The sequence below is a fragment of the Mangifera indica genome, chromosome 8 (genome assembly GCF_011075055.1).
Source record: "Mangifera indica cultivar Alphonso chromosome 8, CATAS_Mindica_2.1, whole genome shotgun sequence".
Taxonomy (NCBI): domain Eukaryota; kingdom Viridiplantae; phylum Streptophyta; class Magnoliopsida; order Sapindales; family Anacardiaceae; genus Mangifera; species Mangifera indica.
This window is the reverse complement of record NC_058144.1, coordinates 7,461,968-7,597,660: the sequence shown is the minus strand read 5'-3', so window position 1 is coordinate 7,597,660 and position 135,693 is coordinate 7,461,968. Positions and strand designations below refer to the sequence as shown.

The window sequence follows — 135,693 nt, the reverse complement described above, 5'->3', positions numbered from 1 at the left end:
AGCAGCACACGCATGAATCTCTTTCTTTTTCCTTCCTGATGTATAAGTTATATAAACAATGAGTATCCAAACATCATTTATAAACAAGTAAGATTAGGAATTGATTCATTCTGGCAATTACATCAGAAATTGTTCACCACCAGGCTTAATCATGATTTCATCAATACATCAATCAGATTTAGATATAAATTATTTGATAAGAGATCTTGATGAAAGATGTGACTGAAATTTATTAACAAAAACGATGGTATTTAAATGAATTAATTCAGGTCAGCAGATTGTTTCTGCAATTTCTGAAAATCAACTAAGCTCCATCCTAACAATATTTACAGAATTGCTACCACTTTTACATGGTAGAATAATGCGAAAGGGGAAAATAAAAGAAAAAGTGGTTGGTCTGGTTTGAAACGAAGATGATTCTGCAAGTTGTAAAGTGAAGAGCTTTACATACCCAACAAGCAAACTAGTCAATTCACTGCACAAAGGAGGTAACTTTCGGTCCATTTCTAATTCCAATCCCAACATCATTTTTGTCGCACATTACCAAGGCTGTGTTGTACGGACTAAGGCCCACCATATTTAGTATTACCCAACTCTCGCACTCTAAATAATTTGATTTGCCTTCCAAAGATGGTTTGATTTATAAAAGAAGGAGTTCTAATTATGTAAGTAAGAATTCAAATATCTCATTATTATTGGTTTATTTGGTGTAATAATTATAATATTATTTTATTTACTCTATGTAAAAGATTGGCTTAAATAAAAGTTATTTATTTAAAAAAAATAGATTTTTAAAAACATCTTTAGGTTTGAATATGCTTCAAATAGATTTGGTTTGATTCAATTCAATTCGAATTTATTTGATTTACAAAAGAAAGAATTTTAATTATATAAGTAAGAATTCAAATATCTCATTATTATTGATTTATTTGGTGTAATAATTATAATATTAATTATTAAATTTAAGATTTTATTTACTTAATGTAAAAGATTGGCTTAAATAAAGGTTATTTATTAGAAAAAATAGAGTTCCTAAAGCATCCTTAGGGTTGAATATGCTCCAAACAAATTTGGCTCGATTCAACTTAATTTGAATTTATTTGATTTAAATTGAAATCAAATTTAAATTAGAAAATTTGACTCTTTCTTTAAATCAAGTCAAACTTGAGTTAGAAAGTGATCGGTTCAAATTTATAACTCAAATCAATAGTTTAAATTTATTATTCTAATTAATGGTTCAAATTTGTAACTCAATTTAACTCAAATAAGTAATTTTGAATATTAGTTAAATAAAATGATATTGTTTTGTCAATAAATTATAAACTTGAGTTACAAATTTAAATTATAAATTCGTACGATCAATTCAAGTTAAACTAAACTATAAATTCAAACCATTGATTCAAGTTAAGAAATTGAACTGAACTTGAACAGAACAGAATTGGATCATTTTTCATTAGAATCAAAATTTTGTTGGTTTGAGAAATTCAAATCAAACTCAAATTAATAAATGTTGAAAGGCCAAACGACTATTTCCCACTCAAGGTTTAGCGTTTTCTCAAATGTCCTCCCTTTAACTATGGAAACACCAAACACCCACCTATGGTCGGTTAGATTTAACAAAACCCTAACGGTGGTAAGGGTAAAATCATCATTTTCGCTATAATATTAAAAATAAACTAAAATAGAATATAAATTTACCCCCCTAAACTTTAAAAACTAAAATTTTTTTCCAGCCTAAGTTTTAAAAAATCGCAGTTTCACCCTAGGGTTTGATTTTGAAATCTCCGACGACCTCTCCGGCTCCGTTGTCGACGGCCTCTCCCTCTCGAAGCAACCTCTCCTTCCGGCGATATCTTTCCCCCCATTTGGAAGTCCGATCGACGCCCGAAGATGCCATGGGAGACGAAGTTCTTCGTCTTCCTAGACGAAGACGAAGTCGTCGTCTTCGTCTCCCACGACATCTCCGGCATCGATCAGACCTCCAAATGGGAGGAAAGATATCGCCGGAAGGAGAGGTTGCTTCGGGAGGGGGCGACTGTCAGCAATAGAGCGGAGAGGTCGTCAGAGATTTCAAAACCAAACCCTAGGGTGAAACTGCGGTTTTTTAAAACTTAGGCTGAGGAAAAATGTTAGTTTTTAAAGTTTATGGGGGCAAAAAGAGATAAAATTTTTAGGCGTTAGGGTTCTGTTAAATTTAACCGGCCATGAGTGAGTGTTTGGTATTTCTATAGTTAAAGGGGAGATATTTGAGAAAACGCTAAACCTTGGGTGCGAAATAGTCGTTTGGCCATGTTGAAACTTGGTTTAGGTTGTATTCACCTCCAGCCCTATGGCATCCCCATCTCAAGCTATTAACAACTTTGCCTCACATCACTCTCCTTTCCATCACGTGAATTCCACTGCTCAATCATCAACCATACATGCCATTCTCAGTTTTTAAAACATCTTATGATTATATCTACTTCTGTCTCATGTTATCTACTCTCATAAACAGGGACAAAAGAGTACATAACAGTCATTAAAATAAAAAAGCCCATGTACCAATTTCCAGGGCAGGGGGCGATCAAAATCAAAGGCAAGTTGTTTTCGATGGCAGAGCACATGGAACAACAACAAGAACAAGAACCAGCCACATCCACTTCAACATCATACATATTATTTTTAAAAATTATGAGCAAAAGGGGAACATGGGTATGTCTCTTTGTTCTAGTCTATGCAATCCTTTTATTTTCTACATGGAATTTACTTAAATCCATTCTATCTTGGTATAAACTTCAAGCTCAACCCTCTTCTGCTTCTTCTGTGTGGCCTGCTTTGTATGCGTCAGTCCTTCTTGGGGCAGTTTTTGGGCTGATTTCAATGGCTGCAGCTCTGGCTGTGGCTGTACCTGCCACTTTGGTCATATGGATCACTGTTGTGGTTCTTCTTGCTTTCTGTGGGAAGCCCAGGAGCAGTTTGGTGATTGAAGGCAGGAAAATCACGAGAGAAATTGTTGGTTTTGTGTTTAAGATTTTGTTGAAGGAAGGCAATCTTGTGGCTGCTGTTTGTGCTGTTTTGGGATACTTTACACTTTTCAGAAGGAATCGTGGTGATTGTGATGTTGAGTGAAGGAATTTGCGGTTTTTGTTTGTTGATTTTGGGATTTTGTGAGATGGGTTTCCGGAAATTTTGTTGTTAGATTAGGTTTTGGTAAAGTTAACCCTACACTGCATTTGAAGAGATTAAGGGTGTTAATCATGGATTAGAGATGTAAAGCTCATAATTAAGGAGCTCATGTAACATGTATAATTAATTGTTTTTTACTAATTCCCTTTTTTTTTTATTTTTTATTTTTTTGCAGTTTTTATTACTACTTTCACTTGTTTCTGAAGCCGATGTCTTCACTTTGTAGCAATCCAATGCTCTCAATTGTCAAAGGCCTGGCAAAATTATGAAAGATTAATTAAGAAACGAGTAATCTCGTTTTCCCACCCAAGTTTCGGCCTTAAAACAAATTTGCTTCCCAAATTAACAAAATTTTAAAATTATCAAATTTCTCATCTAACACCTTTTTCTTCTTCTTCTTCGTATATTATAACGTCCACATATACACATTTTAAGAGTATTTGGTCATTATACATTCTTTAATGTTTTTTTTTTTTAAGTATCGATAAATGGATATTCATAGAGGATAAATATCCATTCAATGTTTACGAATCGTTCAAGATTAATGAACCATCACTCCAAAGAAAGAAAATAATTTTGGACGCTATTAATACTCATTCCAAAATTATTGAAAAATCATGATTTTGAAATAGAGAAAATATGATTTGGGTGGTGGGACAACTGTTGCAAATACTTGTCCAAAAATTTGAAAATTTATATAAAATAGTTCGATTATCAGAGAACCAATTTTAGACCATTTATACGAACTTCAGATAAACATTGCCAGAGAACTTTGTACCATGAAATCTTAAAAATTTAGATTCAGTACTTTAGAAAATATATATGTATATAACAAAATGCTCACTTGTATTAAGATGAACTTTGTTATCGAATTTTGTTTTAATTTTTAGATAAATTATGGATGAAAAAGTATTTAAGCCACTAAAATTCTTAAAACTAGAGATAAACATTAACTTGGGATCTTATGTATATTAGTATAATAAACAATGTTGTTTACATCCCTTAAAATTAAATTATAAAAATTAAATTATCTTTATTTTATATTTTGCTTCAGATACTATGCGTCTATGCCTGAAAATATTGGGCTTTGAAAGTTAGGGTCCAATATTTTGCTTCATCCTTAAAGCTCAACCTTCAGGCCACACTCCTATTGAAGCAGTCCATCCGTCGTGATCCAAACCTTATGATATATTTTTTCATCTCTCAAATCTAAAACTTTCTTATTTATTTTCTATTATAATGTAAATAGGCATTTATTCTCATGTTAGAGTTCGTTAAACGTATAAACATTTTTTAGAATGAATCACATATTCCCATCCAAGGTTTAACTTAAAAGTACTTTTTCACCCTTAAATGCATAAATCACATTTTCCACCTCAAAACCTAACACTATATTTAAAAAAAATAAAAAAACCTAATGCTACAAAAGCAAAATAGTAATTTTACCAACCAAACTTTTGAAAAAAAAAAAAACTTTTTAATGTCTTACTCTACCATTTTAAATGACAATTTAACTTTTTTTTTTTTTCATATGTGTGTGTTTTATGTAGTGCATTTGATGTTATTGCATTCAATAGATTGTCAGATTTGTTAGATGATAAATTAGTGTAATAAATTTTGGCTTAAAACTATAGATTCATCAATACAAACTCAATAAAACGTTATTCCAAGGATAGGAACAATTATTCCATATGAAGATAGGGTAGTAGGAATCACAATGAAAACTTATCCTAAGGATAGAATGATCATTATATACATGTAGGTCAGGCTGCCATGAAACATTTGTTTTAGGCAAAAGAATAATAATTCCATATTAGAAAATTATGAAAAAAAAAAAAACCTAAGATATATGAACGTGCAGTTGTTTAAGAGAGCATAATGCTAGTTCCCAACAAAAGAGAGATAACACACGTTCTATAGTGGTGAACATTCTATAGCCAAGTAGATGAATGGTTGTTCCATAAGTTCAAAGGATCATTATGAGCACCTAGAAGTATTAAGCATGCCAAAATTGATACATGAAGTAAGAGCATAAGTCATGAGAAAGATTTACAAGGGTGAAAGCTTAAGCAAGCCATAAGAGAAGTTTAATAAAGAGATTGAGCATGTATTCATATTTCATGAAAATATATTAAGTTTTTCATGCAAAAGATAAGATAGCATCTTTTACATGATTTCTAAGTTCTTTAGAGTGTTGGAGTCATGAGAGACTTGTTCCTACAGTTATCTATCTAGGACCTAATCTCATGAGTTTTAATAGTTATAAGAACACTCATAAAAATATAATTTTCATAGGTTTTAGGATATTGTTTTCAAGAAGGTTGTTGTGAGTAGGCACTTATAAATTTTTTCATACACATGCTCATAATAAGGCACACCCATAGTAGAGATGTTATGATAGTCAATTTATTTAAGGTTTTGTCTTTATAAAAAGGGGGATTGCGAGAACTCATATTATTTACGTGGTCAAGATGTCAAATCGCTATTTCAATCTAGTTTGATTGACACAAACAAAATAGTTTTCAGAAAAATATTTTCATGAAATAATTTCACCAAAGTTTCAAACATGTTTTATATCATATATTGCATCCATGTCATCGTAGTTAGGGTTAGTAGACATATCCTAGATGACGAGCACATGAAATAAGAGATGTAAGATGATAAGTTAAAAAGGGAAAATAAAAAAAAGAAATTGTATGTAGGTGTGTTAAAGAGTCCTACTTATAAGTGTTTAGCACTAACCACCTTCTTTTTATGTTTTACAAGTAATAGATGATCAACGGTTACTATGTGTCAACTATCAAGTCACTTGAGAAAATACATAAGGGTATTTCAGTGATTATAATATGATTTTATTATTTATGTTCCACCACATAAATAATTTATTATTATGTTGACGGTTAGACATTTATTGCATGCTTATCTATGGATTATTATTACTATGATCATGAATTTTATATTATGAATTAAGTATATATATGAAGTTGAGTTATTATTATTTGTTGAGTAGTCATTAGTTAATCAATAGCATCTCTTTGGTTGCGTTCCTCTTGGAGAGTAGTCATATGAAGAGGGATATTACACTTAACTAATAGTAAGAATATCTCATAGACACGTACGAAAATTGATGGAATAGCTAGAGTGAGCCATTGACACACCCAAAGATTCGATCTAATGTAATTCACAAGTGAAAAAGAGTTTCATGACAAGAGAGAGAAGAAATGGTGATTGTGGGAAAAGTGTAAGATAACTTGTCAAAATAATGGGAGGGCGATTCAGTAGTAATAATAGTGATGATAAAAAAGAAGAGGATGTTGATACAAATTAGATATTTAAATATGAGATATGATAATTTTAAAATGTAAAATAGTTACATATAATATATCAATTGAACTTTCTAACAATTTTCTTTTTCTATTAGGTTACAAGTGAAAAATGTTTTGACATCGTACCTTCGGGGGACAATGTAATTCCCTCCATATTTTCTTATATTTCTCCATGAAAATCAATTTATCATGTCTAGGAAAAGGTTTTTCTGCCGACAAACACCTTCGCAAGACAATTCATTGTCATTAGCTGGAATTAGAGGAATAAAAGCGTATAAATCTCCAACCTCATAACCACCAAAAGGACAAAATTTAAGAGTTGTTCCAATCTCTTCATCACTTCGGTAACCGTCTTAATCCGCCTTAATTCTAGACAGAGAGTCCCAATTCCCAACAAGCACCCATGCAACGAATCTCAATACTTAAATAAATAATACAACTTACTAATTACTATTAATATTTAAGTAGATACATCTCTACGTACATCTATATATATATATATATATATATATATATATATATATATATATATATATATATATTTTAGTAAATAGATATAATTGTATATAAAATAATGGCTTGTGAAACAATCTGACCTTTGCTTTGCTCCAAGGACTTAGAATAATAGCACATTAAACTAATTATTATTAAGTAATTTTAAATTAAAAATAAAATAATATATTATTTATATATTTAAATTATATATAAAAAATTACTTGTATATAAATATTAATTAATAAATAATTTCTACAAATTGTGAAATTTGAAAATCAATGACTTGGCTATGACTATGACTATGAGTATGACTAAGTACCGTATAATGCGGGAATTGATAACATTTTGAAAGCTGTCGGCAAGTTTCTCCAGACCCCATTTTCCACTCACATGTGAACCAGGAAACAAACAAACTTGATCTCCTCCAACCATGTATTTGAACTGATTTTCCACAACAATTATAAAATTCAATTAAGCATAAAATTTTATTGCCACATCAAACAATTCTTCACACGACTTCCTGTTCTTTACTGAATCAGTTTTAATGATAATAATTAAAGAGCATCAATATATATATAATAGTTTAACAATAAAATTATGTGAATATATTTTTTATATATAAATATACATAGATGTAGATGTATCGTTATATAATTAGAAAATTTTGAATTAATAATAAAATAATATTTAATTATATAATGACATATTTATATATAAAAAATATTACTCATAATTTAATCTCCAAAGGATGCACAAGTTAGAATGGAGAGTGTTGTGAAGGGGTGCATTCCACATACGATCAATTTGGATGCATGTAATTCATTCAATTCCCTTTTTTTTTTTTTTTGTGATAAAATTGTATTGTTTACATTAAAAAAAAGGAGTAAGAATACGGGTATATTAATTAAAATAGTAATTTTTTATTTTTTTTTATATCAATATAGCCACTTTTTTTACTTTTTATATATATGTGGTCATTTTTTTTTATATCGATATAGTCTCTCTCACTCTGGCCATTAAAATTGGTTTGGCGTCATCTCTACACAACAAATGATCTCTTCATGTATTATGTTTGTATTAGACTCCCTCCTGGATTGACGTTTGAAAGTGTAACTTGTTTGGTATGAAGGAAGAGAATACGTAACAAGCGTGATTGGTGGAGGGTGGCCAATCGCCTTCTAAATTAGATAAATGGCTTCTTTTCTGATAGCAACTTATCACTGATAAACAAATTAAAATTTAATAGTAAGGCCATTGCCAAAAGCTAAATAATTCCCTTAAAAAATAATTAAAAGATAATGAGAAAGAGTGGAGGATCAGGTCGTCAGAAGTATTTTTCTCTTGGTCAGACGCAGAAGCAAAATATCTCTATATTTCTCCTTCGCTCACGGTGTCTCCCCTGCCCTATCAACTCTGTAATTTCCTCAAGTTGTCAACGAAGCAACTAATTAGCCTTATTAAAAGGCAGCTTAACATATTAATGTATAAATGGTCCTATTAATTACTTAGTCAAAACTTAAGAATCATCGTAACTACACGATAAGCTGGCTTTTTGTTGGTGAGATTTGAAGTATGATCATCTCTTTCAACTCAGACTGTGACCTGAAATCTATATTATCCCTGATCATTCGGGTGGGCTCCTTAACACTTATTGAGGGAACGTAAATGATTGGACACATTCGTTGTTTTGTTAACAGAATAATAACTTTCCCTGGCTGATTTCATTCTTCTTTCATAGGTCATTAATTATAATTAGTATAATATATTGACAAGTGAGTGGGTCAGCTAATCTTCTTTCAAATACATATAAACCATTCATTTCTGATTAACAAGGCCACAAGACTTGTTCCCACCCAACGGTTCTTGAGTTCTTAAATTGATATCGGTTAAATATTAAAAATTAAAAAATTTATTTTTAAATAATTAAAATTAATTAATTTTAAAAATAAAATTATTTTCATAAAAAATGAAGACGTTGAAAAAGGGCAGAAGGTTGTGGAAGGAAATTTATCAGAAAATAAAAACTTAATAGAGGAAAAAATAATATTTCAAAATTTAATGTTAATAAAAAATTGTTAATTTTTTAAATCAATAGAATAAATAAATAAAATTTTCTAAATCAATATATTACTAATTAAATAATAATTTTATTAATTCATTATGTTAATTTTAATTGTTAATATGTAAGAGTTTGAATTTTAATACTTAATAAATACCAGTTTTGGAGGGAGATTCAACAATTGTTGGGTGGGCATAAGAGCAAAGGTTACCTGCAATTATTTAGAATTAACAATAATTGCAACAACTAGTTAACTCATTAGGTCAATTATCATTCACCTTGTTCATCTGCATCGATAATGTATCATAATTTCTGAAAGATGATGAACTATTGTTGCATGATTAAATTTTGATATATTAAAATTTTACATTAACTGAGCATCCAAAAGCTGCATGTATCTGAGGTCAGAACATTTTTCATTTTGATTCAGTTATTTTCCTTTTATTCTTGATTTGGTAGGAAAAGCCGAGGGAGGTAGACTGAGAGATGACAAGAGAATAAGCAAAAGCAAAGTTAATACTTGGAGGGCACATCACATGGGACCAATGTGTTCGACCAGACTTGTTCAGCACTATTTTAAAAGTCAAGAGAACTGTAGAGAAGAGTTTGAATTGAACAGGTCTAAATTAACCAAAGCAAACTAAACTGGTAAGACAATATTCCACCACACACACAATCTCTTCTCTAGGAGTACATGTTATGTTAGATGAGTGCTTTATTTACTGCTCTCTCTCTTTTCTTTGTCTTGTAATGTGATGTGACCTTCCCCTCTCTCCTTCAATTCTCCATTTTGCATTTTCATATCTCATTTATTTATTTCGCTGGCTTTTTAATTTTCGGCCCATAGCGGAAATTTAGCGGGTTTACTGTTTTTTTTGGTTACCCATTAAAGAGAGGGATCTGGGTTTCCTAAAACTTGGATTTTCGTGCATGTAAAACAAGTTTTTGCTATCATCTGCATGTGAGGTGCTCATAACCTTGTCTGCTCATCTATGGTTTCTGAATTCTGGATATTGTTGATATAGAGCCAAAAGCGTGTTCAATACTCTGTGGTTTGCGAAATTTTATTTCTTTTTATTTATATTATAAATAGTAAGAATGATAGCAAGAAATGGGTTGTTATACCCAATTCTTGGATTTGCAACATGCGTGGCTTTCATCTACATGTCTTTTGGTGAACTGGGCGCTAGTTATCAGAAAGAACCGCAGCTGGGTTTTGTGACGAGAAATGGGAGTCAGTTCATGGCGGATGGTAAAGTGTTATACGTTAACGGATGGAACTCTTATTGGTTAATGGACCATGCTGTACATGATTACAGCAGACCTAGGGTTAGGGCCATGCTTGAAGCTGGTGCAAAGATGGGTTTAACAGTTTGTAGAACATGGGCCTTTAATGATGGATCCTTCAATGCCCTTCAAATTTCCCCTGGTCGATTTGATGAAAAAGTTTTCAAGGTATCAGAACTTCCTAATATATATATTTTTTTCTGTTTCAGATAATCTGAGTTTTACATAGATAGTAGATTATTTATTAACGTGGGAAAGATTTGGCTTTTGGTGTAATTATGAAATTGATTTTAATTGCGGGATCTTGTTTCTGGTAAAAATCTGATTTTTAGTGATAGCTCGAATGACTTAAAATTAAGGTTTTTGGGTAAACGTATGTAGATGGGTGGAAATAAAATCTGTGTGGGTGGACTTAGGACAAGCATTAAACCGGTGGGGCTTAAGATTAAAAGCTTTATGGCTGGGCTGTGTAAGTAAATATTTGGACAAAATGTTTGATGGACAATTTTGACATGGAAACTCCAATGTAGGTTGTATTCTTGTGCACTTATTGGTGCTGAACTGCATTTTTTTCGTAGTTAATAAATAAGATATCTCTGCCTCAAGTTGTGAGTCTGAAATGAAAGAATAAAGAGGAAAAGAAAATTCTGATTGTTTCAAAACCTTCAAGAACTTAACAGTTAGGATGTATTATGCCTGTCATTTAGTGCGCATGATAATTTTGGTTGATGTTACAAATTGAATCAAATGTTTTGATTCATTTTACTACATTTTCTTTTTTATTGTTGTTCTGTGAGTTGAAAATTTTCTGAAATTTTTAAGTGATTTTAAAATGAGTTTACCATAAGGGCCACATGCCTACTGGAGACATGCATCTGATGTAAATTAATTGCGAGCTTACTAGCTTAGTTAGAATCTCAATGATTTTCCTAGGTTGTTCTTGTCAAGTTAATTATTTAGAAGTTCATTCATTCTTCAAGTTGTCCACACTATAGCTGATTAAGAATTTCTAATACATCAACTCTCGAATCTCGACTGTACATTTTTTTAATTTCATATATTGTTCTTTGTTTTAACAACTCTCTGTGTGCAGGCACTAGATCATGTCATTGCTGAAGCAAGAAAGCATGGTGTTAGGCTCCTTCTCAGCTTAGTTAACAACTTGCAAGCCTATGGAGGAAAGACTCAGTATGTTAAGTGGGCATGGCAAGAAGGAATTGGTTTGAGCTCCTCTAATGATTCCTTTTTTTTTGACCCATCCATCCGCATCTATTTCAGGCATTATGTCAAGGTATCTAATTATCTAGTTTTCCTAGTTGATACGCTAAGATAAGATCATGGAAAACCTTTTAGATGCATCATGATACTTATATATATCAGGGCACACCGACATCTTTTATTACACACCAATGAAATTATGAGAACTGGTCCTTGTTGGATATGCAAAAAGTCATAGCTGCTGGAGGGTTGTGAATCAACTGTAAGTCTATGAGGTTATGGTTTAGGCTCATGCAGCTATAGAAAGTCTGCCCCTATTAATTTATTTCCTTTATGTAATTAAACCCATGAACCTAACTACTCGTTGGTAACAAACATGGTTTCAAATGTTTGATTGTGAAACTGAGAAATTGACTCCATTTCTACTATCAACATGAAATTTGAAGTTTGGATTCCTTTTACTCACTTATTTTTTTCAAGACGAAAGTGGACAGTCCTTGATTTTTGTTTTTGTTTGTTCTTTTTGAAGGTTGATTGATACTGTGTAAAAGATTTCAGATCATGATTTGATAGTATATATATGTAAAAATGATATGAAATGCATGTGGTACAGTTTGTTTGGTAGAATGACAAAGCCAGGATTTAGGAAGTCTTGAAATTGAGGGTGAAGTAGTACTGAAATCCCTACTAGAATCTCATGAATCAAATTTGGAGGATCAAAATTTGTTTATGTTTAACAAGTTAGTGGTGGGGCATGTATTCCTGTACAGCATTAGCACATTTGGGTAGAATATCAAGAGTTGTGATAGACAACACCTTATCCCCACTGCTCCTTAAAACAAATTGGTCATTTCTGCTTTGTGTGTCTCTTTTCTCTGTCCTGCCCATTATGTAATTTCTGCTTGGAAAATCATTGGAATATTATTGTATTTGTAATCTGATAATGGTATGAGATTTACTCATCACAATATATTTCCTTTTTCCAGACTGTTCTGACCAGGAAGAACACTATAACGGGAATTGAATATCGGAATGATCCAACCATATTTGGATGGGAGTTGATTAATGAACCCCGTTGCATGTCTGATCCTTCAGGCGACACTCTTCAAGTAAGTTAATACTATTTGTCCTGTTTATTTCCTTTGAATGGTCAACTGTAGAAGTTTTTAGACATCTGACTTTGATCAAACTTTTGTAAATATCCGATAGTTTCCAAATAATTGTACAGGCCTGAATAATTATTTGACTTCTGTTATATAATGTTCAACTTCAGTTATTATAACATTGGACCTTTTACTTGCCTTGTAAATTTCAGTGTGATGACGATGTATGATAGAGCAACTTGTATTTGTTATGTATGGTTTAATTGAATCTATACAGTAAACTTTCATTGGCTGTATTGAGCGACTTCTCTTAGTATAGTCTTCTGATATATTGTTTGAGGTGAAACTGCACCTGAGCTTCTGTGTTCTACTTTCTTGTATCACTGCCAATTTTTGTCACATGAGAGAGAGTGCTTTGTACTTATATTTATTTGTGTCTAGGTATGCACTAATTGTGGCATAGAAATGCAGGACTGGATAGATGAAATGTCAGCATACGTGAAGTCAATTGACAAAAGACATCTTCTGACAGTAGGCCTTGAAGGATTTTATGGTCCAAAAAATCCCAAGCGATTAACTGTGAACCCAGAAGTGTGGGCATCGGAGCTTGGATCCGATTTTATTCGCAATTCTGAGAAGGCAAATATTGATTTTGCCTCTGTTCACATCTACGCTGATCATTGGTAAGCATTTTTTTCCGGTTGGTTTTATCTAAAATTTACTTGAGCTATAAAAAATCAGAAACCAGACATTAGATAATGTCTATTTTCTATTTCCAAAAAAAAGTATCAATTCCCTTGGGGTCTGTCTTTTATATTTGCTCCAAGGCAGCTGTAGACACCCTTAATCATTAGATTCATCCATATACTTTTGACAGGTTTCATGATCTTAAATTTGGAGACAATATGAAATTTGTCAACCAGTGGATGCTTTCCCACATTGAAGATGGTGACAAGCTACTGAATAAGCCTGTCCTGTTCACTGAATTTGGGTTGTCGAACCTGAACAAGGACTTTGAACCATCTCAGAGAGACGAGCTTTACCAATTGATTTTTGATATCATCTACAATTCTGCAAAGAGAAACAAGTCTGGAGCCGGCACCATTATCTGGCAATTTTTGGTTGATGGAATGGAAGAGTATAATGATGATTTTGGTTTTGTTCCATGGGAAAAACCATCCCTTTACAAGCTAGTAACAGAACAGTCTTGCAGATTGGCCGAAATCCATGGACTGATACAATACAATGCAAATTTAAAAGTACTGTGTGCACAAAGACAGTGAATGTTTAACACCCTCTACGAGAAAACATGTAATTGTATGAAGAGAGGTGTTGGTTCTCTTGTGGCTTGATTTAGCAGGGGAGGGATGAGGGGCTCTGTTTCTGTACTATATTTCTTCAATTACATACAAATTATTTAGTTGAGATGAGTGAAATAGATTTCATTATATAGCTAAGATTGTTGTATTACAAGTCTGAAGAATAATTTACCGAAAGATGCTATAAATTACAATATTATTTGGAGCTTGTGCAGGGATGCAAGTACAGGCTGAAGCCCGTGAAACAGAACATTTGCAGCTTTCTTTGTCCATTCATTTCAAAACAACATGCCCATAACAAGAATTAATTATTATCTATTTGGATTCACGCTTAGCCAATCTTGGGGAAGTTCTAATTTCACTCTTCCCCTTATTCCTCGTCTTCAGTCCCGCCGACTCCTCATCCCCCGCCACTGCATCTAATTCTTTTATCAACTTCCTCCTGTAACTCCCCTTCAATTTCTGTCCAACTTCTTCTTCCCCCTCTTCGTCACTCAAAGCCAGGAATCTCCTCTTCTTTACTGCCACAGGAGCTGGAGGAGGCGTAACAGAAACGCCTCCTTTCTTGTCATCGTTACCTGAGTTATTCGAGGCAGGCTTGACTTGTAATTTTTCCTTCTTTTCGCGCTCTTTGCGGAGTTTAGTGACGGAACCCTCAATCCGACCTTGAAGGCGGAGGCGCTTGAAGCTGAGACCACCCATGGACCAATGGGCCTCATTGGCCCATGAGATGAGGGGATCCATGACGGGAATCAGAGGATCCACCCGTTCCGGGTTGAGCTTGGTGTCGGTGTAGATACGAGGCCGTGGGAGGCTCCTACCATAGAACTTTCCGGGGCCCAGAGGTACAACCATAGCTGATTTGGGTGGATGTTCAATTGTCTTAGCTTCAGCGAATAATTTTTACAAACAAATGTGATGAAAGAGATGTACGTTATCGGAAACAGAGTTGGTCGTGACTTGGAAGGGGTGTTTGTTCCGGTATTATATAGAAGGAAAGAGCGGCGGGAAGATGTGGCGGTAAAATTGGCGCCATAGATTTTAGAAGGTTCCCTGAGCGTATATTCGGTGGAATATATATTTAGCAATATGGTATTGTTAATATTTAAAAAAATAAAAATAAAAATAATATATGTAATTTTATACATAAATTATAATATATTAAATATTATTTTATTTTTAATTTAAAATTATTAAATTATAAAATAATATAATATTATTTATACATAAAATTACACATATTATTTATATATATAATATTATTACAATAAAGATGCCCTCTTCTGATACTTAGATGAATGATTGATTATTTATGGACTTTGTGAATAACGTTGCAATTCTTTATTTTCCTGCTTATATCATTCATCTTTTGCCAAATCACTATTTTTCAACCGACATATAATGAATCTATTATTTCTTACGTTTTAAACTTGAAAATAAATTCTATTTGTTGAATTTGTTATTTATTAATAAAATTTGTCAAAATTTTAAAAAGTTAGTGGAAAAACAAATTTTCTATATCTTTACTAAAGTTAAGTGCAATTAATCCCCTATAAAAAAGGCCAAAAGAGTATTTCCCACCCAACCCAATTTTTATTTATTAATTATCGAAAATTCAAATATCTACTTGTCTATTAAGTTTTATTATTATTGTCAAAAATAAAATTATCATTTAATAAAAATATTTGAAAAAATTATAAATTTATCACATATTCTCGTAAGTTTAAACTCTTCGTCTGACCAAATTATGCATCAGTAAATATACAAATCCATCGACATTATCTATGCATTGCATAGATCCTCACTGATAAATTGTTGACTGATGATCTGTCCTGGCTCAAGAGATGGGAATGTAGAGATTAGTCAGCTCTGGTTGTTATAGAAGCAGCAAAAGAAAAAATGCTAACTCTAAATGAGAAATTCTCATTTTTTAAACTTTAGTTGATGAGAAGATTAAAGAGGAGAAATTATTAGTTTTTAAATCTGAAAAGAAATGAATAAATTTATAATTTTTTTAAATATTTTTATTAAATAATAATTTTATTCTTAATCATAATAATAATAAAATTTAATAAATAGATAAATATTTAAATTTTTGATAATTAACAAATGAGAAATTAAATTTACAATTATCTTTGGGATACATAGTCATCTGGCCCAAAAATAAATATATAAATCTTTTATTCATCTTTGTTTAACAATTATAGAGAACAAAAGTTATAAAAAATGTATGATTCCTTTCATGTGTTTTGCCACCTTTGTGTTACTATCAATTAAAATTTTAGCTTCTGACAACTGTATGATTGGACCTATCATTGTTGTTACTTTTTCAAAACCTTATGCATAATTTTCCAACTTTATCACTTTTGCTCACTACCAAATGCGTCTAAATTCATCGCCTCTCCCAAGGTGTTTTTCATCAATCAACAAGTGAGAAAGGAGAAAAAAAGATGGGCGGAAAAGTTAAAAAATATAAACAAGTTAAAATGAAAATGTAATTTATTTATATTATTAAGTGTATTGATGATATTAACCCTATAATTAGTTACCACAAAAAATATATTAACCTTATAATCTATTATCCAAAATGGAAATTTTGATTTTCCAAAATTACTAAAAAAATTGAATTTTTAAACTTTGAGGGTTAAATTAGCAGCTTATCATAGTTCGGGTGGGAAATAGTGATCCGGTCACGCCTTAGTCTTTTTAACAAGTTGGTTAAAATTGATCATACATATGGTCAAATAGATGAACGACGATACATCCATCATCTAACCAATCCATCTACTCACACCTGCAGGGTATAAACTTCCTTTTTATTATTATTATTATTTAAATTGAAAAGAAAGGACTTCTGAATAGGCTTCACTTAATCCTCCGCGCGTGCATCGAAATTACCAAATCCTCCACAATCCCCCTCACTGTAAACTCCTACGCCCCTGCTTAATCCTCTTCCATCTCATCTAAATCAACTCTTGCTTTGCTTATATATACACTAGTCTTTTCCTTACAGCGTACGATTCATATAGAGAGAGCCTTACCTAACGAAGCACGAATTCAGCCTCAGCCTCCGATATAAAACTTACTCACACTCTCTCCATATTACGAAGAATCGGAGATAGAATTCGGCTATTTCGGGTGTTGAGCAGTCTTTCCGATTTTCTATTTTATCTCTTTTAGTTAACTGTTTCATTTTCACGCTTTATCTTAATTTTGTATGTTTGTTTGTGTTTATGCTTGAATTCATCTCCTTAGAATTTCATGGAACTTGAAATAGAACAAGCTTTGATCGTCGGGAAACTAAATCAAAACAAGGTAACTTTGATTGTTTTTGTTTTATTTTATTTTTTTAACTTTTGCTATATATTTTGTTTTGCTTGTTTTGTTTTGTTTTTTTTTTTTGTGGTAATTTTGTTGGGTTGACTGTAAATTTGAATTATGAAGTGATCGATGCAGTTTTCCTAGTTTAGTCTATTTTGATAATGGCGTGATTTAACAATTGTGATTTTTCTGATGGGTCTGATCAAAATGTGGTAGTTTGTTTTTGGTGCATTGTCCTCGTTGCGCACGAACTGACAGTAGTTTGCTTTTCTGTGCTATGATTGGTTGCTGAGAAGAAGATTTTTCATTAGGAAAAAGTATGAAAGATGTTTCTTATGCATGTCAAAAAAAAAAAAGTTAGCAGAATATAGAAGCCTGTTCCCTTGTTTAATGTCCATTATTGAACTCTTTATTGGACGAATACGTGGATTCCTAGTGCATTATTCATTTATGGCATTTACCCTTTTGTTCCGGCCTTTTTCTTTTTTTGGGGAAATTGGTATCTTTTTATTGGGCGATGATATAAAACTGGCCTGTTGTGGTTGTTATTTGTTATTACCTTTGTGCAACCATTCGTATATTATTATCAGTTGATATTAAGTTTTATCTATATGACGGTGCAAGTTTCTAGCTTAGTGTTAGTCCTATTTTTTATCCTAATTCACTGGGAATGTGCTCTCAGTTTTAATATTTGTATATGTTATTGTGTGATGAGAAAGCAATCTATTTGTTTAGGTTGATATGTGCGATGTGGATTTCAGAGGAGATGAAGATTCACCTGAAGGTTTGATGGGTGATGGGAAAGTTGAGATGGATAGCAAGGGAAAGACAAAAATATTTTATGATGAGAAATGGCCCTACCTAGATAAGGTGTGTAGCTAGAGTTCATAAGCGTTTCTATGCTATGTTCTAAATGGCAACCATTGTTTGATTCAATATTTTGTTCTTTCTCCAGGATGCATCAGCCAGTGATCCTGGGAAGACTTCCACTTCAGGATCCATTATTTCAAACAATATCAATGGTTCTAATTTTGAGCTGTCATATCATGATAGTGATGAAGACTGCTATGATTATGGAGATGACGATTGTGATTATATTGGCAATGATAATTTCTTACCTGAAGACAAAGATGATTATATGACCATGCAAGCCCAGTTTGATAACATGGATCTTCCTCCTGGGGTCGAGGCCTCACTTCCTTTGTTGAAAGACCTTGATCCGTGTCAACATATCAAGCCATTTGCCACTACTATTTCATCTGTTCCAGACCTTTCAGAGAGCATGAGGAAATCAACTATTGTAGACTCAAGTGAAAGCAAAAGGAAGACAACTATTTCTGATCTTGATGAAAACAACAGAAATCTAGCTTCTTCTAGCAGCTCAACAGATCCTGAAGAGGCAAGGTCTAATGAGGATGAAGAAAATATAGAAAATGGAAATATGCCAAAGTTACACTTTAAGCAATTTGATATGGTGGGTGATTTTTCTGACCATCACTACAGCCGCATGGGCTTTCCATGGGATCAGCAGGTGTGCTAAATTTTAAGATATGTTGAATTATCTTTCTTTTGCTTTGTGTGTCTAATTATGTACTGAATGGTGTGTGCTTTCTCTCTCTATTAATAGCCACAAAAAAATTGGGCAAAGAAAATCCAGGATGAATGGAAAATTCTGGAGAAGAGCCTGCCTGGTGAGTTTATATATATGCTTATTTATGCAACATTCTGGTGTCTGGCCATCTTTGGCTGATCAAGGTTGTCTGAATTGGACCATTATGTTAGTTGAGGGCATGATGAAACCATAACTACTTCTTGGCTAAATTATCTTTCTTATTGATGTTATGTGTAGTAATGCTCAAATAGTATTGATTTTGACTCTCTTTTCTATTTAGGAAAGAAACAAGTTCTTATCTCCGTAGAACAGTGTAGTTGATTCATTTTTCTCCTTGTTCTACTTTGACAGACACAATATTCGTTAGAGTTTGTGAATCAAAGATGGAACTTTTAAGGGCTGTTATGGTAGGGCCTTCTGGTACACCCTATCATGATGGCCTTTTTGTCTTTGATTGTTGCTTCCCTCCTAGCTATCCTAATGAACCACCGGTATGTATCTTTTTGTATTGTCCTTTTTGACATTATACATTCCTTAGTGTACAATGTAAACTGGGAGTTATTTTTTTCCAGATGGTTTATTACTATTCAGGTGGTGTTCGATTAAATCCAAATTTATATGAATGTGGGAAAGTCTGCCTCAGTCTTTTGGGTACCTGGACTGGTGAATCATCCGAAATGTGGAGTAAAGAAAACTCAACCATGCTACAGGTTTTGGTCTCCATACAAGCTCTGATTCTGAATGCACAGCCATTTTTTAATGAACCTGGGTATGAAAGTACATATGTTGGAGCAGTGGGGGAAAGGAAGTCCAGGGAGTACAGCGAGGAAGCATTTATTTTATCCTTGAAGACAATGTTGTACACACTGAGAAGACCACCCAAGGTAGGATGCCAGCTTCAATCTGTCATAGACATACTATGGTTACCCTGCATGGAGAATTAATCTGTGAAGTTCTTTTCTGTTAAATTTGTGTTTTTTCTTCTTTCCCATTGAGTTTTGTTTCCATAGATTCCATATAGTTTGGATATTTTGGTTTCTTTTCATGGGTGAGACTCAGCTAAATTGATAAGTGTATATGAGCTGACATCGACCTGTCACAAAGTTGTGGCTTTCTTTCGCTCAAATATTAATTCAGTTTTTGGACTGTTCTGGTTTTCAAAAATGTTTTCAAAATCAAGATAACCTTTTGCAAAACAATCAAATTGTGAAGTTGGTGTGTCAACTGTCAAACCATTTAGCTGAACACTTTTAAATGTGATACATGGTTCTCTATCTGCTCTTGTGAGTTCAGCCCAGCACAAGCCTTTTACGTCTCTCTCTTTAGATTTGAGATGAGGCTCTGTTCTTGGGTGGGATATAATATTTGGTTGTGTTGACTTTTATTTTTTCTTATACCTTGGTCACATTTATTGCATGTTAACATGTATATATTGTATAAGCTCTTTATTTATTACAGGAAGACTCTGCATTATCTAATTGATTGTGTCATACACACAATTTTGTAGGTGGCATGTTTGAATTTCATAATTAGTCATGTTGAATTAATCAAACCAATGGGTGTGATATTCAATTATTGTATTAAGCTGAAATACGGTGGCATATGCCTGCATGTATGGGCATGCAGCTCAATACTGTGATCTAATCTATTGGTTTTGCTGGCAGCACTTTGAGGATTTGGTTGCCTATCATTTTCGCAAGTGTGCTCATGATATTCTGGTAGCTTGTAAAGCGTATATGGAGGGAGCTGTGGTAGGAACAGTGGTGGTGAAAGACGGAGTCATAGAAGGTGGTAAAGTTGAAAAGGGTGGCTCAATTACTTTTAAAACCAAAGTAGGTCAGATGATGAATATTCTTATTGCAAACTTCACCAAAAACGGATCCACAGATTGTGAACAATTTCGGACTTCATGAGGAGCGCATAGTGGGCAGTTGATGTAAAGGTGTATGGAGACGCAAAGCAAGCGGATGATTTAGCTGGCATAAGCCTGTTCCTTTGGAGTACATCTAAGCTGGTGCAATTTTGACAGAATTGATTGAACCTGCCCTGTGGAACTTACTTCGAGCATAATATATATTATATTTTATATCTTTAGCAGTTTTTCAGGTGGATGTAGACATGGTATGGCAAAGGTGGAATGACTGGGATGGATGGGCTTTTCTGCCGGACCAGTTGCTTGTTGACAGCTCCAGCAATATGAATATATGGATTTGTTGTGAATGCTATGGCATGTTATCTAGTTCTCAAACTATATTATGTGTTTTCAGCTTGATTATTATTATACGTGCTTGGTGTCGTGCTGGGAAACAGGATTCATTGAAAATTAGTAAAATGATGGAATTATGGCCTCAGTATGAAGTGATTGTGGATGTTTTTGTATATTTCGTAAATATTTAACAAATCACTACTCTTTTAAAGGCTACCTCTCTTGGACAGAGGTTGGTACCTGCCTGCCTGCCTGCTTATAAACACGATCAGATTGCGTTCAACTGTTTCTTCCTCATAACAACTGCCCAAGATTCACTCAACCAAGACAACGAGAGAAACAAGAAGTGCATTATTAAATTTAAAAAACAAAAACAAAAATGAAAGAAACTATCAAAGCAAACTAATTGAGGGACCAAATGAAATAAAAATGAAGTGGAACTTGGCTCGACTGTGACAGATCAAGTATTTGCTCTGGTAAACCAGCGCCATCTTCAGCCTATTAAACAAAAAGTTAGATCTGAACAAGTGTTTTCCCGTTAAAACAATTGAAATTAGAGACGAAGAGTTTAGGACATACACGAGAGTGAAGGGCGAGGGATGATCTCTCCGCTGCATGTTGTTAGTGTTACCGCCACCACTTTCTCTGTTTATCACCAGAGCAGAGCAGAGCCTTCTCCATCTTCAACGACTAACTACTTGGTGTTTAGGGTTTGCTTTGAGATATTGTGTCAACAACACTATGTTATTATTATTATTCTTCAATGAATACCGTCAAATAGAATTTGACGACATAAATTAGTAGAGGGCCAACTGAGCTCCATCTGATCTCATCATCACCCAATGAGATATCCATCACCCTCACGCTGCTTTCACACCAGCAAACATCATCCAAATCTTCTCACTCACAAGTTCAATTATAAAATCCAACTATGCAATCTTTCAATTATGACGAGAAATTTTCAACACAGACACACTACAATTATGAGCTCTACGCTCTTTATACTTTCTATGCAACATCAACCAAAACAATATACTCCATAATATAAAGAGGGCAATACACACTAGTCACAAAAATAGGCTACAACTGTAATTGTGAAAATGATGACCTTGTGAATGATAAGGAACAATAACTTAAATCAATTAAGAATATTTCCACAGAGCAAGAACAGTTACAAGCATGTATTTCAGAAAAAAAAAAAAAAAAAAAAAAAAAATATATATATATATATATATATATATATATATATATATATATATATATATATATATATATATATACACACACACAAAATGAATAGATTGCTAGCAGAGGCAGATAGAACCACAACATGTAATATGAGCCAGCTACTTAAGCACACCCAACTAACATCACAAAATCATGGGCAAACAGGTAAACCTTACAGATAAATAAATATATACTCCATCTTAAAACCGTGTGACCATAGAATTCTATCAACATCACTGTGTAATGCAATAGCAAAGTTTCACCGACTGGCCAAATTTTGTACACTTAATCTTGTGAAAAAGCAGATACCATAGGTAAGGAATTACAATAAGAAAGGCTAAGTGGAAATTACCTCGAATTATATGTCACCCCTGGCTTGCTTTCCTGTAACAATCTGAAATATCCTCAGGCCTCTGCTGAATGCTTCATTGAATAGTATCCTTGTCTGCATAGACTGGACTCCAGGCATCCATGATAGAAATGCCACAGGGCTCATGACAATCACTCCAAACATTATATCGTACAATCTAGCAACAGAAATCAGAGTCTTCCAGACCCTGGTGGATTGCAGAAAGGGCCGGAACACTTGGGCAATTAATATCAGGCCCCACCCAGTAGGGATAAAAGCCATCAGACTGGTAAAAAGATCCAACAACTTTAACTTTGTAAATTCCATCAGGGCAGTTATCACAAGTATTGTGAATATGACAACTAGAAACTGAACCAGTCGGTAGTAGATGTGTTCTTTTGCTGCATACTTGTCCCGAGCATAGGATATTACTGCATATATCCCAAACACCACAGCAACGTAGATCCAAGAAAGCAAGTAAACAGTAATTTTGGTGTTTCCAGCAGTAATACCTAGCTGGTATACTAGGGCAAACTGAAAAATGAAGAAGCGAAGGTCTAAAATTATCTCCAGTATCTTTCCCCAAAGGTCCATTGTCCTTAGATGATCTTGTTCCTCATACCACCATTTTTCCCAGCTCTGTTCTGCTTTTGCAAAGACACCACCGCGGAACCAAATCCAGTTCATGAATTCATCAAAGTCATATACAGTCTTCAACCAATCAAAACCAGAAGGATTGAAGACAAACGGAGCCATTATCCACGAAACAACCATGAACCAACTTGAGATGCTCATGGCTATGTAAACAAAAGTGTTCTTAGCTATGGAGCTGTATGATGCATAAATTGTAAGAATTGATCCAAGCTCAATGGCCTTTATAAAGTGGCTACGTGCATAAAGCCTATAATTTTCTGCAAAGCCCTTGTGCTGCACAACAAAACCTCGTCCAGTGGCTCGATACTTTGCACCACCATGAAGGATGGTCCGGCCAAAAAAGTGAGTGCGCGTTCCCATGGAGAATGCGTAGAAAACAGATGAAAGCTGAAACAACATAGTCAGGAAATCCCAAATAGCTTGAAGAAATCCATGCTCAAGAGAGTTCTCCACAATCATCGGAAGGGCTGTGAACAAACCAAGTTGGATGATGAACTGTTGGTTCAGGATGGCACCGAGTGCTTTATTGGTTTCACTGTCGTTTGCCACAGAATCCTCAACACCACTAAGAGCCAGATAAAGTCGGCCCCATAAGAAAGCATACACAGTCCACACAACCATCATTGTGTTAAAAAAGAATCCAACAGTAGTGTAAAAAAATGATAGCAAACGGAAGAAATCCAATCTATGACCCAACCTATACACATCTCTGCTAAGAACTTGCTCACCATTTCCACTAGCAACTTTGGCTTCAAACATAGATATCTGATTCAATCCAACATCCCTTCCCTTACCAACTTGGATGTATTCATGATGTGTAACACTGCCTCCTCGTAGCGTGCAGTTAAAGCCAGCAAAAATGTCCTCACTGATGTTTATCACTCTAGAAGCTTTGCTGAGGCCACCTCGAGTCAAGAACCAAAACCTGTCAAAGACATCAGGATGGCCATAATGCATTCGGATTTTCAAGGGTTCAGCCAAGACACGCTGACCCAAGGTGACAAAACTGGTTTCCTGAGCTGACATAAACCAAGCAAGCGATGAAACTGAGCCAGTAAAAATGTGCTCCCTAAGACCCAAGATGGTAGGTTTCCTGATACCATGGTAATGCCTGTATTCTTCCAACAAATTTCGCATTTTAAGTGCTTCCTCAAAGTAATTGTCCTGATTCATATCAATAGTTTGAACTGCATCTCCTCTGGTGAAGATAAGGGCATGGTTTTGGTTCTCTGGTTTTCCCTCGCCAAGCTTCAAGGGACCAGGCAATTTGACCCTGTAGATTTCCACTTCTTTCTGTAACTGCTGATCATATTTCACTAAAACAGAATAATACTCCTTATCATCCCTGCCTGTGGAAACCTCATCAACATATGCAACTCGAAGGGCTTCATTGTTCTTCATCAGATACAAAATTTCTTCAGCATGTGGGTCTTTCTTCTCCTTTTGTTGCCCATATATCTGGCAGGCAACAACATATGTGTATTTCATCAAAGCAGTTCCATACTCATGGCCCTTGAATAGCATGCTAGCTGAACTACAATTTCTACTTAAACTTTTAGAAGAAGATGACCTTCCTGAGCTGGAAGGATCCAAACTGTCATCTCGCTTCATTGAACCAAGTTCCCAGGTCACTTCCCTAATGTCCATCTCAGATGCAGAATCAAGAAAAGCCAGCAACTTCAGTGCCCGATAATAATACATCATTCCCCTCACAGTGCGAGCAAGAGTCTGGCCTCTGTATGATGCCCAAAGCCTCAGATCTTTCAACTTCTCTGTCCAGATTTCACTGTCCTTTACCATTCCTTCTCGGCGCATCCTCTCTAGGAAATTCCTCCAGTCATCATGATAAATTGTCTGCAAATAGTACAGGATGGATATGCCATCCTCATTCTCAGTTCGTAGTTGCTCTTTACTGTAAAGAACTTCTTCATTGTAGTAAGGGGTGAGAACACTAAAGGACAACATCTTCTCAACTTGGGGAGCATGGGGCATATTCATAAAGAGTGAGTTGCTAAAAAAGGCTATTCTGCGCCTTGCTTCGAGATTAACAGGAATATTATTCATTGAATCCCTAGATGTTAGAATGGTCTGTAAGCGTCTAACCTGACGATAGAAGTTCTCATTATCAGAATCAGGCAACTGAACAGCACTCTCGAACAGCAAGGCTGGATTACTGGGAGCCAAGCCATCCTCAACAAGCTGGTCATTTCCCCTCATCTCCAGAAAAAAGTCACGAACAACAATCTCATAAAGGGCCTGTAGCGCATTCACTACATTGTTAATATCTTTATTGGGCTTGTTCAATAAATCAACAAGTTTGATCAGCTGGGCATGAATTTTGGGCAAAACAGACATCTTGAATGTTTTAGTGAACCTCTCAATCTGAATGGAGTGTTCAATTTCTTGAAACATGACTGTCATAATGGAATGCTCTTGAGTATTAACTTTGATGATACTAAGAATCAAGTTCTTCAGGCTATCATAAGTTTCTATCACAACACAACCTCTATACTCATTCTTAGAAATCTTATGCCAAAGCCACTTGTCAGGAGCATCCACCAGCTCCTTGGCCTGGCTAAGAGCTAGAAGCAGCTCATTGCACAGCAAAAAACAAGGCCAACGAATAACCCTTACATTCCAAGAATTCTGTGGCAGCTCCAACAGCTCAACCTCCCTATCAGAGATTATATCCTCTTCCCTGAAAATGGAAATGATCTCATTCCATATCAAGGCAAATTTGTTTGCCTCAACCTGGTTTGATTCAAGCTTGCTATAGGGTCTCCCAAGGCCATATCTCAGTTTCAACCGATGAATGGCATCGTTAAACTTATTCCTCAGTGTTCCCCCCACATTCAACAACTGCTCCTCAGGCATTAGATTAAATTGCATAGCACTTGCAAAGAACTGAAATCTAAGCCTCAACTGCTGTATAGTTCGAATCTCACCCAAATGCTGGAACAACCCAACTGTTGCACCCACAAGGGATGAATAAATTGCGTACCAAAGCTGAATATCCATCAAATATATCAAAATTACAGGCAGCCACAATAACCCAACGGCCAACCTGTTGCTGTCAGGGAAGAGTTGATACCACTCATACTTCACATCCTTAAGTTCTAACAATCTTTTCGTTGGGTCAATTAAGGGTTTGATCTGCAGGAAGTAACTGAACGAAAACTTAGTAGCTAACACTGCTATCCAGAATAAACTGTACTTGAGATTATCCACAAGCCCTTCTCTCAATCCTCGACCAACGAAGATTTTACTCTGAAACCACCAAGTTAACAAATAAAAGATTTTCCAATTCGTTCTCTCCAGAAAGTTCCTCACCCAAGGAAGAATAAACAAAGCTACTGCCAACAATTCAGGCAAAATAAACACAACTGCCGCCTGAAGAAAATTCGCTACACGCCTATTCGCCTGAGCAGACCAATTATTATCCCGATTCTTCTGCACCCAAATCAGCGCATAAGACGCTCCAAAAACCAGAATCCACACAGCTGCAACAACGCTCTTTAACAACATCCTGACACCAAGCCCCATTGTCTCTCTAGAAACAAGTCTACACTGCATTCCAATATCTAACAAAGACTGCAAAAATCTCAATCCACTCCATGTAACAAACAAAGTTAAAACACGAACCTGTACTTCTCTTTCCTCCAACGCTTGCCAAGGATACTTCCCCGTCCAAGCAACAATAATCGCTGTTTGAAAAAACAATATCAACATCACCCACAACCTGTCAAAGCTCCTAAACAGGTTCCAAAACGACCGTTGCTCTACAAATCCGGTTTTCCCGACGTGTTTAGTCCTACGAGACACCACAAAAAAATTACTACCAACATCAATAGGCCATTTCAGCTTCTGAAAACACCTCTTACTCCAAAAATACTCATTCACATCATCATAATTCCTCCACGCACTATGTGGTGCTGTTCCGTTTTTACTACTCTCCACTTCGGCCTTCACCGTCTCGTAAATGGGCTTCACCACAAAGTTCAAAAACGCGTTCTCGCCCGATATAGAAGGCATCACGGGTTGACCCGTGTTCTGGTCAATATAATCTTCTAAAATCTTGTTCAATTCCATCGCCATATTGTGAAAAATATAACAAATACACTCTGGCATGAACCTCAGATTCGCTGCTTCACCCCAAATCAACAGATATAACGAGACATACAAGAGTTCACGACGTTGGTCGGAGTTCCGATCCGATATCCAGATGTTCGATTGCTTACCCAAATACGAGCACCAGTTGGTGTAATTCTTTAACAATTTACGTCGTAATTTCCTCAAAACGCCGCCATCCAGCGTGTCGATGTTGTCCGGAGGTGGGGTTAAACGCATCTGAGCGTTGGCCAAATGAAGAACCAAATGTTCACGCTGGTTTCGGACGTTGTCCTTCTGAAATCCGAAGAACAGCGCCAGCCAATCGAGGAGGTCCATGTGGGGAAGCCATTGAACATACGGCGGCTTGCGGAGGCTTCCTACGGTGCGGAGAGCGGCGGCGGCGGCACGGACCTCGGGGTAACGGAGGGAAGGGTGGTCAGCAAGGAGATTGTGGACAGGAATTATATTGTAAGGCTCCTCTTCTTCAAGTTGTTGGTCGTGCGTGTGCCGCGCTGAGCCGGCACGATGGCGGAGATTAGACATGACAGCATTCGGGTTCTGGGTTGTCCAGTTTTCAAAAATGAATTTGGAGGTTAAACTTAAAGAGAGCAAGGTGGTGCTGATAGTGGAGAAAATGTAACCAGATGAGATGAAGAAGCAAGAATTTTAAGGAAATTGTTTGGCTGCCACACTAGTTTTATTTATTATCATTCAGACCCCTATTTTCTTTTATTCATTGATTGAAATGTAAATAAATTAAATTAAACTTTGAGCCCAAATAAGGTAATTGAATCTGCTTGATTTGATAATAATAGATTCATTTTCATTGAAAAGATAAAACTTATGAATAGAGAGGTTGATTTCAAATACAAAAGAGTTAAGGGGCATTTAAAACAATAACGAGGAATGTTTTTGCATGTTTGGCGATTTGGCTTTCCGGGTTTGGATTTTTTATTGGAATTAAAATATTCTATCCTAACCGCTTTTAGTCGAACACTTATTTATTAATTTAAAACTTCACTCAAATTACGTACAAATGAATGGCTTTTATTTTTTTATTTATATATATTATTATGACTAAACCAACGACGGATTCTCGTCTCTTTATTCGGAAAGTTCTACGCCAGCGTGTAGAGCCTTGGGTTACGTGGACGGTGTAGATTACATACTGTGTTTTATTTATTAGTAAATTGCCACGAGCCTTAATACTTAGGAGGAGCCGGAAAACTCGGCTGTGTGGTTGGCTAAGTAAGAAACGGTGCTCCCTCCATGTGACCTGCAACAAAACTATGTGTATAAAAAGTAACAACTGTTAAATTTATCTGTAAATAATAATATATAAATATATTATTAAATGATATTAAATGTATTTGTTTTGACAGCTAAAAAAATGATTTTTATATTTTAAAAAATAAATAAATTATTTTTAAATTAAAAATATAAATATTATATTATAAATTATTAATACTATAATTATATTTTCATAATATACAAATAAATTTGAAAATATCTCTAGCAAAATATTAATTTACCTTTAATAAATTATAAAAATGATATTTTCACTATTATAATATTATTTACAGTTCCACCTTACAACAGTATTATCATAATATTTTAATCTTTAAAGATCAAATTAGTTAATTACATTTTTATTATAACAGAAAATGATATAAATATCTTTTAATTATTAAAATAAATAGTTAAATTTGACATATGAGTGAAAAAATGTCCCTTTAAATTTAAATAGTTAAAATTGTTATTTATCAAATCTTAGTGGAAATAAGGGTATTTAATAATACATATCATCATGTGATTTAATAATTTTAAATTATAAATGAAATAATACTTAATTACATATTAACATATCATTATTTATATACAAAATTATACATATAATTTTATTATTGCCCTATAGTTTTATTCTTGTAATAACGCCTCGATTTGCATGCTTAATATTCTCTACAAAATATAATGTTGGTTGTCTGACGATTAATTCATATATGATAAATTAGGGAGTTTCATTTCCGACCCAATTAATTCACATTTTGGAAGACCAGGCAACTCATAAATATCCCAAACTTTACATAGCTTCCATCTTGTTAATTAATTTCATTTGGCAAGCACAGATATCATATTCTATTCTATAAATGATTTATCGAAATGTTGAGAAATTAGGCCACATAAAAGTTGGGCCATGCATACAGACACAAAAACATTACAAAAATAAGGTCACGTATACAAGATAAACAAGAAACCTTTATTCAGTCCGATGCAAAGATTTAATTGTCACTCTAATAGAGCATGAAAATAGTTTTCTTCACCCTGACCATCCTCTATGAGAACCCCCAGAAGGATGCAAATTCAACCGGTCGAGCACAGCATTAAAATCCACAGGCTGACCACTCTCTTCCATTCTCTGAATCACGCTGGCCACAACATCACCTCTAAACCCCATGCTCACCAATTTCTCAATCAACTCATTGTATGGATGGTTGCGGATGAATTGTGAATGGCTTGGAGGCCGGCTCATAAGATTGGCACCAACAGTAGGTTGAGGATTTGGTGGGGGATATCCACCCGGTGGGTAGTGAGACTGTTGAGATGGATGATGTGTTCTGCCCCCTTCACCTTCATACATAATATATGCACTCCCGGGAGTGGGAAGTGGCCCAGCAGATGCATATCCATCACCAGGTTGTACCCTATAACCACCCTTAATTTGTTGAGATGATGGTGCCTGCTGTGGAGCTGTCCTACCCGGTGCTCCATATCCATAAGGCATTGCATCAGCCCGGCTAGATACTGGTTGAGAAACTCCTGAATATGAAACTTGCATAGAACCGCTATTTGGCAGCATCTCTGGAGGAGGTGGAGTTGGTTGGCTGGAAGCATATGTTGGGTAAACTGTTGTTGATGGAGACCTGATCTGGGGCTGCATTGAGGGCTGTTGAGATTGTTGTACCGGCTGAGGTAACTGCTGTGGCCACTGCTGCTGATACTGTTGGGGGAATTGGTGGCCAGGAGGCACTGTATTTACCTGAGAATGTGTAACCTGTGGGGCCAACCTAGTGGGGTCTGGCACTTGGGAAGTACGATATTGAGGATCAGAAGTCAAATATTGACTTTGAGGCTGTTGACTTGGGACTGGGACAGGGACTGAGGCTGGGATGGGGGAGGGGGCAAGGGCTGGTGCTGGGGCTGGGGGGTTTGGTATTTGATTTGTGGGCATGTAATAGGATTGCTGACGTGTCACATTCTGTGGGGGTGGCTGAGAAGGGAGTGCCACAGGCTGTTGCTGTGGAGCTACTTGATGGGGGAGAGCCAGAGCTAACTGCTGATTGTGCATATCAGATGCATTTTCTTTCTTTTTACCTTCAGGGACAGTTGGTGATGCTCTCTCCTCAGTGGATTGCAAATGACTTGAAGAGGAAGACTCTTTCTGCACAAGTTGAAGCTTCGCCAGCTCTTTTTGTGTCTCAATAAGTTCTTGCTTGTCTCTTATAATCTGCACAGACCTGTGGACCTGAAGTGGGTAATAAAAATGTTATTCAGCAAAATCACACAGGTTAAACTAAGATGAGAAGTTAAAAAAAACAAAGAAAGAAAAACAGACCAAATTGTCAACAACAAAGCAGAAAAAAACTACATACATAATGAGCACCACAGTTCAATCAGTGAGAAGAGTGCCAACTTCAAGTAAAAGAAAATCTATTAAGGTAAAACTATATGTACAATTTTGAAAACTAAGCTGACCAGGGTAAGGTGTTATTATCACATTCAGTTAATAAAAACAAATATATGATGCAAGCTCATTTACTGTTTAAGAAACAACAATCGTCACATTCAAATATAATTTAAGTAAATTTTGAAAATGATGATGATGGAAACCTGGGACCACAGAAATGCTCAAAACAGAATGGTATGAAGGCCACCCTAGAGTTGATAATCAAGCAGAAGAGACCATATATATTTGTGAAAACATATATGAGGAAAAACATAAAGGTATTCACCCATTTATTAAGTACTTTTATAAAAAGAATTGATATCAGAACATTACAGCTCACTATAAGCAGAAAAAAGAACAGAAACAAAAGTTTACAATAGTCCTACATTTCCAGCTTTAATATTCAACTAGATCAATACTTTCACATTCAATCAAGTTCATTAACCAAGGTGTATCCCTGGTATCAAAGACACTTATCATTGGGCTACATAATGCAACATATATTTTCTACCATCCGAACTATGGTTAATGAAACATTTGTTATTATAACTTCACTTGTGAGTATAAAAGAATGAAATTCCATGAAGGGTGCAATAAAGTATAATATCCATTCCATACACTTCACAAAAAAAAAAAAAAAAAAAAAAAAGGATTCATCACACATGCTTGAAGCAAGGGAACAAAAGACGTGGCATTTTCATACCATAGTAGAAAAACCGAAATCTTCATACTTTTAAGTTCTAATACATGCAATTCATGGTTGTAACTCACCTCCTGAATATGTTTCTCAAGTGATTTAAGCTTTGTATCTGCTTCAGAATGGTCACGACCTAATTCAGACCTCATTTCACCCATTGATTTATCAAGATTATAACAATACAATTCCAACTGCGATAACCGTGAACTGATTCCCTCAAGAAAACGCATGAGGTTATCAGTATGTTTTTTCATGGTTAGTTCAACCATAGAAGTTATATCTTGGTTGAGAGACTCTTCAGGCTGGCTATATGCATTGCCAGAATAGACAGATGGTCTTGATCTCCTGCTCTTTTGAAATTCCTGAAAGATAAAATCATCAGAAAATTCAATGGATACAATAGCAGCATCATTGATAGAAATTAGGGGAAAAGGCATCAGTAACAACACTGTCAAAAACATATTCAATTCTAAGGATGCATGATATTAGTATCTTCATTACCTACAAAACAAACGTCCTATGCTCTCGAAGCATGTCTAAATCTTCTAATTTCTAAACCCACAAGACATTCAAACATATCTAACCATCAATAATTTATCTTTATCCAAGAAATAAGAGCAAATGTTCACAATTAAATGCCTACACACAAAAATTCCACTAGCTAACTTAACTTTTAAATCACAACAAAATCTAGTTATCTAGTTATACAAAGACTAATATAAACTCAGTAATTTAATTTCCCGTTTCGCAAATTTCAATCCATCAAATCAGATCTCCAGATTAATACAAGAAAAGAAATCTCAATTCGAAAACCCTAAACTCATCTCCGAAACCACCCACACAGCAACCGCTAAATTACAACTTCGAGCCATAACGAGCAATTAAAGCACCTTGTTGGAACTGGAGCTAATCACAGGATCGGAATGATTTCCATTAGTGGAATCCTGGTCGGCGTAGTCTTCATAGGAGCAGAGAATGTCATCGGAGGCAAAATCGAAGCCCTTGGAGATTGGATTGGCTCGGCCCGACGATCCAGAAGCCATCAATAGAGAGATCGCGAACGTGGAAATTAATTAGAAGAGAAAATTAGGGTTTAGTTTTTCGTTTTTCAGAGAGAGAGAGAGAGGAAGATAATATAAGAAACAAATGGTAGAGAAAGAGAGAAAAGTAAAAAATGGCTTTGGTTTGGCTTGGCTTGTCCGAAAAAGAAATGAAAGACAATTCGTAAATTGATGGAATTATTATATTTTATATATATAGGTGACGCGTTGGGAAGAAAGAAAAACGTTTTCAATTTTTTATTTTTTTTAATCCTTATCAGCTTAATAGATATCATAAAGAATAAAGCTGAACATACTATTCAATTTCTGTTGTCATAGAAAAGCTTGGCTCACATGGAGATTCTAAAACTTTCGGTTAAAATGTTGGTGATTGGTCAAAGCCTGATTTTGATTGCAGGAAATAATGCAAAATGTAATCCTTTGAATCCTCCCTGTTCAAAATTTTAGTATCAATTAGTGTTTTGTTGGGCGAACCAGCTCTATTTTACAGTCAGCCACCATTAGCTAGCAGCATTAAAGTTTTACAGTTTAACCAAAAGAATGGTTTATGCTTTGGCTCAGTTCAAATGACAACTGCATTTGCAATCACAAAGTACCTACACTAAGGCTTGCAAATGTAAGTACTACCATCACCCAACTAGGAAAACCCAATAGAGAAGACAATTAACGATAAAAATGGATCGCCAGCTAGAGGGTAATCAGAAAATTAACAATAAGAAAATTACGAGCTAATAAACTCACTTAAAGGCTGGTGGGTCACTGTACTTCACTTCAAAGAAGCTAGCTGTCTCATGGCTTGAAGCCATTACAATTGTAGCAGAAAGTATTGCTGCAAAGGCTATCAAGCTGAGCAGAAGAATGAATATTCTCTTAGTTTTGGCCATGTTTTGATGAGGCAAAAAATTGAATTAAAGCTGTGTGTTATGAGAGCATTGGATTGTTACAGCGAGTGTTGCTTAGAAAGTTAGGAAGAGAGATGAAGGAAGGTATCTGGTATTTGTACCTGATTTTTGCAATGTTAGTTTAATTTCTCACCAACCAGTCACGTCTCACGTCCTGTACAAGTTTTCAATTTTGGCAGCTATAAAGACTTACAGAAAGTAGCGTGCTTTCACTGGTTGTCTTCCACAAGTCACTCTTGATTTGGTTGAATAAGGCTTCAGAGAAAAACTAAATTGGATTCAATTAAATTTGGCACTTTGAAATAGCCTTGATTTGGTTGAATAAAGCTTCGGAGAAAGACTTCTTTGATCGAATTACAGCCCGAATCTTTCGTGAATTTGGAGCGATCTTTACAGCCCACAACTAGAATGGGCGGACATTTCTTGCAGGGACAGGTGGTTGATACAGGGGAGATCGTGGAAATGAAGCCAGGGGGAGACTCTCTGTGGATTAAGGCTCATGACAGCAAACATTTTGCTAAGTATGTTGTGCCCAAAGGATTTATAGCTGCGGATGTTACTGGTTTGACCATGGTGGACGGGTTTGATGATGCAGATTGTTCTTATTTTAAACTTGCAGAGCATACTCAGCAGGAAGTGAGCATTCCTTTGAAGAAAGTTTGTAAAAAAGTGTGCTCTATTGGGTAAGTCTGTTGAGAGGCTGCTCAGTAGTGGGTTGGTGGACTCTATCAGTCTGTTCCTTAGTTTGAAAATCTTCCTTTTAATACATAAAATTCTAATATATTGAGCTTTTCAAAGATTAGTTCCAAATATCTCAAGCATGGCAGTACAGTGGCTCTCTGCTTTTGCTCTTAATTAGTAGAATGGGTCTAGGATTTGCTATACATATCCAAGAGAAGAATGCCTAATTTTTTATTTCTCTTTAAAAACTAGATATGTTTCTTCAATGATTGGAGATACTGTAAACTTCCCTTTGAAAGCAGCCTGACTTATGTCATTACTGCTTGTTCCACAGAAGGCTACTCATGGAAACTGTTTACATAAAATAGTTACATATGGAGATTCTGACTTTGGAGTTTTGTATATATAGTAACTGGTTTTGAGATTGATAAAATATCTCTTTTATTAGTTCTTACAATATTCAAGTGCCCATTTGGAATAGTGTTTTTCTTTACATCAGATTCAACATATAAACACTTTTTTATATGAAACTGATTAAGAAACACTCTTTGAACTAGAAATGTACAGTTCCTCTTTTGTTTTAAGACCCTTAGCTTTACTAAACTTTCTAAGTAAATACGATTAACTTAATTACCTATCTCCCTTTGATCAGAAATTAAACACTTGGACACCTAAGACATATTTTATACCAACCTTTGCTTGGCCAGGCCATAGGCGTATAATAAGTTTCCTCAGTGTTCCAACTCAAACAGCACTTCTTCATTATTGTTATCCCAATGTGCACTTATATATATATATATATATATATATATATATATATATATATATATATATATATATATATATATATATTCTTCCTTTGTTTGAGCACTTTGCCTGTGCAGGTGCAAGCATATTCTCCGTACCCTCAGAGTCCATTCTTTGGGCCTTTTCAGTTCAGTCCTATGCAAATTTATTTGGCGATTTCCTGAGGTGTTTATGTTTTGACCAGTATGAATTATGAAAACTAAACAATAATTTATGATTGGTAAAGTTACATCTCTTCTTTTATTTTGAATCTTTAGTTGAAACTCTCTGCATCAATCATGGCGATTGATAAATGGCCAAAAGACTTGTTCCCACCCATACTCTGAAATTTTCAAAACTCTAAACATCCACTAAAGAGTCAAATTCTGTTAAAAATTTTAATTAGGATAGAGTAAAATTATTATTTTAATAATAATATTAAAAATATATATAATTTATTATATTTCTTCTTTATATTTAAAAAACTAATAAATTTACCTCTTTTAAAATGTTTTTCAGTTTTAAAAATTATATTCCCTTTTCCCTCAAAACCAAAGGTTTTTTTCACCATCATTGACATTGGCAATCCAAACGAAAGTCATCTCTGGATAATAATATTTAGGGTAGAGAAATGTGAACTTAGAGTGGAAAAGGGATGTTGCCAGCACTAAGATGATGACGGGAGGTTAAAAAAACTGTAGGTTTTAGGGTGGTTTTTGAAAAAGGTGAATTTATTAATTTTTAAAATATAAAGGAAAAATAAAATAAATTATATATATTTTTAATATTATTGTTAAAATAATAATATTACTTATGTAAATATTTGAGTTTTTTAAAATTAGATAATGATACTTTGGGATTTTAATATATCTTGGGTGAGAACAACTGTTTTGGCCTTGATAAATTGGTTTAATATCAATTTAAAAATAAATATTTAAAGAAAACTATTTATCAGCCATGGACATATAACATAGTGAAGGGGACTGAACATAGTTTATAAAATACACGTTAACTCCCACGAGTTGTCTTCGGCAATTCCATTCACCTCATTCGGAATATCTAAGCTTTTAAGTGCGTGGATTTATCTCAACCATACACGTGTCCACCATTGATTGACTACAACTAGGAAAAATCAATTCTACATAACCCATCTCGATGTACCGCGAAAACTTTCTAATTGATAAAATTACATAACTACCCTCAATACTTTCTAGAGTAGACACAAAATATTTCGTTGTAGTGTAGTAATAATATTGGTTATGTGATGACGAGAAGAAAAGATTTTGTGGTGGTAATTGATAGTTGGAGCTATGTGGGCCAAAAGACCCGCTCCCAACCAAGGGATAGTAAAAACCTATGTGACTTTTTTTTTTTTAAAAAAAAAAAATTTAAAATTTATCTATATTTAAAATTTTATTAAAAATTCAAATAAAATGAAAGATGAAATTATTTTTTTAATAAAAAATTTAAAAATATAAATTTTATTTTATTTTATCTTTAAAAATTTAAAAATTAATAACTTTATCACTATTTAAATTTTTAAATTTTAAAAAATAATATTTTTTTAAATTAATATCGATAACCGAAATCTTGTCGTCATTTAAGACAATACTTTTATCGGTCAAATAATGGATTCTTTTGTTTGAATTTTTTATCCAAACGAAGGATTTCGTTTGAGAGGAGAGAGTTTTGAATCAAGAAACATCATTGAAAGAAAAAAAATCGATTGTCATTCATTAAAGATGATAATTAGAGTGTAGAGGAAAAAAATCTTAAATTTGAAAAAAATATAATTTTTTAAAATTTAAAAATTTTAAATAAAAATAAAATTACTAGTTGTCAACATTTTAAAAAATAAAATAATTTTATAATTTTAATATTTTTATTAAATAATAGTTTTATTTTTAATTTTATCTAAATATTTTAACAAAATTTTATCCATAAATAAATATTTAAATTAAAAAAAAAAAAGGCATAAGATTACTTTGAGTTATCAGTGTGCTTTGGGTGGGAACTAGGGATGGCAATTTGGGTCAGACTTTAGGGGCCCCAACTCTAACGGGGAGGGGATTCCCCGATAGAAACGAGAAAGGGGACGGGGATAAAAAAAATCCCTATAATCGGGGATGGGCAGGGGATGGGGATACATGTGTCCCCTCCCTGCCCCTTTATATTAATATATTTATTTAAAATATTAATATATTTTTATAATTTTAAATTATTTATATTTTTCAAATTTATTTAGATTTTTGTTGTGCATATTAAAGTAGTTAATATATTATATTTATGATATTTGAAATAGTAGGTTAATTTTAATTTTGCTTAATTTTGTTATTTAATATATTTATATTGTATTTAGAATGTATAAGAAAAAGATTTTTTTTACGGGTACAAGGAGGAGATTTTTCCCCGTGGGGACGAAAAGGGGATGAGGAGGAGATTTTTCTTTGCGGGGAGAGGACAGAGATTCATTTTCATCTCTGTAATGGGGACGGGGATTGATATCCCCTATGAAGACGGGGATTGAGATCCCCTCCCCGCCCCTCCCCGTTGTCATCCCTAGTGGGAACAGGTCTTCGGCCTCATAATTAAATGAATCAATTAATATTTTATAATATTTAAAGTGTTGATTTTGAAATTCGATCTATTAATTTTTTATTAAAAAATCTGTGATGTTAAAAATGTAATTTACTAGAAGTTATGGTTGCCGCGTAAATATTCGAAAGTTACCACTCACCAACCAGGCCAGCCTTTTTTAAATTGCGTCAACCACCTCGTTTTCCCATGCTTTCTATCTTTTTCTTCCAGAAAACTATTACCCAGAAAGAAAATTCTCATCTCCACCATGAAGAAATCTGGTCTCTTTGCTGCCTCTGTCGCCGCAGCATCTGCTTCAGCTATATCTGCTTCTTCCACAAACTTCGTTTGCAATTCCATTTTTCAAGTTTCTCATGAGGTAAGTTTTCAATCCTTTCTTGGGTCTCTCGTTTCTTTGTTTTTTGAGTTTTTGCCTTGTGGGAATTTTCTTTCCTTCATTTTTCTCCAGTTTGCTTCTTCGTCTTCTCCTTAATTGAAAAAAAAAAAAAAACTTTGGTTGCCTAGAATATAGTGACTGAGTTTTTGAGAATCGATTCTTAAATTCTGTTGAAATTCTCCTGCAACTGTTGTTTTATAATAGTTTAGAATGATGTTGTTGCTTCTTTTTGTCCTGTATTCTCTCGCATTCAACTAGAAAATTTTCTAATTTTGTGCCAACTATACTATTTCAATCATACTATTTGATTGGCTTGAAATATTCAAATATGAGTCTGAAAAATTGAGGAGTGAAGTTTAGAATTTTCCGGGAAAAGTTGTATTAATTCCATCCTTTTGGTTCTTTTCCTCTTTTTCCTTCGCAGCCCAACAAAAAATTTTCCCCAGTCTGTTTCGTGGAAAATCTATTGAGGTGTCAAATCTTGCATGATAGGTCTTGACATTTCAAAGCAGTCCTTCTGGCATTAACTTTTTATTTCGTATTACGTGTTTTAAACTCGATTTATTTGATTCTCAGGATGTTTCATCGGAGAAAGGTCATGAGAATTCATCTATGCAACGGTCATCATCGACTGAAAAATTTGCTCCAAGGTTTGATGGCTTGAGGTTCATTGAAACTCTGGTCACCGCTCACAGATAAACAAGAAATTTTTATTTGTTCTTCTGGTTTTTTAAAATGAGAACAAAGAAGAAGAAATCACTGTTGCATTACAGGTTCTGTATTGGTAGTTTTATTACCCCGAATTGTTCTGTCGGGCAGTTCCCTTTTGCTCATTCGGGTCTATCTTTTCAGTCAAATCAAGACACTTGAGTTTGTTCATACAGCCCACTAACTGAATTTATGGAAGGGAAAAATTGTTTTATAATTTTATTTTAGCTACAACCATGGATTTAACGTGCACAAGTAAATAAACAAAAATACATTATGATATCATATTATTCAGCAGGATTAACATCGGTACAATTTGTTGCTGCTGAGGAAGTCAAACTGGAGGCTGAGAGAAATTGATAAACGAAAAGGAATTTATTTATGTTTAGTGGGTTTTTTTTTTTTTTTTCACCTTTCAAGATTCAGTGCATGAAGAGAAACAAAGCTAGAAGGGCAGTTGTGCGCATCCACAATGTGGACTGAGTAGCTGGTGCATGACTCTTCTGTGGTGGTGCAGGAGGTGGTGAGGCTTGGCAGGTGAGGCCGTATTTCCCTTCACGGCATTTACTGGAGAAAAGGCCTGGCGGGAATTTTCCCCGGAGGTTTATGTTGCTGAACATGGTTGCAGCACAATCAGTTTTCATGTCATTAAGTTTATCCACGAAAGGGCAGCAAAATTCCTTCAGAGCTGTGCAACATTGTTCAGCTGGATAATCTGGTCCTTTGCACTGGCTTGTAAGGATGGTGTAGTTCTTTTCCTCAAAATTTATAGGGCAACCTACGGATTATCAAACCATTCTATCACAACAAAAATCAATCATATAACAAGACTTGGGAGACACTATTGATGATAAATCAGAGAAAAGGGCATACTGGTTTGGGCTTGAAGAAGAGCACGGCCAGTATTTCTCTGAGAAAGGAAGGCATTATCTGCATTAAGCATTGGCGATTATCTATCATTATTACTCAAAAACAGAGCACAAAATGACAGCAAAAAGAGAAGTTACCTGAAATGAAAGAAGAAGAAGAAGCAAAACATGTAGCAAAAAGAAAGAAGAGAAGGAAATGGACGCAAAGATTAAACCTCATTTTGTTTATCCTTTTTGGAGATCAATACTCAATAGAATGATCTCCAATTTCACTCCCCCCTTTCTTTCTCTTATTTCAAAGTATTATGAGCCTCTTCTGGGGAGGGTTTCCTCCTATTTCCATAGCCTTTTGTTTTCCTATTTTAGAAGTGAGTTTGTCGCGGGGAGAAAAATGTTGCAGGAATGTTGGCAACTGACGATGCACAGCCCTCCATTTCATGCTTCAAATAGTTGAATGTGATTGGTGGTGGCTACTTAACGAATTTTCCATATATGGGTACAAATACTTCATATTAACCAGTTACTACGTAACGGACAAAGATTAATACGGTGGAAAATACAATCTTTCTCTCCACTTTGGTTATACTGGCTTCTTGTCGGCTGTTTCATGATCATCATTTCAATCTTTATAATTATATAGGAAGGGCTCCATTACCTAAAACTCCGGTATATCAAAGCAAAATTTGTTTGCACTCATAGTTTTATTCTTTTGGATAAGAGAATAGTAAAGGATTTCTCAATATCACCCGCCCACAACTTAAAACCGAAGAATGAGCCACCCATTGACCTTTCATCAATAGAAATTTTGATACAACAAAAACGATGACACATCCAGTCCTGAGTCATCAATTGGTGAGGTTAAAACTGTCAAAACACTATTAGTCTAACATATGTTAGAGAAGAGATTAGTGTAATTCCAAAAACTGTGGGGTCCAAAAAACTCTTTCTATTTTTGTCCGGCTTGGGAAGTATAACTCCTTGCGGAGTAGTATTAGTATTTGCTGGCTAACAGATGTCCCTGTTATGTCTTACTTTTCGAGTGATTGACCTGCCCATTCGAAGCCTTCTAGTTGTCAGTGCTTCTAACAAAACCGCCAATGCATCCTCTACTGCATCAGCCTGTTCATCCAATCCCAGTGAACTGAACTCAGGAAGGAGGTGCAGCTCAGAAAGGAGGCCTATGGCTGCTGCTGCGGTACAGGTCCGATCCCAGGAGGGTTGAGGCCTGCACTCAGAATGCCATAGATAATTGTTATTACTCAAATGTGAAATTGAGGAGTAATCCTCTGGCAGAAGACATTTGACTGACATGTTTCACATCTTACCGAAGTTTATGCATTGAGGATGCACCCATGGTTAGAGATATGCATGGAAAATTTTCCAACCCCCAAACTGACTTGGCTTGTTCCTGCCCATAAAAATGCTTATTGCAATCAATTTATGAAACAATTACTGACATTTTGACATGATAACATTTTTTTAAAAGATATTGCCAAATATGTATCCAAATGAACTTTGGTGCATAACCGCTAAAAAATTAGATGACCTTTAAACGGCTGAACATTGCTGCAGAGTTGCTCCATGTGCCATCAATCAAAACAAAATTCAACATTTTGACATGATAACATTTTTTTAAAAGATATTGCCAAATATGTATCCAAATGAACTTTGGTGCATAACCGCTAAAAAATTAGATGACCTTTAAACGGCTGAACATTGCTGCAGAGTTGCTCCATGTGCCATCAATCAAAACAAAATTCAACGTTTTATCTTCATCAGTCTGTACAGTGAAACCACCATAAGAATTACGAATCTAATCAAGGAATCAGAAAAAGACATTAATTAAGCACCAAACAAAATGTAATTGAGTTCAACCCAAAGCTGGAAGAGATAAGATATATAATTGGAGCTAGTATGAACATGGTTCCAGTAAGCATGTTTATAAGAAAAAGGTAAATCATAACAAAGGAAAAGTTCAACCAGGCATTTAGGGACCCCAGTCTTATGTTAAGTTTAAAATTATACAACAATTGATTTAAAAGGGTTCAATAAACATCACTATCATATTATGCATCTATTTGACGGGAAACAGATCCCGATTTATCATGTGCAAAAAAGGAAAAAAATAAAGGTCTTTCTGCTAATATGTGCATGTAATTTCACAATTTTAAGAATAACCAAAAGTAGAAAATTAGAATGTAATGTGTTAAAGACAACAATAGCATTACAGGTGTGCAATCTAAATCCACTGGACATCCATGACCAAAAGCCTCCCGGACAGACTCTGTCACAGCATTCTTGTTGGGATAAAGACACCAAACCTTGTTTTTTCCTGAAATTGACAAAACAGAATCAAAGGGTAGCTGTTTGCAAGTACACGTACTTAAGCATTCAGAATTACAAAAACATGCCAATTTGGAATGCCAAGTTTGAGAAATAACTAAAGTACACCAACTTAAATAAAAAACGAATATCAGTAATTAAGTTTAAATGCAAAGATTTCTTGTTAATTGCAATCTGTAAATGATTGTATCAAAAAGGAAAAGCTACTAGATCTCTTTGGATCAGTGAGTACTCCAGATCTCACTTTATCCATTTCCAAGGAAAAAAGGGTATGTAATAGCCTTATTGGTTCCTTTAGAGAAATGAATATAAGCAAGCACCTCACATGCTCTTAAATGACATTTAAAGGCTTCCTAATTACATGTTTTTCATGCCACCAGTCTTATGGAAACGCTCAACCGCTAGTGGAGAGATTGAGATAAACCTGCACACTTAAATGCATTCCACATGATTTCTTCATCTTCAGCAATGCCAAAGAGGCATAAAGTTGCTGCTTGAAATCCAAATACTTGCCATAACAACTTTCCAGTATTGTTCTGCCGCAGAAAGTCCTGTAAAAAGCATGTCATACACTGACTGTTTCATGGCTCATGATAACATCAAAGCAATATATATATATATGCTAACCTTCGGATGCATATACACCCATAACCGCACACCATGCCATAGATTGCAAGGCTTGACTTTTGAACACATACAATCTTCCATAGCAAGCCAGCACTGACAGTTGATAAAGTGAAAAACAATGCAAGACCATAAAGATTAATATATTGAAAGGCATGATCGTCATAAACAACCATCACTATGAAAAAAGTGTCTACCTTACAATGCAACAGAAACAGCAGATGATAGCCTATATAAGTGAAATTTTTTAAAAATAGTCATGTACCTTCTGGCAAAGGTAACCCCTACTTCCAAGTAGACGGCATGCTATTTGTCGAGATGCAAAAAACTGAAGCTTCTTTTCAGAATCACCTAAGGCCTGATATGTTGCCCTATGTTTCTTATCCTCTTGAACCTTAAAATCTCCCTGAAATTTTCAAAAGTTAAATATGAATACATAAATATGTAGCAATAGAGACAAAATTCAGGGTAATAAAAACGGAAGTAACAAGAAATTTCTAGCCAGACGAATCACAAGCAGCTAAAGTAGAACTAGTTGATCACGCATGACCATCAATTTTAACCAAAACATGAGAGAAAAACGCCAGTATGAGAACAGGTACCTAGGAGCAAGCATGAAATTAAATTATGTGCGAAAATGAAAAACTTTTACTGAGTGTGTAGGACTGCAGGTACATAAATGAATCTAACTGCAATTTCTGGAGACCTTCAGAAGTGATTAGGAGGCTATTCCTCAACATGATCTTAAAAAGAAGGCCTTTAAATACGTTTTAACTATATCAATTTATAAGTTTCAGTATGAAAACTTTCTTCAGCTAATTAGCACAGAGGAAAACACACTTTATGATATCATCGCCATTCCCTTGATGCACAAATTGGCTTGAGAAGAAAAGTGGCGACAAGAAAAGAACGCTACTCGATGATTTATATCGTTTTCACTCCAAAATAGTGGAAAAGTAATACCAGCTATATATCTTACGACACATACTTCAATAAGTATACGCACTACATTGTGAAAGAAATAAACTTTTGATGCAAAGAAACAGATGTAAGTTGCTTTATACATTTTATCCATTCCGGCAACAAAATTGATGAACAAAGAAGAATTAGATGTTTTAATGGGATAAAATACCTGAAGCTTGCCACCATTTCCACCAAAACTCATCTGGGCATCGACATTTTTCTCCAAAGACTTCAAATCGTGAACAATTTTGCCAACCATAGCTGGAAACGGAGACACAGAGCCCCATCCCCGCCATTCTTGCAATGTTATGAACCCATCACCAGCGTCTTGGACAAATACTTCTTGGGGCGGAGAAGGAGAAGCAGAGATCACCAGAGGGCTTCCGGGTGGAGAGTCCATGTGTGTGTTGGTTGAGTATAACAGAGATGGGATTGAAAGGGAGAATTTAAAGGTCAAAGTGAAAGCCCTCCTAATTGTAACAGGTGAAGATGTGAGCATGGATTTTGACGGGTTTTTGTTTGCCGCTTGTGATTTGTTTTTAGTCTGAGAACCTGTGACTGTGAAATTGTACTGTAGATTGGACTGGACATTGACTGGTTCTTGAGGTCCAACTGAAACTAGTTGGGTCTAGGCAACTTCTGTGTCCTGTGACTGGGCTCATAAACCCATTTACAAACACAGTGATATTTATAGAAAGGAAATATAATTGGAAAATTAATAATGATATATTAATTTGACATTTACTTAAAAAAAAAAAAATACTGGACTTTATTCTTATGCAACAACATTTAGGGCCCAACATTACCTAGCCCAACTTTGATGCAGTAATATGTCAATCATTTTCCCACTTATTATCCACTTGTGTTAATAAATTTTGTTTTATTTTTCAGTTTAAATTACAATTTTATCCTTTGTTAGTGTAATGAACAAAATGTCTTCACCATTTAATTGACTAGTTTAGTTTGTCTTTCAAGAATATTTAATTTACCAATTTATATTTTAATAATTATAATTATAATTATATTAATTTCCTTTTTATGTATTTTTCTTTTCTTATCTATTCTTCATACCACCAAACATTAGCAACCTCTTTTCCACAAATATCACCTTTACGTTTTTCCCAATATCGAACTCACTTGTTTCCACGCTCAAACTTTTATCTTATCATATTTCCTATTACCTCTCTCATTATTATACAATAACAAAATATATTCATATCTTTTAGGGATGATAATTTTAACCAAAGTGTAAATTCATATCCACATTATAGCACCATTACCACTGTCAAAAATGTCACCTATATTCATGTGATGTTAGAAATTAGTCGAAATAATTTATGACGTCGTTTACGATAGTGGTGAATTATAATATAAAATTATAAAATCTTTTGTTTATAAAAGAGAGGAATTAAACAACTGCTTTTGTGGTTTTTTTTTTTTTTCTTCCTAGATGCTTCTTATCAAAAAGAAATGAGAGAAACCATTTATGATGTTGTAAAAATGGTTCAGATGGTGTTGCATTGGGGATGCAATGGTGGAAATCGAATAAGTCATTGATGGCGCCATTTATATGGTGATGGACCCTGGAAATTGAGGTTCAAATAAGGAAAATGAGGAGGACAAATTTGTAATATTGTGGGTTAGGATAAAAATATATATTTTTGAATAGTTTTTTTTTAATCCATATAATATGACTTTTTTACTGTGTCTCTCCATGGAACAATTTTCATTGATATAAATCGGCTTTTCATTCTTAAACGGCGAGAAACTGTCATTTCATCAAATTTTGGGTGGGAACTTGTGATTTGGCCTTAATTGTAGTATTAATGGGGTTAATCAACAAGTTACGGAGGCAGGCAGCGACTCTTCAAAGTCATGAATATCTATCGTCATTTCTTTAGCCTCCATTTGTATTTCTTCGCTCCCACCAGACTTCATCTAACTTTCATTTTAACAACATAACCATCTCTATATATATACTTCAAATCTCACATTACAACTCCACTTCTCAAATTCACTTCAATAATGGCTGCTGGTCTTGAATCCATGGCTCTCTCTGCTTCTTCTCGCCCACCCAGTTCGCTCGCGCCTTCTATGTCTTCTCCTTCATCCAGAATTTGGTTTTCCAGTGGTCGGATCACGAAATATTTGCCGGGTTTCACGGGGTTGAAGATCCAAGCGCCTTTGAAATCGTCATCAGCTTCGTCGTGTTCGAAGGTTCCTACGGTTTCTCCCTATAAGACCGGCATTGTTTGTGAAGCTCAAGACACTGCCCTTGATAGTTAGTTATTTGTCCCTCCTAATTTTTTTTTAACCTCTTTTAGATTTTACTATTCATTTCATGCGTGGGCTGTATAGTTCACTACTGTGGTTATTTACTAGAAACTTAGAAAAGATTGATAAAAAGTTGATACGTATGGTCAATTACATTTGCCTTAACTAAGTCGGTCATTTTCCTTTGGGGCCTATTAGCTCTGTTTCGATGACATAATCTCTAATTCCAATCAACTTGAATTTCAAGTTGGCGGAGTATATAGAGATTATAAAATTTAACTGCGGAATTTTGTTAACTGAAATTTCATGTGTTGTTGAAAATGCAGTCAATATATATATATATGCATTAATTAGCAAGCTGAATCACTTTTTGAGCATGTTACTTTATAAGTCTCCTTATGTACTTGGATAATAGGTAGGTTGTAACTAAGTCTAGTTTTGATATAAGAGTAGTCAAGCCTAGCTACACCTTAGCCAGCAAGTTTTTGTGCTCAAGCTGGACTTGGGTTTGCAAAAATCAACTTGTCACCAAGTTTGTTTGCCTGCAACAAGTAAAATCTGTCTTGTTGATAATTTCTAACCTGTGACCCAAAATACGCATATCATTGACCAAATATGTGAATATAATAACAATCTATATTAAGTGTTAAACTACTTATGCGAGTAATTTACTCTAGTTTTTATTCATTCTCATTAGCATTATGTGTGTATGTAGTGTTTTCTTTGTTAAGCAATGTTGTTTTTTTCTTTTTCCTCATGATTTTAGAGAACTCAGGCTCAAGAGTAATCAAATTGGTTGTATTTGCCTTACTTGTTCTTACTGGCTATTGAATCTAAAGCTTTAGATTTAAGTTTGGCTTACCTTTTTGAACAAGCATGAAAATGCTTTTTAGAGAGCTTGGGCCACTATGTAGCAGCTTAACGATCAGTTCTAAAAGCCTAGTTGTGGCTGCCTTGTGCAAACTTTCAATATGAGTTACATTTGTTTCTGAATTACTTCCCAGCCATTAAGTGGGTTCAGTACTTACTGAGTTGGTTGTATTCTGTGTAAGAGCTTAAGGGCATTGATAATTTCAAGATCTTGCCTATTTCCTCTCATCACAATGAGTGGAGCAATAATCAGCTGGACATCATTGTTTGTCACAAATTTATGATATCTCTTTTCATAGCCTGTGCTTGTTTGTCTTTTTTTTTTCTCTGAAACATACATTTAGGTCCTGTAGCATGCCAATAAATTGGAAATTTGTTTAATGTTATTAGTGAACTGCAATGTTCTCCATGTACTGAAAGCTGAGGACTTATGGTTGAGAAGTTGTGTCATTAATAAGAGTTCCTGCTTGCACAGGCAGTTATGCTTCTGTGAGGCACACACAACCCCTGTCATTTCTTTATATCACAGTTTAATTGACCTCTTTCCTTGGCTTGCAAAATTGCAGTTCCAACTGTGAATGATACAACTTGGCAGTCATTGGTTTTGAAGGCTGATGGACCTGTGCTAGTTGAATTTTGGGCCCCGTGGTGTGGGCCTTGCCGCATAATCCATCCAGTTATAGGTGAACTAGCAGAGCAGTATGCTGGCAAGCTCAAGTGCTTTAAGTTGAACACTGACGAAAGTCCTTACATTGCTACTCAATATGGAGTCCGAAGCATCCCAACCATCATAATTTTCATCAGTGGTGAGAAGAAAGACGCTATTCTTGGTGCTGTGCCCAAGTCCACCCTAATTGCTAGCATTGAGAAGTTCGTGTAGGGAAGAAAAATGGAATCTTCTTGCTATAGTTTTGCTGTTTTGGATCCTCTTCAGTGTTATGAGGATGAAAATTTATCCTTTCTGAATAATTTCAGAAGCTTCATTCTACCAATGTTTTTTTTTTTTAATGATGCTCTTTTATTATTTTATATATCACAAACTTCAACACCATCAATAACAAGCAATTCATTGTCTGAAATTTGCTGCCCTCTGGTTATTAGCCCAGACCTAAGCCGCAATTTTTTCCAAGTGTAGATTGAAAATTGGAGTTAAACATGAGATTTCATGTTGTGTGCTGCCTTTTTTACTCTGAAAAAATTTAAATCTAATTTCCTGTAATATAGAATTCCTCAATTAACTTGTTCTCATTTGAATATTGGGAAATTTTCTTGCTAAACATTTCCCAGAATTTGCCTAATCAACCTTCTGGTTTGAGTAGAAAGATTTGTTAATATCTTATTAATTGAGGGCCCCTGTGATGAAATATGGGGCATGTACAACATTTTTTTGAAGTTAATCTTATCTGTCAAGATATTGATCTACGTTGTTTCCGAGCTTACTTTCGGTCAGGATTTAGATTGGATTCAACCTGGAACTACTGATTATATCTCTGGAATGCATGAGCATTCTTGAATACCACTACAATTAATCAGTGGAAACAGAAACTCCTCCAGTTATTTTAATCTCATCTGCTTATTCATTATAGTTCCCAAAACACCAGTGATCAAGAAAATCAGGGTAATTGAGACGGGTGTTTTTGAAAGACTTGCGAGCCACAGTACTGAAACAAGATCCTTAAATCCAACTCCAACTTTCTAATTAATAAATGATAAGCCTACATCAGTGGGCAGCAATCTTTTTGTCTCAAAAATTCTTGAAGATTAGCGAATAGGAATTACAACTAGAAGTTGGTTAGGTGTCTGGATAAGGAACGAGAATGCCGCATATTTTGGTGATACAAAAACATTTAAAAGGTTTTTTTTAAAGAAATGATTGACACAAATAACATTAACCCAATTGCTTATCCATTCTACATTTGCCGCATTAATGAAATATAGAATAACAAGATCAATCTTGAAGAAAAGCTATTTATGATAGATTATACAGAAAAATAGACAAAATGGCATTTGGACTCCACGTTTTTCCTCTCTTAATTATCTTCAAAGGTTGAGTGTTCAAACCCTCTTCTTAAGTAATAATTAAAAACCAAGAATCATAAGCTGAAATCCACTGTATAGATTAAGACTGGTAGTTGATTTTATTTACTGTTCTATCAATTGAACCTTCAAGCAAGAGATTCTGTCTACGGAGCTCTTTAGTTTGACTTTCTTCTTCGGTTTGAAGATGAAGACTAGTGGTTGAGCAATGGGCATTGACTTTATGAAATAGTAAATTGTCAGCCCTTATGTAATTCCAAATTAAGGATCTAGTTTACTTAAAAATCCCTGTTCTATTTTATGCCAACAACGACTCGTGATTCAACAAAACGCTTCGTTTAAGGGTTAGAATTAGACAGATTCATACCACTTTATTTTTTTCTCAATAATTAATTAAATATTCCTTTGCCGTAGAACGTGGGAATACTAAGAGCCGTAGGTTTGACCAAATTAGTTGGAAATTATAAGTTAATAAAAAAAGAATAGGCAAATTCAGTTGTAATTGGTGTGGAGTTGAAGCCACGCTGACATTTCTTTCGCTATCACATTTTCCAGATTAGGTTAACTTAGAAATGGGAATTTCTTCTTGTTGATTGATTAACATTTCCTCACACGGGGTTTAGTTTTAAAATATATATATATTTTTTATCCCTTATGCATTAATCTTATTTTTTTTTACTAAAACGTGACCCAGTTGATATAAAATTTAGTAAAAGGGAAAAATTATTATTTTAATTTCTTACAATTTGAAATAATTAAAATACTGAAAAAGAAAAATATTGTCCTATCTTCTATCTTTTCCAACACCACATTTTCAGCATCCTCCTCTGTTATTGCAAGCCAATTCAAAGTCACCAAAGAAAACGTTATTGTTTCTTCTATCTTCTCTGTTGGCTCTAATGAAAAGGTGGACATGGCCTCACCATATTTAGAAGGTTAGGCCTAGGATTTCTTTCGATCGTGGCTAATTGAAGAAGATGACCTAGTGATTATGCATCATTTAAGGAAGCCTTAGCCCAATGTTTTGACGAGGCCCCTAAAACCTTTCTTCACCCTATAACTCCTTGAGTTATTTATTCTAAACATTTTATTTATACCATCACTCTTTGTCGTCTTTAGGGTCGGTTCAATCTATGTCCTTTTTTATTTCATTATACAATTTCTATAATTTGGTTGTTATAACTTTTATGTTCCGTTATTTATTTGTTTTGTTTCATTTTGCTAGCAAACAATAAAATTGCAATCATGTTTATAACAAAATTTATCGGACAATTGTTCATAGTTGCATTTACAAATGTTAGAGTTGTTGTTACAATGTTTACGTCAAACCACAATCCTCTTGAGGAGCTTTTTGAGAAAGATAAAAGTTTTGATGATAAAAAATAGATTATAGTATATATTATATCATGTATTTGTGTCGGAATATAAAATCTAAAGAATTTTTCAATAAAATAGATGAATCTCATATCGAATATCATAAATATTATATATTATTAACTTACGAGATAGATAATCAATATTTTAACTTTATAAACACTAGAGGTGCATTAATCAATGAACCTTTGAAACTTAACCTTTTTTTCATTTTACAAAATCAACTAATAACAATCTTAATAAATCATAAACAATCACAAAAGTTTAAAAAATTAATTTCGCATAAATCAATTAACCACGTGTTAAAACATTATTGGGCGGTACTAATTCATTGAATAATCAAAGTTGTTAGAGATGGGATATATAAAGACCGTTTCAATGTTTTTAAATTATTAACAACAGAAGTTAAAATTTAAATAATATAATAATTACATATCTCTCCATCAAAGAATATTAATTAAAATAAACATAAAAAGTTTTTGTCTAAATCTTTTTTGATAAATTTTGAGTAATTTTATTTTTTTAAGTAAATTTAATTTTATTTTTAATAATATTCCTTTCTACTAATTACGTCATATTTGGTATAATTTTTTTCAATAATTTTTTTTTAAGTATATTTTATGTTTGATAAATTGTAATTCGAAAATTCAAAAATTTATTCAAACATAGATCAATTTTTAGTGTAATACAGATCAAAACAAAAAGATAAATATAAGTATAAAGAACGATTGCTAATGCAAACGGGTGTATGCGAGTGTACGAAGAATACATATACAGTGCAAAAATATTATAATATTGTACTATATAAAAAATATAATATAATATAATATTATATATATGTAACGAGTGCAAGAAATTTGTATGGGTGCATGCACTTCCTTGCACTCTTATATTTATATATAATATAATATATTGTGCATCAACACGCATTGCACGTACCCACACACATTTGCACGCATTCGCTTGTGCTCACGCTTACGCTTGTGCTTGTGCTCGCGCTCACGCTTGCACTCACACTCATTATTTGTACTTATGTGCATCTTTTCATTTTGATTTGTTTTTTAATCTTCAGATCACTATTTATCAAACATAGAGTATGCTCCGAAAGGAAATATTATAATATATATATATCAAATTTAACGTAATTAGCAGAGAAAAGTATTATTAAAAACAAAATTAAATTTGTTTAGAAAAATAAAATCACTCAATATTTGCTTAAAAAGATTTTGACAAAAACTTTTGTGTCTATTTCAATTAATATTTCTATCCTTAAAAAAAATAGTTTTTTGTTAATAGAAATAGGTCTAGGTGAGAATAGGTGATAGCTATTTTAAAGTCAAACCTTTAATTAAAAAAAAAAAATGTGAATCGCAAGTAACGATACATCTTACTGATTTTATTTTTATAAACCAAAGTCATAACAATAATATATTATTATTTGATTCCTAACTAGGAAGATTTGATGCAATTTCTTATTTAATTAATTTTATAAAGTTTGCTCCTAACTTTCATCTCACCAACCCACTTTCCGGTACAAATATATTATATTGTCATTGTCATTGTCAACATATATTATATTGACCTGAACTAGACACACCCTTAAGTTTCAACAATGACCTTATTATGGGCAGTTAAAACCTAATCACTACAAGACACGTCAACAATAAAATGGTAAGTCAGAAAAATTAAATGAAAATAAGGGTGAATACGAATCATATCTAAGTCTAAACACCCATTTAACTCTATTGTTTAATACAAATTAAAACTTTACAATTACAAGCATCCAAACCCACATCATTAGAAGCCATAATCATGTTAGTCTTGCTATAACTTTCACAAGCAACTTTCCCATGAGGTTACTAATAAAGGATATGGAAAAGTATTTTTTTGCACTAAAAATTGGATAGAAAAATGTAATTTATTTATAATATATTAATAAAATTAAATTATGTATATAAAAAATTGATATAAATTTAAGTAGAAATAATAATATATTATTATTTAATTAAATATTATTTTACTTTAATTCAAAATAATATATTTTTATATGTAATGATATCCACCTAATTATTATCACAGTCCGGCGCCCAATGCGCACCCTAGCTGCCACGTCGGAGAGATATGTATGGTGCGTGCTTCCGAGGATCCATGAGATAATCTACATGAATTATTAGATGAATTATTAATATCACTACTACTATTTATATGTGCGGCCTCGAAGATGTTTGCTCTGTAACTCTTCTCTCTTTCTCTCTGTTTCGCTTTGAATTGAATTTTCCTCAGAGTTCAACCCAAAACATCAACCCCTTTTGGCTGCAGAGCTCTTCCACCCGCCATTCACGTGTTTCTCTTTTCTTGGTACAGATCTTTTCTTTTATCTCTGCATGATATTTGCTAATTATAGCATGCTTGTTGGATAGCTTGTTTCCTCAGGTTATTAATGGCGAGCGGCGCTATAAATGGATTATCAAAACTCATCTGTTTCAATTCTCATGTCCATTTTTTATTTTATTTGAAGTTTATGATTTGTGTTCTGTATTCATTCATGCGTCCAGGAAGGAGTTACAAGTTCAATTTTTTTAATGTTCTTTTCTCTGATGACTCTGTTTTTTATGCTTTCGAGGTCAGAGGAATGAAATTCGGAAACTCAAAGTTTCATTGCCGAGTGGTTCAGACAATTAATTGAAATAGACCTGCTTTAAATTGGGATCATTTTGTGCAGTTTCGACTCTGGGAAATTCAGCTTCTTTTACAGCCGGCTTGCTTTTGTTTCCTTGATCTTTCGATGATTTCAGGAGTCCTTTCACATCTGAAAAACATAACTCCTTGGGAAAGTTTAAACTTGGAGCATAATTTTTGGAGATCACCCCAACTATTTTTGTCGTTTTGTTTCTGTAGCTATCTGTTCATCTTTTCCTCTTTGTTTTGTCACCTTCTAGATCATTGCAGCAGTTGCAACAACGATATGATTTCCATGATATAATGAATCCAATCTGGACGGCTGAGACAAGCTGAGTGGTTCTTCGGGGCACGAATTTCCTTGAATTTCTCTTTTCAAGATGATCTTTTTTTCAGGAAACTACAAACTTCTTATCTGTTTATGTTATCTTTATCCTTAAGTTCAAATACTCTAGACTTTGTTCAAACTAGTTCGATGAATGACCTGTGATAGACATGCTGCCTAAATCTCCATTAATTCATGCTTCAAGAATTAGCTTCTACTGGAATTTCACACCTTCAACTTCTGGATCTTTCCGCACACCCAAGTAGAGCTTTTGCTTGACTATTTGTCTTTGTTTTCTCCCATCCGCTATATAAACTATTTTTCCATAAAATTAAATATTTCATGGTAGTTGGTAGGTACCCAACGTTGAAAGATGAAGGGGCGAGTTGTTGAACATTAAATTCGTGGTGGTAGGTTTTGTAAAATCTGGTTTGATCTTTATGTAATTAGAACCAGATAAATCATTTTTATCCATGTTCCGTTTGAGATTCATCTTCCTAGATTAGTCTATGACTTAGGATGTTTAATAAGTGTTCAATAATTTATCAGAGATTTACCATTCTACTTTGGAAAACGTCTTCTGGATTGGATTAAATGCAACATTTATGAAGCATCAGTTGCAATCTTTTAGTCACGATTTTAACCTATGCTTTCAGATTTAAGTGGTGAAGGAAAACATCTTGTGAAGCTGATAAGATGTCAATAGAACATCACTTTGAAGAGGCTATGGCTCACAATGATTTCCACAGAGAGGACGAGTCTTCCAAGGGGAATTGGGGATCTACCTCAGATGCAGCGGCCTATTCTGATGAAAATTCTGGTGGTTTTGACTGCAGCATCTGTCTGGATTCTGCGCAAGACCCTGTTGTAACTTTTTGTGGTCACTTATACTGTTGGCCCTGCATTTACAAATGGCTTCATTTGCAGAGTGTTTCTACCGAGGATGAAGACCTGAAACAGCAGCAATGTCCCGTGTGCAAGTCTGAAGTTTCTCCTGACACACTTGTCCCACTGTACGGCCGGAGGCAGACCATACGACCGTCCACTGGCAAGTCCCCTCATCTTGGGGTATTCATTCCACGGAGGCCACCTGGTCCTGCTTGCGGGATCGACCCTCCAAGATCGCCTGGCCACACACTGAACCCACGCTTTATGTCACAGCTTCAGTATCACAATCATCAACAGCAATCACAGCTACACCACCCACAACCGGAAAGTTATGGTGCCTCACCTACACAGCGCTCTGCTGGTGGCATGACCACAACAAACACGATCGGTCCGGTGATCGGTATGTTTGGTGAAATGGTTTATGCAAGGTTGTCTGGGGATTTGATAACCAATATGTATGCATATCCAAACTCGTATCATCTTGCAGGAAGCACTAGTCCTAGGATGAGAAGGCACATAAAGCAGGTCAACCAGTCACTTAACAGAATATGTTTTTTTCTTTTGTGTTGCACTATTTGGTGTCTTCTTCTGTTCTGATATAATTATCTCTTCTTTGTTGTTCAATATGTAATGTAAAAATTATATGAGTATCTGAATATAGGCACTTCAGCCAGCGTAATAGATGATGGAGATATCTAGCCTGTGCTTTTCTGAGATATGTAATTCTGAGCCCTCAAGTGTAGCCTTCAACAATTTATTAGAAGTGAACCACACTAGTCACTTTCTTTAAATTGAAGGAGAGGGTGGTGTATATTGGGCATTGCGTTAAGATGTGTTACATGTAAAACAGCTTGCCCTTCTCTATCAATTTTAGGTCAGCAGCATTACCTGGGTAGTGGGCACAAGAGGTTGTTGAATCAGTTTTTGTCCAAATTAAGAGTATAAATTGCAGTGAAAATTTCTGCCCTCAAAATTGTTACATATGAAATGGCTTTCTACCAAATGTGAAAGCAATAAATAATGGGAGACTTGTAATTAATGTGTTGTGTGAACATATTTAAGGCAAAAAGAGTTGGTCAATTTTTTTGGGCAATAAACCCTCTCCATCACTTGTATTTATATTGAGAATACGTACAACTTTTAAAAGCACAATCAATTTCTCAATTACTTACTTAGATTTTCGTTTCTATTTCTTTAATTCTCTTTCCTTTTACTTCAGTTTTCTCTGTTTAATTCTCTTATTTATTTGCAATTCTCATTATTATTACTTGTATTCATAACAAAAATGACTCAACAATACAATTATAAAGAAAAATTCATATAGCAAACTAACCAATAAAAAACAGCACAATGATTTACGTCATTCGTTAATGTGTCTGTGTTCAAAGAGTTGTCTTTTTTTTTTTTTTATTAATCTATGAAGAAAAGTTCAAAAACTTTGTTACGCTTGTTATATTGAAAAACCTAGAGTTTTTTGGACTACCTCTTCATGATCATTCACATTGAATAAACAATGCATAGTTAAGCAACGGGTATGTTAAGACCTACACGAAGATTCAACTTTCTTAAATTTTAAAGTTAATTAACTTGATAATATTAAATGCCTAAAAAGATCTTGAGACATATGATTCTATATAGAAATTAGCTGGGAGTTAGAGTTACTCTTCTAATAAGTTTAAAGTAGGACAAAACTAATCAAAGTCCAAAGTGGTGTACGCAAGGTTGATCCTTTGAGAGTTAGTGTGTTCGGAGGTGTTGCACAAACGGTTCTGATGTGCCGAATATGTATGCCCGTGACAAACCACATTGAGGAAAATGAGTTTCCTTGTTCTCTGTTTACTCTCTCTCATTCTCTATCATTGTAGATTTTTCTCCTATAAATCGTTTTCTATACACTGCCTCAGCTTATATTAATTCTAATTTTGTTTGAAACATTGATATCAGAGCTACAACTCTCTGTCATGGCTGAGTGAACAAGAATTCAAGAGTTGAGTTAAGAAATGTTGCAACCAGCACAAGAGTATGAGAAACGACAACAAATGTTACTCAAGGAGTCCACGGATCAACGTCTCTGTCATGGCTGAGGGAACAAGAATTCAGGAGTTGAGTTAAGAAATGCTGCAACTAGCACAAGAGTATGATAAACGACAACAACTGTTACTCAAGGAGTCCTCGGATGAACGTAAAAATTTGAATGGAGGAATTAGACTTCAAAATACGAAAGTACTAACCAAAAAATAAACTACGAAACTCATAGAAGAATGATCTATAACGAGCATGGCAATATTACCGCAAGCCCGAAGAGTTTTCGGTCGTCTGTCCTACGATGGCATGAAAGCTAATAGTAAAATTAATCAGCGAATTACCATCCACAGAGGAAACGATAGAATCGAGACTATTCATGGAATCCAAAAGAGGTGTATTCGTAGTAATATTATCATCGTGGGCAAGAAGAATAAAGAACTCATCGCATCGAAAACAGAGACCCTTCTCTCTCTTAAGTTGCTGCTCAGCCAAGAATAATTTCGTTACTGGACACTGAGTTGGAGGAGATGGAAGTAATGGGGAAAGCGTAGTGTTGTTTGTTTTGGAATTTTGATCCTGTATTGGAGGATTCTGTGTAGCTGGAAAATGGGAAGGAGGGTGTCCATAAGTATACTTGTCTTATTGAATCTTTGCAAGGCATATGGCTTGATGAAGATAGAGTGGAACTTCGCGCCGCAATTGCGGCTTAAGACTTCAGACAAAATAGCTGAAAAGGAATTGAGGAGGTAGACCCACAAAATGATTAGGGATCGTCTCAAACTCTGTTTAGTAGTCCTGGACTGAAGTCCTGGGCTTTAGCTTAAACAAAGTAGCTACTAGATCTTCGAATTGAGAAGGCATATTGTAGGGCCATCCAGATAAAATGAAGCAATGGTGAATCGTTGAGTTTCTGGTGTTTGATGATAAGGGAAAACTGATTAATCTTACAGATCAAGCCTACCGAATCGGTATCATCGAAAGGCGGAACGTCCAACTTAAAAGGACCAGAGGGCATGTCGTGGCGACTGGGGAGAGGGAGTGTCATCTGGTGATGAGAGGTGCAAAAGCTAATCCAGTTGGCTTGACATGACTGCTAGGGATCGACAAAAGTTTTGCATCTGACATTGGAAATTTGCCTAAGATTCCTGGAGAGTTTGTTGTCCCAGGCAAAGTGATTATTGCACCTCAGATAAACCAGCAATAGCTTCCCTTGGTGTTGTGCTTTGGTCTCCACCATTACTTAAGCTCAGGATGAAAGCACCAAAATGATAACTAAGTAGACTATAACAAAGAAGAGGAAACATCTAATTCGAGGAATGAGGGCCTAAAAAAATAAGAGGAAAATATTTATGTAAAAGTTGAATTTTCATTATCTGTTCATTCTCTCACATTATGTTTATATTTCTCTGCAATGCACAACTGAATTGAGGTATAACTGGTATTACTCTCTTACAAGTAGTGATTAGTTAAAACAAAATTCATTAAAAACATAATCTGCAATGTCCAGTTGGACTCTCAATGTAATCCCCACTCATACTCTCGAAGCCACCCTGAAGGTTGGGCCACATGAGTGGGTCTGCTATAAGGAGACGGAGTATGATGTTGATCCCCTTCTAATGAATCTGCAATGTCTTGTTAGTTGGGCATGTTCCAACCCTATCAGCAACTACTGTGTGCAGACTTTATTCTTTTCATTTTTCGTTTGAAAACCGGTTTGGTTTGGGATCTAGTTTAAAAAATCGTTCTCCGAACCGAAAAAAAAAAACTGATAGTTTAAAATTCTCAAACCAGTATTTTTCAGATACTCTATTTTTTAAATTTGATTTGCAGTTTGGATAGCGGTTCAATTAAGATGACGGATTATTATGATCACCCCTACCAATCGCCACCCCGCAGGCCATTCTAGCTTGCAAAATGGTCAAACACATAAATGCAGCAACTGTCCAGCTCATTGTGCAGTGGCAGGGTGGCTTTCCAGTTGAAGCTATATGGGAATTCGCTGATGACTTACTGCTTTGTTTTCCTGGATTTTCCCTTGAGGATAAGGAAATTGGAGAGAGGGTATTGCTTTGGAGAAGAAAAATCAGGACAGCAACCGTTTTAACCCAGAACAATCAGAAGTCTTCACAAATGGTAAAAAATATCCAAACCAGCCCTTTCGTTTCTCTTAACAAGAGAAACAACATTAATTGAACGAACAGTAAACTGAAGGGAAAATAAATAGAAGCCGATTGTTCTAGTCCTGGTACTACTGAGCATTTTCGATTGTTTTGTTTCAGTGGCGGCAAGAATTTGATTGAAGAATTAGGCTTCAAACTATTCAATGCCTCAGTGAATTGGATATGGAATTGTTTGAAATAATATATCTCGATCGTGCCTTCAACAAAATTTTACTTCTAATATTGAATTGAATTTGGTCTAGGAATTATTCAGTTATAGATAATTAATGAAATAATAAAGAAATTTGAACAATAATAATGTATAAAAAAAAAATTAGCCCTTCATTAATTATAAGCAAAATGCATTCACATTACCAAACATATATCACTATTTATCATAATTTATAGCATACAATAAAAATTTTTATATAAAAAATATTATTCGTAAATAATAATATATCATTAAATAATTGAATAATTTTATATTAAAAATATAAAATAAGTACACGTAATAAACAGCATCTGCAATGTTATCAGTTTATATCAGGGCTGGGTCCAGATGGAGGCACAGGCTGACCTTTTGGCAGCCTCGTTGTAAGGTTCATAAACCTTGTTCCCATTGAATACTCAGCTCTGATTTTCGCAAGCTCTGCTGATAATGGCCGACCCTTAGTCACTGAAACTCCCACGAGGCAAAGAATCAGTGCTATCACCAAAATCAGCTTCTTGCATAGATTCAAGTACCCCATTGTGGAAAACCGACTATTACTTACCTGAATCTCATTGTTAAATGGTTTATATAGCATGCTGAAAGGAGGCCATGCATGAAATTAAGGTGGGCCGGCTTGTCAAGTGGGATTTTGTACAGGTAACTTATTGTTGGATGATGTTGCCGGCACACAAGTGTTAGCTCAATGCCTATATATAAAATTATACAAACACTCACTGGGCCGGCCGCTCATTTCTTTGACAATCGAAGATTTGTAATCTGCCGTATTTCTATGACAGTTTACTTTTGCGGTGTCACATCACATTGGATTAGGAGAGAAACCATTGACTTGAGTTTTTCCACCTACCGATGACCTAAGAAACAACACAAACCCATGCTTTGGCCTGTCATCTCCAAAGCCATCAAAACACTTTCCATCCACTGTTTTGAAAATCAGACCGATTAATACCGAAAATTAATTTTAAATCCGGTTAGATTTATATTAAAAAATAATTTATTTATTAACTTAATAAAATTTAATCAAAATTGATAAATCAAGTGAACCGATCCACATCAAGTTTCACCCAAATTTAGAATATTTTTAAAAAATTTAATTATTTTAGATTAAATAAGACAAATTTTTAAAGATATGTTAAAAAACATAAATTCAAAAATTAAATTAAAAAAAAATATATCTTATAACAATTAAAATATATTTTATACCCAATGACTCATAAAATTATATTTTTTTATATTATAATATAAAGATATTTTTTTTATCTAATTATTTTATTAAAATCAAATGAATAATTATAACTCTTTAGAAAAGATATATTTTTATCATCATAAGTCTGAATATTATGATTGATTTTGTTTTTTATAATTTTTTAAATTAAAATTTGTTCATTATAATTTAAATCAGTGAAACAATCAATTCGATCACTGCTCCAGTTTTAAACACATTGTTTCTATCCGTTCATTTATAATGCATACATATGCCTCCTACCTACACTGATGCATGGAATTCTGTCGGTCAGACAACAAATATACAGCTATCCACAAAGGTTAAACTCCAGAATGCACCCGCACTTACTCAACTGCTATTCAAGGATTTCAGGAGATACATGAGAGTTACTTAAACAGGTTTTACATGAGTTTTCACCAAATTCTGCATGCTATTACTAAACCTATAGGTCATTAACAGGGTTCATCTCAGAAAACTTGTGCAGAACTACTGATCATTGGCATGGTATAAATGAAGCGATTTTGGAGGCAACACCATTTCCTGCAATCAAACAATTGAAAATACAATCAATTTGAGTATACTTAAATTACATATATATAATAACTCTACATCAGAGGGGGAAAAAAAAACACTGAAACTAGAAATTTAGAAACCTGAAACATTTCTTCAGATTGAGGGAAATGAAACCCTGTTAAGCAGTTCGGCAACACTTCAGGGTTTTTCATCCAAGCTCTATGTGCTTCACTCACTTTAATCTTATATCTGAACATCTGAAATAATAAAAAAAGGGGGAGATGATTAAAGAATAAATTTTGCCTAATGTACAAATGCATGGCTCTATATGTCCTCACTCAAACAATTCTTCCATGTGCGTATAAAAGGAAAATGAAACCCCATTTCCTATAAGGTTCCAGCAGACCTAAAAGCAGAGTACAGAAACAATTTTGAGTTTTCTTACAGTTAAAATCTAGAAAAATGATAACATTAATGTTTTGCTTTAAGCATAGAATGTCATACAAAAAGATATGAAATTATATTCAAAACTGTTCTCCAACAATAACCATAGCATTATAGAAGGAAAAAGGAATCTTTTTTGCTTTCGGTATAGAATGTCATATAAAATATAAATTTATCCTCAAAACTGTTCTCCAACAAACATTGTATTGTAGCATTATAGAAGAAAAAATAAAACACGATCATTTTAGTTCATACGGTAAAATAGATAACTCTATTTTTATTAAATCTAGGCTTAACATCGCAACGTTCAACTCATTATATTTGTTATTCCAGAAAAGAAAAAGCCCCACCAAAACAACATTAAAACTTGGAGAATATAATGAGAAAATAATAATTTCCATAAAATGCAAACCTCAGAGAGAGTAATAGTTACTTCCTCAAGCTTATCTCCTTCATTGTGCACACCATTACCCTGGCACACTGGGCAGAGCACAGAAAAAATTTGGTTTGTAGATATAAGTTCTCCACCCTTTCCCACCACATTGCGCTTGACTCCATTCTTTCTTCTAGACTTTTGCTTCCCTTTTGGCCAGACTGACTGGTTCATTAATATTTCATACTCACAGAGAAGGATCCAGTGTATGCAAAGTGAAATGCAATAGCACGTTAACCAAACAAACAGTCTCATGTTACATTATATAACCTCTTGCAGAATGAAAAAAAGAACCTTACTAGCTAAATCCTACCTATAATTAATAAGGCATCATAGCTATAAATAGAGAAGCAGGACCATGTTGCTTAGATATTCTTACCCCATTCTTATTTCTACTACTGCAAACAAGTTTCCCAGTCCTCGGATTCATCAATGCTGCTACATCTTTATCAAGAAGTATCTTTTTGCTGACAGATATCACACATTCTTTCAGCTGCTATGCACTGTCGTTGCCTCAGCTCTCGCCTTATAGACTTGCTAGATATAAACCTTGTGTCTAGAAGCTGGCCATCGTATTGATCCAAAAGCAAACTTGAAGTGGCACTACCGGAGGCTGAAGCAACCTCCCCAGATGAATTAGATTGAATGCTCAAAGATTCACTTACATCCTCTGGGTCAGAAAATGATTTTTTTCTTTTCCTAGCACTAGTCTCACTACTCTCTGATTCTTCTACATGACTAGAAGAGAGTAATCGCTTCACATCATCAAACAGTCCCTGTCTACCCAAATCATAAGTATAAGCAAAAGTTACAGCAGCAAAGTCATGATCTTGAATCTTGTCTGCATACTCATCAGTAGGTCTCTCTTTCCCCAACCATTCACACCATATTTCAGAGATCTCAGTGGAATCCTTACTCTTCTGAAACATTCTAGCAGTAATTTGTCTGGCACCAATGAACCTCACTTTCAAATCAATAATTTTATTCCTATGAAACACTCCTGGAATCACCTTATCACAGTTCCCCCAATCACCATTCTTAGCATGGATTCTGATTCCACTTTCCCCATGAACCATCTCAAGCCCATCAGACCCATGTTCGTTGAGTTTGCAATTTCCAGTATATTCAACAATAGCTAGATCGTTATCATTGTTGTGACACTCCAAAAACCTATCATGTTCTAATTGTTTTTCTTTCTCACAGGAATTGTCAAAGAAAAGAACACCATCATTCAAAGGCCAAGGATTTGGTCCCAAAAGAGTATCCTTAGCTGCACATAACCCCTCAGTGTGAAGATTAGCCCTCAAATGATTAAACAACACTGAATCACTGTACATGGAGCAAGACACAAAGTGCAAAAGAGTATGAACCGCTTCCCATCTCCACGAAGCTCCACATATGCATTTCCTTGTGCTCTGAATTTGTAAGTGTGGTTCTAGCCAATTGTTCCCTTAAGCTACTAGCAGTAGTTCTAGGAAGCGCTAATTCCTTCCTAACTGCCATACAAAATATCCCGCCAAAAAGTTTAATCTCAAATTGAAAGTCTGTTCAGCTTCTTCTTCTTTTTTTCTACTGGCAGACTTCTGCTTATTCAGTACCCTCCCAAACCAGATAAAAGAAATCTGTCCAGTTCTTCCAAGATCCAAGGCATAGATGCTTCAGGAATTGAGTAAACCCTAAAGAAGAATTTCACACGTGCAACATTGAAACCCTGGATTTCAAACTCAATACAATTTAAATTCCTGAACTATCAACAACCATAAGAAACCCTACAGAACTTAGATTTCACAAGAAATTCCCAGACAACCCAAACAGGAATTCGTGAACCACGACTACCACCTATTTTCATATTTCACTACAAATTCCAAAAATTCTAAAAATTTCAATTCCTAAAACAGAAAAACAAAAACCAAAAGTAATAGTAAATCAAATATCAGATAAGAGTCTTAGAAACTCGACATATTCGTCGTGTACTCGGTATAGGTATCTTGACAAACCACCGAATCCATCCAACACCAGAGAGCGCATCGCAAGACAAGGAGAGAAGAAGAGCGTGATGCGAGCACGAATCCTCCGTTGTCATCTCCATTTGACGAAGAGAAAATAAATCGACGCTGTTTGGATAATGAGAAAGCGAGGGAAAGTTGAAAAGAATGAAAAGAATAAAAAGGTAAAAGGACTATAAAAATAGATAATGAAACTACCGTTAACCGATTTTGGCAAAGATTCTAGCGGGGGATTTTGATTTGATTAATGGCGGTTAAAAGTGGAGAATCGTTATTTAATAATTAAAAATAAAATGTTATCAATTTTTTTATGGTTAAGATTAAAAAATTAATTTTTTTTTTTTCAATAAAATTTTAAAATATTATATTTTTTCTTTTATAGGTTTTTCCTTTCCTTTTCCTCTATCTGTCATTGGTGAATTCCCTCTCCCTTTTATCCTGTTTTTTAAGCAACCTTTGCTAGTTTTCATTACAAGATGAAGATGTCTGATGACAAATCATCACCACTTGTAATAACAAAAATGTCATTTTTATCTTTATTTATTTTTGTCTAATAATAAAAATGTTGTCTTCATTATTAAAAGAAGTGATGATTTGTTATTGAATATTTTCACCTGATAATAAAAATGAAGAGAAGTCATCAAAAAAATGGAAAAAAGGAAAGAGAGATAGAACCAACCGGTGATAGTGTTAAAAAATGGAAAAAAAAATCTTAAAAAAAATATATAACATTTAAAGTTTAATTCACAAGTAAATTGTTATTTTCTAATTTTAATAAAAAATAAATAATATTAACTAATTCTATTAATTTTAACCGCTTACATATGAGTGCTTGAATTTTCAATAGATATTGATTTAGAAATACAATAAATTTTGGGTAGGGACAAGTCCTTTGGTCTTGATCAATTTAGAGAAAACAGCATGTTAAAATTAATCAATTGTTATGGTGTGAACGGAGCATAGTTATAATTTGTCATCGACAATCACGAGCCGTTGATAGTACAATTTGAGATGTTATCTATGAAAAGTGAATCCTGAAGGAGTTATGATGAACGGCTGAGGATTGATGTAACAAGTTTAAACGACAGCATCAGCAGTGATGAATGCGGATCTGTATTTTGGGTAAATGAACACTCCAGATCCCTTTGTATTATGAATAACTAATTATAAAACTATAAACCATATGTAAAAAATATTATATTTAATAATTCAATAATTTAAAAAACTATAAATTTTATTAGCTTTTGAATTATGATTTAAATAATATAATTTACAATTAGAATATTCCCTATCCCAAACATGTTGATTATTTTCTGAAGAGTAAATGACTCGTACCACCCCTAGGTTTGACTTAAAAACATTTTCTACCCTTAATTTGCATAAATAACATTTTTCATCTAAAATCAAACTCTATTTAAAAAAATCAACTAATTTTGAAGAAAAAAACAATTTTTTTTACACATAAGACCCTAATATTTTAAAAGTGACAGTTTAACTCTTAACAAAGTTTAAAACAAATCACAGGTGTAAATGTTATATTAAAAGCTATTGGATCCATATTTTTAATAGTTTGTAATATAACATTTGCACCTCTAATTTGTTACTATCTATTCAATATTTTGGAACATTCAAGTCGAGTTCCTTTTATGATCATCTGGGACAAAACCTGCTAGAGCTCCATAAAAATGAAGCTAAGACCTATGGCCAATTGTCTATCTGTAAATATATACGCAGTTCATGTACTAGTAATATAATTCTACAGTTCCATTCACATATAATTTTTCTTTTTCTTAAAGTTGAAACAACATCAACTTATGAGAAATATTCTTGAAGACAATGGCTTGATATAAAATTTAAGAATAAAAGGTAAGTATTAGTATCAAGGCATTGTACAAGGAATGTATAACAATGGAAGATCGTAAGTTACCAGACCAACAATAAGAGCATCCAAGCACACACCCAATGATGAATAGTTGCAGAAAATCGTCCATGGAAAAGTGAGCTGCACTAAAGATGGCTGAGCTTATGACGACTGCTTGTTCCCAGTTAAATGTGGTGGCAAGAGATGTTAATAAAAACCCTCTGTAAACAGCTTCTTCCATTACGGGAGTGATGATGCAAGTAACAAGGACACTAGCAGTTTTTGATATGTTGCTGCTTAGAAGAATCTCCTTCATTATGTAATTGCTGTCAGCCTATAAATACCACATAAGAGAAAATTAGTTGGAGAAGTCTAGATATCCACATTTTGTGAACCCATTCTTCTAGTAATCAACATGTCTAAGGTAGCAAATTTGAGTCATATGCACCAAAAAAATGCTACATGATGCAGGATTAGACTAAAGTAAAGCTTTTTTGGTGCACATAATTAAAGTTAAGAACACAAGATGAATTTTCCTAGCACACATGACGACTATGTCTTCACTCTGCAATTCTTCCCATGAATATTTCAGTAGAGCTACTAAAACTTTCTTTTAGTAAATTGAAGGATCTTTCCCCACATACATATTAGAGCTGAACTCATTCAAAGCATCATGATAGAAATAATGACTGGGCCAAGATTTTGATGTAAATCCCTCAATTCCTTTGAACACCCAAAAGCTCCAAAAAAATAGTTTTACTTAAAATTCTTCAACTTTTTATCTTTCATCTCTAATTATGACAGACAGTTTACTGTCACCACTTCAATAATATCTCAAGTCTATACAGAAAGATATTACTCAGTTTGAACCTCTATTATTAAGCCTCGCAGTCAATACAAAATATTTTCAAACTCTTAGAGGACCTTAAGTTAGTAGTCCTTGCTGCATAACATAATCACAAGAAAGCTTCATCCTCCATTCCATTTAGTGGACAACATCAGCTGCTCTTGTAAAAAAATATACTGGAGGGATCAAAGGGGAAAAAAATTCTTTATACAAACCTTTACGCCAAACAATCTGTCAGCAACGAACAATGTAGAGAAAACCAACAGAATAAGAAATCCAATACCCAGTGCAGATGCCAGTAACCAGTTCCGCTCTTCTGATAACTTTTTAACTTTGAACAAAGTTAAAAGATCATACTGCGGCTTAATGGTCCTGCTTAGTAAGAACATAGCTCCAATAAGTTCTAAGGTCTGGAAAACAAGCAAGGAAAGAGCCTGCACTGAAGATAAGGTCAAAGATCAATGTGCAGGTTAATGAATATGATTGTCTATGCATATCAACATCTATAAGAGAATGACGTTCAACTCTGTTTCATTAAGGGTAAACATTAGGGGCTCTAGATCAAGTTCACCACAACAGTAGGGTTAGAAGAAATCTTATAATATATATATCAATGTTTTTGATAAAGAAGTAAATGCTAAGATCATTTGGAGAAACTTCTCCAAAATCTTCTTGGTCAGAAATGACATCCAAGAAATGAAAGTTAGTTCATTTATGCTGTCTCAAACTAAGTTTTGAGATCAAAGTATATAAAAGGAAATAAAAATAAATAAAGACAGAATATTATGGGCAGATATAAAAGACCACAAGGTAGCACATGATCACACAAAGGAGATCACAAGATTAAGACTCCACCACGAAAAAGAGCCAAGCTTATGAAAAGAAGATCAACTGTTTCAAGGCAAGCTCATCTTAAATTAAGCATTTGAAGACTCTCAATCATTAACCTCACATCGAAATGAAAGAAGCAAATACATAATGAAATCTGGTTACAAGACAGAAACCCTCTTCTAAATGAGTGAAAGCTTCAGTAACATGATAACTTCCTATATTACAGTAAATATATGCCACCATAGAACGCAGAATATGCAAACTGAGTCTAAGAATTACACCCACTTGAGTCCGCGGCGCAAGAACAGGTTGATTCAATACATACGAAGCAATAGACAAGCCTCCATAACCCAAAGGAATATGTAAATTGAGCAAATAAATAGCCATAGTGACCCATAAACTGTCACTCTCCCATGGAATATCTGATGACAACACAGAAAAGCCCTGTTCAAACATATAACAATAAGTATCACTTCCAAAATTTTATAAAAAGACATCATCATACAGAAGAGATGAATTAAACGCTAAAACATTAATATAAAATTCGGTTCTATATCTTGTCCACCATCACAAAACTCTAAAGTAACCCTACTTGACTACATTAGATAAAAATCCATAGGCAGTGAATAAACAAAATAAACCCACCAACCATTTTGATATAATCTCCATGAGTAAAGTACTGTATTTCAAAAGTTTTAAAAGATCTAAACTTCGGGTGAGCTTAAACAAACACAAAACTGAATGAAACAAATTACACCCACCAAGCACTTAATGAACAGATTACTGTTACTTTATACCTCCACGTCCGTAACATTTAAACTTGGGTCACTATCATAATACTAAAACCCAAAATATTGCTTCCCAGAAGGCAATAAAGCAGCGTAAACATGGATGCAGAGTGAATATACCTTAATTGGTTGTTCTTTTATTTCACTTTTGATGCAACAGCACTTGAGTGAGGCCTTGGAGCTAAATTTAAAGTTGAATTTGGAGAAACAGAAAGCACTATTTGGAGATAACAACGGAGCAGTTGGTTGTTTATTACAATCCCTGGAAAATTTTGGCGAGGGAGGATAGAATGGACGAGCCACGGTTGGCCAACGCGCCACAATCATTTCTCTTTACCGTCCCTCTCTTTTTCGGTTGTTTAAGTACTAAAAATGGGAGAACATAACTCTCCAACCCCTGATGTTTCTCAAATGATAATTCTGATAGAAATTATGACATTTTTAATCAAAATCACGACTAATGTTGTAAAAATTCATCACTCACCCCCCCCTGAACGCTAGTAACTCCGTTAAGAATAAAGGGGTAACAATATATTTTCCAATTTCTTAAGAAGATGAACAAAGATAATTACTTTCTTTTAAGAACCATGTACGAATCACAACAATTATGAAGCCCATGCACATCTCTACCAAACCAGGCAGGCAGTTACAGAGATCAAATCTACGATTAAGCCAAATCAAACCAAATTCCATCAAGAAAAGAAACAAAAACTACTCATAGTTTACTTAGTATAAGAGTGGATACAATCTCAACCGAGTCCAAACACTTTTTGTCTTGAGTATGACCTGAATGAAAAATGATTGTGTTGATTCCAACCCATGAGGGAAACTCTGGTTATGCTCTTCTCTGTCATTATCTATTGCTACTATTATGCTCTATATCGCTTCGGCACCTTCTTTGTTCCACCAATTCTTCATTAGTTAGCATCATTTCTTAGATGATGGAAATGATTCTCAGGTTGATATTCTAAATATTATTTTAAATATAAGTTTTCAAAAGATCCGATAAGAATATCTTATACAAACCTAGTTCGATGGCACCATATGCGGTTGTTTGTTTAATTAATTGTAACATCGGTGAATCACTCCGACAACAATGTAACAGAATATGTATGTAAACAATATTGTAATAAAAACAATGAATATGGAAGATATTTGTATTGATAATTTTCTAGAATACAGATATCAGTTCACAGTTTCAATGTTTCTCCCAATACAAATATTACAAAGGTAATTAACACTAACAGATGCTAACGCCCCACAATTAACACAAAATTTGACTAAATTCGTAGCAGCACATAACAACTCCAGCTTTCGAGAGGCTGGTCTCTCCACACTCTAATTCTTTTTCATTCCTTGTTCTTCTGCCCTCCAGTGCTTCCCCCCAAGTCTATATCTTTTCCTATTGCCTTCCCAGTTGACCTTCTTTCTTGGTTTGCCATTTTTGGTTAAGACATTCTGGGTGTCATTTTAAACATTTGCGTCTTTGTTATCTCTTTTTCTGTTAATGCCAGTTCTGTCTCTGAATCCTACTCTGTTTTTTCCTGTCTTCCTTCTATTTCCTGCAGGTTTTCTTTTGCCAACAACTGTCTGCCATTTGTTTCATCTTGAATACTGCCACCTGTCCTCTCTTCAGCTCCATTTTTCCTTTGTCTCTTCACATGCACTTTACTCCTAACAATATCTCATCTGTATGAATTATACAGGTACTACAAAGGTTGAAAAGGAAAAGAAATGTACAATATACCATTTCCTCATCCAGCTTAATGAAATGCACATTATATTATTCACATTCAAAAAATAGGATATGGGTTTTTCAAAGAACAAATAAATTTTTCATCATTCAAAATCCATAGCATTGATTGAGACAGAATCTATATAAGAAGATAAATTACACCAACTCAAAGTTGGTCAGAAGCTTGTCCACCTTAAACCTTCAAATTGAAATGCATCCTGATCTGGACTGACAGGAATTAGATAGTAAGACTTCCATTTCCTTCATCTGAGTTTGAGGTTGAACCCTTGTCACCTGTTTGCCTAATCAGTGTAAAGGGAAAAATGAGGAACGAGGATGAAGAAAGAAACATAATAATAATGACAAACGAAGTCAGGAGATTTATGCTTTAAAACTAAAAATTTAAGAACAGAGAGAAATACTAAAATTGAATGACTAGCTAAAGATGAGGCAAGAAACCAATGGCACAGACATTGGTTTCAACAAGTGAAATAACCAGTGCAAACAAGTGCATAAGTTTATTTTTCTTACCCTCAGTTGCTACCCTTTTGCAAGGGCCAGTGAAGAATGAGGCTGCTTCTATTAACTAAGTTCCTGAAAATGAAATCAGATAAAAATGCCAACATGAGCATGCAGCTACAAAGCACAGAATGAGGCATTGCAGGAAACTGACTTGGAATTTGCAATTAAGAGTTATAGTGTCGATATCAAGAAGTAGTGATATATTCAAGTCAAGGACATGAGAAAAGAAACGCATGAATTAGAAGCGATGGTGATTGACTGAGCTACAGTAAATATCATGACAGCATTTTATGAAAATATAGGCCTGTATTAAGCAGTTTGGTTGAGAGAAAGATAAAGAAATTCTACCTTCTCAGTAATTCTGATAGTTCACACATCAGATTTAGATCCATAAACAGGGTCTCCAACCACATAGGTCGGTGGGTGAAAAGAATTCCTCAGGAGTGGAACCCTATCAGGAGCATACTCATCATCTCTATCATAGTATCGATCTGGTCCGAGCACTTTGAGTACCATGGCCAAGAGAAAAGATAGTCCCTGCAAGTTAAAGGCATGGGTGAACTGCAACATAAGAACCAAAGAGACGTAAAAGTTAATGCTAGAAATTTAAACAATTATCATGTTAGATCTAGAAACTATAAACATTTTTTTTTCTTCTTTTAGGAAAGATTGAGCAACGAAACAGATAGATCCCTACCTAATCTCTGTCTCCATCAAGTTCAACCTGACATCTCTAACTATGGCTAAAAAAATGTTTGCCAAGTGAGACAAAAGGAAAAAAGTGTTTTACCAAAAAACTCAAAAAAAAAAAAAATGTAGATAGAGAATTTCCAACCATATAGCATACAAACCAAATACCCTTACGCATGACATATTATTATTGTTCACTATCTTTTTCCACCTCGTCTAAAAGACATCCCAAATTAGTATCATTAGTAAAAACACAAAGGCAGACGTAGCAAATATAATTCCTGCAGAAAACATTGACCAAGGAAAGCAATACTACAGGACCTAATAAAACACGAATAACACTTTTGGGAACTATGAATGTGGTTTGTGCAAATCATTGCCAAATGGGACATCACATACAATTAAAAATTTTAAATGTGTACTGCAGCTTTCACATATACTCAGTAATTTGTACAGCTAGGACATCGTTAAAAAAATTCAAACTTGTCTACTGATCCTGCTAAGTCCTACTAAATTAATAGCCAAGACTCATTCACTAAACAATTGTCACCAACAAAAACATGTAAGAAGGGAGGCAGAGAAAGCGGGATACCTGCACAGAGACAAATGACAAGCCTATCCAAACGCAGAATTGAAAATTTAACCTGATGAAATCTACAAATTGAGTAAAACTCCTACTCAGATCCTCTGGAAAGTCCTGGGGCAAAGGGTTGGAATATATGAACCAGACCTCACAAGTTTATTCCAAAAAAAAAAGAATTACACACTTAAATTGTCTGCAAACGCCATGAGGGATCAATAAAATTCAAATCAATGAATGTTTAAATATGTGATACCTCCTCCCAATCAGGGTTCAGAAATACATCAGCAGTCACCACAGCCTCCAGCATAAGAAACAAAATGACAAAGAACATGTACTGTACACAGTTAAGGTCAACAATAAATTCATTACATCGGATTCTAGAAAGTACACCTCCATATAAGCAATAGTGAGAGTCAGATTCACTTAATATGTGAAATACATCAAAGGAACAATAAAAAATTAAATCCCCGTATGCATAAATAAGACCTTTACTTGAGCATAAAAGAAAATTCATATATATGATGATACATATATAAAAGGATTCTAAATAAAGGCAGCAACCATTAACAGTTTCTGCAGCAATATGACCTAAGCATGTGACGACACACAAAGTGACCCCAATGCCAAGTAAAGTGTAAATAAACCTGCAACACAAGCAAAAAATAATTGCTAAAAGTTTAATCCATAAATAATAAAATTCTTTTACAATCATTGTATACAAAAATAAATAAATAAAGAAAAAAAGTCCCCGAATAAAACTATAACCAATAAGAAGTATCTAGAACCAACAACCCACACATTTCTGATTTATAATGCCTCACAAATACAACTCACACAAATCCAAACCAACTTCTTAATTACCACTGTCAATTCTTTAGAAGAAAGAGCTCCAATATATGAAATCTAACAAAAGTACAATTGAAAAGGTCTGCTTTTGCACATTTTATTGGAGAGAGGCAACGAAACAAGTTTTAAAAAAGAAGTCTATTTGGTCCCCCTAATTCTTACCCCACTGAAACTTCTATCACAATGTGGGAGACTCAAATAAAAAATAAAGAAAGTCTCATTTTTAATAAAATTGAGTAAAATGAGTGGTATATAAGTATGTGTATTGGACTTTAACACAAGCCAATTGGTTTTGTATAATACGGGTTTTGATCTCCACACTTATAACCCTAATATATATTCTGACATGGTATTAGAGCACAAACTAAACAGCAGGCCTAACAACCTAAAGTGTTTCTGAATATAAGTGATAATTCACCTAACCAAAAATCAACTAAGTCAAACGGCGAATCTAACAACCTATGATGATTGCATTTGAGCGAGGGTGTTGGAGACTCAAATAAAAAAGAAAGATTTGTGTAATACGGGTTTCGATCTCCGTACTTATAGGTCTAATATATATTCCGACACACAAGAGGAAATTTAGTCTACATAAAATGCACAATAAACTTAAACATTTATTAACCAACAAGAATTTAAATCCCTTATTAAAACATATACAAACACGAACTACAGAAACCAGTGGAACAAAAGTCAGGAAAATTTCCATTTGTTTGCTTAGAATACTAAGAGAATTATCAAATTGTAGCTTCATATTAGCTTAGGATATCCTTCTCAACTTCCAAATAGTAAAAATTCAATACAAATTAACTCAAAGAATCACATAGCCAAAAACAAAAGCAATCTTCCAATTCTAAGAAGTACAATCACCAAACCCAGATAATAAGACATCCACCAAATCAGAAATAAGTTTCCCAGAAACTAAACACACACAAATGAAAAATCCTTTAAAAAAAAAAAAAAAACCTTACCATGGAGCTGGGCCATCATATTCATCACCAAAGGGTAATTCATCCATGTGTTTCTGCCAAACCCTAATCAGCCATAATGCATACAAAATCATAGCAATTCCTACCATCCCCATCACTGAATTCACCATCTTTAATAACGACTGTATGCAACTTCTGACGACCCTTGCCATTTCTCGTTGCCCAAAAATTCTAACCTAAATGACAAAATGATGTTAACAAACGGGAATCGAGCAAAAGAAATGCACAAAAAAATTAACCAAGGTTCAAGAGTAAGCGAAGAAAAGAGTCTTTGGAGTATGGACCAGAGTCAGCAGCAACACTTATTCGTAGCTGAATAATTTCATCCAAAAAGTCTTTGGGGTGATTTTGTGGTTTTCCAAACCTTGCGGGTCATGTGGATGCAACACCCAACGTGTGTAGTTAGGGTTAGATTCGAATCGAATCTATTCGAGCTCGAACGAGCCAGTCCTATATAAGCTCGAGCTACTCGTCAAATTTGTCAATTAATAATTTTAATACAAAATAACATCGTTTCAATTAATATGTATTAAAATGAGGTCATTTTAATAATAAAATAGTTAAAAATTCGAACTCAAAATAAGTCGAGCTAAATTTGAGCTGAGTTTGAACCTAGCTTCCATGAGCTCAAACTCAAACTTTACTATATACAAACTGAATCAACCTCAATTCAATTCGAATCTAATCTTACGTATGGTTGTGGGGGGTTTTATGAAAGTTTTAATTTCAGGGTTTTATGATTTTTTAATTTTCTTATTGTAGGGTCTTTTAGACATATAATTTCAATTTTTCAGTTCAATTTCCTGAATAAAAGCATGTTTTATGAAAGTCATCTATTTTTGTTTTTATTTTTGTTTTTTAATTAGAAAATGGCTTAATACATAAAAGAAAAAGGTATAAGTTCAAGTCAAATCGAGTCATTAATTTGAATATAATAAAGTCATAAAATAGAATTATCAATTTAAGTCAAAAATTCAAATAAAACTAAACTGAATACTTTCTAATTTGAATTTAGTTTAGTTTAAAAAATTAATAAAATTTTTTAATTTGAATTTTTTATTAAATGATATAACAAAAAAATATAATTTAAAAAATTCGGTACGAAATTTGAAAAATATCATTTTATACAAACAACTAAAAACAATACAAAATTTAGAAATATCAATTTACCACAATATAGTAAAATATCAATTTTTTATAACAAACAAATTTTATTTGAGTTAGATGGATAATTTAACCACACTAAATAAGTAAAACATTAAATCTAGTGATTAGTAACTATTCTTACACCAAAAAATTAAAATTTTAATTTTGATGTATTGGATGTCAAATATTAAATTTAAGCCCTCCACTTGAAAATGTCAAGTACTTAGTCACTCAAGCTGCCGTGGGCAATAATTTTTATTTATTTGCAAATGTGACATTAGTCCTCCTAATCTACCACAATCATAAAATCTGTTGCGCTGTCAACTTGTAACCACCATTTTCCATTTCCCAAACCAAACATTTTTAAGGTTCCGTTCTTTAAAGTCCAACAGACAACTTGTCATCTAAGTTTTACTCTAATCTCAAAAATATATATATATATATGACAGTTAAAAAATTCAAATATTCTCTTATAAATTAATTTTTTTTAAATTTTTTATTAGAAGTAATGATAAAATCTTTATTTTACACAAAATCTTAAAAATTTTATTTATTTTTTCTCTTAGTTTAAAAAACTAATAATTTTTTCTATAATTAAAATTTAAAAACTGTATTTTACCCCTTAAGGTTTCAACTTTTCAGACAACCTCTCTCTCTCCAACAATCGACAACCTCCGGTTGTCTCTCTCCCTTCTTTCGGTCTCATTCTTGTTTGGAAAATCCAAAGTTTGTCTGGATAAACTCATCTTTGTTGATTCCAGATGATTCAACAAAGATGAGAAATCATCTTCAGTTTCATTGTTGATTCCATAAATCACTCAAAGATTTGGTCTTGCTGTTGATTCTAGAAATTGCTTGAATATCTAATTTTATTGTTGATTCGATCTTATCATCACTTTGGTCTCATTGTTGCTCGATAAAGATAATTTCTTGTCTATATCGATTTATCTATAATCTACGAAGATGAAAATTGTTTAGATAAATTCTCTTCGTTCAGATGAAGTTTTATTTTTTCAGATGAGGATGAGATTGGAAGAAGAAAGAAAGACGGCTAGAGGGTGTCGGGGTGTCGGTTGCTAGAGAGGGAGACATTGCCTAAAAGTTGAAACCCTAGAAGCGTATAATATAGTTTTTCAAAGTTTATTCATAAAGAAAAATATTAGTTTTTTAAACTAAAAAGGAGTAATAAAATAAATTTTTAGAATTTAATATAAAATAATAATTTTACTTATGTTTTTAATTAAAATTTTAAGCAAAATTATTCTATAGATAAATATTTAAGTTTTTTAATTCTCATAAATATATTTTTAAAATTACTTTAAAACCTGAGAGGGAACAGTGCTTTAGCCTCCCTTAAATTATCTTTAATACTCCAGCGCATAATTCCAAAACCCATTTATCACATGGCCACCTAGAGCAGAGAAAGCCTTCCTTCCTTTCGTGTGTGTGTGTGTGTATACATGTAGAGGCCAAAATACTTACTCCTTACCAAGGTCTACTAAAACCTGTGTTACCCACTAACTTTAAAAAGTTTAAATATTTATTTATAAATAATTTTTTATTAAAAATTTTAGTTAAATTTATAGATAAAAATATTATTTAATTAAAAATTTAAAAATAAATATTTGTCATAATTTCTCTTTCAATTCAAAATTCTCATAATTTTCTCCAATCATTTTTTTTTAAATTTAAAAAATAACTATTTTTCACCTAGATTTTTTCTTCTTTGGGGATGATTTTTTCTGATCGTCGACTGAACCTTCTCTTCTTCTTGTCCTTTCGCTAGTTACCTACTTCCATCTTTCATCTAAGATGAAGACTGTCATCTTCATCTCAAAAGAAGAGAAGATCTTTGTCTCTTTGCTAAGACGAAAACCTTAGTTTTTGTCTAAGATAGAGATGATGGTCTTCATCTCCGATAAAGGTAAAATTGGTATAAGAAAAGTCGATTGGTGAAGGAGAAGAAAGAGAAAAAGTCGGTCGATAGACAAAAAGAGTGAGTAGTTGAAAGAAAAAAAAATCAGAGAAAAATGGTGAGATTTCAAACTTTGAAAAAAAATTTAGAGAAAAATTATGAGTTTTAAAATTAAGAGAGCAAAATATTATAAAAGTTTAGCCTTTTTAAATTTTTTATAAAATAATGATTTTATTCTTAATTTTGACTAAATTTTTTAATCAAAAAATTATTTATAAATAAGTATTTGAGTTTTTAAAAAGGGAGAAGGACTATTTCCCACCTAACTTTTGATGCATTTTCAAAATGCCATCTACGGCAGATGAAAATCCATTTTTCCCATCCATGAGCAAACTGCCGTCTAATTTTTCAGTTAGGAATAGGGGCAAAATCGTCATTTGCTATTTAAAACCTTAAAACTTTAAAATTTTACAGTTTCCCCCCTCCAAGTTTTAAAAACTAAGAACTAACCCATCCTCAAAGTTTAAAAAGTTTAGATTTCACCCATGACGTTTGCTTCCTTCTCCGACCACCACCGACGGTCGACGCATTCGACCGATCTCCCATCTCTGACTACAAAGGACGACCTTTCGTCGCCCAAATCTGGACGATGAAGCGTCGTCTAGATCTGGAAGAACAGACGAAGGATGACGCGACGAGCGATGAAGAGAGAAGAAGAGAGACCTTCGTCGAGCGATCTCCCAGATCTGGACGACGAGCGACGAAGAGAGGTCTCTTCGTCGCATTGTGCGATGAAAAATCTCCGTCTCTTCGTCGCACCACCGCCGTCGCATCAGGAGAAGGAGGAGGCCGGTGACGACACCGGAGAAAATGTCGAGAGATGAAGTTGAAGAATGAGGGTGAAATGCTAGTTTTGAAAGTTATGGGGGGCGACTGTATTTTGAAAAATATGAAAACCCTAGGTTTGGGGGTGAAAATGTTAGTTTTTAAAGTTTAAAAACTTTAGATAAGGTAAAAATGTTAGTTTTTAAAACCTAAGGGGGGTGAATGGTAAAACCCTCATATCAATTTTGAGAGATTAAATTGAGGGGTATTTTTGTTATTTCATCTAACAAGGGTAAAATAAATATTTTACCCTTATACAAACAAATATCATCCATTTTAATAGCTCATGAGTGGGAAAAATGAATTTTTATTTGCTATGAGTGACATTTTGAAAATGTATCAAAATTAGGTGGAAAATAGTCCTTCCCCCTTTTAAAAATTATTTAATAATAATTTAGGTTTTCAAACTTAGCCGTGTGTGTAAATAGTAAGTATCTGACGCAAAGCCTTGACCCTATAGCTTCTGTCTTAACTAGTCAATGAAAAGAAACACTACACATTTATCTAAAACACATTTTAATATTACTGCTTTCTCGGGTTTGTCCGCTTTTGCTGCGAAATTGACGGAGTTCGTGTGGGGTTTTGGTGGTGCCCCTGCTCCTTCACTTCACCAACAAAACTAATCAACACAATGCAGTTCCGCCGCAGTTTCAGGCAAGTCATGAAGTTGTTCCTTCTGTTGGCGTTCAAATCTCTGGTGGTGTCCGCCAGCATTAAACACCTTGTCACAGACCCACATTGGAAACCCGCTACCGCCACCTGGTACGGTGACCCCGAAGGCGACGGTAGTGACGGTAGGTCCCGCATTATACCTTTACAGTTTTTTCTCTTAAACATTTTTTCTCTGCTGTTAGTGCTGTGAGTTTGACTCAGAGTGAGCTGGGTCAACTCGGCTGGTTAAATCACAACGTTGAGCTTTCTCATAGCCTAACAAATTATTGACGTTTGGTGCAGGAGGGGCATGTGGGTATGGTTCATTGGTGGACGTAAAGCCGCTGAGGGCCAGAGTGGGTTCGGTGAGTCCAATTCTTTTCAAGAAAGGAGAGGGGTGTGGGGCATGTTACAAAGTGAAGTGCTTGGACAAAAGCATTTGCTCAAGAAGGGCAGTCACCATAATTGTAACCGACGAGTGCCCGGGTGGATACTGCTCCAATGGCCACACCCACTTTGATCTCAGCGGTGCAGCCTTTGGTCGCATGGCCATAGCTGGTGAGGGTCCCCAGCTCCGAAACCGAGGAGAGCTCTCAGTCATCTACAGGCGGTATTTCTCTCTTTTACTTTGTTCTAACGGCTGGCTGGCTTCGCAGTCATCTACTTCCTCATAAAGATATGTTTATTTTAGTTGTAAATTGTTGTTATTAATTAATTCAGGACGCCGTGTAAATATCCTGGAAAGAACATAGCCTTTCATGTGAATGAAGGTTCGACTGATTACTGGCTGTCCATTCTGGTGGAATTTGAAGATGGAGATGGAGATGTGGGATCAATGCATATAAGAGAAGTAAGATTTATCTTTCTTCTCTTTTTCTTTTTTCAGTGTTAAATGTCCCTAGTGAAATAATTGAGAGATCCCCCCATATCAAAAAAGCGTGAAGAAATATCATGCTTTGAAGTAAAAAGTGCTGCATTTTCACATTTATCAACAAACATATTGCCCTTGTTTAACTTTTACAGACGAATTATTTGTAAGTAAGAGCTCATAATGATGCTGTCCTGAGCTTAATGGCGCCAATGTGCAATGGGCTTAAAAGCACTGTTGGCCGAAGCTTTTACTTCCCTCCACCAGCCATTTTCTGGACCCATTTCCATGTGCTCTTTGATCCAAAAAGTTGTCTATATATTTAATTAGAAACTGATTTTAATTTCTCAAAAATGGCAGGCAAGTTCCAGCCAGTGGTTGCAGATGAATCATGTATGGGGAGCAACCTGGTGTATTATTGGGGGACCCTTGAAGGGACCATTCTCAGTGAAGATAGCAACACTTTCAACAGGAAGAGCTCTCTCTGCAAGGGATGTAATTCCAAGGAACTGGTCTCCAAAAGCAACTTACACATCTCGCCTCAATTTCAACTTCTAATAACTAGTCTTTCTCTTTTGGGTTTTTTTTAAAACACATTTCTCAGGAAAGAAAAGTAGCTATTGGACAGCATCCAATGCTCTTTCTTTTCTTTTTTTTTTCAACTTCATTTGGTGCCATTCTTAGTGTGCAAGTGGGTATTGTAGATATTGTAGCCCTCTCAAAAGGAGAGAGAGCGTACAAGAATAGTATATGTAATAGTAATGTAACATTGTGGACCCTGTGTTTGTTTCTAATGAATTTAGGCTTTTAGCATCGACTTGTTGTGTTGTGTTTGGACACAACACAAGGTGAGGTTGCGGAGCCTTGTCCTCTGTTTTCTGCAGCTGAAGCAAAATTAATTGGTCTCCACTTGGCACGGTATTATTATCATTATGATTGAGTGTTCCAAATTCAATTATAAAACCTAGATGCTTTTGTCGATAACTCATGTAACTATGTAAGGTGAGAAAATTTTGGGATTTAAGCGTTTAACTGATACATTTTCTACTTAGCCCCTAAAGTTTTGGCCCAAAAAACCTTTTTATTTCGTGATAGATATAAATCACATTCTGTTCAATCAAAATCAAACGTCGAAGGGCAAAGTTATCATTTTTATTTCTTAAAATTAAAAAAGAAAAAAGGGCAACATCACTTGGAATTAGACGAAGGAGGGTGGATGGGATAAGAAAGTAAGCAATCAGCCAAGCACAACCAGTCAAATAAGGGTCATGTGCTTCGAAAAAGCAAGAATCCTTCCAAAGAAGCTCTTTATGGGTACCTTGGCTCCAGTGTGTTGAATGATCCTTTGAAACTGAGCAGAAATCTCTGGCTTCGAACGCGAGTGACTTCTTGGTGCTCTTATTAGCACAAATTGATTTATGAAGTTGCTATATTGGGCAAGTTCGGGTTTCCTTTATTCATTAATCGTTTTCGACAAAACCTGGCAACATATTTTCTTCTATTTATTTTAGCAACTCCATATAGTATGGACCTGCTTAGGAAACAACTATGCGAATCTGCATTGGCCTCTTGGACTTTGAAAAGGCAACAACATCCCTTCTTGACGAAGTTTTGCATAATTTGGTTAGTTATAAGTCAACTGAAATGACAAGTCTAGATTATCCCACCACTTGTTCACGACAAACCTTTGGGCTATGACCAAATATAATGAAGAGAGATGATCACAATAACAAATTGTGTCAAGATAATGACTGGAAGGTGATGTTTACTAGAGATTGTGGTGGTCAAGGAGGCGGGCGGTGAAGGAGTATTGGTGTAGAGGTGGAAAGAGACTCAAAATTGACGATGATGATGAGAGGATTTGTGGTAGAAATATTGACGTTGTTTGGGATGGTACTTTGAGAGAGAGAGAGAAAAAATTAAATTTGTCCTGAAACAAAATTTGATTATTAAGGTTTTTATAATTATTACCTCTACTATTCTTCATTATTTATATCATTTTATTTTATTTTTTTCATACTAATTTTGTTAATAAAATATTCTAATTAGAAAGGGGTGTTACACTGAGCCATTTTTATTAACAAAGTTTAATTTAAATAAAAAAAATATGATTTACGTCACAAATAAGTGAAAAAATGTTTTTTGGTCAAACAACTATAATGTACAACCTCCAATCTCCACCATCAACTAGTCATTGCCTTTGCGATAGTGCCACTTGCCTTGCACCTTGGTTGCCTATGCGCCAGTCTTCCTCTAGATCGCATAGTAGCATCTTTGCCCTCGTGTCCACATTTGTGCCTCCATCTATGTGCATTCAGCAGTGCTTTGGCATGCCGCCTTCCGGCCTTCACATCTTTTTCAATCCACCATTTTGTAGGTTTATGCAAATATGATCTCCCATCTCTTCGTGTAACAATTTTCGTTAATGAAAGTAAATGATGGATGATCAAATGAACTTTTTAAGGTGGGAAATAGTCACCGGGCCTTGTTTTTTTAGAAGAAATTTTATCTGAAAAAGTTTGATAGAGTAACATGTTATTTTTCGATTTAATATATTTGAAAAAAAGGTGTACCCGCAGGCATTGAATCAATCTAATATATAATTTGTCCGACAGATCTGATTATTTCTGGTAAAAATCTTGTCATCAATCAACGCAGACTTTGCCATCTGTCACCATTTTTTGGATCCCAGCTTTCAGTCTTCAGCAAACACTTATAACATTGTCTGATTGGGCCAACAAAGTCTACACAAATTGCACCTTGCCTTGCATTTTTTGTAAAAAGGTTACACTTGTTGGCGGTCAAACTAGCAAACCAGAGTCCTACGACGCTGCCTATACCAGGAGCTCCATCGGTTATCAATACAACACATTCTACCAGGGCACAATCTAAAAAAAGTCAGTGATTGGGGAGGAAGCAGAGCAATGCTGCCTTCTCTCAATTTAATTAGGGGCAAGGAAAGTTTTCCAAAGGGCAAAAGAAATTCACTCATTCTAGAGTTATGGCCTGTCACTGTTCAACTACCACTGCTTTTCTTAGACCGAATCAAGAAGTTCACAGCTCATCACAGGAAAACATAGGTACAAAACAAACGGTGCAGAGAATATGCAGACTTCTACAAAAATTTAGATACATAAACATTAAGTGTAAGAAATAAAAGAATTTCGCCTACAAAATCTTTGAGCAAGTTAGGAAGAAAGCTCATCATAGCCCAAGCTGCTTTTATTCTCCATACAGACTGGTTTAGTAGAGGATTCAAAAATTCGGCAAAGAAATTAGCAACTAAATAATATGATGCCTCATCACAGAGTGATCACGGATTCAGAAGCAGCCTCTTCACGCAAGTAATGCACGAGTCTCCGAATTAGTTGTCAGGGGAAGCTTCTTTAGCAGGTGATCTGGGTGTTTTTCCTGCTGCAGCTGCATCTTTAGTGGGTGATGAAGCAGGCACATTCCTAGCTTGATCAGTTCGTGTACTATTTTTCTCGTTCTTAGCATCCTTTTCATCCTTAGCATTTTTTGCATCTTTTCCGTCCTTTGCACCCTTGCCATCTTTGGCAGTTTTTGGCGGGGGAGGCATCATATGAGATGGTGGTTTATGTTTCAGCTTCATAAACGATTGCCTCATCCTAGTAAGGTCAGTCGGTTTCCCAGGTTTTGGACCCTGAATGACCACGATTGAAGGCTTCTTGTCAGGATCTTTCCTCCCTCTTTTCTTCTCAATATTAGGAACCTCGTTAGGGATGAGCTCCGCTATTGCTTTCCAGTAATGTTGGTCAGCTTCTTTGTGAAACTTTTCTTGGTTCGACAAGTAGAGCTACACAAATATAGAAATTCCTTCATCCAAACCACAGATACTGCAAAAGGATCCTAAAATCACCAAAACAAGATCCAATTAGACAAATTTTTTGAAGTTTTACCTTCTCTCTTTCTCTATTACGAGTCTTGTTAGTTTCCATGTTGAGCTTCCTTTTCTCATAGAAAGCTCGTTTATACTCTTCAGCCTCTTCAATAATTTGGTTCCGCATCTCTTTCTCTCTTTTCTCCTTTTCCTCAAGATGAATGGCATTTTGACTGCACCATTTGAAATCAAGGTTTCACAATCTGCAGATATTTGATGCCCATATAGCCAGGCTAAAGAAGAGTAAAACATAATTTCTGAGTAAACGTCTGTCAAAATTAATCAGCGTAAGATCTCAGATCGATACCCAAAACAATATTCAATATTATATTGTCTTTTGTCTTGACGACCTCCTAACCAGCCATGTAAACTGAATAAAGTTTTAGTAATGGACATAAAAGCAGACACAACCATCAAATAATGCATGCAAAATGTGACGGTCTCACATTCAAGAGTATCAATATACACCACGCTCAAAACATCATAAGGAAAGACAGAGTACTGGAGAAACTAACCGGCGCCACTCGCGGAGAGCGAAGCCTTCCTCGGCCATCATCTCGGGGGGAGGCAAAATGGGCTCATCAGAAACGAAAATATTATCATGATCATGATGACCAGCCGCATCAACACCACTGTCATTGGCAGTGACATGGGCGGACTCAAACGGATCATTCACACCGGTGGATTCAAATGGATGGTTACCATTAGCCGACTCGAAAAAATCAGCCTCATGTGTGGTATCAAAGTGTGACACGCTGTCGGAAGAAGCAGCAGCAGGAGGAGAGTCGTAGGATTGAGAGGAGAGGATGTTGCCGTCGACGTCGTCATGGAAATCCAATGATGTGTGTGGTTGGCCATCACTGTTTAGTGTGTCATATGACTCCATTTCCATTAGGTTTGTGGTTGTTTGGATCTCACTGTATCTGAGTTTGAGTTTATGTATGGAGGAGATCCTTTTGTTCGGATCGAAAACGAAAATACGGATAAAAAGTCTTCGCTTTGAAACCTTGGAAGTTAATTTTAATTAATATTTACTTAGAAAACTATACTACCAAAAAAGATTAATTTTCCAGTGTCACCGCGGGGATAGCTCAGTTGGGAGAGCGTCAGACTGAAGATCTGAAGGTCGCGTGTTCGATCCACGCTCACCGCATTTTTCGAAATTACTTTTTTAACCTTTTTATTATTATTTTCCTTTTCCTCAGGCCTGACACGTTTAATAAAGCTGCTTAAATTGGTCATTTAAAAATCCCGCCACGTACACAATTTTTCCACGTGTAAATAGCTTCTCCAACAAAGAGTTCAACCTTGCTTAAAAAAGGAGACAAAGAGTTCAACCATTCCTAACATTCTCTCTACTGATAATTTCTTTGAGCTCGCTAAGAGATGTCTGATCGATTCTTTCCAAATGTAATGCCAGATTTTGCTGAAGAAACAACTGAGCAAAAAAATGAGACAACTGGGGATTCTCTCTTGGGGCTTCTTTCAATGTCATACCCTTCTCTTTCTCAAAGATTCAAACGAGCTGCTCTTGACCTCAAAGAAACGGTAGCCCCCCTTTCTTTCTTTTTTTTTTTTTTTCTGTATTATTGGGTTCTTTTTGGATGCCGATCAACTGTTTGTGGAATTGTTTTGTTTTGTTTCCAGATTGTGATAGAGACGTGGGGTTTAACCGGACAACACGTTCGTGACTTTAGTCTTTATAGCGGTGCTCTTGGTACGGCTTTCTTGCTTTTCAAAGCCTATCATGTTGATAAAAATCAGAATGATCTTGGTCTTTGCTTAGAGATTGTTAAAGCTTGTGACTCCTCTTCTTCAGCTTCTCGGTATTCTTTTCATCTCTGATTTTTTGTTTTTAATTTAAATGTTGTGCAAATAGGGCGTATAGAGTGTTTTCATACTAGATAACTTCAACCTAGATGTTACTATTACTTATTTGTTATATTGTCATTGATAGGGATGTGACTTTTATTTGTGGGCGTGCTGGTGTTTGTGCCCTCGGTGCTGTGGCAGCTAAATATGCTGGCAACGAGCAGTTGCTCAACTATTATTTGACTCAATTCAGAGGGGTAAATTCGTGTGTTTACTCAATTTTCAATGTTATTGTGTCATTAAAGTTGATTTATTTATTTACTTTGTTTTTAGTTCTTGATGTTAAACTTAAGGATAATTTGAACGATCAAACAGATTAAGCTGTCCCGGAATGTCCCTAATGAGTTATTGTATGGAAGAGTCGGATACTTATGGTCTTGTTTGTTCTTGAACAAACATATCGGTGATGGGACTGTTCCTTCTACAACCACTGTAAGACTCACATTTACCTGATCAGTTATAGGTTCATGGGCTTTATGGTTTTCTGTTTTTTAACTATGCGGTAATGTTTGTTTAGCGTGCCATTATAGATGAGATTTTTAAGGATGGAAGAAAATTGGCCAAAAGAGGAGGACCCCCATTAATGTACGAATGGTATGGAACAAGGTATTGGGGTGCTGCACATGGTTTAGCTGGTATCATGCATGTTTTAATGGACTTTGTATTGAAGCCAGATGAGGCTGAGGAAGTCAAGGCCACACTTAAATATGTAATTAAGAACCGTTTTCTCAGTGGGAACTACCCTGTGAGTGAAGAAGACAGGGAGATGGATGTTCTTGTGCACTGGTGTCATGGTGCTCCTGGTGTTGGCCTCACACTTGTGAAGGCAGCAAAGGTATATGTTTATCAGAATTCACAGAACTGTTTTTTATTAATGCAGAATGGTTGATTTTTGGCTTGTGTGTGTGACATGATGTGCAGTCTGTTCTACTTCAGAAAATTTAGCCTCTATAGCAAGCTCAAGTTATTCTGAATTCTGATGCCTGTTTTGTTTATAATATCTAGAATTGTTTTGGAAAATAACCTTAGTTTTGGGCTTAATAAACTTGAAGTAATTCATTAGTTTATATAGATTTCAAATGTAATCTTTCTTTCTTGTGGTTATCTCAGACTTTCCACATTAATTAGTTGAACTCAACCCTTTTGTGAATTATATAGAGGTTCAATTAAAATTTTCTGTTTTTTTTTTTCCGGCCTGCTCTTTTGGTAATTTTAGGGTGAGTTCAAGAAAAATTTTCTGTGTTTTTTTCAGCCTGCTCTTTCTGTAGTTTTTTTCTTAAATTTTTTGCAAAACATGTCGAAATTTCAGGTTTTTGAGGATAAAGAATTTCTTGAAGCAGCTGAGGATGCAGCGGAGGTGGTGTGGAAGCGTGGCCTGCTAAAGAGAGTTGGGATATGCCATGGAATTAGTGGGAATGCATATATGTTTCTGTCACTCTATCACCTGACAGGAAACTTGGAGTTCTTATATAGAGCTAAAGCATTTGCTTGCTTTCTTCTTGATGGAGCTCACCAACTTATAGCAAAAAGAGAGATGCATGGAGGTGATAACCCTCACTCCCTATTTGAAGGGCTTGGAGGTATGGCCTATCTTTTTCTGGACATGTTAGAACCTCCTGAGGCTCGGTTCCCAGCTTATGAACTCTGAAGTTTCAAACAACTGAAAGAGCATAGTCAATAATTTGAGGGAGATTGTTGTATAGTACCAGAACTCATGTTAGTGGTTTTTTGAGGCATGCCATTGGCATTAATCACGGCCACGCTTACACTGATGGATTGATTTGTTAACAATGCTTGGATGTTCTAAACTATATTTTCAATGTACATATATATAAATTGAAACCCAGAATTATTAAAACCAGAAGTAGAGAAACATGTTTCTAGCTCAGATTAGCTGATTACACCATTATTCAGACAAGTTTATCCAACATTTTGGGCCTACCCATGTAGGATTTATTCTTTCCAAATAGGACACTTAAAACACTTGGGCAATCTTCAGGTGCTACATTTGTTAAGGAAGGTAATGATGAGGTGATTCACTTGCTCTGGAAGCTGTTCTTGAATGAAATGGTTTCCCTCTTCGCTGAAGATGATCTCCAAGTTAGGCATGAAATTCTTCACCTGCCCGGACCGTATGAAGTCCTCTAACCCTGGGAACTTGAGAACATAATCCTTCTCACCCATAATCAACAAAGATGGACAGTTGATTTTGGGATCAGTAGTAATGCATTCTTCTCCAAAAGTCCTGCATATGCAGTGGCAACGCAACCTGTTTACTACAATAATATGACACCTTGTAGTAAGTGGCTTAAATTTGGGGTTTATCAGGTTACCTGTAGGGAACCGTCAATGCAGTACGGAAACCTGATTTTTCATATAAAGAAGCATAAACAGAGAGATCTTTCTCGGTCAACCAGGGTGGCAGAGGAGTCGATGGGTCAACCAAGTCCAAGGTCTCCTGATCATCAGCAGCTACTTGCAGCTCACTTCCTGAGAAATGAGTGTAAATCCTTCTTATCACCGTCTTCACATCAAATCGGCCAAAATCCGCTTCAGCTCGGCCGGGCACCTAAATGGAGCAATGGGATAAGCTGTCACCGGACATTGTTCTTAAAGAAAAGATGATATCTTTATTTTGTCGTCTTGATTGCAAAGAAGGGATTACCTGCCATCTTTTTACGTAGAACCCATTTGGAAGGTTATCAAGCATCTGAACAACAGATGGTCCAGGTACCATGAAAGGGATGCCTAGTGTTACAACTCCAGCCACTCTTTCAGGATGGAGTGCGGCTAGAATGAATACCGGCAGAGCTCCAAAGTCCTTCCCAACAAGCAGAGCCTGGTTTATTGATTTTAGAAATACAGGCACTATTAGGATTTGCCTTTGGATTATCATATTTCACATATGAAAATTTGCTGGGGAAAAAAGTCTAATGTGGTGCAAGATCACAGAACAACTAGCCCTCAGCGATCTCTGACAAAAATATACATTATATGGATCTAGATTTTTCTTAAAAACGAAACTTTATTTACTGATATATATATATATCTGTCAAGCGTTTGTAACCTATTAACTCTTTTTTATTGTATGCTTTCCTTTTGTTCATAAATTTGACATTAAAACTTCTGACTAAATAACAGAAATTCAATTAAGAAATAAGTGAAAGAAAAGATAAAATGAGTGGATGATTTTGTTCCTTTATAATAAATTTTATTAATTATTTCTATCCACCATTTAAATAGAATATCATTACTCATTTTTACTAAGAAGCTAAAAGTGAAAAAACCTTTGAAAGTGGGGAGGTAACAAATAAGCTAAAGAAATGGAAATATCTTTCAAAACGAGAGTAACTAAACAAGAACAAGAGGTATTTACGAAAAAAGAATTTGAACATGCTATAAGAAATGACATTTCACTTGAATAAAATATTGTCCATACACGTGGTTAGCCAGACAAATGATGGACTTGGGCACTTGACTCAATCTGGCCACGTTAACTTATTGATTAATGTAAGGCCAAACGACTATTTCCCACCCAAGGTATGCTGTAATGACGAGTTTCCACCCTTTAACTATGGAAACACCAAACACCCACCCATGGCCGGTTAGATTTAACCAAACCCTAACGGTGACAAGGGTAAAATTGTCATTTTCTCTAGAATATTAAAAATAAACTAAAATAGAATATATTTTGCCCCCCTAAACTTTAAAAACTAAAATTCCCCCCCCAGCCTAAGTTTTCAAAAATCGCAGTTTCACCCTCCCGAAGCATTGCCGACGGTCTCCGGCTCCACTGCCGACGGTCTCTCCCTCCCGAAGCATCCTCACCTTCCAGAGAACTCTTTCCTCCCATTTGGACTTCCAATCGGAGTTGGAGAAGCTGTGGAAGACGAAGAACTTCGTCGGGGAAGACGAAGTTCTTCGTCTTCCCAGTCGTCGTCGTCGTCTGGGAAGACGACGTCTTCCCAGAAGAAGACGAGACGACTCGTCGTCCTCTGGGAAGATGAGTCGTCTTCATCTGGGAAGACAATCGTCTTCCCAGACGACGAAGACGAGATCGATCGATCTCGTCTTCGTCGTCTGGGAAGACGATTTCTCTTCCCAGACGGCTTATCTCTGCGTCGGATACGTTGAGGTCGAGTTGAGAGGCGCCGTCGGTGGAAGAGAAACCGTCGGGAGGGGAAGACGGCCGGTGATGGCGCCGGAGAAAGCGACGGAAAAGGGTTTGGAAATTGGAAGGGTTTGGAAATAAACCCTAGGGGGGGAAATGCAATATTTTCAAACTTAGCTTAGGGAAAAAATGTTAGTTTTTAAACTTTTAGGGGGGGAAATGCAATTAAATTTACCACCGTTAGGGTTTGGTTAAATCTAACCGGCCATGGGTGGGTGTTTGGTGTTTCCATAGTTAAAGGGTGGAAACTCGTCATTACAGCATACCTTGGGTGGGAAATAGTCGTTTGGCCTTAATGTAATTATATAATTAAAAATTTATTAATATATTTGTATCAACGGTCAACACAAGCCAGATGAGTCCAATCCAGAATATAGTCGTATGAGTTTGAAACGAGGACAAAGCAGATACCTTATTGATGGTGAAATAGTCGAGAAGGGCAACAACATCTTGAACAAGGTCCATATACGTTGTTTTCTCGGGCACAGCTGAGTGGTCGGACAGTCCATAGCCCCTGAAATCGATCGAAATGGCTCGGTAGCCAGCGTTTGCAACAGCAATCATCTGGAACCTCCAGGAATACCAGATCTCTGGGAATCCATGCAAGAACACCACCACCTTAGGACCTGAATGAAACACACAATCCAATCATTTTTTTTTCAGCAACCAAATTAATATAATTTCTATGGCTTACTTTCTTATATATAGGTTACCTGTTCCAACTTCAGCAACGTGAAGCTTTACTCCTCTAACTTCAACATGAGTGTGTTGGATTTTTTCCATATCTGTGAACAGAGACAGTGAGATGCAGTGAGGAAAGACAGCTGGAGTGTGACTTCTGGGGAGGCTTGAGTTAGATGAGCTTTAACTTTATAAGCTAGCCTAAAGATTACTATTATGACGGCCATAGTAATTATTGGGCTTTGTAGCCCATAACCCGTTTACATCTTAAAGTAGGTTTAATTTAAGATAAAGATTTCAATTGGGTCAAACTAATCCAAAATCTGAGAAAAAGCCTGACACGTAAAACCTGCCTGTTACAATAGTGAACCTCATCTCCTTATTTAATCTCTAAAGTTTTATGATGATAAATCTTGAATCAATCATACGTAAATAATTATTGTGTGGAAGCGTGGCCTGCCAAAGAGAGTTGGGATATGCCATGGAATTAGTGGGAATGCATATATGCTCCTCTCACTCTATCAACTGACAGGAAAGTTGGAGTGCTTATATAGAGCTGAAGCATTTGCTTGCTTTCTTCTTGATAAAGCTCACCAACTTATAGCAAAAAGAGAGATGCATGGAGGTGATAACCCTCACTCCCTATTTGAAGGACTTGGAGGTAACCCCCTGAGTCTTGGTTCCCGGCTTATGAACTCTAAAGTTTCAAACAACTAAAAGAGCACAATCAATAATTTGAGGGAGATTGTAGTGTTGTACTAGAATTGATGTTGGTGGTTATTGAGGCATGCCATTGGCATTAATCACGTCCACGCTTACACTGTTGGATTGATTTGATAACAATGCTTGGATGGCCTAAACTACTTGGGATACTTAATCAATGGTATGTTCAGTATAAAGAGGTTCTCTAATTGTTGATCTTACTCCAATGTCCACTATACTTTCAATGTCCATGCATATAAAATGAAACCCAGAATTATTAAAACCAGAAGTAGAGAAACATGTTTCTTGCTCGGACGAGTCTATCCAACATTTCGGGCCTACACATGTGGCATTTATTCTTTCCGAATAAGACACTCAAAACACTTGGGCAATCTTCAGGTGCTACATTTGTTAAGGAAGGTAATGATGAGGTGATTTACTTGCTCTGGAAGTTTCTCTTGAATGAATTGGTTTCCCTCTTCACTGAAGACGACCTCCAAGTTAGGCATGAAATGCTTCACCTGTCCGGACAGTATGTAATCTTCCATCCCTGGGAACTTGAGAGCATAATCCTTCTCACCCATGATCAACAAAGATGGACAGTTGATTTTGGGATCAGTAATGATGCATTCTTCTCCAAAGGTCCTGTATATGCAGTGGCGAAGCAGACTGTTTACTACAATAATATGACACCTCGAAGAGACTGGCTTAAAAATGGGATTTATCAGGTTACCTGCAGGGCATCGCCAATGCAGTACGGAAACCTGAATTTTCATATAAAGAAGCACAAACGGAAAGATCTTCCTCGGTGAACCAGGGTGTCAGAGAAGTCGATGGTTCAACCAAGCCCAAGGTCTCCTGATCATCAGCAGCTACTTGAATCTCACTTCCTGAGAAGTGAGTGTAAATATTTCTTATCACCGTCTTCACGTCAAATCGGCCGAAATGTCCTTCAGCTCGCCCAGGTACCTGAATTGAACAACGCAATAACCTGTCACTATATAATATCTTGATGTCGTAGTCTTGATTGCAAATAAGAGATTACCTGCCATCTTTTTATGTAGAAGCCGTTCGGAAGGTTATCCAGCATCTGGACAACAGATAATGTTCCAGGTAGCATGAAAGGAATGCCTAGTGTTGCAACTCCGTCCACTCTTTCAGGGTGGAGTACGGCTAGAATGAATACCGGCAGAGCTCCAAAGTCCTTCCCAACAAGCACAATCTGGTTTATTGATTTTAGAAATTCAGGCACTACCAGGATTTGCCTCTCGATTATCATATTTCACATAAGAAAATTTGCCGGGGAAAAAGTCTGTCCAGTGCAAGGCCATCATAGATCTCTAACAAAATATGTATTACTGTACTGATATCTGTTTGTCAAACTTTTGTAACCTATAAACTCTTCATTTATTGTGTGCTTTCCTTTTTTGTTCATAAATTTGACATCGATTTTCTGACTAGATAGCAGAAATTCAATTAAATTTCTGGGGCTCAGCTGAGTGATAAGAGAGTCCATAGCCCCTGAAATCGATCGAAATGGCTCGGTAGCCAGCGTTTGCAACAGCAATCATCTGAAACCTCAATGTATACCAGATTTCTGGGAATCCATGCAAGAACACCGCCACCTTAGGGCCTGAAAGAAACGCACAATAAAATCATTTTTTATCAGCAACCAAATTAATATAATTTCTATTGCTTGCTTCTTATATATTTGTTACCTGTTCCAACTTCAGCAACGTGAAGCATTGCTCCCCTAACTTCAACATGAGTTTGTTGGATTTTTTCCATATCTCTGAACAGAGAGAGAGAGAGAGATGAAGTGGGAAATGATAGCTAGAGTGTGACTTCTGGGGAGGTTTAAATTATATGAGCATTACTTTTATAAGCTGGAAGAAAGGTTACTTTATACCCTTGTTTTTAATCAATTCAAGAAGGTTATATTAAAAATATTTTACAAGTGTAATAGTATTTTAATATTTTAATTAATTTTTATAATAATTTATAATTAATAATTTTTTATATTTAATAATAAAATATTAGTTGAACCATACGAACTTTAAAGTCATCATAAGGTAATAAAATCTGTTTTTTATTTTTTTTTTAAATCACAGTTGTGAATCAGATAAAGGAATGTCAAATAAAAAGGTGAGATCTGAGATCATGTTTGCCGATTTCGTCTAAGCTAGAACTTTTCATTTTCTATTTGTTAAATAAATAGCTCCATCAGGGCTGTAAAATTCAGTGAACATGGAATGGTTTTCTTACGGCAACCCAGTCACTGAATCATAAGAAATGGAACATTTGTGCTCATTAAAGGAACCTTCGCAAGTCCCATGAGTCATTGTTTCTGCACAAGCTGCTCAACATCCTTGCCACCGGTCAAGCTCATTTTTAAATAGCAACTCAATTTGCTCCAATGATTTTCCTTGTGTTTCTGGAATGCATTTGTAGACGAAGAGAATGGAAAGAGCTGAAACAGCTGAAAGGATAAAGAATGTTCGCCCACTGTAATTTTCTGAGGGACAGAAAGGAAGGACATAGGTACCAAGCCACTACTCACTCTATTACCCACTGCTCCAAGTGCAGCTGCTCGAGCACGCAGACGTAAAGGGAAATTTTCATGACTCCGAAGCCAATTCCGAGTCAAGAATCTTCCTATCATCAGCATTTGGAATGAAGAAACAACTGTAATCACACCTGCACCTATCTGAAAGATCACAGCAGTCTCCCACCTGCTAAACTACCAAAAAGTAAGACGATGCTCAAGATTCCAACAAGAATTTCCTGCTGCGCCTCAGTTATCTTTAAATCTCTCTGAATGAATATGATTGCGCCATTCATGACACCTACATCTGCAGAATACATTCTATAGTTACTCTACAAAATTGCAACAGGGGAAAAAACAGAAAGTCAAAAATAACAAATCTACTGCTACCCCCCGCAGATGAGAAAGAGCTTACCATATCCAAGCAGAACGTTATTGAGAGATGCAAAAACAGCACAAGCAAGAACGTATTTTCTGGTAGTATGTCTCCTATCTTGATGAAGTTGAATATTATCATCATCAAACTTTGTAGGCTCAGAATCCATTCTCTTGTACTTGTTCTTCCTTCCCCCTTCTCCACTACCATTCTCTTGGACACCCACCAATCCCATCTCTCTGTTACTCTGCCTGATTTTCAGACACAATACAGAGAACACATAACACAACCAGAAGGCTTTTTTGGCTTGCTTAGACCTGAAAGAGAGAGAGGGGAAGTCTTTAGCAAGTGGGGGTATTAGAATTCTATGATATCTCATACGTAAAATTTTTTTTATATATATTTGAAGGTATATGATACGGTATTTAACAATATACAGACAATGTCACCCTCTTGTCCTGTTTGATGAACCTCTTTCAATATTAAGGTCAGGCTTACTTAAAACTTTATTTTAATAATAATTCATGAATTTTATTTATTTGTTGTTGATTGTTTCATGCAATAATTATTTGCAACTCTAGTTGTTCAGAGTTAAATTATATTATTAAAAAGGCCAAATGACGTGTCCCACCCAAGATATGGCACAAATTCAATTTTTTATCAATTAATTATTGAAAATTTATATATTTATATGTCTATTAAATTTCATTATTATTATTAAGATTAAAATTATTATTAATAAAAATATTTAAAAAAATTATAAATTCATCATATTTTCCTGTTAAGTTTAAAAACTAATAATTTATCTTATATTTTTCCACCCAAAGTTTGAAAAACTTACATTCTCCTCTAGGGTTTTTATAGCAACTATCGACGACCAGAGACAATGGGAATAGCGACGTTCTTTCTCCCTCTTGGCTTCTTTCTCAATAACAGTCAATTTTTAATCAGTATCAATCATTCTCTCTTTTCACCGGCCAATGCATAAGAGATTGAGATTTGGGTCTCTTCATAGCACAACAAAGCAATGAAGAGACCGAAATCTCTTCATCACATGATAGCGCCATAAAGAGACCAAAATTTCTTTATGTGCTGACTAGTGGGGGAAGAGGATGATTGATGTTGGTAAAAAATGAATTGCTGCTAAGAGAGAAGTTGAAAGAGAGAGAGAACACTGTTATCATCGTCGTCTTCGATCGCTGGCAGTTACTTCAAAAACCTTAGGAGAAATATAAATTTTTCAAATTTTGATTTGGAGACTTTGTTTATTTTTAAACTTGAGAATAAAAATATAATAAATTTTTAGTTTTTAAAATATTTTTATTAAATAATAATTTTATCTCTTATAATATTAATAAAATTTGATAGAAAAGTAAATATTTGGATTTCAATAGTTAATAGATGAGAAACTGGGTTTACGTTACACCGTGAGTGGGAAACAGTGGTTTGGCCCTATTAAAAATGAGATCTATTTATCTATTATTAGGGTGTCTTAGAAAATTTTTGGACCCAATTTAAAATCTCGATTCTACGCAGTCTCAGACATGCGAAATGAAGCGGGCCTTGAACATTTGGATCCAGGCCCATCAGGATTCACGGCTGAACCATCAACCTTCCTTCGCCGGCTTGGTTTTTCTCTATAATATCTATCAACAGTAAGAACCTCGAATCAACCATTTTAATGAACTCGTTTGATTTTTGATTGTTGCTTCTGAATCAATAATGGTATTCATCACAACGCCCGATTCAAGAACAATCTTTCTCAACCTAAACCCTAACACCACCACTCTTTACTCCCTCAAACAAACCCTTCAACACCAAACACGCATCCCAATCTCTGTTCAACATTTCTTAACTTCCTCCAACAATTCCACTTATGGCGATTCTACCCTTCTTTCTCGGCTGGGTATCACCCGTTACTCAACCCTGACCCTCCACGCTCCTCTTCTTGGTGGTGTCGGTGGGACCACCCCTGCCGCTCCTCCGCCTCCACCAAGCAAGCCTCGCCTTGATTTCCTCAATTCGAAGCCGCCTCCCAATTATGTTGCTGGGTTGGGACGTGGAGCTACCGGATTCACCACCCGGTCTGATATTGGGCCGGCCCGGGCGGCTCCTGATCTCCCTGACCGGTCCGCCACTACAATCGGCGGTGCAGCTAGTTCGGCTGGAGCAGGGAGAGGGCGTGGGAAACCAGGAGAGGACGAAGAAGATGACGAGGGAGATGATAAAGGGTATGATGAGAATCAAAAGTTCGACGAATTTGAAGGAAATGATGTGGGTTTGTTTGCGAATTCTGAGTATGATGAAGATGATAAAGAAGCTGATGCTGTTTGGGAATCTATTGATAAAAGAATGGATTCGCGACGAAAAGATAGGAGAGAAGCTAGGTTGAAGCAAGAGATTGAAAAGTATCGTGCTTCTAATCCTAAAATCACAGAGCAGTTCGCTGATTTGAAGAGGAAATTGTATTCATTGTCAGCTGATGAGTGGGATAGTATCCCTGAAATCGGAGATTATTCATTGAGAAACAAGAAGAAACGGTTTGAAAGTTTCGTGCCTGTACCTGATACATTGTTAGAGAAAGCTAGACAAGAGCAAGAGCATGTGACTGCTTTGGACCCCAAGAGTAGAGCAGCTGGTGGCACGGAAACTCCTTGGGGTCAGACCCCTGTTACTGACTTGACGGCAGTTGGTGAAGGGAGAGGAACAGTTTTGTCATTGAAATTGGACCGTTTGTCTGATTCTGTTTCGGGGTTGACTGTGGTGGATCCGAAAGGGTACTTGACTGATTTAAAGAGCATGAAGATAACCAGTGATGCAGAAATCTCAGATATTAAGAAGGCTAGATTGTTGTTGAAGAGTGTAATTCAAACAAACCCAAAGCATCCACCTGGTTGGATTGCAGCTGCCAGATTGGAAGAAGTGGCTGGGAAGATTGCTGCCGCCAGACATTTGATTCAAAGAGGTTGTGAGGAGTGTCCAAAAAATGAAGATGTTTGGCTAGAAGCTTGTAGGCTTGCAAATCCTGAGGAGGCCAAGGCTGTAATTGCACAAGGTGTAAAGATGATTCCTAATTCTGTTAAGTTGTGGTTACAGGCTGCAAAATTGGAGCATGATGATGTTAATAAGAGTAGAGTTTTGAGAAAAGGATTGGAGAATATACCTGATTCGGTTAGGTTGTGGAAGGCTGTTGTGGAGTTAGCAAATGAGGAAGATGCTAGATTGTTGTTGCATCGGGCGGTTGAGTGTTGTCCTTTACATGTTGAATTGTGGTTAGCCTTAGCCAGGTTGGAAACTTATGTTAATGCCAGAAAAGTGCTTAATAGGGCTAGGGAGAAGTTGCCTAAAGAACCAGCAATCTGGATAACTGCTGCTAAGTTGGAGGAAGCCAATGGCAATACTACTATGGTGGGGAAGCTTATTGAGAGGGGAGTAAGGGCATTGCAAAGAGAAGGGTTTGTTATTGACCGAGAATCGTGGATGAAAGAGGCTGAGGCTGCTGAGAGAGCAGGGTCTGTGGTGACTTGTCAAGCAATTATTAAGAATACAATTGGAATTGGTGTGGAAGAAGAGGATAGGAAAAGGACTTGGGTGGCAGATGCTGAAGAGTGTAAGAAAAGAGGGTCTATTGAGACTGCCAGAGCCATTTATGCACATGCCCTTACTGTGTTTTTGACTAAGAAGAGTATTTGGCTTAAGGCAGCTCAGCTTGAGAAAAGCCATGGGACCAGGGAAAGTCTTGATGCTTTACTTAGAAAAGCTGTTACTTATTGCCCGCAGGCTGAGGTTCTTTGGCTTATGGGTGCGAAAGAGAAGTGGCTTGCTGGGGATGTGCCTGCGGCACGAGCTATTCTTCAAGAAGCTTATGCAGCTATACCTAATTCAGAGGAGATTTGGCTTGCAGCATTTAAGCTTGAATTTGAGAACCATGAGCCTGAAAGAGCAAGAATGCTGCTTGCTAAGGCAAGAGATATGGGTGGCACAGAAAGAGTTTGGATGAAATCTGCTATTGTTGAAAGAGAATTGGGGAACAACGCTGAGGAGAGGAGGTTGCTTAATGAAGGATTGAAACAATTTCCATCTTTCTTTAAGTTGTGGTTGATGATGGGGCAGCTAGAGGAGCGACTTGGTCAGTCAGAACAAGCCAAAGAAGCTTATGAGTCAGGTCTAAAGCACTGTCCTAATTGTATTCCTCTGTGGCTTTCACTTGCTAATCTGGAGGAGAAAATGAATGGGTTGGGTAAAGCACGGGCTGTGCTCACAATGGCTAGGAAGAAGAATCCTCACAATCCAGAACTTTGGCTTGCTGCAGTTCGAGCTGAATCTAGGCATGGAAACAAGAGGGAAGCTGATATATTGATGGCAAAGGCATTGCAGGAGTGTCCCAATAGTGGCATATTGTGGGCTGCATCAATTGAGATGGTTTCCCGTCCTCAACGGAAAACCAAGAGTACTGATGCGCTGAAGAAGTGTGATCATGATCCTCATGTTATTGCTGCTGTCGCGAAGCTGTTTTGGCATGATAGGAAGGCTGATAAAGCTAGGAACTGGCTCAACAGGGCAGTTACTCTTGCTCCAGATATTGGGGATTTCTGGGCATTATACTACAAGTTTGAATTGCAGCATGGAACTGAAGACACCCAGAAGGATGTTTTGAAAAGATGCATTGCTGCTGAACCAAAGCATGGCGAGAAATGGCAAGCAATTTCCAAGGCCGTGGAGAATTCTCACCAGCCAATTGAAGCAATCTTGAAGAAAGTAGTTGTTGCACTTGGGAAGGAAGAGAATGCTGCAGAAAATAGTAGACACTAGTGCCTTGTAAGAAGGTAGTTTTGCAAATGTTTGCTAGCAGAGATTGATTTTTCCTATCCTTTATTCTTGAAGTGTTTTAATTTTTCATTTGAATTCGGTACTATAGTCATCTATTGGGCAACTGCTAGAAATTAATGAATGTAATGAGCATTAGTTTGCATTATCTGGTAGTGGAATTCAATGTATCATGTTTACCCTTAAATTATCAATGACATACTTATGTCTGGACTTGATTCTTACTTGGTGGTTTTTTAATCATAATAATCTCTCTTTATGTCAGAAGGACAAATGTTTGTATTTGATAGTTCCAGTGTTTGGGACTAGACTAGAATAATGCATTGCAGTTATTAGATCCTGTATGGTCAATGTTGTTTCAACCCCCCGAAGTTAAAAGTTCAGATATTCAGTTTTGGGCTTAAGTTCTAGTACGGATAAGTAAACTATTTATTGTTGACTAGTTACATATGAGGATTTCGTTTGCCAATCCGGTTTTGAATATTGGGTTTCTTAGATTTGTGTGTCCAACTGCGATCTCGCAAAATGGGTTTCACTCCTAGACTATTGTAGAAAAACTTTGGGTTGGGTTCTGGGTCAGAAGAGAAGGCCTGCTCAATTGATGCAAAGCTTTCTCAAATGAATGCCACAAACTATCCGCCATGTATGTCTCAATTAATTATCCTGGCAGCCAGGTTAGGTTTGTGCCACTGCTGAATTAAGGTGGATAATACTTGACCCAACACGAACCTCCATCCTTCCAAGTCCCCAAAATTTAGTAACATGTATGCTGGACTTGGGAAGGGTGCCACAATTAGCTCATTTGTTTGTTGGGTTGAGTAATCTATCTCTTCTACCTTCTCACAAATTGCCCAACTATCTGGTCCTCCTTCCTATCAATAGCGTTTTATGCTTCTTAATTAATGGTTTCCTGAACCCAGGCTTTAATGATATTTGTTCTTTTAACTAAACTTTCTTAGTTTTATTTCTTGTTTACTAATTGTGCTTCAACTCTCGATTTACTCTATGCACAATTTTCTCTAATCTAGTTTGTATAATCTAAATAAATCAAAAATTTGATTTTGATATATCATTAAAAAAGAGTTAAACTGAAATTCTTTTTTGTATAAATTTTTTTTTATCATTCAAACCATCTCTTCTAGGTTGTATTATAATTGAAAAACTTTTTCCTAACATCATTAACAAAAATTAAATTTTTACAAAAATTGTAAAGACTAAATCACTTTTGATTGTTATACTTTTTCAAATTTATCATATTATTTTTTATAGGAGTCCAGCACACCAATCAGATCTATCCAGAATTGCATTTGCCAGCAATCTTTATTAGACGGAATAATGTTGTCAGTAGCGTTAGATAAATAAAAAGAGAAACAAAAAGAAAAAAAGAAAAGAAAATGGAAATACCTGTTATACCTTTTTATAATTAATCTGACTCCATCACAATTCCAATTGGAGCCCAAGTTTGATAGTTCTCCATCGAGAAAATATATATTCTTCCCCAAGTACCAGGAACAACAGCTGACTTAAAATTTATTAAAAAAAGTTGGATGTCCACTCAACCCAGATACTGGTTAGAGATAAATTCATGCACACCCCCCACCCCACCAAATCCAAGTTTGTCCTCAACTCACACTTCGTTTTCAATTGCAGGTTCCATGGGGCAGTCAAGCCAAGAAAAACTATATTGTTTAACCAAGGAAAATTAAATAATAAGGAGAAGCAGTTTGCTGTGGCCGCACCATGACAATTGCAGAAGCAACGGCAGATATTTTAGAGTAATTTATTTAGTTAATCAGCTTCACCCACTTCATCATTCTCGCGCCGTCACAAATAAGAAATGTACATGATCTCATGGGCCGGTGACTGACCCCACCTTTCGCCCTCATCCATTTCTATTTCTAATCTTGCTGTGTTTTCCTCCTTCCATCAACCGCTAGATTTTTATTGATGGTCTGTTGATTATGCTTTGTTATCTTATTTCTTTCCATAGTTTTTGTATACTTATACTGATTATACCATTAAATATATATTTTATATATATAATTATATAATTAAATAATTTTAAATAATATATATAAATACTGTAGTTAATGTTCCTCCAAGAATAGTTTTGAAGTAGTTTTTGCAGTTGTGTATGGAAGGAATCATTTCCAAATGCACCAAAGTAGGTTCCGGATTACCTCTTGATTCCACAATTTGTACCGTATCTTTCATAAATTTAATTCCGGAAACTCCATCTGATGATTCCCAAGGTTATCCGCATCTTCACTTTTATCACGATAAGCATAATGCCAACTACTTTCTGCGGATGATAAATGATTTTGATGGCCCCTTTCGATCGGCTCTAGAATTTGAATATAATACTATGGGTTCACTCCACTTGAAAGTACAGAAAATAAAAAACAAGAAATGGGCATCCATTTAAATTACACGATTTCGATTGTTTGTTCATAATCTGTGCGATGCCAAGAATATAATTGATAAGGGACAGACCCACTCTGTTTGGTGGCAAGCAACAAAACCCAAATGATGAATGAAAATTATATCATTGCAACTACCACTGTCTATAAAAATAAAATAGACATACAGTGTACAAGATTACATAGTGATTTGATCCACCGAGCAGCAAAATAAGGAGCTCGAGGTGGATGGACCAATGAGGAGATCACAAAACTGTCTCCTTCTATGCTGGTCTTGCACTATAAATCACTACAATTTCATCCCCAAAGGTTGAGAGACAAAACCGAAACCATGGTTGAGAATGAATCTGGATAGAGACATGTAAGATACTACTACCACTAGGGACAAAATACATGATACATAAAGGATCAACTACATTATTACTTCTACCAAAAAGGCCTGAAATATGCAGCCTTTTTTCGCACCAATTCAAGTGGAAGTGGAGGGAGAATCTAATAGGAAGAAGAATCCATCCCTAAACCACTGGAGAGAAATATGAGTGAATAAGAAAAAGTAAATCACTGGTTGTTTTGTGAAAAATCAGCAACCAGTGAGTGGAAGATGAAGAGAATTAAAACTTTTCTAAGCACAGTAAAATGCGGAAATAAGGTGAAAGTCACATGATGGTTTCCTGAAATAATACGCAAACGGCGAGAAAAATCTAGGAGTGGTCCAAAAAAGTGACAAGATAGAGAGAAAAGGAGAAGAAGAGACAAACTGCTTTGGTAAACTATTTTCAAAGATGATTTTTGTGGGTGACCTATGAATCTTGATCCTTCCGGAAGAAGGGCTTCATGGGAAAAGAAGATGAAGAAGAAGCAGAACCCAAATTGTCCTGTTGCTTCTGATGATCAGGTTGATTAAATTCATGCTGGTTTTGATTGATATAAGGAAGGTTTGAAGGCATCAGAAGATTGTTAGAGGCGTCCAAATCATCCCAAACAGGACTACCTGGTCCCCAGCCTGCTGGAATCGCATTGAGCCAAGCCTCAGCCATTTCTCCCCATACTAATTCTTGTGAGCCAGAAACGCCTTCTCCTGAGCCAGAGCCCTCAGCAACTGCTTGCACCTCTTCACTCGCTGTAGCCTCGTTTGACCCTAATCCTGAATCACTGTCAGGATTGTCTCCTTGAGGCAGTGGTGGTGGCGGCGGCGGCGGCAGCGGTTCTCTGCTCATAACCTGCAAATTTAGGCCTTCCTGAGCTTGTTGAGAGTGGCTTAGGAATTGACTTGGCACTGAACTTGAGGTTGAACTTTCATGAGTAGTTGGTGAAGAACAATCATTTGAAGCAGGGGATGTGGAGGTTGCTTTATCCTTGTTCAGAAACAATTCAGGGAAATTCAGCCTAGCATTCTCTCCTCTCAATTTATAGGCCTCGCGGTCATAGGCTAAGGCGGCATCTTCAGCCGTGTCAAATGTTCCAAGCCAAAGGCGATTCCTATTTCGAGGTAGACGAATCTCGGCTACCCATTTGCCCCAATGTCTCTGTCTCACTCCCCTGTAAAGCTTTGTAGCGTTAAAAGGCTGAACTTGAGGCCTTAACAATGGCCTCCCATCTGGTCCCAACCTATTCATCATCATCATTCTTCCTCTAGGACTTAAATTCAATGCTTCGCAATACTGAAGAAGTTGTTGCTGCTGTTGCTGATAAGCCAACGCTGATTCTCCAGTGAAAAAGGGAGAATAGTTAAAGCTATGCTGTGGTTGATTAGGACTAAAAGAGATCATTTGTTGCTGGTTTTGTGTCGGTTGTATCGAAGGTCGAAAAAGAGGCAGAGGAGCTGGTGATGTTGTTAACTGTTGAGAAGAATCAAAAGCAAAAGGAAAAATTCTTGAAGATGGCAAAGACAAAGAAGACGGTAAAGAAGCTGAACTTGGAGAAACATAAAATGAAGATGACTGTGACTGATGTGTAAAAGAAGATGAAGATTGCAAACGTTCAGGGCTACGGATCTTCTTGAGAGGTCTCTGTGACATGGAAGCTTCTTCTAAAACGGGCCTCCATTGCTGACGCCTCTCGAAACTAGTACTAAAATCAACATCCTTACCTTTATCAGTATCCCAATCCTGGCTCGCAGCCATCATCTCTGCTGTTTCATCAACAACCTTTTTGGATTTGCCACTGTTCTCTGCTGCAGCCATCGATTAGATTAGCACTGATCAAATCCTGACTACCCGCTCGCTCTCTTAACACCCTTAAAGAATCTATAGACAAAAAAATTGGCAAATAAAGGCCAAAAGATGGTAAAAAGAAGAAACAAGACGGATGTATAGAATCTGGGTATGATAACAAAATCTAATCGGAATAAGAATCGGATACGAAAACACCGAAATTTGAAGCCAACATGGAAGGAGAGAGGGAGAGAGCGAGCGTCAAAGATGCTTGGAACAAATCCAAATGTGTGTATGTATGTTTGTAGTTAAAATGGTGAATTAAAAGCAGAGAAGTGAAGGTTTATAAGAGAAGAGAAAAAGATTTTGTAAATTGTCCTGTATTGAATGGGGGCCCACGCGTTTTGTCTTTCTAGTTTTGTCACTTACTTCCACTCTAATTTTTCTCATTCTCCCACCATTCTTGCGCTGTGCTTTTTGCCATCTTGGAAACCACTATTTCATTTCAGTTGGCCATTGAAATGGCCCGAACCCAAAATAAAAATCTCATACGTCTTCAGAACGAGTAGAATTAGTAGAATATCTAAATTTTTATTATATTTATAAAATTTTGATTTATCTAATATAATAATTATGAGTTATATTATTATATTTTAAATTTATTTTTTAAATATTTATCTGATATAATAATTATAAATTCTATTATTACTGGTGAAATCTCAATTTCAAAATTGTATATGTACAATAAAAGGGCCGAGATTAGGTTGAATTTATTGCCGTTTCAAATTTTGGTCACCAAAGTCTAGATTAGGGCATATCTATAGTCTACAATTGAGGAGAAATATAACCGACCATGTTTGAATTATTATTCCAGATTTGACCCACATTAACCACGAAAACTTTGAATTTATTTTTTTAAAATTTTAATTAATGAAGCATAGCCATACTGCCCAGGCTTAGACCGAAAAGAAAACGGGCTGATGGGTTCGGGTTCAGTCAAAGTGGGCGAGATGTGGCGAGCAAGCGAGCCACGTTGGGGCTATAACTTTCGGTGGAATAATCAAGATCCTTTGAGTTTGCGTTTACAAAGTCAACTATAGCTAGTAGCTACCGATGTCTTCTAAAGTCGGTGCGTAATTGGCACGTGTCGGTGATCCAGCCGTCACTTCATCATATATTTATTTTTTAATCTCTTTAAAAAAGTTGACTAACTTTGGCTTCTTTATTATCCCATTACTTTACTTAGATATTAAACATCTCCCAATGAAATCGAAGCTACAATAACAATATACCAATTACAATCTTATTACATAAGTCTCCCTGCCCTGTAATAGAATTTCTACAAAAAGAAGGTCATCAAGAGAGCCACCAGAAAAAATCAACATGTGGCTTTTCTTTCAGTGCTGTTCTGAGAAATTGCTGAGGGACACGTGGTATCCATTCCTGCTTCGTTGTAAAACAAAGTTGGAGTCGTGTTTTGATCCAACAAGTAATGATGGATCTGTCTGGCTATTTCTACACATTCGTGAACAGGTCACAAATCATCAATATTTTTCCCATTTATTTGTGACCCCATTGATTTAATCAGAAAATCCATTAATTTAATTTATTATTAAATTATTATATATTTTTTAATAAATAATATCTGTCACTCATTATGTTATTGAAGTATAAAACATATTTAAACCATTGATATTTTATAATGTGGCTTCATTGCTTTCTGGTGTATCTCAATAACTATTTCATGAAGTATCTTACCACTTTTTTCTGAGGATATCTCAGAGTCCAAATTCGTCAAAACCTTTAAAATTTTAATCTGCCACATAAGCACGAACTAAAGCAGTAAGTGATGAGATTGAAGAAATTTTGGTCAACCTGATGAGCATGAGAAGCACAAGGGCAACTTTAATTTTTATACGTCCAATTTTCGTGGAGATAAGATAAGATTATAATTTCCGTAGTCAATATTAAACCATCAAAGTTACAGTAATATAAAAACTTATGTTATATAAAGACACAGGAATAATGATCATTAAAAGCAGTGAAGTGGTGGTGGGCGGCACGCGGAAGACATACAGTGATTGAATGGTGGCATGCAAAGAGATTGTGCAGAAACTATACCTAGCAAAACGGGCAAGTTACTTGTAGAATCCACAAGTAACTTGCTTAAAAACAGGTGTGAGGTTTAGGTTTTTCGACTTGTATCTATTTTAGATACGTACCAATAGATAATAAATTTTTACGGATAAATTAGATGTATTTAGGGATTATTTGTTTTTTTATTCTATTCATCGTATTCTTCCTTTTCAATATCAAATTTATAATACGCTTAATATAAATTTCACATATTTTTTTTTTTGACATGAATGAACTTAAATCTACCATAAAATTAAAAAAATTTAAAAAATATGAGCAATAAACACTTTATTTAAAAAAAAGTAATTATTTATATGTAAGTTATTGATAAATTATGAGTGGAGTTATGGTGTGGGATTTTTAAAATCTTGACTTGAGGGAAATTCAATGGCTCTATATATCATGTATTTGAGATTAATAAAATTATACGTATGTATTATGAGAATATAAATGAATATATATTTATATATGTCATCAGATGATTGAATGATTTTGAATTAAAGATAAAATAATACCTAATAATATGATGATACATATAGATATGTATCTATTTATATACTCAAAATGAGTACATATAATATTGCTCATTTGAGATATAAAACAGCACAAAATAAAATTGTAAAGAATACGTCAAGCTCAAATTATATATACTTGGGGAGCCTCTAGCCCACTTTGCTGTGATATATTTTTACTCTAATTATAAGGGAGTCCCACTAACTGAAGTCTATGCAACCAATTAAAGGGCATTTTTAACAAAGACAATATGCAGCAACCATATATATAGTTCGAAGCTCCCATGGAAATGAACCACTTTCTCCCACTATTTCAGTGGCAACAAAACATGCAAGCAAATTTAGATTGCAGAACAACCATTCAAACCTCCATCCACTGTAAAACTAGCTTGGATTACCTTGTCAATCCGATGGAATTGCCATTAAAGCAGACTTAGCTTTAACATCAAACAACCTTCACCATATATCACGATTCATGATAGAATATATTATATATATTATAATTAATCATCTTAATTAGTGATAAGATAAGATTCCCATTCATTTGAAAATAATTTTATATTCATAATTCTCAGACAACTACCTAGAAAACTTAGTAGAATGATAATCAATCAAGCTATGGGACAGTAGAAGATTATGATAATACTGGTGGGGTTGAAAAGAGGGAGAAGTCAACTCGATCCAATTGGGTTGAGATAATTAATTATGAATGGCCAACGAGGTAGCATTATGAATCGTATTAATCCACCTCATTGGTCCATTTTAATATTTGTATCCCATCCCACTTTGGTTTCTCCATTCATGTGGAAAACTCTTAATCTAAGAGCCAACATGGAAAGAAGAGAACGGTCTACACGCCACGCGACCTTTATAAGTTATATATTATTCATACATAGTGCTTCCATATATATATATATATATATATATATATATATATATATATATATATATATATATATATATGTATATTCCATATTTCTCCTCCATTAACCAAGATGCTTTACTAAGTTTAATTTTATTTTTTCAGTTTTAAATGTTGTTTGATTGCATGTCCTTGTTCAGGACTGTTTCATGATAATATAAACATTAAATAAAGGTGTTTGGTAATAATATAATGAAGAAGCAAACAAAAAATATGTATTTGAAAAGACATAAAATGTATTTAAACTGCAAAATATAGCGAAATGAGATGACTGGTTGGTCCATTTGATAAAGCGGGAAACCAGACAAGGCCCAAATATAGGTTGAGGAGAGCTCCATCGTGTAGTTAAAACGGGCCAGGACTTCCATGGCAAGGTAATGAATTGCTCGGTAGAATGTTGGTTGTGTTACTTTCTTTCGGCCTCCTTACATGCATTGATTTCATTGTCAAATATGCGGGCTCTGGGGATTTTTTAGTTGCCTTGGAGGTTAAGCTATTGGAATCAGTATATCCGCCTGGAGAATCAAAACCCTCAGCGGTCTTGGTAGGTGAAAATAGCGTACTCAGTTGCACCATTGTCACAGCTTCTTTTCCTTGACGTCTGATGACGAGCAGGCCTTTCTATTTCTTCTGATTTTCTATGATGAGAAAAGTGGCACTGGCCTAAAGGATCTACAAATTTTGCACTTTTGAGATCATATATTGGAACCTTCACTGGTTTTCTGATTCCTGTCCGCAGCTTTCTAGATGGAATTTCCTCTTCTTTGTCATCACCAATACAAAAATAACTTGAATTTTCCAAATTGGAGGCTGGAGCCATTACTTTCGCAGATTAAATGACAATGACACTTTTTCAATTGGTCATAGTTCTTGTGAATGAATGATTGAAACTTGCTTCTTAATTTCTTTGCAAAAAGCCTGCTTAAACAATGTGAACATTCTTGGCTGAAGCATAAAACATTTATTTCAAACACAAGCAATAAAAGTAAAATTATTACCAGTTGCATATCAGAAGTATATTTAATGAACAAAGTCTCAGGCTGGCAGATGTAATCCTTAGCTATTTCATCCATCAAGTGATGCTTAATATCATCAGGAAACAAATTTATGCAGAGTTTTTCTTTCATCTGTAGAAACATGGCTATTAAATTTTGCACAAGCAAAAACAGTAACATGTTCTCTTTATCTTCTAACTACTAAACAAATTTAACTTACAACTCTTAAATCAGAAAAAAACAAATCAAACCCAACTAAAAAGACAGCTAGATCTGCATATGAATGTTTCAGTATGAACAACTTTTTCCTTGATATGCCATAAAGAACAAAACTTTGATCTTGATTTCTTGAGTTGAATGAAGTGGCGCCCAATGCTGATCTGGTCTCTCTTCCTACTCACACTATTGGATGATCAAAATGATATAGCATAATTATACTTAGAGGATATGATATTAATGGGCTTGTCTGGCGCCAAGTTATCAACAACCAAAGTGCAGTTAATACTAGCTACAACTTCTTTCAGTGGAAATGATCGAAGCATAACAACAATAGGTGCTTTTATCAAGACTAACAAAGGGATTTTCCTTGCTTCCTTAGCTGCCATTAGAGATTCTTGAAGCTCTGAACCAACCTCTGTGTGCCCCCGCAAGGCAACAGTGAATTTGGTTACATTATCCTTCGGTTGAGTAAATGCAGGAAGTTTGCCTGAACAAAGAGTTGTGTCAGTGTAATTAACCATTACCGAGCTCTCTTTGCCATATTCGAATCCCATACGGCTATTAGGATTATCAGCTTTAACAAACGCGGTTGCTTCAGCATTGAGGCTTAAATTCGGAAGGATATTGAAGGACTTCACCTGAAAATTCTCAATATTGTATTTGGGAACCTCAGGTTTAAAGATGGCATAAAGAATATACACAACAATAGTGAGAATGAAGGTTAAAGTGAAGAGGCAGCAGTAACAACAACATATACATTTGATGCAAGCATTTCCACTATTTGGATCCTGAAGCCGGAAATGTTGAGAACTGTATCTTGGTGGATTTCTCCGGCGAGGAGGCGATCTTAAATCACCTGTAGTTTGCTCATTGTTGAGCATGACACATCTTGGTCGATATGGGGGTGCGTTGTTAGATGACTAACCATGTCCTTATTGTAGCCATAGTCCATTAAACAAATTCAGCAAGAAACAAGGGCACTTCTCTCTTCTTTCTCTCCCCCAGCATCTTCGGCGCGGAATTGAAACGTGAAAAAGAAAGAATAATTCTCATCGTTGGGTTGGTTGCGTTGTTTAAGCACAATTTTAATTATGTGTGGACAAATTCATTATTCAAACACCACTTTTTCTGGGTTTCAAACTGAATGAGATCCTCTTTTCTTGCTCAAATTATGATCTTAGTTCACTTCAAGTAACTTAATTTTATTCACTACAACTATTTTACAAGAAAACAAAATGAACTAAAAAGCCCTGCTTTATTTGATCAAACCCAGTTAGAAAATTCAACAAATTTTGCTAACCATCGTTGGAAGAGAGGCTTCTATGGCGGTTCTAGAGTTGCAAGATTTTAAAGAATCCATACTCATGAAGGCCACCACTGAGACCACCATCGTCTTCATTTTAATCAGAACCTTCTTTAACTTGCTTGACCTCGACCTTGACTGTCCCAAGTTTTCACTTGATAAAGTGTACGATTTCAGAAAAATTTGCCTTTGCTTAGCTCTGGTGCGTCTATAACTAGAAGACTTCGGCATGCTGTAATTGGGCTCTCTTCTTCTCTTTGAAAAATTTCTCCGCCATTGATAGTCTTGATCAGTAGTATCCTCGAAAGGGCGTTGGTCTAGTGGCTCATAACCATTGAATCTTCTGCTAATGGAGGTGGGGTTGTGGACCAGAGTGTCCATGGTTGTTTGAGCACAAAGAGAGCTACTAAAATGGAGATGACTTTATGCTTTTATATAAGCAAAGTGAGACCGCTGTATTTTCATATTTGGTGGGCACATTAATTTCCATTAATTGTAAATTTCGTGAGCTTTGACTAAAAACAGCAAGCGTTTGGTGATTTGCATTGAATATTGAGTAAATTTAGAAAATCCGTATATTAAATAAAATTCAAACTGGTTTTGTTGACTACAAGGGGGTACCCATGGCGGCTTGGCTAGAAGCATTGTCACCTATCAGATTGAGGGATTATTAACTATTAAGCAAAGAAAATTGTAATTAAGAAATTAATTAGTACAAGTATTAAGGACAACCCACTTAATCTTATAAACCATTGTTGACCTTTGACTAACAAAATGTGCACACTCAGCATGAATTGAAATTCTTGTTTTTTTTTTTCCCCTTAATACATACACCTGAAAAGAACAAATATTAATCTTTTAATAAAATATTTTGAAGTTTTGAAAGCCGGCCGAGCTTGTTTAATTTTAAATATGTGAGAAATGCAGCATCAGCAGGCTAAGTCTGACCAAAAAATGTGATGTGAAATATCATCACACATGGTAGGTATGAATAATGCTGAATGGCAGTTGCTCTGGAAAAAACAAACAGTTGTTTACACTCACGCAGATAACTACTTTCCACCGAATTTTTAATCTTATTAGTTGACTTTTTTTGACATTCTGAATATTGTATATTAGATTCATGGGTATTTTAATTACTGATAATTCTATAGGTATTTATTTTAGGTATATATATATTTATATATCTAAAACAAGTACATATAATTTATTATTTAATTATTGTGAATTGTGTTTAAAACAGACCAAAAGAGTTATTCCCACTCAAGATTTAGAAAAGATTTAAACTTTTATCTGTTAATTTTCAAAAATTTAAATATTTATCATTACTATTAAGTTGAAAGTAAAAATAACATCTTGGTAAAAATATTAAAAAAATAAAAAATTTATCATATTTTTTCTATTAGTTTAAAAATATAACAATTTTTTACTTTTTAAAGTTTAAAAAAGCCTATTTTCCTTTTAAGATTTTAAAAATTATTATAAAAAATAATAAATTTTATTATCTTTAATTATGTGCTGTCTCCCTCCCTTTGAGAACGAAAGCTAGGAGGGAGAGATAAACCTTGGGTGAGAATAAGTCTTTTACATCTTAAGTTTCTACTCTTATTTTTCATTCAATTTTATATATGATAATAATTTAATTATATATATTATTTATCATATAAGTGATATTATTTTTGAAAAAAAAAAATCGGGGTTGAACTTGACCTCATGATCTTACCCAATTAAATTTAAACAAACCAACGTGTATAACTTGATGTTTGACTGGATTTAACTTGTTCATATGATATTGCAATGTTGTTGTTATTCAAAACCCTTTTATACTTTATTTCCATTTTTTTTTTTTGAAATAATATTGCTCAGCTCAGCTCAGCCACTGTGGTAGCTAGAATTCATTACCTTTTAAAAAGCAACAATATAGAATATAACAGAGAAAGTAGTAGTTTGGATGACGCATAATTTTAACTGTTAACTTGTGTCCCATAGATGATTGGTCACGTGGGTGGGTTGTTTCTGGATATATAATTTTGTGGAAAGGAGAGATTATGAGAATTCAAAAAAGGGAAAACAATTTCCTGTGGGCATTTTGCCTATTTTTATAAGAAAATATACTATTTCTCACTTTACCAACAGATAACATTAGTTGTTGTCATCAATCTTTTGTATGAGCCAGATGAATCGGGTAAAATAGACGACCTTGTCTCCTAGAGCTCACTTTGAGAAGTGGGTTGGCCAATACTTGGTACAACATATTGTATAAAATTTGGTGAATCGCTAGCTTGAAGAGAATTGTACTTGGACATTAATCAAACCTCGAAGCAAAGAGGTGTTCAAGTGGTCCAACAAGCTAGAAGTATACGATCCAGAGGACATTAATGGCAATCACATTAATTACACCCCACCCACACTTCCTATGTATTAATTGTCAAGTAATAAAGAACAAGAATGTAATGAAATTACTAATCCAATCCAAAACCCTCTCGCATTCATGTCTCTTTGCCATAGTTTGTACTCAGTAGTCAGAGTTCACGTAAAAAGAAGCACTTCTAATTCTATTCACTAATTTCCTTCCTTCATTCTATCATCCCTGTGGCTGTAATCACAAAGGCAGAGAAGCTACTCCTTCCTGTGAGTGAGCTCTTGTGATCACCAATCTCCTTATGCATACTCTTTCATGTGACCTTCCCTTTCCTCATTCCTTACTCCACACTCTTGCCTGTGATTTACTTCAATACCATCCTCTTATATATATTTATCTTTTCCTGCCTCTTCCTTCCATCATCTCAACCTTACCTCAACGGAAACAGAAAACATGAAGGGCTCTGTTTGGATTGCTTTATTAGTCATCGTCATCTTCTTTGTTCCCTCAGTAATGTCTTCGAGGCACATTGGCCGGCCGCACTCACGTATGACTTATACATGTTTATAATTTCTGATGTTATTTCATGTGTTTAGTTTAATTATAATGTACTCACCATTTTTGTTATGTAATTAGCAGATGATGGGCATCACCATACTCCACAGTTAATGAAAACAGAGTTGTACTGGGAAAGAGTAATGAAGAGAAAGGGAGCAGAGACGCTAGAAATTGCAGGGTCAAGGTTACCGGATTGTTCGCATGCTTGCGGCTCATGTGTGCCATGCAGACTGGTTATAGTTAGCTTTGTGTGCGCGTCACTTGAAGAAGCTGAGACTTGTCCGATAGCTTACAAGTGCATGTGTAATGACAAGTCTTATCCTGTTCCATGACTATACAAACTTTATGTGTTGATACTTGACTGGTAGTGCTAGTAGTAATCCATCTTCTTGGGCTCTGTGTTTTTTCTTTTTTTGGTTTTGTTTTTCTTACTCAATTTTACTCATGTAATGTAGGCGTGGCTTCCTGTGTGCAATCAAAAGAGTTTGATCTAACTTTGTTGGCCAAGGGACTATTTCTCACCCAAGTTTTGATGGCCCCAATTATGCCCATAAAGTTTGAAAAACTCAAAATTTCACTTACAAATCAATTTTAGTTAAAAATTTTTATTAAAGATAGAGATAAAATTATTATTTTATTAATAATATTAAAAAAATATAAAATTTATTATATTTTTCTTTCATAATTTTTAAAAAGAATAACTTCACCTTTACTTAAAATTTTCTAACTTTAAAAAGTTACATTTCTCCTTCTCTCCTCTAAACCTAAGGTTTTTTTCTTCTCCCCTCAAACTACTATCTTCAGCGTCGACGACCTCCCCTCTCTATCATAAAACATTGGCCAATGCATGACGACCTCCCCTCTCTAGATCTCTAGATGAAGAGATTTGAAGAGGGGAAGTCATTGTGTCCCGTTGTACATCGACCAAAGTTTTAGGATAGATAGAAGAGGTTGTCAGCACTAAAGACAGCGATCAAAGGGGTGAAAAAGAACTTTAGGTTTGGAGGGAAAATTGTGAGTTTTCAAAGTTAAAAAACTTTAGACAGAGATGAAGTCGTTAGTTTTAAGACTTATGAAAAAAATTAATGAATCATGTATTTTTTTAATAGTATTAATAAAATGACAATTTTATTCTTATCTTTAATAAAAAAATTTAATTGTAGTTGGCCTATAAATAAGATTTTAAGTTTTTTAAAATTTTGTAGATGCGATTTTTGAAACACATCAAAACTTGAGTGGAAAGGAGTCCTTTGGCCTTCTTTGTTTTATTCTTACTTTGTCTTCATGTCTCTGGTTCATTGCCCTGCATCTTCTTTCTTTTTCTTTAATAACATCCTAATGGCCACACAATTACGAGATGACTGACCAATCACAAAAAGACAATTCATACGAGGAAACTTCACCAAATTATATTTAAAAAAAAAAAACTAACTCTTAGGTTTATTTAATAATTCATTCAATTAATAATATTAAATAGTATAGTGTTTTCAAGGTTAAACAAGTTTTGTGTGCATCCTAAACAGCCCTAGTCCTAAAAAAAGAAAGAAAAATTAAAAAACAACTAAAACAAAACTAAAAAGTTAGAAAGTTTTACAAAATATCTAAATTTTTTTGGATATTATGGAACGATTGTTTTATTTAAAGAACACCCGTTTTGGTTTCTATTATAACTGTTTTAGATGAAGATAAAATTATTATTAAATTTGTGTCATAGTTATTTATAGTAGAAAGAGATCATTCTATTACCTGTTTATGATTTTAAAAAAGGTCAAAGGACTATTTTACCCCCAAGTTTAAGTGTTATCCCAAGTCACATTAATAAGGTTTGAAAAACTCTAAATCTCACTCATCCGTTAAAAATCACAATTATAGTTAAGAGTAAAATAGTTATTTAATAAAAAATTTAAAAAATCTAAAGTTTTGTTACATTCCCCTCCTCAGTTTGAAAACTCACAATTCAACCCCTACCTAAGTTTGAAAAATCAAAATTTTTTCCTTAGGATTTGCATATCATAGTTAGAGTTATTAGAGATAGTCATCTCAGATGGTATTGGCTCTCCTTTCAGGCTTAACTCTCTCTGCTGATCACTTCTCAATGATCCGCGTAGGCTATTTCCTTCGACAAAGATGAAATCATCTTCGTTGGAGTGTCTTCATCTCAGACGAAGATGATTTCATCCACCCATCAGCATAACTTGTGACTGGGCTGACTTACTTAATTTGGGCCTGAATGTTACGTAAATTGAGCTAATTTTATTGACTTCGTTCTGATTCGCAATGTTTAGAAATTAAAAAAAAAACAATATAATTATATAATAACAAATTAATTAATTGTATACTTAAATATAGAAAAAAAAAATTGTTACTATAGTTTATGCTGGAACGAAAACAAACAACAAACAGGTACCCGACAGCTACGGAGTATCCAAGTTTGTAGGAGATTTTCTGGTTTCCAAAGCAGTGAACAGAGGGAGAGACAAATCAATTATTCTAAACGCCAATCAAGACTAAACCAACATTCTTTCGATTCTAAAATCGTTTAACTTAAACGAAAAAATGCCATCTTCTCCATCTTCATCTCCTTCTTCAACCTTGTTCACTTCTTCTGGACCTCTGGTCCCAACACTCTGCTCCCGTGGAACCCATCTTTATCTTTGTATCATCATCATCATTACCAACATGTGGTCCTTTCAACACCCATAGAAGGTAATTTTTTTTCGATTTTCTCTTTGAGGCTTTTTGTGCCCGCTTGTGTTTGTTGGGATGCAATTTTTGTCTTTTTTGTCAATGGTTTCCAGAGCTGAAACACCTGCCAGGCCTTTCCCAAAATTTTCAGTCTTTTACATATTGCGAACTCTTCATAGTCCATTTTATGGTTTAATGTTTCGCAAAAAGATTCCCTTGATTGCGCTGCTGATATTTTTCTTCTTCATAAAGTTTCGCCTTTTCAGCTTCCGGGCACATCTACATTTTATGCAATTAATTATTACATCTCTTGTGAAATGATGAGTAGTTGAATAATTTGTAGAGAGCATGAGCAGGCGCCATCATTTTTCACCTATTTCTTCAAGCTTTTTATTATTTTGTTCTTTTTTGAGCAAATGTTTTCGGTTAAAAAGATTGAAACAACTTCAAGTTTAATTTTTGGCCCCCCCCTCATGAGATTGAGGAAGCGTAGACAATGCTTTCCTTCTTGCTCTTCTCTTCACAGAGTATTTTCCCCCGCCTTCCCGTCTTTTTTTTCTTGGAAATTATTGCACTACATGATTTTTATCTCTAGTCTATTTCTCATTCTATAATTGATCAAAGCTTTATTTTTTTTTTCATATTAACAAAAATTGCTGTTGTTAAGTGATGAATTTATAAGTGATGGATTATTTTGTTGAAAAGTTAGATGATTTCATTTAAATTCAGTGAAAGAAGATCCGCATATTGTTTTAACAGCTCAAGCCCCCTTTACCTATTCACCTCTGTTATGCAGTCAATTAACGCTCAAGGTGCTTTATAAATTAAAATGTAGGTTGATGAGGATGAAATCTATTGGAGGCAGAAGAAGGGTGATGAAGAGTTGGAACGGTCACAGAATTCGACTCATGTATTATCACAGTTAGTTCAATGTTTCAGTAAGTTGAGATTCCTAATACCCATCTTAGCAGTTCTTTAGCTTTATTTCTCCTTCAAAATTAAATATTTATCAGTCCTGTATTTGTGTCTGGGTTTTTTTAGAAAGTTTCTTGGTTGGTTATAACATGACAAGATAAAATGCGCTGATGTAGTTCTTCCATTTTAATCCCGTGATTTGAACGTCAATGCATTGCTTGGCTATTGGGAATGTGGTTCATTCCCCCAACATAAGGTGTCACATGTGCTTTTCTTTAGACATTAAGGTGGTCTGGGAAGCCGCTGGAACACTATTAGACCGACAGGGTATCTGCAATGAATGTAGGCTGATAGCTCACTAAAGATGTTTTCCATTGAAAGACACTGGATAAGATATATGCCAATGGTAGCACCATTTTGCCTCTGAAGAATAATTTACTTAGTTTCAAGTTACTAGAAAGAACGGATGCCTCGTATTGTTCTATCATGTTGAGCAACAGAAACGCCCAAATTTAACCCATCATATACTCTGTATGGTGACTGAAATATGTGGCACAAATTTTCAAATTCACTGTGGCTTTTTAATCATATGTTGAGTTTTCTTGATGCTAAAAATTTAAAAACTGAGTTTTCCTTTTCTGTTAAAGGTTCTTTATGTTATTTATCATTTATTACCATATGTTGCTTAAAAGGCTTCTGTTTTGTTTAACCCATCGTTGTTCTGACTCAAACTTAAAAGGCTTCTGTTTTGTTAAGAGTTGGTACAGACTTAAGAATCATGGTAATCAACACTTTTAAATATAAAATTTGCCAACTTCAAGGCTGCTCAGCCACTTTTTTAACGACTCAACTTTTCAATTTAAGGTGACTGAACTGAATTATCACCTTTGATGCATGTTCTGTTATCTCACTCATCAGTTTTTGGTAATTGTAGCTAATGCTATGGTTGGACCACGAGCCTGGATAGGAGGGCTCTTTAACCGCACAAACAATAGACGTAATGAGAAGTTTATCAACTACACTTTGACTCCTCCTCAGGTAAGAGGAACTGCCCGTTAATGTTGTTCTGCCATCCAGCATTTTCTCAATATTGCATCAGTCACTTTGTTACTCTCACACGTATACACAGACAAATACTAGTGTCTGTGCGTACAAGTGATAACATGTTGGTTGTGACATTTGTTCAATTGCATATAGGAGTCAATGTACTGAACCTATTCAGGTAGAAGTTTGAATGTGGTAATTTAAAGCAAAATCCTTTTGTCTTTTGTTAGTGTGTCAGTATGATGACATTGTGCTGAAAGAAACTATGGATTTTAGTTAGTGAGATTAATGCTTTTTCTTACTATTTGTTTTTTAATTTCTTATTAGGAACATGAACTTCAAAGACTTCAAGAACGGCTACAAACTCCTTTTGACGAGAGTCGCCTTGATCATCAAGTACTTTCTTAATTCTTCTGAGACTTTAATTTTTCTTAAACTTTTTCTTTTTCTCCAATGTTTATCCTGGTGTCGATTTACTAAACTATAGAAACAAGTACATTAATCAGACTTGGTTACCATGGTGATTTATGACATTTCACGGATTATCAATATGGCACTCTCTTCCCTATGATTTTCAGTATAAGTAAAATGGGGTACCTCGATCAGAATATATTTAAATTACTATGTACACAGAGACACAGAGTTTAATATTTCTCAATGCAAAATCTCAGCAGCAGTTTTCAATGATGCCTGATTGACCGTGCATCTCATCTCTGTGTATATTTTATTTTCTCACACATCTGCATTGAGGATGTGCTTGGTTATTATGAGCTCCAGTCTTGTCTTACTTACATGTTGCTTGTATTAATGTTTTAACAAATTAATTAATAGGTATCATTGGCCATTTCAAATGACAGGAATCTCTTAGAGCACTATGGCATATTGCCTTTCCAGATGTTGCCCTAAATGGCTTAATCTCTGAGCAATGGAAAGAAATGGGATGGCAAGGTCCTAATCCGTCAACCGATTTTAGGTACATTTTTTTGTTAATGTGAAAATATTTTATAAAGTGGTTGAGAGCCATTAGAGCAGAAATGTCTCAAGGATGAACATTAAATGAAAAGAAAGAATGGCTGTCTTTAAGAGCTTTGATAACTTGGTTGTTTCTGATGTCACAATAATGCATGTGATAAAAAAAGGGTATTCAGTTGTTTTCTAAACAATTACAATATTTAAAACTGATTTCTACTTATTTTATTAGGGGTTGCGGTTTTATTTCTCTTGAAAACTTGCTGTTTTTCGCCAGGAATTATCCGGTATGTCTCCTTTTTTGTTGTATGGCTGCCGTAAGAAATTATATAATTAGTTTTTTTTTTCCTTCTCATTTTTGCTCACCTCTTTGTATGATATTTTATTTCTTCTCAGTAGCATGGATACCTAAATTTGTACAAAAATGAGTTATACTTGATACTAATTGTATAAACATTCAAATGAAGGCATCTTTTCGCAGGTTGTTGTTCAAGCAAGATGGGAATCGAGCAACTTGGGAATACCCATTCGCTGTTGCTGGCATTAATGTGTCATTTATGTTGATTCAGATGTTGGATTTATTCTCAGGTTTGTTAGCAAATTCATTGGTGACTGATATCACATTCTGTTGTTTGACCTTCTAGAGTCTGAAAAGTCAGAAGAATATGGCAAAGGTGTTTGGTTATTGACTCAAACTTTCAATCAATAGGAGGCATGATCACTCTATTTTATCCATTAAATTTGAGTTTCTCTTTAGAACACCCAGTTTGATGAAATTATTTTTTCAATTAATCTTTCTTTATTTTCTCTTTATTGCCTTCCAAACAGTTTGGACTCTCAATTGTGCAAATAAATTGATGTGAAAGAAAAACGCTTTTATTGAATCAAAAGAACAATTACAGCAAAAAGGGTTACAAACTGCCTGGTGCTCCACGGGGAAAACTGATCTGCAGAACTCCTCTGCATACAATTCTTATCCCTGAATACTCCATTCACATTCCCCTATTCCTTAATGTGCCTAAATAGTTAATTCTCTCATTTATTTTCAATCCTAACTCTAATTAAATTTCTAATTTAAATTTCCCTCCTATCTAAACTCTCTGTCTTTCCTCGTTACTCTGATAATGTTGCTTCATTTGCTGCTTGCTGCCTTCCATATGTTCTGCCGTCTTCCTTACTCTCATTTATTTTTCTTTCCTTATCAGTGTCGCATTCCCCATTATCATTTATTCTCCATCCTAATTGAATAATTCCTAAATTACCCTAATTCTTCCTAATCTATTTGTAGAGCCTAAGAATTCCTCCCATGCAAGAATTAAAAGAGGCTACAACTGCGAAAAAATCTAGTTGCATAAAAGAAATACTGCAAATGCTATCAGGATGTTGTTGGTTGATCTATCATCTGTAGACGCAAAGGGCAAAATGGATGTTGAAACCTTAAATTTCTAATTCTCCTCCAAAATGGTTTCAACATCCATTTGGAGAAAAGAAGAATTCAGTAGCCCCAAACTACTTACCTCATAGAAGAGTGTCCGCAATTAAAGACTTTCCTCCATTGCGTGGGCGAAATGTCAACCTTGGGCAAAACATGGTACTTTCTTGCATTTGTAACGGTTTTTGCTGTAATTGTTCTTTTGATTCAATAAAAACATTTTTCTTTCACACCAATCTGTCTGTGCAATTGAGAGTCCTAACACGAACTTGTAAACTGCCTCACTTTCGTTTAAAACTCGAGCTCTAGATTTTGAGTTGGCAGGCTGCCCAAATGGTTTGTTAATCTTCTTCTCATGGTTATTATTTCTTGAGGCCCTGATTTCATTACTTTATTAGTGCTGTCAATGATGGCAGCCCTGTACAGCTGAGAAGTTTCGTGTTTTTTGCTTCCGTTGGATTAATCAAGTTGAATTTGAAATCCTTCATTATATACATAAAATCTTAGGGAAAAAAGTTGTAATTGTTCTCATATATTTCTTATGCTTTTTGCAGATAAACCAAGATGTCTTCCAGGAATAAATTTTATCAGAATATTAGGAGGTAAAAAAATTTCAGCTCCAAATAATTGATGCTCAAGTATCATAGTATTTCCTAAACTGATTATGAGTTTCTAATTTCAAAGTTCTTTAGCTCATTGTTTGATTGTTCACAATTGCAGAAGATGAAAAAGCCTTTGATGTACTATACTGTATAGCTTTTGAACTGATGGATGCCCAATGGCTTGGAATGCATGCATCCTATATGGAGTTTAATGTATTTTTTCTCTCTCTCTCTCTCTCAAGTACACACTTATGGAAGATCTTTGAACATTTCAATACTGCAAGTATACTGGTTATTTTGGATATTTCATCTGTTGATAGTTTTTTGCTGCTAGTTACTGAATCTTTTCTTTCTTTTACATGTTAATAATACTACTTGATGGCTTCATTTTTAGTGCTAGGTGATAGTGAATATATAAATGTTTGTGATGTGAAGTCAGTGTTCTCTTTACAAGTTTTAAAGTATTTTCCATTCCTGCAGGAGGTTTTAAAAGTGACCCGGCTGCAATTGGAGAGAGAACTTTCTTTGGAAGATGTTCATCGGATACAAGATTTACCATCATACAACCTGTTGTACCAGTAACTTTTTTTCTGCAACTCTTCAAACTCATAAAAAATTACCATGGACAGTTTTGCAATGAAACTGAATATTTTGATCCAAAGACCTGTAACTACTCTTGGACACCTGAGTTTTTTACATCTGATATTTGTACCGAAGAATGGTGCAAGACAGTTTTGTGGATCAATTTGTCATTGAACCCCGAAATGTCTAGACGACTGCAGCTGGACTTTCAGATTGACATACACCTTGCTCCTAATCTATTGTCAAAGTATTTTGGCGTTTATATGGCAACCAATGTGAAACAAAAGACGAAGGCCACTTCTGCAGAAAGCTCAGATAATGTAAGATGATGCTGTGTAGACATTAGTCAATATGATGATTAGACTGAAACTGGAGCAAATATATATGCCCATGGAACATGAATTTGCATTTTGCTGCTTTTTCTTTGTAGTCTTCTCATAATTTAAAAGAGCCTCCTCATAATCGTAACTGCCATCCCACATACCAATAATTTAATCTCCGGTTATAATTTTGAAAATTTTTAACAGGTATGTAATCACATTTAGGCTCGAGAAACTCTCATCACCAATATTTGAAAAATTTAAACATCCACTTTTCTATTAAAATTATTCTTTAAAAGTATGGGTAAATTTATTATTTAACAAAAAAGTTTTAAAAAATTAAAATTCTATTACATTTTATTTTTTTAATTTAAAAATCTAATAATTTAAAAAAAAAAAAAAAGATAATTTTTTTTAGGGTTTTTTTCACTTCTCTATTGACCATGACCTTTTCAACCATCCACCAACCTTCATCTTCGCCGGATACGGTATCTTTAGCTGTTCCAAATTTTATGACTATGACTGCAACTACTGTATTTCATTATATTGGGCCTTAGTTGGGACCAAACTATCACGTCCAATTCAACAACCAGCATGCACTATTTATGGAGGCAACTCTAAGCAACTTTGCTAATCAAGTAGTTTTACAGCGTCAAAATTCAAATAATGAAATGTAATTTTTTATAAGCTAGCGTTAACTTGCTTATTACTGCAAGAATCTTTAAACAAAAATGATGTGTAGGGTTGTCTTCGATTGAGATATTCAAGCTTGAATTGAGTGCAAATCAAATGAGTGAGTTCAAACTAATAATTAAATTTATTTTCATAAACAAGTTCTAATTAATTCGAATATTCGAGTTCAGAATATTAACTTAGATTGAATCTAAAATTAAATTGTTTTTAAATCGAGTTTGAATTGAATCTTAATTCATCAATATTGAATTGATTTCAAACCAACTCTTTTGAATTTGAACCGTTCTCAAGTTGAGTTATATTCTGACTTGATCCAGATTGAATTCAACCTTCTTTAATTGGTGAAAGATGTCTAGTTGTTGTAATGATGTTTTCATCTTAACTTTTTACGATAGAAATGTGATTGTGTGAAAGTTGATTATATGGTTTTTTTTTTTTCTTTTGGTAACAAGTAGTCTTGGCCACGGTTCATGAATCGGTGGTTTCGATTCGGAATCACCAACTCACGGTTCAAAAAAATAAGAACCCTAATTCGAAACTATTATAGGATGGTTTGTAACCGGTTCAGAATCGACATTGAACCAACGGTTTCGATTTATGACTCCGGTTTAAAACCAACATTGAACCTTCAATTCTAATACACGACCTTGATTTATTTTTTTTAAATTATTAATTATAATAATTAAAAATTAAAAAAAATGCTTGAACTTAATTTTTCAATTAAACTTCCTACGTATCTTCTTGGGGTTTAGAAAAATTAAAACCTACGTAGTTCGCTTCCTTTTGTTTATCTAATAGCTGACAGTATTCTCTTACATTATCATCTTATATACATAAATTTAATACATGACATGCACATCTAATATGAAAAAATCTACCACCTAAATTGGGTTTGCAAATTTTTATTAAATTAGTTATTGAAGTCGTATTTTAAAATGCATTATCAAATGAAATTGAAAAAATTTTAAAAACTAATTTATATTCTTTTAATATTCCTTTAATTATTTTATAAATATTATCGACCATATGTCGGTCATCAAACACTCTAAGTGCTAAAATTCTTTTTTGTAATTGAAATTTATCATCTATCCAATAACAAGTTATACTCCTATAAGAGTAAACTTGTTAATAGTCATTCCAAATATCACTACATATAGATACACGTTTATCAAAATTTATAAAAAATTGAATTAATTCTTTTTTTATTTTTTATATAAACTTAATAATGATCTTTTTAATATGTTTTTTGGAATAATTTTATGTGCAGGATTTAATGCAGTTTTACAATAATTATTTAAAAACCTAAATTTTCACCAAAACTAAATGCTAAATGATCTATTGCTACAATTTTTGTAATTTTTTCCTTACTTTTATTATCACTATAAATAAATAAAAATTTATGTGTAGAACTATACGTAGTTATTTGTGTTTGACCGCTATTTTGCCCCATTTTTTCTAGATGTTTCGATTCCAAGTGTCTTTTAAACGTTTCATATTTATCTCCTTGTTTGAATTTATAATTTGCTTACAATAATTGGAAACAACTTCAAAATTATCATCTTCTTTTTGTATTTTTTTGAAATGAATCTTGAAAATACCAGAGGTAGGAATTTTTTTGGGTTGTTGTTTCATCTCCATTTGTTGTTGATGTTGTTGTTGTTTCACCTCTACATATTGACTTCTACTTTCTTGTGTTAAAAAATCATCTATAAATTGATTTTCATTCATATTTTATATATGTGAATATTGACCGAATCTTTTATTACCTAAAGAATTTTCATTACTTATCTTTTTTGATAATAAATAAAATTGATCATATTATTAATTATGAAAATAATAAAAATAAAAATAATAAATAAAATTAATTATAGAGATAAATTTTATAATTAATTATGAATTGTATAATAGAAATTAAAATTAAAATTAATAAAAAATAAAGAAAGAATTTAATTAAATTTGAGAGAATTTGATTGAAAGATTGGGAGAGTATTGAGAATTGAGAGAATTAAAAATGAGAATAAATGAGAGAGTTTGAAAGATTAAGTGAGAGAATTGAGAGATTGAGAAAATATTTATAGAAAAAAAAAAAAAAGGGGCAGGGAAATGAAATTTTGAAATTTTGCAGGGGACACCGAAAATGCAGGGGACCATCCCCTGCAAAAATTGAAAATGGTTTGCAGGGAACCAAACGGTCCCCTGCAAATTCTTTTTTAAATTTTTTTTTTTTTAAATTTTAAAAATTTAATATAGCTAATTCAGGAAGCATTGAATTGGCGGTTCGACAATTTACAAATAAAAGATACTTAAATTTACAATCTTTTATACATATAATTTTCTTTTTTATCATTCAAACTATCTTTTATAAGTAAAATTGATTAAATGTTACTTTGACGTGTCAATTCATTCTTTTTCCTTTCATTGGCAATCCACTAATAGATTAAAAGACTCCAACCTCACTGGAATATAAATTCATCAGTATATTGTCTCTTCCACTGGTGATAAGCTTTGATTTTTTACACTGTTTATATATGTTTAGGATCTAGTTTACTATGTATTACTTAAAATTATCAAATGAAGCTCAGTGTTATTCAATAGAGTAATGTTATACTATAACACAAATTATTAATTTCAACATCACATTAAGGATGAATTCATGAAACAGGTAAGGTGGTTTCGTGTAAATCTTTTAGCTTTGTAAATATATCATCATTCTTATGCCAATATCACGTGGGTTATAGTGATGTATGACAATTTATTTGATTAGGTCATAGTGATGTAAAGCTCAGGTCATATCACTATTATGTTGAGGTGGCACATTACGATTGGTTGGATAACTGTTCCCCTAATTCGGGTTAAAAATAAGACTGGTGGGCTGGGTGACTGGGCAAGCAAGGCCAGAAAGGTTGAAAAGTGGGAGTGGCACAGCTGAAGAAAGGGAAGGTGGGGAAAAAAAAAAAAAAGGTAATTAGTTTCAGAATTCTTTGTTTTGTACAATTTAATTTTTTAAAAGTTATTTCTAGCGCACATATCAATGATTTTAACAGATTAATTCAACTTAAGATATTAAGGATAATGGCGAGTTTGTAATTCATTATCAATACTTTCATGTTAATTGTTTATCAAACAAAATTAATTTAACTTTAATTGGCCTCTACTGGTGTGTCGTTAATTCGTCGCAGAAAGAAGAATGGAAGCAGTAGAAACGAGTGATGAATCTTTGAGTGGGCAAGTAGAAATATGGCAACACATGTTTAGCTTTGCAGATTCAATGGCATTAAAGTGTGCTGTTGAACTCCGTATAGCTGACATTATCAACTCTCACGGTAGAGCCATCACTTTGTCTCAATTAGCTTCATCTATTGGCTCAACTTCCCCGGGTATCTCTTATCTCTCACGCATCATGAGGTTGCTTGTCCACAAGAAAATCTTTGCTGCACATCATGATTTGAACGGTGAAGGGGAGACCCTCTACGGGCTAACCAACTCATCCAGATGGCTTTTACGTGAATCCGAGCTAAGCCTGGCACCACTGATATTAATGGAGAATCATCCAATGCTAATGGCTCCTTGGCACTGTTTTAGCCAATGTGTGAAAGACGGTGGTATCGCTTTCAAGATAGCTCATGGCAAACAGATCTGGGATATCGCTTTACAGAATCCTGAGTTTAACAAGTTGTTCAACGACGGCTTGGCCTGTACGTCCAAGATCATTGCTAGAGCAATTATATCAGGATACAAAGATGGGTTTATTAGCATTAATGGATCCTTGGTGGATGTAGGAGGCGGCACTGGGAATCTTATCGCTGAGATTGTGAAATCGTATCCACATATTAAAGGAATTAACTTTGATTTGCCTCATGTTATTTCCACAGCTCCCATGTTTGATGGTATCTCTCATGTTGAAGGGGACATGTTTCAAGCCATCCCCAAAGCTGATGCAGTTATAATGAAGGTAATTAATGACCTCGCTAGCCTCTTTTAGATTTCTTATGTCACTCTTAATTATTTGAATCTCTGTATACATAGTGGGTACTGCATGATTGGGGCGATGAAGATTGCGTGAAGATTTTAAGAAATTGTCGAAAGGCAATTCCAGAGAACACAGGAAAGGTGATAATAACTGAGATTGTTGTGAGACCTGATGGCAACTGCCTATCCGATGACACGGGACTGGCTTTAGATTTACTGATGATAGCTCACAGCTCGGGCGGAAAAGAGAGGACTGAGTTTGAATGGAAGAAAATATTACAGGAAGGCGGCTTCCCTCGATACAATATTATCAACATTCCTGCAATACCCTGCATTATTGAGGCCTTCCCTGAATAAATAAACAAAATCAAACTCCACCATGTTTTCTGTTGTTGTTCTAAATAAAGTGTCGGTTAATTTGCTTAATAATTTTACCCCTGTAGACTCTGTGCATTTGTTTAATGGGTGATCAATGGCCACTTTCATCACGTTGCCATATTTTACGGGAGATTATGATATGATTGGACATCAGTCTAATTATAATATGAAACTAGTGGTGGTAGTCGGTAGCATGTCAAAATAAGTCTGTCAGGTCTGATGGGACTTGATTCTAGAAAAATTGGTCGGATTACATTTATATATTATATCATGATTGACATTAATAACAATTTTTCTATTTAAATTATCATTGTATTAACGAAAAAAGTATTATAAAATATCAGTTATTATAATTCCTTTTTAAATTTATTTTTTATTATATCATGATTTGATTGATATCAAACTATCTTAATGCTCTAATTTATAATAACCTTATATAATTATTTGTTATTTTTTTAAGTATTTAGTTTAGATAATATAATGACTGATATATTTTGATGGCTTTTTGAGAGGATTTGGTGATTATTAGATATAAATTATTAAAATTAGATAATTATAAATAATTATTATGTTTAATTAAATATAATAAAAAATATTAATATATTATTTTACTTAAATTCTTTTGTGTATAATTATTTTTAAATATTTTTTATATTATTTGTTATATTAATTAAAAATATGATTACTTTTACCCTAAAAAATTAATAAATAAATATATAATTATAATTAAAATTAAAATTAAAAAATTATTACCTTTATATTATCTATTATATCATCATTAATAATAAAAAATATTTTTATTATTTATAAATAAATTACCATAATAACTTTTAATTTCCTCCGCAAATTATTTAAAAGACAGCTAGAAGGAGGAAGTTTGTTCAAAGTGTTATTGTGGCTATGAACAAGGGGTTTATGTATCGGTTCGTCAAAGAGTTAGTGAACAGTTGGTAGGTGAAAGTATTTTCAGGCAGAAGCAAAATATTGGGCTATTGAAAATAAGCAAAAAAAAACCTCAATCAGTAGGAGGAACAAAAAATACTTTTCCCAGGTTTATTATCAAACATCCAACATGCACAAAATTAAGACAAAACCAGTCCGTTTCTCCATTAACTCAAACTTCAGTCCGCCACGAATATACTAATCAACTCAACTACGTTTTAGTTTTAATTAAACAAAACTCTAATGAGCACTAATCAATAAATACAAACCATATTTCACAAGGACAATAAATGGAAGGAGATCGGGTGGTGAACAGTGATATTGTTGATTGAGATGATGATAAGATGTGACAAAAATGGAAATGATTGATGGTGAATCTAGTTTTAAATAGGCCAAAGGACTATTTCCCATCCTAGGTAGGTTGTATTCTCAAGTTTCCCCTCTTTAACTTTAATAATATTAAATACTTGTTCATGAGCAGTTAAAATTAACATAACCCTAATTTCTTGAAATTTTATCTCTTTTTACCCTCTTAAACTTTAAAAACTAAAAGTTTCTCCCAGCCTAAGTTTTAAAAATGACAGTTTCACCCTAGAGTTTCGTTTTGAAATCTCTGATGTCATCTTCGGCTTCATTGCTGGTGGCCTCTCCCTCCCGAAGTATTATCTCCCTCCGACAGTCTCTCTCCTCCTATTTGGACACTCGATTGACGCCGAAGAAGCGATGGAAGAGGAAAAACTTTATCGAGGAAGACAAATTGTCTTCCTAGACGAAGACGAAGTTGTCATCTTCATCTAAAAAAACGATCATCTTCCTAAAAGAAGACCTCTAGGAAGACGACAACTTCGTCTTTCTCAATGAAGTTTTTCGTCTTTCATCACTTCTCTGAGGTTGATCGAGCATCCAAATGGGAGGAGAGAGACAGTCGGAGGGAGAAAATGTTTCGAGAGAGAGAGACCGCCAACAATAAAGCCAGAGGTTTCAAAATGAAACCCTAAGATAAAACTGTCACTTTTTAAAATTTAAGTTAGAAAAAATTTTTAGTTTTTAAAATTTAGGGAGACAAAAAAGATTATATTTTAATTTATTTTTAATATTATAAAAAAATAATTATTTTACTCTTATTATCATTAATTTTAATTATTTATGAATAAATATTTAATATTATTAAAATTAAAAAAGAAAAACTTGAAAATGTAACCTACTTTTGGTGGAAAATAGTCCTTTGGGCTTTTAAATAATATAGACCAACCAAAAAGACGAGGGCACCATTTATGTAAAACAATAATTTATTTTACACACTTATCCATGTGGTGGATTAAGCGTCTTTACAGTGCAATGGATATCTCGTCATATTTTCCAGGAAAGTCAGCTTGAGGCCCCCATAAATGCCTCCAAAAATAGAACATTGACATCGACCTTTTGGCAGTGGTGGATTAGGTGCCTTTTCTTGACATGACGTTAAACTTATGATGGAAAATGAATTCTTAGTTTTAGAATTTTTTCATCAAAGATTTATTCCGTTTATTTCTTTTATAAAAACACAATTACTTAGAATTCTTATTCTTAAGAACTTCAATAAATAAGTGATAAATTGTGTATTTTAGTCCCTAGGTAGAGAGAGGGCTTCCGGACTATTTCTGACACAGGGTATATTGATTTTTCATAATTTCCTCTATTAACTTTAAAACTCATATTTACTCACTCGTAATCATTTAAATATATTAATTTTAAGAATAAAATATTTATTTTATATTTAATAGTAAAAATAAACTTAAATATGATTTCATTCCCCCCTGAAAGTTTAAAAACTAACTTTTTTTCCCTAAATCAAGTTTAAAAAAAATCACATTTTTTCTCTAGGGTTTAGTTTCAAAATCCGGTCACCTTTTTCAATGTCATCGTCTACTTCCCTCCTAACAATTTCCCTTCCTCCGACTACTTGCCTCACCTCCATCTCAACCCCTTTGACGTCCAAAAATGTCATCTAAGAAGAGGAATCGTCTTCCCGAATCGTCTTCGTTGTCTGGAAATATGATTTCTTTTCTCAAACGATATTTATGAACATTGAAGGGGTTGGGATGGAGTTGAGGTAGACCATCGGAGGAAAGGGAACCGTCGGGAGGGAGAGACGACCAATAATGACGTCAGAGAAGGTGACCGGATTTTAAAACTAAACTCTATGGGGAAATGTAATTTTTTTAAACTTGGCTTGAAAAAGAAAATGTTAGTCTTTAAACTTTTAAGGGAAAAAATGAGATAAATTTTTCAAGGTTTAAAGTTCCGTTAATTTTAACCGGTCATGGTGGGTAAATAAGATTTTCAAAGTTAACGAGATAGACTTTAGAAAATCAGCATACCTTGGGTGGGAAATAGTCTTTTGGCCGTAGAGAGAGAGTGAAAACCTTTAATATTGTAATTAGAGAAGTAAATATTTTTGTGTTTGTTGCACCCTATTGTGTTTTCACTATTCTTTTCTATTTATTCTTTATTGTTCTTTCTTTGTGTTCTCTAAATTAAACTATTGGTTATATCTTTGACAAAATATTTCGCAGCAATTGACAGCAAAGCCTACATATATATAGTCAAAACATAAGACCGGTTTTTCAGGGTTTATAAACAAGAATATTTTCTAGTCCTATTCAATTTGTGATGTCAAGATTCAACGGTTCAAGTTCAAATTATGAAAATTAAAGATGCCAACGACTCTTGTGAAGGATGGATTAGCAATTCCTCTTAAAAGAAAAGAAGAGAAGCTAAAGGAGATGTTCGATGAAAATTTCAAGGAGAAAGACAAATACCTTGACAGATATGACAGATACCTTGTACTGGATGAGGAAGTTTTTACTCAACGTGTTTGAAGGAACTACGGCTAAAGACTAATGAGACAAACTACAAACAACGTGTTTGAAGAGCCTTGGAGTCGTGTAATTAACATAGCACTTACCAAGATTAAAAAAAAAAAAAAAAACCACGATTCTCGACTTCTGCAGGGGATTGGCTATAAATATCTCCATCTAACTCCATTGCAAACTTATCAGAGAGATCAGAGAGAGAAAATGGGATCATTAGAAGTTAAGACATTGCTAGAAGGCCAAGCAGAAGTATGGCAATACATGTTTGGCTTTGCAGACTCCATGGTTTTGAAGTCTGCTGTGGAGCTTCGCTTAGCTGACATTATACATTCCTATGGTGGCCCAATGTCGTTGTCCCAAATCGCCTCAAGTATCAACTCTCTCCACATATCCTCATCTCTTGTTCTTTTAGTAGATTCATCACCTAAACTAAATTAAGGATAATTCATGTGTGCCTGTATATCATTTTCTTATTCAGAATAGTGAAACATCCTTTAGTAATTTCGATCTTTTCCTTTGTTTTTTGTTACAGAAATTGACTCCGCTTCACCAAACATTCCCTACCTTGGTCGCATCATGAGAATGCTTGCCCGTAAAGGAGTTTTTGGGGCACATCGTCCATCGGAAGGAGGCGACACTACCTACGGGTTGACTCACATATCAACATGGCTTCGACACGACTCGGAGCTCAGTCTTGCTCCAATGATACTAATGGAAAACAATCTATGGCAATTAGCACCATGGCATTATCTTAGCCAATGTGTCAAACAAGGTGGAATTGCTTTCAAGAAGGCGCACGGGTGTGAGATGTGGGACTTCGCATCACAAAACCCCGAATTCAACAAGCTGTTCAATGATGCCCTTGCATGCACGACCAAGATTGTGATGAGGGCATTTTTATCACAATACAAAGATGGGTTTAACAATGTCAGATCACTGGTTGATGTGGGTGGTGGCACCGGAGGCGAGCTGGCCGAGATTTTGAAAACCTATCCACACATTAAAGGCATAAATTTTGATCTGCCACATGTTGTAGCTACTGCTCCTGAATATGATGGGGTCTCAAACGTTGGAGGTAGCATGTTTGATGCCATTCCTAATGCAGACATCATTTTCATGAAGGTAAAAGTTTAATTGTTTAGATTTCTTATATTATTGATTATCAATCGCCTTACATACGAAACAATGACAATATGTGCATATATATTTTATTAATGCAGTGGATACTGCATGATTGGAGTGATGAAGCTTGTGTGAAGATTCTGAAAAATTGTAGGAAAGCAATACCGGAGAAAACTGGGAGGGTTGTTCTAGTTGAAATCGTTCTGCAGGAAAATGGTGACAACATGTTTGGGAACATGGACTTAGTGTTTGATCTACTGATGTTTGCACACACTACAGGGGGAAAGGAAAGGACTGAACCAGAATGGAAAAAATTATTGGAGGAAGGAGGCTTTCCTCGCTACAATATCATCAACATCCCAGCTTTACCATCCATTATTGAGGCCTATCCGCTGTAACGTCATTAATATATTGTTGTTGTCTGTCATGTCATCTGCTTGCGAGCACGGCCGTGGAAGTTCTCAAATGAATTAATAAATACATTTCAAAAGTTATATAATATTCCGAAAATTTAAAAAAAAAAGGGAACAAAATTGTTGATTGTCAATGATGGCTTCATTTGAGCAGACTGAAATTTAGGGTTCATAAGATCCTTTTACCATGATATATCTTTTGGAGTTTACTATTAAAAAATCAGGTCACAAAATCCATCTAAGTAATTTTCTAGCCACCAGTCGCAGTAGACAACACGCTGAATATATTCATCATCTCTTATGTCTTCTCATACTTGAAAGAAATACTGATATAATGGTTACAGATATATCAGACAAACAAAATAAAATAAAAGTATTATCATAAGATTCAGTTCTAGCTCTTGGCGAGCAGAACAAAGCAAGAATAACTTATTCATCACATTTAAACCAACACAGAACCAAATATTCCAGGATCAATGCAAAAGGAAAGACAAACCCATTTGATTATTGAAACCCAAACACCCACCCATCAATCTTTAAACTTTAGTTAAAATTGTTGTTAAATATAAGAATAAAATTTTTATTTTAATAATAATAATAAAATATATATAATTTTATCTTGTTTTCTCACTAATTTAAAAATTGATATTTCATCCTATAGCTCAACTTTGAAAAACGACATTTCTCTCTCAAATTTTTAGTTATTTTCTTAACCTCTCCGACCACCAATGTTCATTGGTTTCCAACCTAAACCTGACCACCATCTTTATCGTTGTCTCTCTCTTCTCCAAGGGATGATGAAAGACAACTTTACCCCAAATTTAAAGACAATAAAGGATAATAATGATTCGTTTAGACAATGAAACATCGTTCAGACAAAAGTTTTGTCCTTGAGGAGAGAAATGTTGTTGGTCATAACAATTATATATCTTGTAATGGATGAAAAAGTTTTATTTAACCCTTCGAAGAAACTACGACTATAGACTTATGAGACAAACTACAAACAATATACGAGAGGAAGTCTACGTAAAATATGACCTTTCTACTAAAAACAACTGTACAATATGATATTGGATGAATCTTCTTTGCAACAGACACTTAAATGATTGAGGTGAAGATTGATGAAAAAGAAAAACTGCTTTATTGCTTTGTTCATTGTTTGATTCATGAGATACCTTAGTCATCAACTAAATATATAGATCTCACTTATGAATCTTATGCTCTAATAGAGAAGCCAGCCTTGAAGTTGTGTAATTGACGCAGCACTTACCAAAAGGAAAAAAAAAAAAACAAACGTTTTCATCCCCTAATTTTGGAAGGTTAACTACTTTCTTGTGAGTATTCACATGCATATAAGGACAGGTTCAGCTTAAATATCACGGGATATATCCCCTTGTCCCACAAATCATCACATGATTCTCGACTTACTGCAGGGCTTTGGCTATGAATATCACCATCCAACTCCATTATATCAACAAACCAAACTCATTGGTTGCAAACTTATCAGAGAGATCGGAGAGAGAAAATGGGATCATTAGAAGTTAAGACATTACTAGAAGGCCAAGCAGAAGTATGGCAATACATGTTTGGCTTTGCAGACTCCATGGTTTTGAAGTCCGCTGTGGAGCTTCGCTTAGCTGACATTATACATTCCTATGGTGGCCCAATTTCTTTGCCCCAAATCGCCTCAAGTATTCACTCTCTCTATATATCCTCATCTCTTGTTCTTTTAGTAGATTCATCACCTAAACTAAATTAAGGATCATTCATGTGTGCCTATTTATCAATTTCTTATTCAGAATAGTGAAACATTCCGTAGCAGTTTTGATCTTTTCCTTTGTTTTTTGTGACAGAAATTGACTCCACTTCACCAAACATTCCCTACCTTGGTCGCATCATGAGAATGCTTGAGCGCAAAGGAGTTTTCAAGGCACATCGTCCATCAGAAGGAGGTGACACTACCTACGGGTTGACTCATATATCAACATGGCTTCTACACGACTCGGAGCTCAGTCTTGCTCCAATGATACTAATGGAAAACAATCTATGGCAATTAGCACCGTGGCATTATCTCAGCCAATGTGTCAAACAAGGTGGAATTGCTTTCAAGAAGGCGCATGGGTGTGAGATGTGGGATTTCGCATCACAAAACCCCAAATTCAACAAGCTGTTCAATGATGCCTTGGCATGCACGACCAAGATTGTGATGAGGGCATTTTTATCACAATATAAAGATGGGTTTAACAATGTCCGATCACTGGTTGATGTGGGTGGTGGCACCGGAGGCGCGCTGGCCGAGATTTTGAAAACCTATCCACACATTAATGGTATAAACTTTGATCTGCCACATGTTGTAGCTACAGCTCCTAAATATGATAGGGTCCAAAATGTCGGAGGTAACATGTTTGACGCCATTCCTAAAGCAGACGTCATTTTCATGAAGGTAAAAGTTTAACTGTTCAGATTTCTTTTTATAATTGATTATCAATTGCCTTACATTCGAAACAATAACAGTATGTGCATAATTTATTAATGCAGTGGATACTGCATGATTGGAGTGATGAAGCTTGTGTGAAGGTTCTGAAAAATTGTAGGAAAGCAATACCGGAGGAAACTGGGATGGTTGTTCTAGTTGAAATCGTTCTACAGGAAGATGGTGACAACATGTTTGGGAACATGGACTTAGTATTTGATCTACTAATGTTTGCACACACTACAGGCGGAAAGGAAAGGACTGAAAAAGAATGGAAAAAATTATTGGAGGAAGGAGGCTTTCCTCGATACAACATCATCAACATCCCAGCTTTACCATCCATCATTGAGGCCTATCCACTGTAACATCATTGATATATTGTTGTTGTCTGTCAAGCCATCTGTTTGCGAGCAAGGCCAGGGAAGTTCCTTCGGATCAGTCGAGCTTTTCCCTCTCAGAATAAATTAATAAATACTTTTCAAAAGTAGTATAATATTCCACTAAAAAAAATAATAATAACAAAATTGTTGTTTGTCAATGATGGCTTAATTTGAGCATTTTTTGTGAAGAACATGTTTGTGCTTTCAAGTACAATGTGGTTTGTGCAGTTTCAATTGGAAGAAAATATAAAGGCCCTGATTGTTGATTGCCAGTGATGGCTTCATTTATTTCAGAGTCATGTTACTTAATAAGGGCCCATGCCAACTGCAATTATCCGACCATTCTACTGGGACTCCTGCTCAAATTTAAGAACAATATTGCATGTGGCCGAGCAATGACATTTGACTCAAGATCTCGGAACAGTAGCACCAGAAAAGTCTATCACAGGGCTCCGAACATATATTTATTAATATTAAGACAAAATATGCCAGGTGTTAGTTCCTTTTCTAAAGGTTATATCCTCTCATATCGGTTTAAAAATAGTAATATTATATATTTTTTTAATATATAAAAAATATATTATCATATGATTAAGTGTTATTTTATATTTAATTTAAAATTATTTAATCATATAATAATATATCATTTATATATCTAAATTATATATAAAAAAAATGTATACATAATTTTATTAATTTAGAATGACCTAATGCCCAATAATAATCTTTTCTTCCGTCCTTAATTCAATCACTGTTATTTATTCTTCAAATATTCTAAATTTCAAACTGAAATATTATCCCAAATATATTATTAATTATTTCTTTATTACTGTTATTATCATTATTGTTATCTTTATTATGCAGTCCTAATATTATCCACTACTTTGAAAACCTTAAGGGGACATTTGATTTGGATAATATTTTATTATCAAAATAGAAATATTACCTTGAAGATAGATTACTTAGAAGATTACTGGATATAAATGATTACTATGTTTGATAAAATTTGATAGGTATAAATAATTATTGTGTTTGGTTAAAGGTAATAAAAGATTACTAGTAAATTATTTTACTTAAATGCCCTTGAATATAATTATTTTAAAATATTTTTATATTATTTGTCATATTAATTTAAAATAAATTTATTTTTATTTAAAAAAATTAATAAATAATAATATAATTTAATAAACTTAAGAATCTTTAAATACCTAAGGTGAATGTGGTAATCAGATTACCATATATATTACCTACCACGTTAACATTGGTAATAGAAGATTACTGTAATATTTTATTACTGACAAACCAAACAAGGGAATAAAAGATAGATTACCAAGGTAATCCTCAAAACCCCCAACCAAACGCCCCCTAAGTGTTTTTTTTTTTCATCTTAACATTTTTTCCTACCCAATTTTTTTTTTTTTAAAATCTCTCATATTTTGTTATTACTTCAATCACTACTAGTGGTCAAATCATTTTTGTCAATCCCACTTTGAATTTTTCGTTTATTACCCGTTTGGTATATGTTATCAACTGAATTAGATTACCATGTGAGCAAATATATTCTGATAACTGAAAATCATCAAAAGTTTTCAATTAAAGCTTTAAATCTATTGATTTCTCCTTCTAATCAACGTATTAGACCAACTTAACCCCAAATTTTATATATATCAATAATCTTTTCTTATGGACTTTCTCAATTTAATCATTATTATTTATTCTTCAAATCTTTTGAATTTCTAATTTCAAATATTATCATAATTAAATCAAATATATTATCGAAACTAAACCAAATACATTATTTTGATCAATCAAATATATTATCAAAATTAAATCTAATATTATGTCCTAATAAAATTATACAAATTATACTAATCAAATTAAATATACTAATCATTGTTACTTTATTTTTATTATCCAATCCTAATAAAATGTGACAATTATTGGACATGGAAAGGCTATATCATTGATGATTATCTTGTTCAGAAACGGGATGATCCACACATATAATACCAAAATGACCTTCAAAAACCTTCATATTTGTATTCAAGACGATAGGATGCTTTGTCTCAGCTTTCTATACTGTCTTTTGTGTGAAATAAACTCTCTAATTCAATATATATATGATATCATGTATGTATACATAATTTTAAGAGCAAAAATATCCACGAACATGATCACCTGCAACAACCAAACGAGCTCGACCTTGATGAGGGTATGGCATTATTTTTTCACATACTCAAACCCAAACATTTTTTCTACCAGTTTTATTAACCAAGATAACTGTCGAGTTAATAATAGGGAAAGTACAAACTTATTTATGTTGAACAGAGTTATTACGTTGACAAGGCCCCCACTTCCCTATTACCAGATTGGGCTTCTTTGGGTTAAGTCCAACTCATGCAATGGGATGGGCGTGGATGTGACCTTTAATCCTAATCCTCCTTATCAAGAGTGCAAAGTTATTACATTTTAAAAAAAAAAGTTGATTCAAGTCAGAAATAGAATTGGGGTAATGAAAAGGCCAAACGACTATTTCCCACCCAAGGTATGCTAAATTCTCAAAGTTCCATCATTTATTTATGAAAATACCAAATACCCATCCATAACCGGTTAAATTTAACGGAACCCTAACCCTTGAAAATTTAATCTTATTTTCCCCCCTAAAAGTTTAAAAATTAACATTTTATCCCTAAGATAAGTTTGAAAATATTGTATTTCCCCCCCAAGGTTTAGTTTCCAAACCTCTTCACTTTCTCCGGTGCCATCGTCAGCCGTCTCCCCCTCCCGACGGTTTCTCTTCCATCGACGGCCCCCCTCAACTCCATCCCAACCTATCTGGCGTC

General features: G+C 34.7%; 26 protein-coding genes, 2 non-coding genes and 1 pseudogene across 40 annotated transcripts; 15 read left to right on the top strand and 14 right to left on the bottom strand.

Moving 5' to 3' along the window:
• The first annotated feature begins 2,490 nt into the window (after positions 1 to 2,490).
• On the top strand, positions 2,491 to 3,306 carry LOC123223273. Its single transcript, XM_044646412.1, has one exon. It carries the CDS (start codon positions 2,536 to 2,538, stop codon positions 3,106 to 3,108), a length of 573 nt encoding a protein of 190 aa, XP_044502347.1. The 5' UTR covers positions 2,491 to 2,535; the 3' UTR covers positions 3,109 to 3,306.
• Positions 3,307 to 9,869: 6,563 nt separating this feature from the next.
• On the top strand, positions 9,870 to 14,177 carry LOC123223703 (mannan endo-1,4-beta-mannosidase 2-like). The gene is made up of 5 exons (XM_044647030.1): positions 9,870 to 10,500; positions 11,426 to 11,623; positions 12,537 to 12,659; positions 13,125 to 13,336; positions 13,531 to 14,177. The coding sequence occupies exons 1-5, from the start codon at positions 10,144 to 10,146 to the stop codon at positions 13,934 to 13,936; spliced, it is 1,296 nt and encodes a 431-aa protein (XP_044502965.1). The 5' UTR covers positions 9,870 to 10,143; the 3' UTR covers positions 13,937 to 14,177.
• A 110-nt stretch (positions 14,178 to 14,287) lies between these two features.
• Positions 14,288 to 14,827, bottom strand: LOC123223481. The gene has a single exon (XM_044646643.1). It carries the CDS (start codon positions 14,825 to 14,827, stop codon positions 14,288 to 14,290), a length of 540 nt encoding a protein of 179 aa, XP_044502578.1.
• A 2,125-nt stretch (positions 14,828 to 16,952) lies between these two features.
• LOC123223553 (putative ubiquitin-conjugating enzyme E2 38) lies at positions 16,953 to 21,256 on the top strand. 2 transcript variants are annotated; one of them, XM_044646752.1, is made up of 8 exons: positions 16,953 to 17,110; positions 17,228 to 17,287; positions 18,029 to 18,163; positions 18,249 to 18,824; positions 18,921 to 18,984; positions 19,257 to 19,396; positions 19,478 to 19,789; positions 20,570 to 21,256. In XM_044646752.1, the coding sequence occupies exons 2-8, from the start codon at positions 17,234 to 17,236 to the stop codon at positions 20,816 to 20,818; spliced, it is 1,530 nt and encodes a 509-aa protein (XP_044502687.1). In that variant the 5' UTR covers positions 16,953 to 17,110; positions 17,228 to 17,233; the 3' UTR covers positions 20,819 to 21,256. The 2 variants fall into 2 exon arrangements, with proteins under 2 accessions (XP_044502687.1, XP_044502688.1); XM_044646753.1 differs by having other exon boundaries at positions 16,994 to 17,110; positions 18,055 to 18,163.
• A 128-nt stretch (positions 21,257 to 21,384) lies between these two features.
• LOC123223551 (callose synthase 12-like) lies at positions 21,385 to 28,055 on the bottom strand. 2 transcript variants are annotated; one of them, XM_044646751.1, is made up of 3 exons: positions 22,691 to 28,055; positions 21,691 to 21,979; positions 21,385 to 21,609 (listed from the first exon to the last, which is right to left on the bottom strand). In XM_044646751.1, exon 1 carries the CDS (start codon positions 27,992 to 27,994, stop codon positions 22,697 to 22,699), a length of 5,298 nt encoding a protein of 1,765 aa, XP_044502686.1. In that variant the 5' UTR covers positions 27,995 to 28,055; the 3' UTR covers positions 21,385 to 21,609; positions 21,691 to 21,979; positions 22,691 to 22,696. The 2 variants fall into 2 exon arrangements, with proteins under 2 accessions (XP_044502686.1, XP_044502685.1); XM_044646750.1 differs by having other exon boundaries at positions 21,691 to 21,976.
• Positions 24,976 to 25,056, bottom strand: LOC123224604. The gene has a single exon (XR_006504012.1). It is a non-coding gene; the product is annotated as a small nucleolar RNA J33 (small nucleolar RNA).
• Positions 28,056 to 29,578: 1,523 nt separating the features above from the next.
• LOC123223913 (activating signal cointegrator 1 complex subunit 2 homolog) lies at positions 29,579 to 33,098 on the bottom strand. Its single transcript, XM_044647383.1, has 3 exons — positions 32,763 to 33,098; positions 31,947 to 32,234; positions 29,579 to 30,974 (listed from the first exon to the last, which is right to left on the bottom strand). The coding sequence occupies exons 1-3, from the start codon at positions 32,913 to 32,915 to the stop codon at positions 29,769 to 29,771; spliced, it is 1,647 nt and encodes a 548-aa protein (XP_044503318.1). The 5' UTR covers positions 32,916 to 33,098; the 3' UTR covers positions 29,579 to 29,768.
• A 1,145-nt stretch (positions 33,099 to 34,243) lies between these two features.
• On the top strand, positions 34,244 to 34,823 carry LOC123223480 (riboflavin synthase-like). The gene is made up of 2 exons (XM_044646642.1): positions 34,244 to 34,518; positions 34,769 to 34,823. Exons 1-2 carry the CDS (start codon positions 34,244 to 34,246, stop codon positions 34,821 to 34,823), a joined length of 330 nt encoding a protein of 109 aa, XP_044502577.1.
• Positions 34,824 to 39,173: 4,350 nt separating this feature from the next.
• Positions 39,174 to 40,486, bottom strand: LOC123224404 (GPI-anchored protein LLG1-like). Its single transcript, XM_044648059.1, has 3 exons — positions 39,992 to 40,486; positions 39,858 to 39,914; positions 39,174 to 39,762 (listed from the first exon to the last, which is right to left on the bottom strand). The coding sequence occupies exons 1-3, from the start codon at positions 40,071 to 40,073 to the stop codon at positions 39,407 to 39,409; spliced, it is 495 nt and encodes a 164-aa protein (XP_044503994.1). The 5' UTR covers positions 40,074 to 40,486; the 3' UTR covers positions 39,174 to 39,406.
• A 124-nt stretch (positions 40,487 to 40,610) lies between these two features.
• On the bottom strand, positions 40,611 to 44,301 carry LOC123224403. Of its 2 annotated transcripts, XM_044648057.1 has the most exons (8): positions 43,953 to 44,301; positions 43,086 to 43,226; positions 42,824 to 42,916; positions 42,621 to 42,747; positions 42,082 to 42,185; positions 41,553 to 41,633; positions 41,179 to 41,261; positions 40,611 to 41,078 (listed from the first exon to the last, which is right to left on the bottom strand). In XM_044648057.1, exons 1-8 carry the CDS (start codon positions 44,280 to 44,282, stop codon positions 40,859 to 40,861), a joined length of 1,179 nt encoding a protein of 392 aa, XP_044503992.1. In that variant the 5' UTR covers positions 44,283 to 44,301; the 3' UTR covers positions 40,611 to 40,858. The 2 variants fall into 2 exon arrangements, with proteins under 2 accessions (XP_044503992.1, XP_044503993.1); XM_044648058.1 differs by lacking the exon at positions 40,611 to 41,078 and having other exon boundaries at positions 41,175 to 41,261.
• A 1,350-nt stretch (positions 44,302 to 45,651) lies between these two features.
• On the top strand, positions 45,652 to 48,006 carry LOC123222822 (thioredoxin 1-like). Its single transcript, XM_044645795.1, has 2 exons — positions 45,652 to 46,064; positions 47,494 to 48,006. Exons 1-2 carry the CDS (start codon positions 45,809 to 45,811, stop codon positions 47,805 to 47,807), a joined length of 570 nt encoding a protein of 189 aa, XP_044501730.1. The 5' UTR covers positions 45,652 to 45,808; the 3' UTR covers positions 47,808 to 48,006.
• A 4,521-nt stretch (positions 48,007 to 52,527) lies between these two features.
• LOC123224540 (E3 ubiquitin-protein ligase RMA1H1-like) lies at positions 52,528 to 55,203 on the top strand. 5 transcript variants are annotated; one of them, XM_044648261.1, is made up of 3 exons: positions 52,528 to 52,696; positions 52,967 to 53,071; positions 53,999 to 55,203. In XM_044648261.1, exon 3 carries the CDS (start codon positions 54,039 to 54,041, stop codon positions 54,825 to 54,827), a length of 789 nt encoding a protein of 262 aa, XP_044504196.1. In that variant the 5' UTR covers positions 52,528 to 52,696; positions 52,967 to 53,071; positions 53,999 to 54,038; the 3' UTR covers positions 54,828 to 55,203. The 5 variants fall into 5 exon arrangements, with proteins under 5 accessions (XP_044504196.1, XP_044504194.1, XP_044504195.1 ...); XM_044648259.1 differs by having other exon boundaries at positions 52,967 to 53,413; XM_044648260.1 differs by having other exon boundaries at positions 52,962 to 53,413.
• A 4,985-nt stretch (positions 55,204 to 60,188) lies between these two features.
• Positions 60,189 to 63,451, bottom strand: LOC123222599. The gene is made up of 3 exons (XM_044645450.1): positions 61,238 to 63,451; positions 60,522 to 60,638; positions 60,189 to 60,408 (listed from the first exon to the last, which is right to left on the bottom strand). The coding sequence occupies exon 1, from the start codon at positions 62,593 to 62,595 to the stop codon at positions 61,708 to 61,710; it is 888 nt and encodes a 295-aa protein (XP_044501385.1). The 5' UTR covers positions 62,596 to 63,451; the 3' UTR covers positions 60,189 to 60,408; positions 60,522 to 60,638; positions 61,238 to 61,707.
• A 1,553-nt stretch (positions 63,452 to 65,004) lies between these two features.
• LOC123223848 lies at positions 65,005 to 67,949 on the bottom strand. The gene is made up of 4 exons (XM_044647260.1): positions 67,712 to 67,949; positions 67,089 to 67,247; positions 66,188 to 66,406; positions 65,005 to 65,459 (listed from the first exon to the last, which is right to left on the bottom strand). The coding sequence occupies exons 1-4, from the start codon at positions 67,916 to 67,918 to the stop codon at positions 65,118 to 65,120; spliced, it is 927 nt and encodes a 308-aa protein (XP_044503195.1). The 5' UTR covers positions 67,919 to 67,949; the 3' UTR covers positions 65,005 to 65,117.
• A 781-nt stretch (positions 67,950 to 68,730) lies between these two features.
• On the bottom strand, positions 68,731 to 73,318 carry LOC123223849 (tetraspanin-19-like). Of its 3 annotated transcripts, XM_044647262.1 has the most exons (8): positions 73,241 to 73,318; positions 72,939 to 73,132; positions 71,666 to 71,765; positions 71,375 to 71,455; positions 71,131 to 71,235; positions 70,197 to 70,409; positions 69,858 to 69,920; positions 68,731 to 69,628 (listed from the first exon to the last, which is right to left on the bottom strand). In XM_044647262.1, exons 2-6 carry the CDS (start codon positions 73,106 to 73,108, stop codon positions 70,218 to 70,220), a joined length of 648 nt encoding a protein of 215 aa, XP_044503197.1. In that variant the 5' UTR covers positions 73,109 to 73,132; positions 73,241 to 73,318; the 3' UTR covers positions 68,731 to 69,628; positions 69,858 to 69,920; positions 70,197 to 70,217. The 3 variants fall into 3 exon arrangements, with proteins under 3 accessions (XP_044503197.1, XP_044503196.1, XP_044503198.1); XM_044647261.1 differs by lacking the exon at positions 73,241 to 73,318 and having other exon boundaries at positions 72,939 to 73,234; XM_044647263.1 differs by lacking the exon at positions 73,241 to 73,318 and having other exon boundaries at positions 70,197 to 70,385; positions 72,939 to 73,234.
• Positions 73,319 to 77,350: 4,032 nt separating this feature from the next.
• Positions 77,351 to 79,351, top strand: LOC123222670 (expansin-B3-like). Its single transcript, XM_044645565.1, has 4 exons — positions 77,351 to 77,696; positions 77,857 to 78,163; positions 78,274 to 78,403; positions 78,782 to 79,351. Exons 1-4 carry the CDS (start codon positions 77,534 to 77,536, stop codon positions 78,977 to 78,979), a joined length of 798 nt encoding a protein of 265 aa, XP_044501500.1. The 5' UTR covers positions 77,351 to 77,533; the 3' UTR covers positions 78,980 to 79,351.
• Positions 79,352 to 81,502: 2,151 nt separating this feature from the next.
• Positions 81,503 to 83,301, bottom strand: LOC123222669 (clathrin light chain 1). The gene is made up of 3 exons (XM_044645564.1): positions 82,838 to 83,301; positions 82,342 to 82,495; positions 81,503 to 82,238 (listed from the first exon to the last, which is right to left on the bottom strand). The coding sequence occupies exons 1-3, from the start codon at positions 83,212 to 83,214 to the stop codon at positions 81,786 to 81,788; spliced, it is 984 nt and encodes a 327-aa protein (XP_044501499.1). The 5' UTR covers positions 83,215 to 83,301; the 3' UTR covers positions 81,503 to 81,785.
• Positions 83,302 to 83,402: 101 nt separating this feature from the next.
• On the top strand, positions 83,403 to 83,475 carry TRNAF-GAA. Its single transcript has one exon. It is a non-coding gene; the product is annotated as a tRNA-Phe (tRNA).
• Positions 83,476 to 83,639: 164 nt separating this feature from the next.
• Positions 83,640 to 86,069, top strand: LOC123224089 (lanC-like protein GCL2). The gene is made up of 6 exons (XM_044647618.1): positions 83,640 to 83,870; positions 83,970 to 84,148; positions 84,280 to 84,391; positions 84,510 to 84,626; positions 84,712 to 85,029; positions 85,504 to 86,069. The coding sequence occupies exons 1-6, from the start codon at positions 83,709 to 83,711 to the stop codon at positions 85,840 to 85,842; spliced, it is 1,227 nt and encodes a 408-aa protein (XP_044503553.1). The 5' UTR covers positions 83,640 to 83,708; the 3' UTR covers positions 85,843 to 86,069.
• LOC123224090 (bifunctional epoxide hydrolase 2-like) lies at positions 86,027 to 89,232 on the bottom strand. Its single transcript, XM_044647619.1, has 5 exons — positions 89,079 to 89,232; positions 88,777 to 88,991; positions 86,860 to 87,033; positions 86,528 to 86,763; positions 86,027 to 86,439 (listed from the first exon to the last, which is right to left on the bottom strand). The coding sequence occupies exons 1-5, from the start codon at positions 89,146 to 89,148 to the stop codon at positions 86,190 to 86,192; spliced, it is 945 nt and encodes a 314-aa protein (XP_044503554.1). The 5' UTR covers positions 89,149 to 89,232; the 3' UTR covers positions 86,027 to 86,189.
• An 858-nt stretch (positions 89,233 to 90,090) lies between these two features.
• Positions 90,091 to 91,536, bottom strand: LOC123224092 (annotated as a pseudogene).
• Positions 91,537 to 94,219: 2,683 nt separating this feature from the next.
• On the top strand, positions 94,220 to 97,720 carry LOC123223589 (protein STABILIZED1-like). Its single transcript, XM_044646824.1, has one exon. It carries the CDS (start codon positions 94,392 to 94,394, stop codon positions 97,479 to 97,481), a length of 3,090 nt encoding a protein of 1,029 aa, XP_044502759.1. The 5' UTR covers positions 94,220 to 94,391; the 3' UTR covers positions 97,482 to 97,720.
• Positions 97,721 to 100,023: 2,303 nt separating this feature from the next.
• LOC123222759 (ethylene-responsive transcription factor ERF054-like) lies at positions 100,024 to 102,438 on the bottom strand. Its single transcript, XM_044645702.1, has one exon. The coding sequence runs from the start codon at positions 102,097 to 102,099 to the stop codon at positions 100,717 to 100,719; it is 1,383 nt and encodes a 460-aa protein (XP_044501637.1). The 5' UTR covers positions 102,100 to 102,438; the 3' UTR covers positions 100,024 to 100,716.
• Positions 102,439 to 107,047: 4,609 nt separating this feature from the next.
• LOC123223478 (NDR1/HIN1-like protein 13) lies at positions 107,048 to 107,734 on the bottom strand. Its single transcript, XM_044646640.1, has one exon. The coding sequence runs from the start codon at positions 107,732 to 107,734 to the stop codon at positions 107,048 to 107,050; it is 687 nt and encodes a 228-aa protein (XP_044502575.1).
• Positions 107,735 to 110,899: 3,165 nt separating this feature from the next.
• LOC123224561 (protein EPIDERMAL PATTERNING FACTOR 1-like) lies at positions 110,900 to 111,551 on the top strand. The gene is made up of 2 exons (XM_044648285.1): positions 110,900 to 111,065; positions 111,158 to 111,551. The coding sequence occupies exons 1-2, from the start codon at positions 110,972 to 110,974 to the stop codon at positions 111,406 to 111,408; spliced, it is 345 nt and encodes a 114-aa protein (XP_044504220.1). The 5' UTR covers positions 110,900 to 110,971; the 3' UTR covers positions 111,409 to 111,551.
• A 1,923-nt stretch (positions 111,552 to 113,474) lies between these two features.
• On the top strand, positions 113,475 to 119,718 carry LOC123223023 (ELMO domain-containing protein A-like). Of its 3 annotated transcripts, none has more exons than XM_044646078.1 (10): positions 113,475 to 113,782; positions 114,597 to 114,699; positions 115,611 to 115,714; positions 116,048 to 116,116; positions 116,578 to 116,693; positions 116,922 to 116,976; positions 117,157 to 117,277; positions 118,676 to 118,723; positions 118,842 to 118,936; positions 119,204 to 119,718. In XM_044646078.1, the coding sequence occupies exons 3-10, from the start codon at positions 115,619 to 115,621 to the stop codon at positions 119,303 to 119,305; spliced, it is 702 nt and encodes a 233-aa protein (XP_044502013.1). In that variant the 5' UTR covers positions 113,475 to 113,782; positions 114,597 to 114,699; positions 115,611 to 115,618; the 3' UTR covers positions 119,306 to 119,718. The 3 variants fall into 3 exon arrangements, with proteins under 3 accessions (XP_044502013.1, XP_044502011.1, XP_044502010.1); XM_044646075.1 differs by lacking the exon at positions 113,475 to 113,782 and adding an exon at positions 113,915 to 114,288; XM_044646076.1 differs by lacking the exons at positions 113,475 to 113,782; positions 116,922 to 116,976 and adding an exon at positions 113,914 to 114,288 and having other exon boundaries at positions 117,171 to 117,277.
• Positions 119,719 to 123,142: 3,424 nt separating this feature from the next.
• LOC123222473 ((R,S)-reticuline 7-O-methyltransferase-like) lies at positions 123,143 to 124,716 on the top strand. 2 transcript variants are annotated; one of them, XM_044645260.1, is made up of 3 exons: positions 123,143 to 123,279; positions 123,498 to 124,270; positions 124,345 to 124,716. In XM_044645260.1, the coding sequence occupies exons 2-3, from the start codon at positions 123,506 to 123,508 to the stop codon at positions 124,642 to 124,644; spliced, it is 1,065 nt and encodes a 354-aa protein (XP_044501195.1). In that variant the 5' UTR covers positions 123,143 to 123,279; positions 123,498 to 123,505; the 3' UTR covers positions 124,645 to 124,716. The 2 variants fall into 2 exon arrangements, with proteins under 2 accessions (XP_044501195.1, XP_044501196.1); XM_044645261.1 differs by having other exon boundaries at positions 123,189 to 123,276; positions 123,496 to 124,270.
• Positions 124,717 to 128,632: 3,916 nt separating this feature from the next.
• On the top strand, positions 128,633 to 130,243 carry LOC123223203 ((R,S)-reticuline 7-O-methyltransferase-like). Its single transcript, XM_044646300.1, has 3 exons — positions 128,633 to 128,832; positions 128,995 to 129,584; positions 129,683 to 130,243. The coding sequence occupies exons 1-3, from the start codon at positions 128,667 to 128,669 to the stop codon at positions 129,980 to 129,982; spliced, it is 1,056 nt and encodes a 351-aa protein (XP_044502235.1). The 5' UTR covers positions 128,633 to 128,666; the 3' UTR covers positions 129,983 to 130,243.
• A 1,241-nt stretch (positions 130,244 to 131,484) lies between these two features.
• LOC123223147 ((R,S)-reticuline 7-O-methyltransferase-like) lies at positions 131,485 to 133,122 on the top strand. Its single transcript, XM_044646243.1, has 3 exons — positions 131,485 to 131,688; positions 131,851 to 132,440; positions 132,536 to 133,122. The coding sequence occupies exons 1-3, from the start codon at positions 131,523 to 131,525 to the stop codon at positions 132,833 to 132,835; spliced, it is 1,056 nt and encodes a 351-aa protein (XP_044502178.1). The 5' UTR covers positions 131,485 to 131,522; the 3' UTR covers positions 132,836 to 133,122.
• Positions 133,123 to 135,693: the final 2,571 nt, after the last annotated feature.

Coding starts and splice junctions, on each gene's coding strand:
- LOC123223273 (XM_044646412.1), top strand. CDS start 2,536: ATGTACCAATTTCCAGGGCAGGGGGCGATCAAAATCAAAGGCAAGTTG.
- LOC123223703 (XM_044647030.1), top strand. CDS start 10,144: ATGATAGCAAGAAATGGGTTGTTATACCCAATTCTTGGATTTGCAACA. Junction 10,501..11,425: donor TTGATGAAAAAGTTTTCAAG/GTATCAGAACTT, acceptor CTCTGTGTGCAG/GCACTAGATCATGTCATTGC. Junction 12,660..13,124: donor CTTCAGGCGACACTCTTCAA/GTAAGTTAATAC, acceptor ATAGAAATGCAG/GACTGGATAGATGAAATGTC.
- LOC123223481 (XM_044646643.1), bottom strand. CDS start 14,827: ATGGTTGTACCTCTGGGCCCCGGAAAGTTCTATGGTAGGAGCCTCCCA.
- LOC123223553 (XM_044646752.1), top strand. CDS start 17,234: ATGGAACTTGAAATAGAACAAGCTTTGATCGTCGGGAAACTAAATCAA. Junction 18,825..18,920: donor GCTTTCCATGGGATCAGCAG/GTGTGCTAAATT, acceptor CTCTATTAATAG/CCACAAAAAAATTGGGCAAA. Junction 19,397..19,477: donor GCTATCCTAATGAACCACCG/GTATGTATCTTT, acceptor ATTTTTTTCCAG/ATGGTTTATTACTATTCAGG.
- LOC123223551 (XM_044646751.1), bottom strand. CDS start 27,994: ATGTCTAATCTCCGCCATCGTGCCGGCTCAGCGCGGCACACGCACGAC.
- LOC123223913 (XM_044647383.1), bottom strand. CDS start 32,915: ATGGCTTCTGGATCGTCGGGCCGAGCCAATCCAATCTCCAAGGGCTTC. Junction 32,235..32,762: donor TTAGCTCCAGTTCCAACAAG/GTGCTTTAATTG, acceptor TTTATCTTTCAG/GAATTTCAAAAGAGCAGGAG. Junction 30,975..31,946: donor TTGAGAAACATATTCAGGAG/GTGAGTTACAAC, acceptor TACCCACTTCAG/GTCCACAGGTCTGTGCAGAT.
- LOC123223480 (XM_044646642.1), top strand. CDS start 34,244: ATGGGCGGACATTTCTTGCAGGGACAGGTGGTTGATACAGGGGAGATC. Junction 34,519..34,768: donor AAAAAAGTGTGCTCTATTGG/GTAAGTCTGTTG, acceptor TTTAAAAACTAG/ATATGTTTCTTCAATGATTG.
- LOC123224404 (XM_044648059.1), bottom strand. CDS start 40,073: ATGAGGTTTAATCTTTGCGTCCATTTCCTTCTCTTCTTTCTTTTTGCT. Junction 39,915..39,991: donor TTCTTCTTCTTTCATTTCAG/GTAACTTCTCTT, acceptor TGCTTAATGCAG/ATAATGCCTTCCTTTCTCAG. Junction 39,763..39,857: donor TCTTCTTCAAGCCCAAACCA/GTATGCCCTTTT, acceptor GATAATCCGTAG/GTTGCCCTATAAATTTTGAG.
- LOC123224403 (XM_044648057.1), bottom strand. CDS start 44,282: ATGCTCACATCTTCACCTGTTACAATTAGGAGGGCTTTCACTTTGACC. Junction 42,186..42,620: donor GAATGCATTTAAGTGTGCAG/GTTTATCTCAAT, acceptor TGTCAATTTCAG/GAAAAAACAAGGTTTGGTGT. Junction 41,079..41,178: donor TCCTCAATGCATAAACTTCG/GTAAGATGTGAA, acceptor TTCTGAGTGCAG/GCCTCAACCCTCCTGGGATC.
- LOC123222822 (XM_044645795.1), top strand. CDS start 45,809: ATGGCTGCTGGTCTTGAATCCATGGCTCTCTCTGCTTCTTCTCGCCCA. Junction 46,065..47,493: donor TCAAGACACTGCCCTTGATA/GTTAGTTATTTG, acceptor GCAAAATTGCAG/TTCCAACTGTGAATGATACA.
- LOC123224540 (XM_044648257.1), top strand. CDS start 54,039: ATGTCAATAGAACATCACTTTGAAGAGGCTATGGCTCACAATGATTTC.
- LOC123222599 (XM_044645450.1), bottom strand. CDS start 62,595: ATGTACAGTGATTCAGTGTTGTTTAATCATTTGAGGGCTAATCTTCAC.
- LOC123223848 (XM_044647260.1), bottom strand. CDS start 67,918: ATGATTGTGGCGCGTTGGCCAACCGTGGCTCGTCCATTCTATCCTCCC. Junction 67,248..67,711: donor TAAAAGAACAACCAATTAAG/GTATATTCACTC, acceptor ATGTTTGAACAG/GGCTTTTCTGTGTTGTCATC. Junction 65,460..66,187: donor ACAGATTGTTTGGCGTAAAG/GTTTGTATAAAG, acceptor TGGTATTTATAG/GCTGACAGCAATTACATAAT.
- LOC123223849 (XM_044647262.1), bottom strand. CDS start 73,108: ATGGCAAGGGTCGTCAGAAGTTGCATACAGTCGTTATTAAAGATGGTG. Junction 71,456..71,665: donor ATGGTTGCTGCCTTTATTTA/GAATCCTTTTAT, acceptor AACTGTGTACAG/TACATGTTCTTTGTCATTTT. Junction 71,236..71,374: donor TGAACCCTGATTGGGAGGAG/GTATCACATATT, acceptor CCTTTGCCCCAG/GACTTTCCAGAGGATCTGAG.
- LOC123222670 (XM_044645565.1), top strand. CDS start 77,534: ATGCAGTTCCGCCGCAGTTTCAGGCAAGTCATGAAGTTGTTCCTTCTG. Junction 77,697..77,856: donor CGAAGGCGACGGTAGTGACG/GTAGGTCCCGCA, acceptor CGTTTGGTGCAG/GAGGGGCATGTGGGTATGGT. Junction 78,164..78,273: donor CTCTCAGTCATCTACAGGCG/GTATTTCTCTCT, acceptor TAATTAATTCAG/GACGCCGTGTAAATATCCTG.
- LOC123222669 (XM_044645564.1), bottom strand. CDS start 83,214: ATGGAAATGGAGTCATATGACACACTAAACAGTGATGGCCAACCACAC. Junction 82,496..82,837: donor GCTCTCCGCGAGTGGCGCCG/GTTAGTTTCTCC, acceptor CAAATGGTGCAG/TCAAAATGCCATTCATCTTG. Junction 82,239..82,341: donor GTAATAGAGAAAGAGAGAAG/GTAAAACTTCAA, acceptor ATATTTGTGTAG/CTCTACTTGTCGAACCAAGA.
- LOC123224089 (XM_044647618.1), top strand. CDS start 83,709: ATGTCTGATCGATTCTTTCCAAATGTAATGCCAGATTTTGCTGAAGAA. Junction 84,627..84,711: donor CTGTTCCTTCTACAACCACT/GTAAGACTCACA, acceptor ATGTTTGTTTAG/CGTGCCATTATAGATGAGAT. Junction 85,030..85,503: donor CACTTGTGAAGGCAGCAAAG/GTATATGTTTAT, acceptor TCGAAATTTCAG/GTTTTTGAGGATAAAGAATT.
- LOC123224090 (XM_044647619.1), bottom strand. CDS start 89,148: ATGGAAAAAATCCAACACACTCATGTTGAAGTTAGAGGAGTAAAGCTT. Junction 86,764..86,859: donor TCTACGTAAAAAGATGGCAG/GTAATCCCTTCT, acceptor TGCTCCATTTAG/GTGCCCGGCCGAGCTGAAGC. Junction 86,440..86,527: donor GCATTGACGGTTCCCTACAG/GTAACCTGATAA, acceptor CTGCATATGCAG/GACTTTTGGAGAAGAATGCA.
- LOC123223589 (XM_044646824.1), top strand. CDS start 94,392: ATGGTATTCATCACAACGCCCGATTCAAGAACAATCTTTCTCAACCTA.
- LOC123222759 (XM_044645702.1), bottom strand. CDS start 102,099: ATGGCTGCAGCAGAGAACAGTGGCAAATCCAAAAAGGTTGTTGATGAA.
- LOC123223478 (XM_044646640.1), bottom strand. CDS start 107,734: ATGCTCAACAATGAGCAAACTACAGGTGATTTAAGATCGCCTCCTCGC.
- LOC123224561 (XM_044648285.1), top strand. CDS start 110,972: ATGAAGGGCTCTGTTTGGATTGCTTTATTAGTCATCGTCATCTTCTTT. Junction 111,066..111,157: donor CATTGGCCGGCCGCACTCAC/GTATGACTTATA, acceptor TGTAATTAGCAG/ATGATGGGCATCACCATACT.
- LOC123223023 (XM_044646075.1), top strand. CDS start 114,178: ATGTTTTCGGTTAAAAAGATTGAAACAACTTCAAGTTTAATTTTTGGC. Junction 116,694..116,921: donor AATCCGTCAACCGATTTTAG/GTACATTTTTTT, acceptor TTATTTTATTAG/GGGTTGCGGTTTTATTTCTC. Junction 116,977..117,156: donor TTTTCGCCAGGAATTATCCG/GTATGTCTCCTT, acceptor ATTCAAATGAAG/GCATCTTTTCGCAGGTTGTT.
- LOC123222473 (XM_044645260.1), top strand. CDS start 123,506: ATGGAAGCAGTAGAAACGAGTGATGAATCTTTGAGTGGGCAAGTAGAA. Junction 124,271..124,344: donor CTGATGCAGTTATAATGAAG/GTAATTAATGAC, acceptor CTGTATACATAG/TGGGTACTGCATGATTGGGG.
- LOC123223203 (XM_044646300.1), top strand. CDS start 128,667: ATGGGATCATTAGAAGTTAAGACATTGCTAGAAGGCCAAGCAGAAGTA. Junction 128,833..128,994: donor GTTGTCCCAAATCGCCTCAA/GTATCAACTCTC, acceptor TTTTTGTTACAG/AAATTGACTCCGCTTCACCA. Junction 129,585..129,682: donor CAGACATCATTTTCATGAAG/GTAAAAGTTTAA, acceptor TTATTAATGCAG/TGGATACTGCATGATTGGAG.
- LOC123223147 (XM_044646243.1), top strand. CDS start 131,523: ATGGGATCATTAGAAGTTAAGACATTACTAGAAGGCCAAGCAGAAGTA. Junction 131,689..131,850: donor TTTGCCCCAAATCGCCTCAA/GTATTCACTCTC, acceptor TTTTTGTGACAG/AAATTGACTCCACTTCACCA. Junction 132,441..132,535: donor CAGACGTCATTTTCATGAAG/GTAAAAGTTTAA, acceptor TTATTAATGCAG/TGGATACTGCATGATTGGAG.